This window comes from Panulirus ornatus, chromosome 38 (genome assembly GCF_036320965.1).
Source record: "Panulirus ornatus isolate Po-2019 chromosome 38, ASM3632096v1, whole genome shotgun sequence".
NCBI lineage: Eukaryota > Metazoa > Arthropoda > Malacostraca > Decapoda > Palinuridae > Panulirus > Panulirus ornatus.
In genome coordinates, this window is record NC_092261.1 from 7,197,819 (window position 1) to 7,341,997 (window position 144,179).

Here is a 144,179-nt window from a genome sequence, read left to right on the forward strand (position 1 = left end):
CATGTCTCGGTGCTGTTGCTTGCCCTAGTTAATTGTATCGTTTCTTTTGCTTTTCCTAGTCGGTAATCCCTGATCCCATTTTGAGCCTACTTCTAACCTCGGTTCCAACAGTCCTTGTCGATATTTTTCTGGTTCTGGTCTTTGTTGTAGTTGTAGACTTGGTTGTTATTTTCGTTCTCGGCCTTGACAATGGTTGTGGTTTCAGTTTCAGTTGTGGTACTGTTCTGTATTCCAGGCCTTTATCGTGGCTCGAGAACTGGATCATCTTTTTTTTTGTTCACTTGCTCTTCGATTGTTTACATGTTCAAGATCGTCGGGTTCCAGCGCCGATTATGAACGTCTCCGATACTGGTTCTCTTCCATATTGGCGTTCTTATAATAATTCTTCCCGTCCTAGGGGATGGAAGGGACGGATGGACGACAGGAAGTCTGTCCATCTATATCACCTAATATCAGCCTCACTGTTTGCTGCAGTGAACCAGAGGATCCTACTGAGGATAGTGTGTGCATAAATTCGTTGTTCTTAAGGGTGCTGGAATGAAGATCTCAGCGAAGTTATCCGTCGGTTTGTCTGTCTGTCTTGTCTGTCTGGTTGACTGTCTACAGTGGGGGATGGCCCTCCTTTAAGGCTAGCCCATACAAGAGAGTCTCCGGCAGAAATGAGTCATCCCCCACAGTTCCGAGAATGTCCAGCCTCGCAGGTAAATTCCAGAAATGTTATTGATGTTTTAAGCGTTTTCGTCTCTCATTATAGATTTACGTATCTAAAAGTATTTAAGTGTGTACGTGAGAGGATCTTTTGGACTTTGCAAGTTTACTTATCTGACGAAATACGTTGAATATACAAAGCTGTGTGCTAAAGATGAACCGATGTTTTCAAAGATATGCACGAGAACAGCATATTACGTTAGTTATCTTTCTGCCTCAAGTGTTGATGGTCGCAGGGGTGGCTTCGTCGGAGGAGTTTCTGGGAACTTGTGGTGCCTGGGCGTAGGAGCCGTGCTGAACCGATATTACATTGGTTAATTCATGGGGAACGTCAACGCCTGTGGATACATCGCCTTCCCCTGCACTGCTGCCAACCGCTCGTGGGGTTCGTGTGTGTGTGTGTGTGTGTGTGTGTGTCGGCAGGGCTGCCAACCTGCCCCGGCGGCGCCCACGTGCTTCCCCCCCCCCCCCAACACGCTCCATTGCGCATGCGCCGCCAGTCATCAACGGATGATACGGTGGCCGCCAAGTGGATTTGTTCTTGAGCCTGACTTCAAATCCCCGGTGTGGGGTGAGATCATTAACGCGGCATCATTAGATGGATTTTCCTCACTATACTGAGGGTGTCAGGCTCGTTAAACGGTTCACTTCGCCTGTCAGATACAGTCTTGTTTTTCTCCTGTTATTTAGACAAATAAGATTACCCACATTTTGAACGTGTGAGACGATGTTTGAGCACTGGTCATAGTATGAATAGCGGTGCTTCTCGCGCTAGACCATAGAACGTTAGATGGCGTTCGACTGTCGTCTCTAATGTTAGACGCTGTTCGCCTGCTCATCATAATTAAGTACAATGCGTAGAAGAGGTTAAACGATTTTAGTCTTGGGTGGTGTTAAACAGTATTTCTAATTTATTAGACTGAGAATTTTCGGTATTAGATGCTTTTTGTTTTCAACGGAAATCATAGAAATAGATGTCGATCGATGAATTACATATACCTAAGACACGTTGCTCTTTTGTCTAAGTTTTACGATGCTTTTTTTTTCCAATGTTATGTGATGAGTAGGTTTTGGTTAGATATTACTAAGGTAGCTCTTAGGGTACTGACATCAGATGCACAACATGCTTTGGTGTGTATGTTGAATAAGTTATAAAAGGGATAAGAAAATCCTTGGGATATCGCCGATTCCCCTCCCCCTTTTCAAAGGCGTTAAGGTGGATGGGTGGGTGGGGTATTTGCCCTGGGTCCGGCGCTGGCTCTCGGCGACGCTCCTGTTAGCAATTACTCATCATCTTCCATATTGGAACTCTCTCTCTGCTCCCTCCGAGGGTTATTATACAAGGCTCACACCGATCATAATACTGGGTACAAACACCTTTCATCATACTGGTCTTCGGCACTTTTTATTCATCATACTGGGCTCAGACACCCTTCATCATACTTGGCTCAGACAACCTTCATTTAATTAGCTCAAACACCATTCATCGTAGAGCTCAGACACTCTTCATTGTACTGGGACTCAGACACCCTTCATTATCAAAAGTCTCAAACTCCTTTCATCATTCTGTGTACTCAGCACTTTTTCATGATACTTAATAGCACTTTATCATAGCATTTAATAGCCTTGCTTTGATTATGCTTGATATGTTGGACTATACGTTGGTAGTGCTTTTAAAACAGGCAGGTCATCAGTTCTAGGAAAGATATCAAAACGACGAGTTCAATAGACTGGCGTGTATGGGAAGAAACAAACATCACGTCTACCGCGGGTGTGTGAAGCCTAGTATGCGATGGCGCTTCTTATGATCTGCCACGAAGGAAAGTAGCAATCTCTTCGTATATACCTCAGACCCTATACATTACGCAGAAGACACGCATTTCAACACCAAAAATAATGCTTATCCGCGCTCATACAATCTAGTCTTCCGCGTTCACGTAGATTGTGGCAACTTTGGAATGTGCTAACATTATTACTGAAAACATGTGAGCAATTATATGACATTCTATCTCGCGGATCAAGGTACATAGCTATAATGAAATGCTGTCTCGTTTCATGGGGGAAATGACCTTCATATAATACAAAAGTTACGCCAGGACTACGAATACAGATTTGCAAAAGGTCTCGTCATAAGAATATGGCATCTGAGATCATGGAAAGAAAATTAAAGCTGTTCCCATAATATATGAACGGTCCTGATAAAGAGTGAGACAGAAATACGTAATTAGATAGTGGCACCAAACAGGTGTCAGGCATTCGTAAGACGTGTTGATGCTCAAAATATGTGGTTTCGTACATAAAGCCAAGACATAATCTTTATTTGTGAATGTTGGCATCAATCTTACATTTCCTCATAACCCTGTATCTCCTTCCTGCCTCTCAACCATAACAAACTTTGATATAACCAAAGATTTCATGTATAACATTATTATTATTTTTATTATTATTATTATTATTATTATTATTATTATTATTATCATTATTGCTATTAGTATTATAATTATTGACAGTACTAATAGCAGTTATTATTAGTAGTATCATCAGTAATAGTAATTATTAGTATTGTTATTATTATCATTATTGTTATTATCATTATTATTACTGACGATCTTGAACGTGCTTGTACCAAAAAGAGTGTCCCAGAAGGAAGTAATCACTCACTAACAATGTTGCGTATTTCCTCTGCCGTTATCTTGGTTTCCTGTTGGAGTCTGGGTTAGTAGGCTGTCACCATGAACTCTCCGTGGCAGATAAACACTATTCTTTTTTTTGGATATCATAGGAATCTATTACTTGGTGAACCATACCGTCAGGTGACAGTGTTGTTTGCCCGCTTTTGGCTCATCTGATGTCTTTACCAGAAGACAAGATGAATCATCGCAGTACGAAACACCGTTTCATGCCATCCAGTGACAGAACTCAGGCCACTGGTCGTCTAAAACGTCACAACATTTGTTCCTCTTTGATGAACATGTTCTTCAAGATAGCCATGAGCTGATGAACCTTTTTGAGGAGTATATGGATGTAAACAAGACTTGGAGCTGAGTAACTTAACATTGACTTATTTCTGAACATGAACTGATAGATAGTTTGATAATGCGGATGGCGACCGACGTTCTATTAGTTTAACGGATGATTGTTTTCGCAACGGCTTTCCTTCCCTTGGGCGACTAAACTTGTCTGTCTTTTTGACTGTAAGCATCTCTTACTGTGTCTTATTACCCCTAAAGAGCCTCCTCAACGTCAGTTGCTGGTGTAGATTTTTAGACTTTTATGTTTCCATGAAACTTCATGCATACTATTTCTTTACTAAGAGAGCACTTGGAATATATATATATATATATATATATATATATATATATATATATATATATATATATATATATATATATATGTATATATATATATATATATATATATATATATATATATATATATATATAAACTATTCTATGCAATGAAAGCTATTCAACAAACTTTAGGATTAAACTTGGTATCTACCGTGCTCACTTTTCGTTGATGTGCTAGGCACTCCATTTGCGTCAGTTTAATATAAATTGAACTGCCACTCAGTGTCCTATGACTGCAACAGCATTTAGTGTAACCTCATATATTATTAGATCTTCGGAACCATGATTTGAAGTGTTCTGAAAGCTTATCATAAACAAAGTGAAGTTAGGTTTTAAGTTACCTTTTCAGTTTAGCTCTCAAAGGAAGAGCCGAAAGAAATTCAGTATTGAACTAAAGATCCAGTCATGAGCTCAAGAACCTCTTAGTTGGGAGTGGCTTAACCCCGGCCAGGCACGAAACGGCCAGATTTGATAAGATGACCGGACTTGCGTCTATTTTTCATAAGCTAGCGGCCTTGCTTCTTGCTTGGTGTACACCGACATTCCTTTGTCAGTTTAGTAGAGGAGAAGCATTCTTACCCGACTGACTTCATGGCTATTATCCGCCAACGCCTTCAACTTTCTCCAGAAGTGTCTTGAAATGGGATATATGATTTAGGCTATGCAGGCTATGCAGTATCTTTTGTTTCGATTGAGAGTAGACTTAGGTCAAGTACATAAGCAAGCATCACTCAGATGATCAGACACATGCTACCACATAGCCGTAGTCTCAAGTGATTGATTGGGTTACTTTCTGTATAGGTATGCAGGGTTGTGCGGTAGGTGGAAGTGGACCACGGGGGCTGCGGCATACTTCCTCTGGATGGCGCGCTGACTCGGTGGCGGCCGGCGGTTCTTGGGGCCACAACCTGCTCAGCCCCAGCACGAGGAGCACACCTCGCTCCTCCATTCGCCCCCAACCTCGCCAGAACGTTCCCCGCACACACTCGCCGCGTTGGACGCCTTGCATGAGCTAAGGTGGTATTTGGGGCTCAGTGAAGGAGTGGCTGTCACTGCAGTTGGAGATCTCGAAGTGTATGGTGGTGGTGGTGAGGGAAGGTGGGTGGTGGTGTGAGGAGGCTGATGGTGGTAGTGGTGTTGGGGGAGTGGTGGTGGTGGTGGTGGTAGTGGGGGTCGAGGGTGGGTTGGGGGCAGGTTGCAAGGCAGGTGTACAGGACCCAGTGGGACGCTGGCCACAGTCACCACCCACGCGCGGACCAGCTCAGTCGTAGCCTAGCCTCCGCCCTGTTTGCCTCGCAAACTACCTCAAGCTTCTCACCATCCAGCCCCATGGCTGTCATTTTTACAGTCTGGAGTACTCCTTGTCCAGCGTGCCCAGCGACGTTCAGAAGTGTTGTGGCGGGGAGGTGTGGTGAAGGAATGATGGTATGAACGCATGGTGTGTCTGACAGGTTCCACACGCCCGCCACCGCCACTCACATCTCCAGGTCAGTTGCTGGTACCCACCGCAGGTCAGCATGTCCATATCTTCGTGTAGTTTCCACGACTTAGTACTATGAGGTGCATGTCTATAAATTCATATCAGCTCCGAAATATTGTCCAGGAAGAGACCATGAACTATTTGCTTTAAAAGTGCGATGTTGCGTCTGTGCTAATAATTTTACAAAAATAAACATTTTGAGATTTTTTTTGTTAATGATTTGCATGAGTACTGCTAGATTTCTTCAAGTGGTCGAAGAGTTCGATACGAACGCTGCATTCGAAACCCACAGTATCACAAAGACCTTGAAGATCTTTTTATCCGCGTATTGTGTGGTGTTCGATCTGTGGTTCTGGTCATCTTGGTGCGGACTCTTGAGATGGGGGGGGGAGAGGGGCGTTGAAGGGGGGGGTTTGGGGGGAGGGGGGCTGTGCGCGGGTTGTTGAACTGTTGGCTTCTGGTATGCTTTTTTTTTTTTTTTTTGGCGCTACTGAGGCTGACGAACCTGCAGGCATGATACCTTAACTTCAGTACCAAAGTGTGTGTGATCGTACTGACATTGCGGCACGGAAAACCACACACACTTTTTGATTCGGTGTCTTTCCATCTCGTCTTTTCTTGGACTTGGGGTCAGAAGAGGCGCATCAGTCACACCAGCGACTTCAAGCGTCATTGGCTCATTACCGTAGAAGATAGCGTAGCTCTTTCTTGACATCAGAAGAACAACAAGACAGTGGAATCAGGGTACTTGGAATTCCAAAGCGTATCTAGATGAGATGCAGCTGATCAAGGGTAATTATGATGCAGGGTAATTATGATACAGTCTAGATGTTTAGAGTAAGAGTATAGAATACAGGTACTTGAAGCAAGCACTGAGTGGTTGTATAGATTACTTGGCTTTGAAAGACAGTTTAGATTACTTGGCTTTGAAAGACAGTTTAGAATACTTGGCCTTGAAAGACAGTTTATTTTACTTGGCTTTAAAAGACAGTTTAGATTACTTGGCTTTGAAAGACAGTTGCCCAGACGTACATTGTTCGAAGAAAATTTGATACGAGAAAAATAAAATTATTCTGTATGTTGATGGAATAACTCGTTAGCCTTCGAATTGGAGGGTCGGACAGCAGGTAGCTGGGTAGCCAAATATGGAAACCTTAGTCATAAGTGAGGACGACTGCACGTCTGCTTCACCTTATTCCGCCGATGTAATACCCGCATCTCATTCGCGCTCCATGACATAAACGTGCCCATCCTATATACTTTATGTAGAAAACCTTGCGATTTTATACATTTTCATTCATTCGTATTTAAGCCAAGATCCTAACCTTGTTTGTATGATCTCATCCGTCGTTGGATGTCATTTCAACCAGTTTCCTAGTTCGAGCCATTCATTGGAAAAGTCTTTAGTTCAGAGATAATTACAAGTTTGAGCCTGTGCAACTTAAGGAACGGCTGTTGACTAGACTTCATAAGATGTAGCGGTGAAAAGCCTAGCGGTCGTGGAGTTGCCCCGGGAATTCACGCTACGAACCAGCAAGTACAAGCTGTTGGTAGATGAATGTTCCGTAATGTAATGTTAAGTAGCCAAACGCTTGATTACTTTGATTTCACCTGAAGTTATAGACACACATCTTCAGTAAAGAGGCTTGAACGAAAGTTCCATTGACTGATAAACAAATCATATCCCGGAATATCTTTAACTGGCTGTAGTATTATTAGCGTATGAACGTTTCGGATTTTATTAAGCTTTTCGTCTAATTTTCTTCGTATTAGTGACTGAAGAGGTAGAAATTCTTAACTTACTGACCTCTGTTGTTGTTGTTGTTCAGAGGTCAATGTGTATTTCTGATCATCGATGACATTAGCTTGTACATGAATATGATAACGGTATAGAAAACATAACTCAGGGGATTATTATTCATTCTCTAAACAACTGTTGTTTGTTTAGAAAACATTATAGATGTCAGATAGTACTTGATTTGTTTAGATTTTGTATGAAAACCTAAACTGGAGAAAACAGCATTAACGATACCTTGCCTCTTTGGAATATTGCGTTTACCCTATAAAGACCAGCTAGGGTTATAGGTAAGTTGAATTATGTTGGTTAATTATAAGGGTTATGGAAAGACTTTCACCTATTATGTGAATAGTTTCCCCCCCTTGTACAATTTACCTTCGTAATTGCAAAGCGTAACAGAAACTTATTTTCCCAACTGTCCATGCCCGTGAGTGTTTGCAGGGAAATTTAGCTGTCTTCCAGGGCAGGGTGTCCATTCCTCCTATATGCTGTGGGTGTCGCTGGAAGAGAACTGACGTAACCTATTACCGCTTCGCGGGACCAGTCAGCGCTATCCCGGCAGGAACCAAGGGGTCGCGCTGGGCGTTTCGTCGTTCAGGTCATGTACATGCAGTATAGGAACTTCGTATCATTCTTTTGTTTGCGATGTTCCATGGGGTAAGGGGCCCCTCGGGAGTATTATCTTATGCATTTCAGAACTTCGTGGTTACATCACGAGCCATTATTCATGACGTTTAATCAATATTTCGTTTATTTGTGTGCACTTCCTACGAGGAACGCTAGTTCAGCATTTTATTTGTATTTTACTCTTTTTGAAACTCTAATCTTGGCTTCACATTTGTTAGATCAGATTTCATTCTTAAAACTTTCGTGCGACGTGTGTGCACTTTGCATGGGGAAGCTTTGTATAGGATCTGTTCCAACAGGTTCATCTTTCGACCACTTCATTCCAGTGTTACTTACATTCTAGGTCCATCAATTTTATCCGAGGTGACCCTGGCCTACCTCGAGCTACCCTGATTGAGCTGTCATGTTAATGAAGGACGAAACTATAAGCAGCCGGGTGTGGGCAGATGTTCCTTACGTAAATATTATTCTCTGTCGTCAAATGATTATCGGTCCTGGTTTATCAAGGCGCCTGAATTTGAGTCTCGATCCAGCGGATCATATTATACCCTAACCGTTAAACTTTGCCTCTGGTTCTGGTCAGTAAAGGAGTATCAGGTATGAGCTGAGCCAGGGGATATCTTCATGCACCCAGGATACCCATCTATGGAGCTCCCGCACTGCTCAGGAAGTCGGGCGAGACCACGGGTCAAAAAAGGGTGGTGTATATACTTATTATTTACTTCCTGCCTCAGGAAGCCCTTTTACCCGTCGTATAAGGCTGCTGCAGCACTCAGGAAGCTGGCTGCATCTATTGGTTGGGCCACAGGTTATAAAGTATTATGTGATTATATATATATATATATATATATATATATATATATATATATATATATATGTGTGTGTGTGTGTGTGTGTGTGTGTGTTTGTGTGTGTAATCAATCCTAATATGAACACCGCTGCCTGTGTTGAGTTCTTTCCTTTAAAGATGATTGTATCTTTTAAGGCGTTTTCCATCCTTAGACAAGTTTTCTTTTGTGTAATGTTCGGCGTAGCTTTCGCCTTGAGTGCAGCTAGTAATTGCAGGAAATAATTAGGCCATACTTAAGATTCAGAAACATGATTTAGTTTTATAATGTAGTGACTTAATTCAAGGCCTCCGTGTACTTAGTAATCTGCAAGTAGGAAAATATTATCCTGGTGTCTTGCAATGTACAAGCAGGAAATATTCAGATTCCTCATATATGGTGGTTTTTACTGGTGACCAGTCGACTTGTTTAGGCCTTTTTCACATCCTTAAGCTGCCACGAACCGGAATCTGGGCTCTCGGGTCAGGACTATTCTGTTTTGCGTGTCCAGGATCAAGACGTTCAAAGTAAGTCTGTTTAACATCCGCGTAGATTAAGAGAAATTTTTGAAAAACGCGTATAGAATGAGAACAGGAAGGGAAAGTAGAGGGTGACAATGTGCGTGTCAGTGCGTCCCAGAGTTCCACCACATGGTACAATGAACCTAGGTGAAAATAACGCCAGACAGCAACTCGTTTCCTTTGTTTCTTACGGGACGATCATGCTGCTTTGTTAGCAGGAGGATGCACGTAGCCCAGAACTGCAAACCGTGAACCCAGACCCCGGCCAAGAAAGGAGAAATCTGTTTTTTGATGGGAGTTCATCCCACTGTGGTGTAGTTTTGTTGTTCTTAACTTTTTCATGCAAGTTCTAATGTGGACATAATTCTCTCAGATACTACCAATATCTAAACAGGTTTTGTCCAATGACAAAAATACCTTGATGTGGAATTTGTATTTTCAGGGACAAGATTTCGTAAAGATAACATTTGATGTGATCATAAGGAAGAGCGGTTTGTTATTTAGATTTGAAATGCCAGGGGTCAGTTAGGCATACATGAAGATATAACCACCAAACAGAAAATTTTGGAATACCCTCTCCAGGTGGTCTGTGTAATCTTTAGTAAATAAACGAGTCGTGTACATACGAGGTGCTTGGCGTGGGCGTGAGGTCTCATCCAACATCTCGTATCACATTACCTTTGTACCATCTCCCCCCCCCCCCTCCCCCAAGGTATTCATTTCCTCAGCGTCCAGAAGAATGGTTTGATGTTGCACAAAATTATTTCTTTCTTTTTTTTTCGTGATACTAACTCGTTTCTAACATAGTTGTCTCGGGCAGATCATTAGGTTACGGGGAATGTTTGGCTGTCGGTCAGCTGAATAACTTTGCAGACCCTTTGTTGACCAGGAAAACAGAAACGACGAGGAAAAAAAAAAAGGAAAAAAAAGGCCCTCCCCCAAGACAGGTTTTGTTATATAAATGGCTTCAGGTCTTCATCTTGCAGCAGATGGCATGGAAACCCTCTGACAGTTTTCTCTTGTCATCAGTATTGTTTATATCCGTCTTGTATGTACACTCTATGTGATATTGTTTTCAAGTTCGTACGTTAATGGTTACCTCGTACGTGATGTTAGAAATACATATAAAAAAATCTAAACTCACGTGATTATATATATATATATATATATATATATATATATATATATATATATATATATATATATATATATACTTGTTCGTTCGGTCTTCTGGGCCTGGCTAACTGGCTGAGTCCAAGAGAAATCCGGCAGGGGTTGGGGGCTGGGATTTGGGTTAGGAGGTCGGTAATGGCACACTTCCACCGCTACAACCTAACCCCCCCCCCCCCCCTCCCTTCCTTTCTTCTCTCTTTCTCGGTCAAGTGCTACTTCCCTCAACTTCCATCTGTCAACTTCTGCTTTGCTGCCGTTTGTATTACATATTATTATTCATTCATCCTCTGCTTTTGGCGATAGTTATGTGTATCCTTGTGTGTAAACACTTTGATGTAACTGAGTATTGATATAGTTTGCTTTTATGCTTTGTCGCTCAGGTATGCTATTAACGGGAATTTTATAGAAGATAGTCTTTTGTGTTCGTGATTCTTTTGTTTTCCTTTCCTTGTGTAATCATTTTATTGTATCTATAGCTGCCTCTTCTCTTTTGTCTTTTAATGCTGATTACATCCATTTTTGGTTTTGTAGCGGTAGTTGGACTTTGACTTCTTGTGATACAGAAGTTTTTCTTTTGATGTAATGTTGATGTTCTTTCTGTTCTAACAAGTGTTGTTTACTGTATACATTTTGTACGTCTAGATATCTTATGTTCATAATTTGGTTATTCTGTTAGACTATTTTAACGGTTTATTTCAGTTGTAATTTCGGCTCTGTTTATCACCAGCTCATTCTATTTTTCACATTTATTACCATCTACATGATAATCTACATTTTATTCACCAGAACTTTAATCCAACGTGAATCTTTACATCATCGTCATTCCAACCAATCGTGAATTTCCAGTGAACACGTCATTACTTAATCAACCAGTCATGAGCTTTTCCACCAACGTCATCATTCAACCACTTCATCATGAGCCTTGTCTATTCGCACCGTGTCGTCATCAACGTCATCAATTGATGACACCAGGCTTTACGTATCCAACCACTTTTCATACCTAAAAACCTCACGTCACCTCTGTTCAACCAGTGTAAACCTCCCAATCACAGTATCCACTTATCCATCCATTTCAATGCCTCTCCATGAACTAACTCCCTCATCGATGTATTCAGCTTATGAACCTATATATAGCCATGACGACCTCTCATGTCTTGTGTCCACCGCTTTGCCCATAACGGCTACCCCTCCCATGACTCCATCCTCCCAGCTGGCTCCTGACCACAGTTGATCACCAAGAACTGGTACCGACCTGTAGGATTCATCCATGGTGTCATCCACCGAATGATAAACATGAAGTTTGCACTGCTTATCGTCTTTCATGTCATGCTGTTGACGTTTTTCATAGAAGGTGAGGTTGTAATGTGAAAATGGCTGATGTTGAGTTTGTTTCTGAGAATATATGGTGTGTCTTGACGCACAAGGCAGTTTAGTTCCGTGTGATATGAGGATCCTGTGTGCTGTTAGCGTGTGGAGGAGGAGGAGGAGGAGGAGGAGCGAGATCCGCCGTCCATTGTTGTGGATGGTAGGAACGCCGCCCTCAACTCCCCGTGCTTCACGAAACCAGTTTCCGGGTCAGTAACGCGGAAGTGCCTAACCCCCCCACACCCACTCACACACACACACCCCTCCACCTGAGAATCCGCCGTGGTGTTGACGGAAACATGGCTTAAGCGGTCTGGCGTCAGTCTGTGCTGACCTCGACGCAGGGCCGGCCAAAGATCGCCCGTTATCGGGGGGGTGAACCTCGCACGTCCTATTTCCCCTCGATTTCGGCAGCAGGGAGCCATGTTTCCACCTCCCGCGAGGCACGGGTTGCAGCGTCGGCGTCGTCGTCGTCGTCCTGCCACACCCTCCCCCGGTGATTCCTACCTGAAGAGAGAGAGAGAGAGAGAGAGAGAGAGAGAGAGAGAGAGAGAGAGAGAGAGAGAGAGAGAGAGAGAGAGAGAAAGAGAGAGGCGCATCTCAGTCGGGGATAGGTAGATGCGACCATATTTTCTCTCTTGGTTATGCAGGCGATATGGAGCAGCGAGGAGAGGTAGGAGGAGAGAGGTATGTGGGTCGCCGGCACGGATACAGAGCTGCCCTGCAACTTTCTAGCCAACTTTCTTGCGCGGTATGTGAGATCAGGGATGCGATGGCGCAGTCATCCTGCGTTAAAACTGACTCAGCGTTTGTATGCTTTTGTGTATGATGGCCATACGCTGGAGAGCCAAGTGTCGAGGGTAGTGACCGATGCAAGATGGGGGCGGGGAGGAGGGAGCCTCAGAAAGCTCGGTAGGTGGGGAAGGAGCGAGGTAGGGTGAAGGTGGGGAGGGAGTGGGGGTGGGGCGTAGAAGTGGGTCGCCCACTGGTCGGGGCCTCCACCTGACGTCGCCACCGTGTGCAGTCAGTCGGTCGCGAGCTGTGGTCGTGGACACACACACAAGCACACACTCCAGCTGCTCTACCCACTGTGGGTCGCCAGTGCTGACTCAACCGAGGCCTTCAACGCTGACACCGCATGTTTGAACCTCAGTGTTCGTTTAAGCCTTGTGGAAACATAAAGGACTCAGAAACCACCTCTTATGGACACGTGGCTGATGGAACCAAACGGTATTTTACAGTGGGGACTCCGCTACCACTTTTGATAGAAGCAAAGACGCGTTGTGAAATCATCCAGTGACTTGAGGTAAACTCTGTGGTACCCGGACCCGCGGGAGACCTCAATCCTACCCAAGCTAGTCATCCAGCCTATCTCACCGTAAGTCCGTGCCACAGCTCACATCCCCTTGGTAACTAAATTTGGCGGACCGAAACTGATGCCAAACATCATTTATTTTTCAGCTTTTAGAGAAGTTACAGTTAAGTGTGTGACTTTGCTCTTGTTGTGAAACACGATAGAAGGGTTCAAGGTCTTAGTACATTTGATTTTCAAGGAAGACTTGTATTCATAAGTGGTTAAGTGTACATGTGTGTGTGGTATGGTGTGAATATATTTGTGGTTAGCTGCTGCTTCCAGGGCTCCAGCGTGTGGATGCACTGATGGCTAACTGATATGCTGATGCAGTGTTGGTTAACTGACTTGTTGATGCAGTGTTGGTTAATGGACTTGTTGAAGCAATGTTGGTTAACTGACTTGTTGATCCAGTGTTGGTTAATGGACTTGCTGATGCCGTGTTAGTTAATGGACTTGCTGATGCCGTGTTGGTTAATGGACTTGTTGATGCCGTGTTGGTTAACCGACTTGTTGATGCCGTGTTGGTTAATGGACTTGTTGATGCCGTGTTGGTTAACCGACTTGTTGAAACAGTGTTGATAATAGACTTTTTGATCCACTGTTAGTTAAGTGACATGATATGGTGTTGGTTGATTGACTTGTTGAAGCGATGTGTTGTTAATTGAGACGTTGCAGTTTCTATTAACCGGCGTGTTAGTTCTGGTTAACTAACTTGCTGATGCAGTGTTGGTTAACTGAATTTTTTTTTTGATACAGTATTTGGTAACACACGTATTGATAGTGCCGGTTCGGTTGCAATACTTGCTAACTCACCTGGTGATTATAGTGGGGATCATGACAAAGCAAACACTTGCGTTATTTTAAATACACTGGTTGTAGTCTGTACATGTTTGGCGAGGTTAGAGGTGCTGGTTTCCTCATTCGCCTGATGCATCAACAATTTTACCAGGGACGCTAGTGTAACTTGTTTGCCCGTTTCTCCAATCCAGAGGTCATGGTTCATCTTCTGTTGCTTGAGGGTCACTCTGTTGTACTTTTCAGAGCACTTCATATCGTTGGAAATTTCAGTTCTCTGACATTCTGGATGATTTTGATGAATTCCTGTCCCATAGTAACCGACTGGATTTTACATTGTTTACCCTCAAGGAAGCGCTGGTGTTGACAAGGTGTCTGCCGCCCGTTCATGTTCTCGTCCACGTACTGTGACGATTGTTTACATTCCCATACATCTACGTTCGATACGTTATACCCCCAGCAACTTTTTTTTTTATTTATTATACTTTGTCGCTGTCTCCCGCGTTTGCGAGGTAGCGCAAGGAAACAGACGAAAGAAATGCCCCCCCCCCCCCAGCAACTTAATGGTAGAAATTTCCCTGCCACAAAAAGATGCATTAGGCAGTTGCACACAGCCATGGCAAGATATGGCATCATCAAGAGGATATTTCTGTTGTAATTTTTTTTTCCATTTAAGACCATGCGTGGATTAATCTTATTTTCTTATGGTGATGATTTAAGTTCAGGGTTATAATTAGTAAATATTGTGAGGTAAGAGAAAAACAGGTTGTGGGCAAGTCATGGAGGCGATGTAATGTCGCTTGTATTACAAGATGTTTTGTCAGTACTGCATCCAACTATTGACGGTATTCGTCAACACACGATGATTTTCGTGGGGGGAGTGAGGAATCCACATGAATGACACGTTAGGAATGATGGCTTTGAGGTGGAGTAAGTGTGGATGATGCGCTGAGGTGGAGTAAATGTGGATGATGCATTGAGGTGGAGTGAATGTGGATGATGCATTGAGGTTGAGTAAATGTGGATGATGCATTGAGGTGGAGTACATGTGGATGATGCATTGAGGTGGAGTGAATGTGGATGATGCATTGAGGTGGAGTAAATGTGGATGATGCATTGAGGTAGGGGGATAATGCGTGGATGAACGGAATGGACTTAAGCAATGGGTGAGTATAATGAGGTAATAGACTTAGGGACAAGGGTAGTGGGGTTGAATGGACAGATGTAGGCGAGGCGTGGAGACGGGTGGTAAAAGTATGAATGGCTTTAGTTCAGAACAGTGATGATAGTGACACGCTGGTAAGAGAAGTGAGGTGGGAGAGAAGAGTGAAGTGATTGTTGACGAGATGTGTGAGGTGAATTGCAAGATGAGGATGAGGACAGTTGAGGCGGGAGTGGCGACCTTGTGGGCTTAGGCGGAAAGTTGGAGTCGTCACACTCAACCTACAGCTGGTAATTAAAACTCTCGGGCATGACGATACAGCCTTTGGATATACGAGGGCGCAGCCTTTTCACACCTGACCCTTGAAGTTCACGTCAAAGGTCAGGCCACTGTACTAGTCTCCAATCATCTGCATACTGACATTTCTTTGTATGTGAAGAATGTAGGTTACACATGGACGTGTTAGCCGAGTGTGTTGCATCATTAATTAATGTCACCTGGGCAGTTATTGTAATAGACCGCACTGTGAATATCAATAGTTAGATCCCAGAACTGTCATGTGTACTATAATATATATATATATTCCTATGAGTCCACGTGGAAAATGAAACACGATAAGTTCCCAAGTGCACTTTCTTGTAATATATAAATTTATATACTGTTTGTCTTGAATATAATCATTATTGACCATTATGTTTATAGGAATTAATGTCTTTTTACCTGTTCAGACGAACTCTGTCTTCTCACAGTCGATTTGTTCCACAGTGGCCATGATGACGCTGTCGGTGTGTGGTACCGCCGGAGCAGACGGCTTCATGTGATACGAGAAACCAGAAGCCTAGGCCTTCCACCAACTGGGATGGCGAGAAAAAAACGCATCAAGCCTGACTTTGGTATCTTGGAATTGAGTTTCTGTTGTTGACTAGTTTGTTGCAGCTGAAAAAAAAATGTAAATAAGTACCATCAGAGGTAAGACTGGGCTCGGGTTTGGGTCACGTCGGCGGTACGTCACGGTCAGCTGATCCCGAGATCCGCGCAACTCGACGCCAGCTTTAGCGCCATTTTGGAGGCTCCATTGTTTACGTCGGCCTTGTCTGGCAGCTTACAGGTCCTTTGTTTTTTATGGTGGTGTTTTCCTCTTAGCTAGTTGAAACGTTAACTTTTACGTTGATGGGTAGTATGAAACTTTAATTTCAACTATGCTCTGGGTGATTAATAGTTTACGAACAGGGAAAAAAGTTTGATTGTATCTGTCTTATTAGCATGAAAGCTACAGAATGCTAAGATCACGTCAGAATCTTATGTTTGAGTCAGCGTTTTAATCTCAAGGCTAAGAGAAGTTAGTAGCCAATGTTGCCCTGGACATCTTGGTTTTCAGAGATACCTCAGCTGGAAACATCATCTAATCGCATACATCGAGGTAATTTTATGCCATCAGTTATCAGTTTTAAATGATACTCATTATTGATAAGAATATTTCAATTTGATTAGATTTTTTTTCGGAGGATTATGTATAGACGGGACATCCGATGAGGATAATGGCGGCGGCGAGGCTAGGTGGCCGCCGCCGCCAGCTCAGCACTCACAATACTGCTAAAAAAGTAGCCCCATGATCCTAGAGCGCCAGTTTTTGTGGTCATATTCAAGGAGCGTGGCTTACTAGAGGCCTTTAGCTAGGCTACACACCCTCTCGGTTGTCTTCATTGTTAATTCTGAAATTTAACTAATGTATGTGAGTTGCAGGTGTGTGTGTGAGTGTGTGTCGCTGGCCGGGGTGTGGGTCTTAGTGGAAACAGTGGGAGCGTGCGGTGGAGGGCCCTACTGGCCTGCTAAGTCCCAAGCCTCGGCCAGCCACCGCGGCCACCACACCCTCCTAGACTGACGCTGGTGTGGCCCTGATGCTTCTACCTACCCACCGGCCTCAGCCCCACTCCCTCCTGCTGTTCAATACTGCTCCTTCTCTGTCTTCTGAATGCTCTCCCTTCCAAGCACTTGCCTTCCAAAGATAATACTTTGCAAAACTCTCCGGACGATCTGTCGAACACCGCTAGAACTATTTACAGCAGACCAGCTTAGAAAAGCTAGAGAGGACATCCACTAAGTACTTGTAAAGTTTACTTACTTTATATTAACTCTCAGGCTCAACTGTGCTTTAACGATATAAATCTTAAGGTAAAGTTTGTTGTAAATTAGAATTTATATATATATATATATATATATATATATATATATATATATATATATATATATATATAGTACCTGACCACTTTTTGGCCCATGATATTTTTTTTATGGAAACTAATGTTCACCAGACACATGTGCTATGACTCAATCATAGGTGTTCATATGAAATTTGTCTCAACATAATACCAGACTTTACTACTGTACTTTTGTATGTTGTACAGACGTACGACCTACCTTCAGTCACAAGTCTTCCCGCGAGACCAACTTCCGTCTGCCATGACTGCTGTTTGCTATGGCTTGCAGCTGAATTACTGGTAACGTGTGTGACAGCTGTAAGGTGTGCTGGCAGCGTTGCAGGAAACGACGCTACCCATGACCCCAGGCCAAGGTTATCAAACACAACTTGAGCGTTTAACCCACTTGTGACGACACTCGCCTTAACCTTATTTTCCTTTCATTACTGTGCATGTTGCTGATGTTTACCGTGACATATATATACACTCTTCCTTCTGCAAACTCTGATTCATTTCCTGGTTACCACCTGTTTCTTCGCTTGTCTAGAATATTTTTTTTATTTGTAGTTTTGTTTGAATTATAGGCTTTATAGCAACAAAAAGGTTATGCATAATTTGATCAGCATATTATTTATATATGTAAATTAACAAATGCATGCAGAAAAGGTAGAAGTCTTCACTATTTTGTTTATTGTTAGTTTGAAAGTTGCATTGGTGTATGTGTATTGTGTCTGAAGTAGTTATTTAGATATGACATTAACAAGGATGAAAGACTCAGACTTTTCTGATGTGCCAGTTGGCTGTGGACGTTGAACTTTGACATTAAGGAGAGCGCGACTCCTTCAGACCGTGACCTCCAGAACAACACTTCCTCCTACAGGCTGGATGGCCGTGTGTACTTCCAACACAATGCTTGGGGAAAATTCACGTTGTGCTTGTGAGTATTTCTGTTACTGTAACAGATACAGATCTCATTTGACATTGCAGGAAAAAAAATGTTTAGTAGTAGAAATTGTAATTATTTATTGTGATATCTAGTCATGTGCTCAAAATGGAATATCTAGTTTCTCAGTCATTTAAAATGTATAGGCCACTGAATTTGAATACTCTAGAACGTTTACCTTGAGAGAGAAATTTCCATTTTGAGTTCCAGACATCATTTGTGTAAGTTAGGCTCGTGTTGGAACGTACAGTAATACTGTTTCAGTACCCTTGACCTTCATAATATCTCTGTTATAAGTACTCATATTACAGGCATCATGAAACTCTGTGTAAATGGTTTGTCATGACAACGTGGAACAGACACTTAGGGTAAACTGTGGACATAAGTGCATGCAAACTACATTGACAAAACCACGTGCGTCCACTTGTGGACCACAATAGAAAAATGATGCGTAGTGTAATGACGGATTTGTACAATGCGGAAAGGGTGTTTTACATACACTCGTTTTGTTTTTGTTTTTCCTGTTGACTGCTACACATTCCCATGACAGTTCCCTAGACTTGCTTTTGTTACTACACATGGCACACGTTGTTCTTATAGTTATTTTACTCCCCGATATATTTACCACCTACCCTGATGACAGTCGCTGCACCTGATCATACCTGTCACCTGTTGTGACGGTTGTGTTATTTTGGTACACTAGCTGCGTACCTCCTCGTTACTCAAGTATGGTGCAGCGTCATTACCACCGGTGACCCAGTTATGGTACGGTATCATTACCGCTGATGACCCAGTTATGGTATGGTCATTACCACCGGTCACCCAGTTACGGTGCAGTATCAGTCCTACTGGTACGGTGGATATGTTACCGGTGACCCAATTGGTCCTTACGACAGTTGCTGTACGTTCCGCAAACACAAGAGGGGGCGACACAGACCGTCTGTTGCGAGTAATGACAACCCACACCGGAAACTGACCACCTGCCGGGGTAACACACACATATACGTACATACACGCGCCCGCCCGCGCGTGCACACACACACACACACACACACACACGAGTATAGAACTCCCTCTGTACTACACACATACACGAATGTAGAACTCCTTCTCTGTACTACACACCCACACACACACATACACGAGTATAGAACTCCCTCTCTCTACTACACACATACACGAGTGTGGAACTCCCTCTCTGTACTACACACCCACACACACACACAACCGAAGAGACAAACGCCCACACATCAGAGGACTGACCACCCCTGTGGTAGTGCTTGGAACAACAAGCTAATGACATCTCCCTGTGGGAGTACAGTACTGGACGACAGCTATTATCTGCAAGTACATTGACAGCTCTTCCGACAAAGATCTGTCCTACCACCACCCCACCCTGTGACCTGTGAACGCTGTTGCAAACTTGGGGTTTCTAAGCGGCATCCCCTGCACCATTAGACTGCAATGCCCTTGGAAATCCCAAATATGCACGGCCTAGCGACAAGGACGTGAACTGTAGTGCCTGACTGACATTGCTTTTGGACGTGTTGCGTACATGTCCCCCGACTGGTCTTCGACCCCGTATCTCCACAGCAGGAGGGAGAAACCCAAGTATACCAGGTTAGTGAACTTGATTAATGTGTTCAACGCACGTGGTAATGGCTTATAGAATGATGCCTATATATTACTTCCATTTTCCTAAGCTTTGTTTTTCCCCCAGTGGCTTAGAACCGTTCTCTTATTATTCTTTATTATGTAACTAGTTCATATATGATTATGTCTTTGGATGTGTCTGGACGCATATATCGTGGTGAATTTCTTTTACATTCACTTTCCTCTGTAGAACGTTCGCAAGGAACTCGCTCTCGATATTTGTTTTAAATATTTGACGTTAATGAAAGTGTTAACAATTTCTTTTCTAATATGCTCAGTTATTAGATCTTCAACACTTATGGCTTTTAAAAGGGTCTACTTTAGTTACATGTGGAAATGCATGGTTTATTAATGGTCTTTCTGTTGTATAGACCTATTTTTATTCTGTTTCTCCTGTCTGGTATTTCGCGGTGATTAGTTTTCTAATTCTCGGGTTTTCCATTGGTTTCTTAAGTAATTTATGTTGTTCGCGGAGGGAATTTTATTTTCTGACAGGAAACTGAACGTAACAAACCTGGTGGACGGAGGAGAAAATTATACCTTGACTACAAGGAGAATACTTGGAGATCAGGGAGGAGAAGAGGCAGACGATATGGAGATCAAAAAGAAGACCTGGAAAGGGAGATTATGACCTGAAGAACAAAGGGGAAGAGGGAGGATATGACCTGAAGGACGGAATAGACGACCTGGAGAAGTGAGAGATGACCTGACGAACAGAGGAGGCGACCTGGAGAAGTGAGAGGAGATGACCTGACGAACAGAGGAGGCGACCTGACGAAGAGAGGAGGCGACCTGGAGAAGTGGGAGGAGATGACCTGACGAACAGAGGAGACGACCTGGAGAAGCGGGAGGAGATGACCTGACGAACAGAGGAGGCGACCTGGAGAAGGAGATGATCAGAACAAGAGACAACCAGGACGCGACCAGGAGAACAATGAGGAGACGACCTGAAGAACAAAAATGATGGGACGACCTGAAGAACGGGAAGGAGACAACTTGGAGAACATCGTGCCGAACAGTGTGAACAAAGCCTGATATGATGATAACACAAACAAAAAAGTGAGGCGATCTTTAGAACAGATAGAAAACTAATACTCAAAACACAATGAGCTGAGAACAAAGAGAATATGTGAGCTGAGAACATTGAGAATATTTGAGCTGAGAACATTGAGAATGTTTGACAATTTTTTAAGAAGACATCGAGAGAACAAGAACAGGAAGATGATGTGCCGGAGGAAAGCGCGTTGGTCAGATGAGAAAAGGTTGCATCGAGTTAGGTTCAAGAAATTCATATTCTGAAAAGCTTCTACATTAAGGTTCAGCGTTATTACTGATGTTAAACGAAATATATAAGTTTTAAACGTGAAAATAAATGTAATTACAAGTGAAAACAGAGGTACGGTGATTATATATATGAAAAAAAAAAAGATTGGTTGCAGAACGAAACTGTATTACAACGGAAACACAAGTGGTATGACAAGTAACTGTGTCTCATTATCCTTGCCATACCTAACCTGTTTCCGTTGTAATGTAGGATGTATAAGCATGTGATTCACAGGATAGGATTCAAATTTAAATCCATCTAGAGGAAAATATGGGAACGACATGGGTGTTGTACAATCCACGTACGAACTTCAAATATGAAAGTTACCAACCACTTCATGCGCCAAAGATTTGCTCATGTGAAGAGATCATTTTTTTTTTTTCATAATTGCCTCGTCTGAAGAAAGCAAGACCCATTAAATCCAAATTGATAGACTTTTGTTGTCGTCAGGGTAAACTGCTTTCGTCATATAATTACATTTAGCATAATGCAAGGTTTGATTATTTTTCCTTGGAAGGCATCAATGCCACGTCGAAGAAGGAAATTTGTGTGAATTTCTTTTATCTGTAATGATAATGTCATGATTATAAGTACAAACGCCAAAATGACATAATATTTATGAATAAGCTCATTCTAGAAGGCAGAATCCTTTAATACATGGTACATAAAAAACTTGCCCGGCACCACAGGACTGCAGCAAACAACCCTTGTGCACATAATGTCCGGGACGTGGAGATGATTTCTACGATAGTGTCCTTTATTATATATATTACCTGTATATATGCTAATGGACTAAATAAACTACTAGCTATGTACTTATCTTAAAGCAGCAACTGTAAAATAAAATGACTGTATAGTATGTTTTATCATTTATTGTATGAGGAAGTTGATATATGTTATGGGATTTTTTTTGAAAGATGTAATTTAGATATTAGTAGTTCATGTATTGCACTGTGTCACATACTGTTATCAAAAGTATATATTTTTCAGTATTGTAATAAATATTGGATGGACTTGATTTATTACTTTCCTATTTTTGGATGAATCTCGACGAGTCATATATATATATATATATATATATATATATATATATATATATATATATACCATCTTATGGTTAACTTGACCAGGAGGTGCAACTTGTCATTAAAAATTTGCCGTTGGGGCCTTACATCCTTCCCCTGAAACCGTATCATTACCGGTTGCAACGTAGAACATAGAAAACAAAGAAAAATCATTTTTACGGAACTGCTACAAATGACTCTGTGATGAAAGCGTTAGGATTTATTGTGCTCAGAAGAAAAAAAAGTGTTAAAGCGTTTAAAGCGTCGAACAAGGGGCGGCCTTTGTTCACCTAACAGCGTAGCATGAAGGGTTTGATTGGTTGAACGACAATACGGAGCTTGGCTGTATAGAACTGTGTGAGACAGAAGTACAGCTTGTCTGAAAGTGGTTTGAAGTCAGTAAGCTTGACAGCTTACCGACGGTACGCCCTTGCTCATAACAACTGTAAAACCTTCATCATCAAAATTTCTACTACAGACTTTTCAGTAACCCCCTCCCCCCCCCCCCAAAAAAAAAGTCAAAACTACCAACCTTGTCATTTTTACCACCGTCCCAAATCAATTACTAAATTCCAAACTGACATTTTCTTTGCCTACAAAAGAATCCCAAATTTCAGTTGTAGGTTTTTGAAAAATCTGGGGAAGGTTTGCCATATACACAATATTTCCGTGTGTGCGCTTGTTTGTTTCACTGGCAACTTCCAGACCGTATCATCTAAAGGCTCCAGATTTTGGGTGTAGCTACTTCAGAATTTGAGCAAGGTGTCTAGGGACCGCAAAGTTGGCCATAGAGGCCGTTCTGAGGAATCGAAAAATAGCTTTTCAAAAGCCTTACAGAATACACCTAGCTCACTGCACCCCATTCAAAATAGGCGACTTAGCCTGATTTTATAGATCAACAAAGGCCACCTTTTAAGATTAAGAGTTTCTAAATTTATTTTCCCTTGCAGTTTTGGTTACCCAAACTAGTTATCTAATCTGGCCAAGTTTCGGAGGCCTAAAAGCAACGATACAGGTAATGACAATACTTTTACGCCATACATTTTGTCCCATCATCCTAAAACGGTAAAGTGCCACAGTGGGCCGCCATCTGCTGCTGGGTCTGTGACACGAGGTGAGCCTCAGTCAGCCCCGTTAGCTCCTGACCAACCTTGCTAGCCCCAGGCGAACGAGCTGTCATTAAGGGCAGAGACATGGAGGACTCCAATAACCACAAAAACATTAGCTGCTCGAGACCAGGTATGCTTTGCTCAACTCTCTGAAGAAGTTAGAAACTTTTGTACAAAAGCAGATAATTAATAAGGTCATTAATCACATTAAGTGGTTCCAGAGTTAAAGCCGACAATGTACATAACCCTTTATTTATTGTTCATACCTTGTAACTTTGACTGTAGCCATAACTTTGATGAAACTATGCTTGGTTTACGGGCAAAAAGAAATATATCAATGATTTTAATTAAAGAGTATTATCTGGAAGGGCAAGGAAAGCATACGAATAGGGAATTTTAATCAATAAAGGAGGAAGGATTGCAAAAGCCTCCTATAACTGGTAATTACATTTTTGTTTTTCAGCTTAACTGACATACTTACGCTCGCTATATATTATACACTATGAATTAAACTCATTATAATTGAAATCCTATCACTGAACAAAGCGTGGTACACCAGGACTGACGGGGTTAAACATACTAACAAGATAACGTTGAACTTCATTGATTGTACTTCAGTGTGTTAAAAGGCTTGACTAACTCCAAAAACGAAACTAAGTTACAATAAGGGAGCTCGACCATATCGCCGTTACATGAGAGTGACTTTGACCAAGCCTGGAAAGAAAACCTATACTCTATTTGGCTAGGTAGTATCCTAACATCCATGAACTATTTGTTATAGATTTGTGCAATTCTTTCGATATACTGATAAGACCTATTGTAAACTGTGTAAATATTGTAAGGGTTAAAGGTGTTTTGCTATTGCTTTGTTTCTGCTCAAAAACGGGGACGAAGGAAGGCACCTCTTTATAGAAGTTTGTTAACGTTTCTGGGTTACACAGTATTGGGTTTAACTGTTATGATGCTTCAAAAATATTTCAATATCTAAAATTCAGTCAGGTTGCAGAAACGCGGTCGTTTCTTCTGGGGAGCCCATCCCACAATCATGTCGACCATCATAATGCACGTGTGGCAGCAGCAGGATACGAGCCTTATATATATTTTTTTTCTATCACGAATAAAAACCCAATAAAAACCCAAGTTTTATTTGCTGTACTGTAGTTCCGTATACATAAATTTGCTGTTAGAGTAAATTAGCTTTCATCTCTACCTGTAAAACAGCTGTAGAAGCAATAACAATGGACTGGTTTTCTCAATGATTTTAGTCTAGTAATCTTTGATTTTCTTCTGCTTCCTATGTTAATGGTGAATAATAATCATGATATCATTTATCATGGCAGAAACATGTCTGATATGGTACTTCCGTAATATATATTCTTGTTGACAGTCGACCAGTGTTTTGTTGTGGTTATGGCTGACGTCGTCTTACTACTCCAACGTATTTTGTAACTACACATTTTGTCTTTTTTTTCAAGTTAATGTCAAACGTCATGGCACACTGGTTAATATAGTTAAGGAATTTGCAAGTGATCTTGTTAGAGGTATTTGTCATTAACCCTATCAGTCTTGGTGTACCTGGCTTTGTTAGCTTATGGGTAATATTTACTTCGTATATAGATTTTTTTTCCATTGGGTCAAAGTCTAGTTTACCTGCCCTCCAAATTCATCTTTAGAATAACTTCGAGATTGTTTTCTACTTGTTAAAATTTTATGGTAGGGAGAAATAAGGATTTGGAAGAAACGCACGTCTGTGGACTTCTTTCACATGTCTGATTGAAACGTGCTACGTGACTTGGAGTAACACTTTTTTTTTTTTTTCAACATGTACGTGTTAGTGGGGAGGGCTGCGAAGATTAGGGAAAATGTGAGGTCACCCAAGGTAAAAGTAGGTGACATGCTTTTTTTTTGTAAGTCTGTAGAACCTTGGAAAACCTCACTTGACTTTCCCAAGCAGTGAGACTCAAAGTAGAAGTTTACCGTGGGGTGTGTCCTACCGGGGATTACAGGAAGTAACTCCGGCGGGTGGGTGTTGGTGCTACCAGTCAAGTCTCCTTGTATGATCTTGTATATTACTGTAATTTGACAGATGGTATGACCCATGGTTAGTATATCTCGAGTATGGAATTAACTCTGTAGATTTCAGCTACTTGGGGAAATTTAGGGTGGTTTTCGTGGTTCCTGTCGATTTCCACAAAGATTTCACCTGATTTTACGTTATCTTCATGTTTTTCTCGATTTTGTATAGCCATCCTCATTCATCACATTTGTTAAGCACAGGACAACAAATAATGCTCTAGATCATGCATTGTCGGCTTACATCTTATGATGTAGTCCAGTGGTATGCGTTTATTTAAAATCCATATTACCTGTATGGTGCCCTTAAAGTAAAATTATTTTTTTTTACTGTGGCTAGATGGTCATACGTTTGTTAAAGAGTCTTTATTTCTGTAATATTGTTTGAATTAGGTTAGTTAAATTTGGGTTGCATTAAGATAGGATTGTCTGTACTCACCAAATTTTATATGCTTACAGTGACAGGAAGGCATATTTCATCATTTTTTTCCCCAAGGCATCCAGGTTTCCCTTGTGTTGTCTGTGTCTGTAAATTAGTAAGATGAAGAGACAAGTATTTGTTCTAGCTTTAGTTACAGGACTTGTTTTAATGTCATTACAGAGAAATTATTTAACCATATTATGGTTAACCTAATGGATAACAGTAAAATTTCATTTAGTTTGCATTGAACATATTAACAGCTGCTACCCAGTAAAAACTTGCTGAGATTTCTATTTGGCAAGTAGATTTATCATTATGCTTTAGCTCAAAGTGCTGCTCCAAGTGAATTGTGTTGGTGTTTGCTCCATGTGAAGATGTCTCAATCTGTGTAGTTCCTGTGGCATTGACATTGCACTGCATCATTCCTTACTTGAGTAAAAGAAATGAAGATGTCTGAGTTTTGCTCTTTTGCAGTTTTTTTACCGTATAAGATTTCATATGATGCATCACACTCTAGTGCTGCATTGAAACTTTGGAAAATATGAAATAAGCAATGGAGTCTCAACAAGAAATTAGTTTCTCAAGAAGGGTGCATAGCCACATGGGAGAATTAAAGCAACACATCGTAAGCAAAACATTGTTGTATAAATGATAGACCTTACTTTCCTTTTTGGGTGAAAGTAGAGGAACCTTTATTTTTCTTGGAAATTCTGATATTTCAGAAAAACACTGCCATATGTTGCTGTCTTATGTTTTTGATGCCCCTGGCTGTTGATGTTTAAGGCTCAGTGCGTACATTATTTTTCTTTTTGCATCTTTTTCAGATACTGCATTTGGAAGCAACTATGTGAGAAGTAAGGATGTGTCAGGAATGTGTTAAAGAAGAATATCCAGATAGGGTAAGGTGTTACATTGGCTCATACTATTTCATGTCATATTTGTAAGATTCTCTTTTCCACAGATATATTTCTCTCCTGGATTGGATTGTCTTGTGAGCTTTCAGAGAATGTCTCAAATACTAGGGAATTGAAAACCTCTAATCACCTGAGTTCTGGTGAGGTAATTATTTCTCACCTTTCAGTGGTCTCCACTTGATGTTAATTGCCTACTGCCTCAGCCCGGATCACAGCAACTTCCATGATAATGACGTCATTGTTCCCTGACCATAGGTACTAACCTGCCTCTTAATTCTTTTGTTCTCAGACATGGGCTTTTTTTTTCACCATGCTAGTGGGTGGTTTGGAATCACATGGCTTATGTTTTCTGGCAGTCCTACACTGTGACTATTGCTGCACCATGAAGCACTGGGGGACCAGGCGGGAATGTGGGTAATCCCTTGTACAGCTAAACTTTATATATGAAAAAAATTAGTATTAATGCAGAGGAGCTCATTTTTTCTGTCTCCTCTGGTTGTGGTTTTGTAAGTTTCTAGGTTGTGTTGTGGCATTTGAAGTCTTGCTGATTATTGGGGGTTTTGAGTTGAGATGTGAGTTAGAAGATGTTTTTGGCCCAGCCAGCAGAATGGAATGATTGCTAAATTGACTTTGTTCGACACTGGTTCACTCTAGGAATATAGTATCCCTTAGGGTTTTCTTTCACTTTTTGAGCCACTACTTAGTCAGGTTGCCTGCAGTACACATAACCCAGTATCATGTTAAAACAAGATCTCTCATGGTCCATGAGTCATTGCTTGGTGAAACAAGAGATAGATATTATCCATAGGCACAGTATTTCAGTTAGTTTTTTGCTAATGCTAACAGATGTCACAGGTTGTGATTCTGTTTATGATTAGAGTAGTGTGTATGATTAGAATAGTTTGACTATAATGATTATGTCATGAGTGGTCAAAAGCTGCACAGATTTAAGATGATCTCCGGTATGAGAGACCACAGGGTAATAATCACTGCAGACTTTACTAACCTAGGTTTGCCAAACAGAAATAAGAAGAATTTGTATATACATGCACAGTGCAAAACATCAGTTGCATGTTGAAATACAAGAAAAAAGATTGGACACACACACACACACACACACACACACATATCTCAGGGTTGGAGGGAGATAAAGATCATTTTACTTGCAGCACAATTATAGATATTGTAATGTCATGATCATTGGGGGAAAAAGTACCAGTAGGATAATTGGCAAGAAAATAAATCCTTGCATACCAATATTAGTTGTGATAATGATAATTGGGTTAGGTGCATGATATTCAAACCAAATTCTTACTCCTAGTTATAAGTTTGCAGTCTCCTCATATGATGCCATATGTTTTTTTAGAACTTGGTTCAGGAGTCTGATATTAGAGCTCTGGATTTTGGGATTTACATGTGGATTTTTGTAAAAAATATTCAGGTCTGAGTTTTGAGAAGCATTTAGTAGATGATTATCTCTATAATGTTTGTCTGTCTATTCAAAGACAGTGTCACTCAATTTGGAAAATCTTATAGTCCTATTGTGGAGATTTGGAGTCTTATGGATTGTTTACCATGACTGTCATAATATAAACAAGGTTAGTAATAGGACAAGATTATCCCACTGAAATTACATGTGATGGTATAAACCTGTATGGAAAATCTTGAGGTAAGTTTCTTCAGTCTCTTTTATCATTATAGCTTGTCTATTTGCCTCCCAGCTGCAACTTAGGTTGGAGTTGTCAAAAGTCATAGACATTTTACTGTGTAAGGATTTTCTTAAAGTACTGTAATGCACCTTAATGTCTTGTCATGAAAATTCACTTTTTGTTGCCACTTAAGTTTGAGAATAAGAGGTGGGGTATATGTAATGTTCAGACCTTAGAGCTTCATAATTTTCTCTTTGATGTGCCTTAGTTTGGGATAAATTCAAACCCTTAAGTTTTTGGTAAAAAATAGATGAAGGAATGAGTACGTAAAACGAAAGTGAATTAACAAGTACCATGATTTTGATATATTCTTAGGATAGTACTGCTAGAGAACTTCATGCCCCATGCCCAGTAAAATTTTAGTGAAAATAAGTAGAGATCACCCTAGACTTGTAAAGGAGCATAAAGTTGCTTTTGAGAAGCTTAAAACCTCTCTCAGCATGGAACACCTCTTCCTGGACTGAGAAGCTTGTTCTGTTTAGGAAGATGGCTTCCACCTTAGTCTTTCTGAGGAACCTTTTTCTTGGAAGGGAATAGCTGTAGAAATCTTTGGCATTTCTGTAACGAATGATATGGCACCTTTAGAGTAGGTGTACCCCAGTGTTCCACACACTGATGATCCTACCATGAAGAGAAGCATAATTTTGAAGTTTGAAAAGCTGTTTCTCTCCAGCTCAGTATTCCTTGGACATTTTTTCCAGGTTGTTGTTTACCCTCTTTCTTTCCCTTGTCCATTGAAAACTTTTTTATTAATTAACTGCTAACCATCATTGTTTGGATGTCAGTGTTTGATTAGTACTAATGGACAGGAGACATCGACATCATCACCAGGTGGAGGTTGCTGATTGGTTGATGGCTGGCGTAAGACCAGAAGACTTAAGGCTAAGAGGTTTCTGATGCCCAAGGATCCTAGAGATTATTTCAAGGCTTGCAGTACACTGCCGAAAAGAGAAACAGCTTTTCATACTTCAAAAATTTTATAGAGTTAATCATATGTTGTCCAATTGAGCTAAATCAGTTGCAATATATGACATTGATATAAGTGATGAGGTCATATAAATGTAACTATGCTGGTACTGCCCTTTCTGCTTCTCACTTCAGTTTGATGTATAGTTATGTTTTCCACCATGGGATATTTTGTTTAAGTAGGTAGACCAGTTTAAAAGTATCTTCAGCCATTTGCTGGTAGGCATTGTTGGCTTAGTGGATATTTGCACTGCATTATAACTGCTGAAATTTTAGTTTATGGTTTTTAGTGACTGTGGAGGCTACTCAGATCCATAATACGGTGGGTTCTCATAGAACCTCATGGTTCTGTTCCTAGAGTCGTGTCTTTTTAGTGGAGTGTTATTGCATGAGTAATTGAAACCCATTTTGTAAAGGAGATCCAATCAGGAAGTAATTCAAGAATTGTGACATCATACTGCGAACAATGTTATGATAATGAATGGTTTTAGGGTGAGGTATGGCCTGAGTATGTTCATGGTTTCTCAGGTTTTGGGCAAGCAGAAACAACTGATAAGATCCAGCACAAATTTGCGACTTGTCAACAATGTTTTGCTTCGAAGAATATGGAGATATGGCTGCATTGCTGGAGTCACATTTTGAGGACCTAACACATGAACTCATGCAGTCAGAAACAGAAAAACATTAAAAGTAAAGTGTAGAAGATTCTTTTATTATATGCCACTTTACAACCAAGAGGTTAGCAGAAATGTTTGCCAACCTAGACAAGGCTATGGCCATTGCCAATTCTATTAATTCCAATTGTGAGCATGCCCATGGCTTCTCTAGATTGCTTACAGACATCACATGTAGTTACAGGAAGCTTAATGTTGAATAAAAGAGGTATTCCATATTGGAAAAATGTGATATATTTTTCAAAAGGCATAGTAAAACTTCTCCACTTATATATGAAACAGTTGCCAAATCAAATAATTCAGGGATGACATAGACTGCTTGTGACCTCCTTAACAACACTTACTCTACTCAATTTTCTAGTTGGTTTTATTAAACACCTTCTTGGTCAAGTTGTTTCATGTATGTTCCATACTGGTTATTTAAAAGTTAGACAGAAAATTAGTGCTCAGGAATGTAATCCCCCTTACTGATGGGTTTCAGTTGCTTGTATAATATCTCCCTTCAATACAGCTTTTTCAGGAATGTAACTTGTTATACAGGGAATTATTTCACTGTATATCATTTAAGTACATACCAGTATCATCATTGTAACCTTGATAAACCCAGAATCCATTGACAAATGGGTAAGTTTCACTAATGTTGTATAAAACAGCAGCAGTTATTGAGCCATAAGTTTAGCATTTTGAGGATGATCTGCATTGTTTCCCTGGCTTAGTATGCATGGAATATTATGTATTGTATTTGAAAAGGTTTAAAATGGGGCTTTGAATTAGAGAAAGAAATGAATAATGATTTTTGATAATGGTAACAAGATGCTAAGTGTGATAAAAGATGCATGAGAAAGAAAATTAGATATTCTTTTGTGAAATCTTGATCAGATTGACATATTTTGGTACTATCGAAAAATAAAGAGGATATAATCTTTTAGCTCACTGCTCATTTAGCAGATATGATTAAAAAGGCTGATGTATTCATTTAGTTCAGAAGTACAATAAGGCATATTGATGAAAAAACAAGACAGCGATGACAAAGAATGCTACTAACTTGAAACTGCATCGAAATCTCATAGTAGAGCTTTTTTAGAGTAGAAGATATTGTGGGTGTTAGAATCTTCACATTTTTCACTGATATCTTGGAAAGATGTAGGCTGAGAAGAATTGGCTGTTAGAAAGGGAGGTGTCAAAGTATGTGGTAAATTGAAAAGAGGCCATTACTGAATGTAATATGGAATAATGGAGCATGATAAGGGAGGAGTAACAAAGGAATGTAACCCATGAGACAAGAATAGAAGATTCTCCATAATTTTGAGTATGAGAAGAGCATGTTTGAATGTTATAAGTAGATCCTCTGCTGAAGATTTGATGAATAATGTTGTTGATGGTTTAATAGATGATTAGACCTCAGAAATAAGTTATCTGCAGGGTACAATCTGTCTGGACTCTGGAGCATATTTGGCTAATCTGCAAGGGTGCTTAGGCTGTGGGCACAAGGATACACTCAGTGTTGTCAATAGAACCACCTCTAGCATCCAGGATTCTCCACAAGAAGTTATTGAATATGACCGTGAGTTTTTAAAGGATTTTTGCTTCCTGTGTAGATGAAATGACAGTAGTATTGTGTTGAGATTTTTTCAGATTTTATATCTCAGTTTTATCATTGAAGATATTTAAACAATTAATCCAATTTCCCTGTGCTTGTGACAGCCTTTAGACCCACTTATGTTGGCACTGAGTCTTATTGTCCCACCGCTCTATTTGTGTGCAGGACATATTGTCACCCCTGCATCTGCTTGTTGTCCCTTTTTGGACACATCTGTGTTAACACAATAATGCAAGAATAACACTTGATAAAAGCATCTTACTTACACCATAGGTATCCTGTGGAGGTAGTGATCTGATTTAGAATTTTCAAATTGATTACAAAAAACTTTTTTGCAAGTGATATAATTTTGGAGTACTGAATGATGGGAAGCTCAAGTTTATGATATATATTATATGTTTGGCAGACAAGTAACATGGCACACAAATTTTTACAAACTTTTTTTCACCACATGTAATTCATTATGGGATAGCCAGTGCAAGTGCCTCCTGTTGAGAGCAAGAACAGCTACATCACTTACTGTTAGAATTTTTTAACTTTACATTGGGTATTTGAATAACTTATTACTTGTAACAGATAAGTTTCCCTCATGATGGAATGAGATAGGACATTATAGTTCAAGGAAAGACTTTGCCTTGGTGATCTTTGAGATGTAACTCTAATTTTAGGAACTGGAAGGGATGGGAGGGTGTCATTTGCTTTGGTATGTTAAGATGTCTAACTCTTCTTTTCTTGGCATTTTGATACAGTATGCAGTTTTAAAAGATTAGGGAATGATAGTCAGTGTTATAGTACCATTTTTGAGAATTCAAAGTAAATTATTTTTCAGATGTCTGTGGGAACTGTAACCATGTGATTGCAACTCATGGACACCGCTTTTGGGTGGAGGATGACTATCAGTATTATGAGATGAGCTGCATGCTGTGTGGTGAGGCAGAGGACACTCGATCTTGCTACCCTGATGACCCACGCATGGAAGTATCCTTATTTTAGAAGAATGTCATTTGGTGTTTTGAAATCTTGACCTTCCTTGCAAGCATGGAGACTATAACTTGAAAGTCTTGATCTTGAGATTGTAAGATGAGGTTCTTGTGCAGCTGATGTGATCCTGTCCAGCCAGTAGCAGGTATATATCTTAACATGTTTAGTATTCCACATAATAGTATGAGTAGTCATTTTGCCATACTTATCCTTTGGGATGGAGGAGGACTGCCATTATGGTGAAATTGAAAATTTGGTGTGGTGAGCTATAAAATTTTGCTCATTATAATCCACCCCATACATCTGGTTTTGAGAATGATTTTTAATGTCTTATGTTTTTATTTTGTAGATATCTAAGTGTGGTAAACTCACTTTAATATGTTAGGAGTTGTACATGAGTATGTATATGTACAATTGTGTATGTATTGAAAAATTTTATTTGAAAGTTCAAAATTTGTTGTAATGACATTTTTCCATAGAAGAACTGATGCATCCCCCAGATGTGATGAGGATATTCGTATTATGAGTTTATCAAATTTTCATCAAGAAATAGATAAAGTGTGGGAGATTTTGTTTTGAACTTAGGTTATATATAGTCAACTAGAATGGGATATATTTTAAACTTTATATTCAGTCACGTTGCTGAAAGAATGGTTCTTCACTAATCATTTACATTGCTGACAATCTACAGGATTTTTGATACAGAGGCAAGCACTTGATATAGTAAGTGTATGTTGAATCAGTCTTAGGTATTTATTCCATTTAATCATGTTTGATGTAGTTGTATTCTTGATTGTTTAATCCGCTCAATAAAACCAATATGGTTGGAGTGAGAAAGGTACGGAGTGTTTTGCTTTTTTTTGTATTGTGTATAATAATTTTGGTGGTGCGGCATGTTGGACATCACTTTTCAGTGAAAGAAGTAGTGAAGGAAAAAAATGTGGTTATCAGGAATCCATTAGAGGATTTGGTTGTCATTATTAGAGAGTTTGAGAGTTTTGATAATGATATCAGGGAAAGTGTTGAATCTGTATTAAGTGCTTGTAGTGCTATGTGCAGGGTCATGGTGGTAAGTGATGAAGCTGTGTATCCACCTTTGCATTTACCACGACAAGTAGTATCACTGGTTCTTACTCCAGGGTTACTGCGACATCGTCCCAACCTTAGAGGTTTCTTAACAGGTGCAAAATATGTTTTACTTTTGCCAGATGGTGCTCGTTGCTCCTCATCCACACAGTTAGTAGATTTGATAAATTTATTAGATACAGGAGATTCACAGGTAGTGGCTGTTGGTGTTGGTGGTTCACCATTGACATGCCACCGCTATTCTCTTGATATTCAGGCATGGACTCTGACAATAGCTCCTGCTCCTCAGAGTGAAGCATGTGATGCAGTTAGTGGACGTGCAGCGTTGCTGATGAAAACTGGTAGCCTTTTACAATTAACTTATCCACTTGCTCGCCCCATACCTCTTAGTATTGGTATCCAAGGTGCTGCACGGACTTGGAAAGTACATGTTAGTCGGGGTGGTCTACTTGGAGAGGGGCGACAGCTTTATGCTAATGATCACTTGCAGTGGAAACGTGATACTGTTGAGGAGGAACGAAAACGTTCTCTTTATAATGCATTGGGTGTTAAAAAAGTAGTAAGTACAAGTGGTAATGTACTTTGGTATGGTTGCACTCGTACAACTCCTCGCTGTTTTCCTACTGTGGTAGATGATACACCAGATTACCTATACATGGGACGTTGGACACCTCCATGTTGCTTAGAAGGGTTAAGAGCTACTGCACGCCATGTTTTTCAGGTTTTGAAGTCATGTCGAGCACGTTGGTGGCTAGAAGGAGGTTCCTTGTTGGGTGCAGTGAGGAATGGGGATATCATACCTTGGGACTACGATGTAGATGTGGGGATTTACTCACAGGATGTTGATCGTTGTCCACAACTCAAGGCAGCACGTTGGCAGACTTTGGAAGATGCAGAGGGTTTTGTATGGCAAAGAGCCTCGGAAGGAGGGTTTTTCCGTGTTCATTATAGCACTGCTAATCACCTGCATGTCGATGTATTTCCATTTACCCCTCGAGGAGGTACAATGACGCGAGGAGGTGCGTGGACTACTGGACACCGTCAAGATATAGACTTCCCAGAGCATTTCTTAAGGCCTTTTGCTTCTGTAAATTTTGCCGGAGTTTTGGCTTCAGCACCAAATAATGTTCGAGACTTCTTAGAGCTTAAATTTGGCACAGGGGCAATTGAAACTCCTCAGTATCCCAACCCTGATGTGCGTCTTCCGTACAATATGTCAGCGCTAACTTTCAGTTGATTGCTGGTTTGGAAAAAGAGTTATAACTTTGGTTTTTGTTGCATTTATAGTACATTTTCATTTAGACTGGTGCTGTTTTGTACATAGAAAATACAGTGCTGTACATTCTTGTCTTGATATTTGATCTCATCTCCATGATGTGCATGATATAGCTGCTGTGTTGTGTTGTCTTCCAATCTTGGCTTGTTGACAGTGTTGTGATATTAGAAATTTTGATTAACTGCTTTCTTCCATGCAATCAAAAATTGTTGATAGTATGTAAATATATTAGTGTGTGTGTTTTCCAAAGTGTATTATGCTTCATTGTGTATTTCTGTAAACACTTCCATTACAGGGTACATTGTAAAAATTTTTGGCCAATTTTATCTCTGGTGATCAATGAAGGGAAAATTAGTCTTGTTTTTAGCTTAATAATTTTTGTAGAGGAATTTGATATCCTTTGGATATCAGTTTTTAAGAAAGAAATGTTTTTATCATTACTTCGAAATCCAGAAACTGCAGATATCTTCTGTTGCTATATCTTATTTTCAGTTGAGGGAGCTCTGGTAGTGATGTAAAAAAATTTGAATATCAAAAATAGCTAATTTATAATTGAAGTTTTTGGTGTTTCATAAGAAGTAACATGAGTTTATTTTTTTCCGTAATGTGTTGTTTACTTGAAAATTGGTTTTTCATAGGAAGAAACACATTATGCTGTGTTTCATAGGCAAGAACTCTAAATAGAAAAAAAAGATTAATGTAATGCTTGTGTGAGTACTGCTTTGCTTCATCTTTGAAAGGAATATCTGATGCTAGATAATGGAGAGACCTTTTACCTGCTTCGTTAGAAGAACTGCAAAGGAGAAAAATCACAAACTAATAGTATAGAATGAAATTAGTTTTCCCACAATAATTCTCTTATTTGATTTTGCTATCTATGCATTATGTTCATTGCTGATATGTATAGTAACATGTTTAATACATTTAAGATATTTTATATAACATTATGCAATATTGTAATGATTCAATTCTAGGTGATTAGTAATTGTTTGCATGTTAGTGGATAATAATGTGCTGTCACATGACAAGTTGTTAGCATTAGATGACCATAAAGACACACCATGGTGTAGAAGTAGAGCTCAGCAGGCACATCTTAAGAGACTTAGATATAGTTGTAAGGTGAGAGGAGGTTTGACTTGGCTTGATGTGCTGTGCTATGCTCAAAATGTCATTGAGCAGTGTATAGACTGCTGTAGCAGTAACTAGTTTGTGTTGAGTTATCTCAATCTTGCAAGGATGCTAGGATTAGTTCTGAGGGGAATGGAGTCAGTAGAACCTTTCCAGTGACCATTAGCTGTAATTTTGATTGGAAATGCAAGCAGGGAGTTTCTTTGGTTTTGGAAGTATTAAAGGAGTATTTGGTTGAGAGATGTTTAATCATAACCTATGTTTGGTATTTTGCAGCGATAGAGATGCATGGAGTAGACTGTTAATGTCACTCATACTGGTTAGTAAAAGACAGCATAATATTTGGGTGGATTCTCTAAACTCATGTTGAGACACTAGACTTGGCAAGAACTTGTCTAAGAGGATGTCACTGCATTTAACCAGCTTATGAATGATTACATCTGCATCATTTTTTATCTTTGTTATATCTTGTCACTATGTCCTACATGAATTGGGTAGTGTAAGGAATGAGACTAAGTCTTCAAGGAAAAATACTCATTTGGCTCTATTTTTTGTCCTTACTTTTAAAGTGATAATGCATGAGGGACGGATTTCCAGCCTTTCTTTTCTTTCTCTTAATAGATGCCTCCTGCAACTTGCTGGAGATAAGAATTGTATTCTCTCTCCTCCAATCCTAGGGATAATTCCACTCCAATAATGCTAAAATAGTTTTATGATTGACATAAGAGTTTCATGGAATTTAGAGTTTAGGGAATATGTTGTTACTGTGGTGTGTGATAACTGTAGTGTATAACTGCTTCGAATGTAGGAGGTTTGTAAGGAAAGGTTATATTCCCCATATTGTGGTCGTACTACCGGACTATAACTATTCTACTTCTGTGTGGTTGAATAGATAAAATTTCTACTCAGCAAGTCGCTGCTGTGTATCCTGTCACTGCCACTCTCTCACTGTTTCTTTGTCAGTATTTCCTAATAGTGAAGTAGAATATGCTTTAAGAGTCATGTTGTAACTTGAGGAATTCTACCTGAAGCTTGGTTACCTTTATGGTTGCTGTTGGGTGTAGGGCTTTCTCTTGGAGTGATTATTTCAGTTATTTAGACAGGTTAGATTGGTAAGTTTTCATTGGCCATTGAGATTGCAAATTGATGATGACATCCTTGGAGACTGCAAGGGCCACCTTGCTTTGCTTTGTGATAGATATTTGTTAATCAAAACCTAGTAATTCAGTTAAGTGTATGTTATTGACCAAATGATTCTTTATTACAATAATCATTTTGCACAATGGCAATCAGTAATGAGATATGTCAAATTTCATGATACAACTCATGATTCTATTACTGGGCAAGATCCAGAATTATTTTACCAGAAAAGTATAGTATTGTTTTATCTGATGTCTTGGAAATAGATAATTGTCACTTGTGGTAGAGAGCAAATTTCATGTCAGTGACAAAACTGCTTGGGATATGTTTGATGGAGTTGACTGTATAAGGTATAGAAAAGCAGCCTTGATATCTTTACCAAGAAGATATATGCTGTGTTTGATAATTCTGTAAGGATAGAAAGAAAGCAGTTAGTACCACACAAATTTTTTCAATTTAGTGAGGTTGTGTCAAGAAAAGGTGAATGACCTTTCAGGGAAAAATCCTTGCTAAGCTACATCTCTTCCTAATTTTAGAAATGACAGCATACAAATTTAGAAGAATCATTTGATTCCTGAAAGCCTTGGTGAATTGAGGAAAGATATAGGTATATGTAGAAAGATTGATATGCTAAGTGTTTCTATGTAGAGCTGTAAGAATGATTTGTATGATTAATTGTCTTTTGGCTTATGGTTAAACTTGTGTTGTTGGATATTCCAGTTCCATTGAATGTTTCATTGTTACTGAAATAATACAGTAAAAAGTATCTGTGTGAATGTTTAAGTTTTGTATTTTAAAGATTAGTGTAATATTAAATAAAAAACTTTAAAAGAATGTGATTTACCCTGATAGCCATGACTGCTGTTGTGGAGTGTTTTGATTATCATGTAAGGTATAAATGCTATTTTGGTAGGTGTAATGATAGTTTAATCCTGTCTAGACGTATTAGTGAAGACCTTGAAAGGAGAACCCAGTTACAACTGAATATGTCAGCACTCAGCAAATTCCATCTTCCATTTTCGTGGCCTTCAGAAAGAAAAGAAGTTCACAGGTCATTTTTTCCCAGGCAGGGCATCTGCAGTTGACTTCCGGAAAGTCATTTCCAGGGTAATGCTTTTAAAATGATTAGTTTTTACAAAATGATGGGAGGTTTGAAGGATACTTGCACTTACCATCGAATGACTGCTGTTAGTAGACCTGACAGTTTCTCTGAGCATTGTTATCTTATGGGCTCAGGAAATAAGTGATGGCCAGTAATTGTACCAGTGTGGTTTGTGAATTATTATTATTACTGTAGTGGTCACCCAGAATTAAGGTTGCAAGTCAATAGAGGAGTTACCAAATGAACAACTGTTCTTTGTTTAAAAGGTTTGATTTGATGGCTATTGAAATGGTTGTTGGGGATTGTTGATACTTTTGCTGTGGTATTGTGGCTTTCCATTTTAAGGATTAACTGCTTTGACTAGATGGGGTTCTCAAGCATGTCCTTCAAGCTTCTCAGACTACAAGAATTATATTTTGCTCTCAAAACTTTTTCTCTGCTTAGCCACAAACCAAGGAGTTGTGTTTTTGAACATTTCATGACAATTGGTGGCATTTTCTTCATAAAGTGGGAAGTCAGACTTTTTAACAGGTTTCATCCTCTTCAGTAACAAATAACTAGAAGCTCCAAATTAATGTGCTAAGGTGCCTTAAGTGGACATGTTCCATCCTATGCAGGGTAAGCTAACTACCTTTTAACACCATTCCCCAGATATTTTTGCTCCTTGCATGCTAAAAAAGACATGGGGTACAGTAGTGCATTGAAGAAGTGAAGTAAGATACTGGAAAAAAGTTTGATTCTGTGAATAGGATACCAAAAACAAGGTCTTTTTCATTAACAGGATTCCTAGAAAATTGATTTGCCCAAGGTGGTGGAGTGGTTTTTATGTAATGGGGTAGAATGCAAAAGGAGACACTCTTACCTTGGCGTTCAACTTATTGTGTAAAATGAATACTCCAGAAGGTCTGTAATAGTGCGAAAGATCTTGGTTGATTTAGCACACAGGATACAAGGTGAACATATATGATGGAGTAGTTGTATGCACATGATCCACCCCATTTAAATGGAGACAGTTGAAGTTAATAGAGATATACATGTGTCTGATAATGTGCTTAAAATAGGTTGACTGAAATAAACATATATAAAAAATTTATTGAAAAATGAATTATGCATGAAGTGCAGATATAAATATTACATTACAGTATCAAATTTTCAAGACATCAGTGATCAAGTTTTTATCATCATGTCTTTTTGTAAAAGTCTAAGGTTTGTGTTGTCGTACTTTGATTCTAGGATATTTCGGTTAGATAGTCCATTCCTCTTTGTCTGAGTGTGCCATACATATATCTGCAAAGAAAAAACATTTTAGATAATTTGTTTATTGCATGTATTTCAAGTTGAGTTTATTTTTAAGGTTTGTTAGTATACTGATAGTTAATTTGACATGTTTTTATCTCATGAATAATCCCCTATACTGGAAGACATTTCTTTGGGTTATAGAGCATGTTAAGTACTTCACTCCAACTGGAAATCTTAGACACTGGTTGTGATAGGATGAGCAGCTGAAACTGGAGTTCTTTGGTTATGGAGACTACCGCTGTGGCCCCCTCTTGAGGGTGCTCCAGTAGGACATTTTCACAACATTTACACTAAATAAAGCAAAATCTGACATTAAGTGTAATGATGAGTAACTTTGGCATATGTTTTCACTACAGGTACACTAAGTAAAGCAATCTAACATTAAGTTTAATTACAAGATACTTTGGAGGGTGAAGTTATCTACAACTATTGCAGTTCACAGAAATTTTTGTAAACTAGTTGAAACTTAGGTTTGTATCTACCCATGTTGTACATACAGAACAGAAAAATCCATTGTTTCAGCTTGTAATATATTTTACTGAACATGTCATTGTAATCACCTGAGCATAGTTCAAGTTTGGCGTAAAAGTTAATGTCTTTACCAAACGGCATCAGTGTTAGCTCATTACCAGTTATAATAGAAGAGCAATCTATACAAGGTGACTTAGCACCCTTACTGCCTTGAATTCAATATATTATAATCTGACATCAGAGGAATTAAAGTCCGAAACCTTATATGGATAGTAAGTGAAGTGCACACAAAAGATAAAGCTCTGCACATGTACTTGAATACCCTGTCCTTTGGAATGCATGGAAAATATTTGCATTACACTTGAAACGTTCATACTACAGTGTCCGCAAAAAACCTTGTCCATCATATATATTTCCAAAGGCAATACACAGCTAAGGTTTGCTATGCGTACAAGCGTATGATGCTTTTAGGGTGATATCATTGTAAATGGTCACTGAAACCAGTGTTGCTGACAGTGTAAGCACCATCAACCTGCCTCAGTGTGCTTCAGGCTATCTCTAGAGAAGGATGTTCTTTCTTGACTCCTTGCTGCCAATTCATTTTGGGAATTTTGCTTCTGGGTGCTATATTTCTTCCACCTGTGCTTCAAGATGGTTAGCTGTTATCTTTCTGAGGGGAAGGAAGCCCAAATTCTTGCCCAGAAGCAAGAAAATGTGGGTACACATGAGATTTTAAGGCACACTGGATGCTCAGAATGCTCAATCAAGTGATTGCTTGCCAGTGCTCGTGGCTTCACTGCCAACCTATTCCTAGTTACCAAAGGAAGACTTCAAGATGTACAGATAATCTCCTAAGATGAGAAGAATTTAAGCAACTCCAGATCATCACTCCAGGGCTATGTTTTGGTGGCAGGATGATGATGTCAGGGAGGCCACATGCACTGGGGTGATCAGATGGACAAGGGTTTTTGTGGATACTGTATAAGTATCTTTGTTGTCTTTGAAAAAAAAAATTCTGAGGCTTAGTTAAAAAATTTAGGTAAAAAGATTGACTGGATTTTGGATACATGCTTGTGACTTCCTATTTATCAGCTAGCTATGAGTCACAAGTAACACTCAGAGTCTTTATCATTTTTCCCAGGTTACTAAGATTACTTTGGAAAAAAATATGTAAACAGGATTAACCTTTGTGCAGTCATCAGCCTTAAATTCAATTTCTTGAGGGTTTATTTTAAGGCTCTTCAAGAAACCATCTTCCTCATACCCAGCTGTGTAAGGCATTTTTGCATCTGCCATCTGAAAAAAGAGTAAAGTACAGGTATTTTTAATCTGAAACCTAAGAGTTTCAGGTGATCAAAGGGATGGGGGATGATGTTGGCTGCCCCTTTCTTCAGCTTTTCTAGTTGCTGTCTTGTGTAAAGGACAAGGAGGAAGACCAGGTGTGGGTAACAGGGGTATGTTTGGGAAGAATAGAAATTGTGTCAATGTTCTTGAGTTCAGGCACAGAGAGGCCATCTTGAGTCCATGAAGAATGTAGATGATAACTGGAGACTTTCATGGTATGGGTGTTTATGTGCACTTGTGTTATTCCCTATATATGCAATATGGAGAGGGAGTTTTACAATGCACAGTATTGTCTACACACACAATTTCATAACTTTGTTTCATGTTACTTTAGAAGTAATACTTCTCATCTTTTCTAAGGCATTTCTTAGTCTCTTACTAAGTCTTTTCAGTGTTTTCTCTTCAGTAATTTTGAAAAGCTGTTATATATCTACATTTGTCAAATCAATTCTGAAACTTTAAAATTGTAATCTTATCTCCCCTCTTCCATTTTTGTCCAACATGAGATCTATGACAACTATCGTATCACAGTTACGATACTGTTTCGCTCTGTTGAACCTGTATAAGATTATATATTCATAAAAGCTTTAATACTAGAAAGAGAAGAGAAAGATTAAGGGTTAAGAAGATGATGGTTAATGTCATGGAGTAGATTGGTGAGGTGGGCATTTACATGTAAGAGTATAGGAGCTGTACAAGTATAGGATGTATGAAAGAGATTTTTCATGTCACATTGATGGATAATGGGAAGTGGCAGTTTTGATGTAACTAGGTAACTTGATAGAATTCAATAATTCATACCTGAAGTAGGTACTGGACACTGACAGCAAAGCCTGCCATATCAACAGGGAATTTTCTGTCTGCTTGCCATCCATCATACCAAGTGAAGAATTCACCTCCTTTTAACACTGGTGTTGAAATACCAGCACTTGTTACTAAGCCCACAGGCCACATAGACACACGATTTGTGTACCGCATCTGTGTGAGAAAGTCAAAGCATCAACTGATGCTTAGGTTACATCACAGTCAATAGCTACATTGTGAAAACTAAGATCTCATTTCATTGTGTAGATATATTTATTGTCAGAAATCTATTATTCTGTAGTTTAAGGAAAATTCATAATTTTCACTAAATAATTGTTTTTAGATGAGCATATTCAATGTTAAGGTAGCTCAGAAGACAGTTACCAACCTCTTGGAACACTCTTAGGTCATATGTGTTGTCATCATCAGCAAAGTAAACAACCCCTTTTGTGGCATGTTCCCGCACCCACTGTAGACCTCCGTTACGGTTAGCCACACCCTTAGGTTTGAAGGTATTACGCTTGTACTTCTCTGGCATCGGGGCTGTTGGATTTGCACAAATGTTACAATGCATTGCTTTTAGTATAGTGAAATAGACAGACAGTTCTAGAAAATAAGAAGTTACATGACGGTCATCTTTCAAAACTTACCCTCTTTATAAGATTGGATGTGGTATGCCAAGAATTTGGCTTAAAGTTGATATGGAAACCTTAAACAGGTGTTGCATAGAAACTGTGCTTCCATTTAGATGTCACTGATGTAATCTTTGCTCAATCACCATCTATACAGGGTAAAGTGCACCAGACTTTCATTAAAGGAAGAATATGTTGTCAAGACTGAGATACAATTTCTCTTCACAAACCCAGACAGCAGGATCCTCCATAACCTGACATAACCATACTCCACCTGTTTGAGGTTACACAGAGTGAAAAGTCACCTTGTTGAGGCTGTATCAGTATTAGTTGACAAAACTATGTATAATCAGTTCAAAGAACTTCTGACTTCAAAGGAGCTCATCCTGTCCCAGTTATTCTGTGTAATACAGCCTTGGAGTAGCAGGATCCCCTGAATATGACGGCCCTTGGGTAATTAGATAAATGAATAAAGTTCATAACCCAGACATTCTTGAAGATTTACTAGTGCCCAGGTTTTATACAGTTACAGTGAATGAAAATGTTATTCTGGGGTGTATTTTTTTCATTTGGTGTGATGAATGCTTTGTTTCTTTTACACCTCTAGAATACATTTCAACTCCTGACCAAATTATTGTAATGTGCATTTGGGAGGATATATTATTGGTTTGGGAAGATACAGGTCTTCAAAGCCCAAAATATATCTTGGTCCCAAAAATCTTGCACACCAATTAGTCCAGGTTTAGGAGGATATACATTAGGATATCTAAGAGAAAACTGATGAGAAAACTAAACAGGGTTAGGACACAGATATTTATTTCTCAAAACTTTTTTGGTTTGTATTAACTTAAAACTGAAAAATAGGAGACCTTATATACAAAGCTTAAGACATTTATTTATGAAGTACTAATATATTACTTAAAGGAAAATCTGGTGCTTTACATTAGTACAGTACACTGGCTTGAAAATAAATCTTAGAGTATCTTCAGTCTGTGACATTTTATTTTAAAGAACAAATGGTTGGGACACTGGTTATTATATCTTTGTACATACTTCTCTATGCTTTGCTAATTTACATTTCATAGCTACTGACTGAATTCTTATTTAACAAGAGTGAGCCCTAAGTGTTCAATATTCTGCTTTTCCAGATTCTTTCTATTTTCTGTCAGTATTGTCTACACCTTCACTTATAACTCTTTGAGGTAGAAAAAAGGACTTACTGAGGAGGTAGGTGTGAGGGATCCCAGAGTAATCGAGGTAGTCGAGGACACGTTTGTTGGTAACATTGGAATCATCAGCAATAATCCAGTGAATGCTGGGCACATTCATGAGTGTCTGGGCAAATCGTGTCAACTCTGGAATCTGAGGTAAACAATGGATACTATATAGTGACCTACTACATGGTGAGCAAGTGACTGTTCAAGTGACCTACTTCACAGCAAGCTTTGTTGCTTATTTCATAGTGAGGATGTGGCCATTCCTGTGACTTGTTTCACAAGGATTTAATCAATGTCTACAACCTATCTCTTGTCACCAAGTGGCAGCTTTTGGGATTTGTTGTATGTCCAATAAGTAACCATTCTGATAAGTAATTTTAGTGTTGATGTCATCTCAAAATTAATTAATGGTTATTGGGATGATCTGTTTCATGGTTAAAAATGTGTTCCAATGATGCATTTTAAAGTTAACAACTTGTCACACCAATTACTCATTTCATAGGTAACTGGATATTGTCAACTATATTATGGGAAACAAATGGCTGTTAAAGTGAACTGTTTCACATTGAAATGAATATATCCGGGCAATTTCTTGGCAAAAAACCCCATCAGTTACATTTTCATGACTAAGTAAATGAGTGCTCAAGTGGTGAATTGTTTTTCATACCCTGATGTTAAGGAAGTGACTGGTTATCCAACATGCATAAGTTGTTTTCGTGTAACTACACCGATGACACAATTTAGACTTCGAAAATGATTGCTCCTGCAATATATCACATAATTCTCTATGAATTAGTCAAATGTACCACTGTGCAATTCAGCTTTGAAATAAGTATTGTTGTTTTGTGGCACTTCAAAATCTGGAAAGGAAGTAGTTGTTTTTGTGACACGCTGAAATGACTTTTTCCAGTGATAAGCTTGAAATCTTGAAATGAGGAACGACTGTTCTGTTTTATAATTCTCGAATTCGCTTTTAGAATTAATTGGCTTTCCTGGTGATGAGTGCATTTCAACAATGCCTAAAGTTATTTCTTTCAATATAGCGGACAGGTGTCATGTGGTCCAATGTGGATGTTTTCCTGATCATTTTAGGATGATGACAGATTCAGTTTCATTGAGCTGCAAATAAGTAATTGCTATAATTTAGTTCAAAATTTGAACCAAGGTCAGTTGTACTGATTCATTTCGAGTGCTTAACTAATGTAGTGATTCATGTCAAGAGCCTAACTTCTGTAGTCTTATACATCTGATGAGCCAAGTATTGAAAGCAATACATCTCAAGAACCTTAGCTTCCAGAGTGATTCATGTCAAGAGCATAACTTCTGTAGGGAGACGTCTTTTAATGAAAAGCAAGTTTTACTATAGTAAGCCATTTGAAAAAACCCATCATCTTGATAATCATGCAGTAATGAATGAGCTGGCTCAGTGCGTGTGTGCTATTATAAATCAACTATCATTTAACAAGTATTATATTTAGCTTTGGTGCCTAGTTCCTCAGGGGGTTACTGCACGTGTGCATTTCAAACTGATTCAAACGTCTACATTCCGTCAAGACACCATAGATAACTAAATACTGTATAGGGCGAAATACAGGACCATGGTCTTCACTTGGTCATAAGAGAGTCTGAACAAGAAAATAGCAATTACTATTATTAATGGGATCTGAGCAATAGTACATACCGGTCTTGATACCAGTAAAATAATGTTATTTACCATCAGGATAAGAGATGGCGCCACGAGTACAAAATAAAAAGACTGATCGGCACCTATGTAGGTTATGTAGGCATGTAGGTTACATACTCTTAGTTTTCTGAAGAGTTTCCTGCGAGACAAAAAATCCGAGGTGCATTCATAAACATATTCACGTCATTCTGCTTCGCTCCATCGTAGTGACCGTATGTAAGTGGACTGAAGTGTGTTTAACGTTCACATATAGATTGTGTGCGAACCACTAGCTGCTCCTAATGTCCGTTATGAGCTGTACCAACAGGGGTGACAAGGAGAACTTACATAATTTCCAAAGAACGATGATCTAGCCATACAAGTTTTTGCAAGTGACTTCTACATTTGCCATCACTGACCGGACTGAAAGTAAGTGTTTTTTTGAATAACGTAAGAACATTCTTTGTAGCAATGTTAAATTAAGAACTTGAAAGTGTAATGTTTGACAGTTTAGTCAGATCTTGTTTCACGACAGGTAAGTAGGTCCATTAAATGATTTATCGCTAGGCAGATTCCTTGCTTAACAATTGTAATTCATGACTGAAAACAAGTAAACATGCTGTGCTGTGTACATACTAAATAGTGGATAATTGCATGATTTTGTTGTAAACATGATTAGGATACTGTGTGGCTTAACAAGAGTTTCACCATTTGTACGTTAACAAAAAAAAAAGTTGGCAAACGTATAATTCCATAGCATAATTGACCGGTTAATATTGTAGAGAACAGAGATTCGGTTTGAAGGAGGGTAGAGAACAGTTTTCGTATACGGCAAACAAACCACAGATTATTTAAAGATGAAATTCAGCTAACCCTCCGTGGCATGTATTATAATGCGAAGTAATCTACCATAAAAGAGTGGGGAATCTGACAAGAATTACCTAGACAAGAGCCATAACAACTTGAGTACATTTCGATTATCATCAGTTGACGGATGAGCGTCTTATAATTAGACTTTGATAAGTGGTATATCTGGATTCAATACATTGTAAGAGTTGATATAGGATATGGAATTTTAAATGTAGCACCTACTCCTAAAAAAAGGATTCTTGTAAAGTGGGAAGGGCATTGGTTGAGAGGGAAATGACCGAGTTTAAGTACTCGGTGAAGAGGAGGAAAGCTTACGGCAACCAAACTTCGTGTTTGCTAATGTCTTCTCGCGGCGTACGGCTGACGACGTGTACCTGGCGTTAGTTAAATTTTTATATACAGCTTTATCCGGTTTGCAGGTCTACTTACAGACCGAATAAAGCTGTAATACAATAAGAAAATTTGCATGTAGGGTCTTCAGAGGCCTGATGTCCAATATGATGTATTCACTGCATGCCGCCATCCATCGTAACATTTTAATAAGTTTTGAAAATACGATGGGCGAGTTCGTATATCTGTAAAGATACTGGGATCAAGTTAATTTTTATCAAAAACCTCCCACACTGGTCAGGTACCAATACCTTTAAAGACATCAAATGATCCATGGCCTAGTAATGTGGAATAAGATGAATTTTAACTAGTAATGAACCTACAGTACACATGTAACATTAAAATTGGCGCGTTATCTTTGTTTTTATATTGATATTCTGCATTACTTTAATAACTAACATATTTCCTATCACCTCATAACCCCACCACAAACGATAATTTCGACAGATTGGTGTTATGAGTTAAAAGGACAATTCCACACTCCTGAATCACTCTTTATAGTACAAATACCATTCCAGTGATTCTAGGATAACCATGAGCATAATTTTAAGAGAACGCGTTTTCAGCGAAGGGTATATATTTTTTCCTGTGTAACCTAGTCGCAGAGGGGTAAATAAAACCACATATGACTTTTTTAACGTTTTGGTTGGATAGTAGTTCACGAATCGTTGTTGGAAACTGGATACTCGCTGTGCGTGACGGCTCGTTATTATGTACATAGATTATTAAATACATTTGCATTGTAAGACAGATCATTGTTACGTTGTTGAGGACCTAAACTATGGCGAACATTAAATTCTGGAGAACCTGGGATAAATAACGCTCTGATCCTTGGGTATGTAGTCCATAACTTTGAATTGTTGCTTCTTGGAACAACGGTGGTTATAGAGTGTAATCGTCTTTGTTGGAAGGGAGTTGCAGTTTATGAAAAAGCACCCATCAACTCGACATATAGCAAAATTATGATTTGCTCCACTAATAGGATGGCTGGCATTTTTCTTTTGTCTGTCTTCCATATATCACGAAGTGTTGGATCGAGGAACATACCACAACCATTAACGTACTAGGCGAAGGAGACCATCAGACAGTCTTATTCTTTGATGTGAAGCTGCTTCCATACACATTTTTTGCGGATTTGAGTTCTACTCATATTTGTTGTCGACCCCAAACTATATCGACTCATGATATTGAGGAAAAAGCTAGAAATGTGCTCGTATGTGCGTAACTTTTTAAAAGTTTTTATATGGCTTCTTACCTCACCTGTGTTGTCATGTGGCCTGTGTCCACCTCAGCAAATCTAAGGGTAAAGTTTTGGCTGGTTCATCGTATCTGACCTTCAGCAGAATAACAGGTTTGCAATATGCGGAATGTTTTGTAAGCAAACAATTCACCATTTCGTGGATGAATTATTGAGACAAAACTTTATACATAAAGTGCCAGCAAAATACGTATTATAGTATATATATATATATATATATATATATATATATATATATATATATATATATATATATATATCACCATGTGTAACATGTGATGTGTGAACAAGTGTCATCAGAATATTAAATTCGGCATCCTTTAGATGAAGCTGCCTTCTAAGTTAAGGTTGGACAGAGAAATTATTATTATTAAATCTGTTAAGCGTGAATTCCTTTATATGCACAAACACCGGCATTTGAGTAAATACTAAGCTACAGAGAAAAGAAACGAGAAATTCAAAATGCCACAAGAATATACAACTGCATCACTTTCTCTGGTTGATTTGATCCCTCATAGACCTGCAACATTAACCCTATGGGTTTTGCCTTTCTTGATCCTTACTTCTTACGAACAACCCGCCAACGTGTTTTTTCTGATGCTAGAAACTTTTTAACGGCAGTTTAATGGCATTATTGCTAATTATAATTCCTGGATTTTAGTATTTGAGCAGCTTTTTTTTTTTATACAGTTTAATGACAGCATAGTTCAGATAAAATACTTAGAAGAGTAGCAAAGCATCTAGCAAATACTATTGTTACTGTCTGAGGAATAGATCGTCACTGGTTATATCGACACAAGTAAACAAATTGCAGGAATGTTGACTGTTGGCGAATATTCGGTTGTCACCCACATGTCACAATGACAGTACGACACCAATCGATGTCGTACATTTGTAATCTTGATGACTTTATTATCATGTATGCTATCATTACGAGCCCGCATACTTTCGAAATTTTCCCGTGTCTAGAAGTGCACTTATACGCTATCATTCATTTTCCACCTTTTAGTTAATAATCAGAATACCTGCTTGTGGTACGTGATCAAACAGCCACTCGTACTCAAATTATGGTCATATAGCCAGTCAGTCGATAACTTAGTGCTGTGTTTTCTGCAAGTGCTTTGACAAATTTTTTCTTTGTCTTTTTTGGTCACTTGTTACTTTTTCGTATGATAAGAGAGCGCTAACCTTATCTACTGACAACATGGCTGCTTTGCCATTGGTGATATACTTCAGTAACCCTACTCTTGTGACGTTACAACTTATGTAATACAATGTTGACAAAAATAGCCCTCTTTTGGCTGATGACCAAAGCAATATTCATGATCTGATCATTTGTTCTTCACTTTGTCATCGTCTTTATATATATATATATATATATATATATATATATATATATATATATATATATATATATATATATATATATATATCCTAATGGTCTGCCAACAACCTGTTTTACTTACCTGTTCTTGTCTGGGGAAGGTCGGTGTAATGATGTAGATTGTGGGTAGATAGGGATAGTATGGGTTCCTCCTACCTAACTCCTCTTTGATGGTTCGTGCCAGCGAGGCTGCCGTAGAAAAAGATTAACTGTTGAGTGGTAATGATAATCATGTTATACTGTACTGCTGATTATATTCATAACTTATCATTCATGACATTATCAGTAATTAGTAGTTTTCTGTGTAATCAACAGTGTTTGTCAGTCAATTAACGGTAATATTAGACCGTAGAACTTATGTAGTAGGAAGCCTTGATACAAGCCGGTCTCCCGATCCCAAATGGAGCCTCGAACCTGTAGCTCAAAAGGAGCTTCAATCTAGTTCCATGAACCTAACATTAAGGTCGTTCCTGGATCTTTGAATCATTCGGCTGTGTCCGGATGTGAGTACAGGCAGATTCCATCAATGGCGAGATGGATTAGCATATTGTCATTACTTGTACTAAAGTTTCAAAAATACTAGAAGCGGTTCAAGGCTCCATTACATTGAGATGGGCCTGAAGCTTCATTTTAAGTAATGAGAATGTAGTTCGGAGCTCCACTAGCAGTCAGGTGACAGACACTCGAGAAAGCATCGGAAATAGACAGGGAGGGGACCAAGGATCCAGATCACATACTGGGTTAGCAGTTTGAAATTCCATCTAAAGGTTTTGAAAACGTCCAAGGCTTTCCACAACGTAGTTCTCACCTAAATGCGAATATTTTTTGCCGTTATTGTGATCATCCTGGAATATTAATTCACTTGGTAACAGTGCTGCCCATAGTCCCACAATTTAATCCAAAGTTTTGACCTGAGCCATTCTTAAAACTAAAGATATCTTGACCTCTGCATCCAGATTAAAAGATCATTCATAGTTTAAGACTATGTGGGACATAGCTAAGGAGGTTACCCCCGTATGATTAATTGTACTCGTTAGCTGAGCCATTTTACTCGTCAGTTTAGGCGATTGTCTTTCTTACCTTCAAAACGCCAATTTAAAGATAACTGTATACTTGCTCCTAGCAATATATATATATATATATATATATATATATATATATATATATATATATATATATATATATATATATATATATATATATTTGTAGATATAATGAAATATTGTTAAACGTCCGACAAAACTGAAGACTAAACTGTAAGTATGCATTGTTCCTTCTTAGAAGGTAATGCAAGCCAGCAGAGTAAATTGGCAAGCCACCTAGACCACACTGAATCAGCATTGACTCCTGTGGGGTAAGCTAGCCAAGTTTCCTTAGAGCAAGCCAGCAGATATTCGCTAGTATAAGATAACAGAGGCTCCTCCCCAAATAGAAACCAGCAGAAGCTCGAATATTGAATTACCTTTAAGGTTGGCCAGGGACTCGACACACTGGAGGTGGGCAGCTGAGGAAGACTCCAAGTGGTGGTAGAGGAGGACGAGAACCGTCAGGAGAAGGCTCCCTCCTAACAGGACGTGGAACATGAAGCCTCGCCTGTGGAGAGAGAGAACGCCAGGTTTTATACATGCTGTAGGCGCAACCTCCGTCCACCCAGTGGCCGTGACTTTATCAGGATCCCGAATAGATCACTAAGTGGTAATATTAAAAGGGACTTGTGTATAGCATAAGATCCACTTCAGTATACCTGAGATTATACATCATTATTATCCTGTAAATCTGTCGTGATCGTAAGACACCCAATATGATTTGTAAACTAACTAACGGATCTTCACCCGTTAGGACCTAAAAAGTATATATTTGCAAGATAAGGAATTATTTTTTATGTGTACGTCTAATGCACACTATATATAGTGTGCATTAGATATACACAGACACACAATTATGTCATTATTATCCCTCACCGCAGAATACTTTAAGTGGTTTGATAGTATAAAAGTTTGGTACCAGTTACTATATTCATTTCCTTTTTAAGAGTGTGAGTAGCGACATGTGGCCTGCACTACATGAAAAAAATAGAATATATAAGATAAAATAAGGGCGCTAAGAATACAGTGGTTTATCGATACGTTTAACTCAGAACTCATGACATCAGTGAGGTTATATATCTTTCATTGTAAACAATATTTCGTACAGTGCTTACGGTTAGTGCTATAGGAGAGGAAAGAGATGTGTTTAAGGAACTACAATCGTGGCCTTGAGGGAGGTGCAAAGCGGAATTCTCCCTCCTACTGTTTACAGTGAAGTCAGGGCTTGGCTGTTGAGGCTTGCCGGTTTGTATACTTTACTGTTTACTTGTAATTGATCCATTGATTTTTATTAACCTGTTTTCTCATTTATATAAAGATGTTGTAATTTTATGCACCGATTGGTTTATTGTTTTTATTTGTTTTATCATTTTTATTGAGGACTATGAAATCTTTTTGCAGTTCAGTAGATAAAATTATATGTTACAGAACATATTATTTCTGTGCCAGCAGTTATAGCAAAGGATAGATACATCCTAGATTCATTTTCGCAACAAGAATAATTGGTTTGCGCTATATATATATAAAGACATCCGTTTTGATTGTCCTCAATTACTGCAGTTCGCAGTATCAACAATGCATCTAAGTTTGTCAAGGAAACTTTAACAGATTTTGTTGTATCTATTATTACGTTCCGACCACTTATGGCCACTTCAGGTGTGCGTGGTTGAAACAGAACACCAGTAGGAATACACACACACATACACTCGACTATTTATAACTTTCTATGATGACGTGAGAAGCGTTAATATAAAACAGTTCTTTGATGTCAAGTCTAAAAGAAGTGGGGACGTGAGGGAGTCTTTTTGCCACAGTAGAAGAAATGTGGACTTGTGGAAGAAGTGAAGAAAAGAGGAAGTACGAGTACATGTAGAAAAGTTAGAACGTTGAAGAGCCTATTTGAAATAAATGCGAAGTACGGTCCCAGGAGTGTAAAATTCCCCTACTTACGTGCATATGTTACGTAATAACATGTTCGTAGGACAATATTTCAAGACGATGTGTCATGTACAACTTTACGTAAATCCTCTTGTGTTTTGTGACTGTATTGTAATGCTAGTTTAATTCACGACACATTTAGCTTAATCATATTGCAACATGATTGTAATGCTGATGTAATGATTCAAAACAACTATTTCTTTCCTTTTTTTTTACGTATACATCAGAATTAAAAGAACGTATCGGAATATTCGGACAATACGTTACATCGTTACGGTTGTTGGACCTATTGATGTGTGGAGGCTGGTATCTTGGGCTCAGGAAAGAGTTGAGAATGGTAGGAGCAAGATAATAACGATTACACAAATTACAAACATTTTCAAGATCCGGGGAAGAAGAAAAACTTGTACTACAGTTCTCTGAGAGCTTCAAAGCCCAGAAAGACCACTCGTCCATGGAAACACATTTCTTAGCCTATATATGTAAAGTATTAGTGTTTGTGCATTATAAATGTCAGTTCATTTACCTAGGTAAATGCTGGAGAACGTCAGGACCCTTTGGTGTGACGAGTCTGTATTTAAAGGTATTGCATGATACCGATGGAATATGAAGATAAATATGGTGATGCAGCTTTCGGCCGTTATATTGCAAATTAATTTTAGCACACAGTTAACTGTTTTGAGCTGATCCATCGAAACTAGAGATTGTACCTTCATGCTTATTGATTAGTGATGTCTGGAATAGGAAATGCTGTCTCCACATATTCGCCAGAGAAGTTTCTTCCTTTTGTTAAACAAAATCAATACATTGTAAATGAATATAATGAAAAACTATGTTAAAACTTGAAACTATTTACATGAAATCATATACTTTGGCTTGTGATGATGCTTGGTGTTTGTCTTCACTTGTTGGTCAGTAATGATCCTGCTTTGGTGTTTATGTTCTATCTCAGTCTGTCCGACACGGCTACTCCCCCACTGTTGACAGTCGAACACCCCCACTGTTGACAGTCGAACAAGGGCGAGGCTACAACACTATGCGGAGAGGTTTACCCATTTCTCTTTTCCTGGGTAATGGTTTCCTGTGCATGCTACATTATCAAAGGCTACCGCAGTGCAAGTGGTTCAGTTTCCTCTGCTTTTATATGAAAATTCACTGAACTTGTGCGATCGCATCACTGGAGGAAGTAATCGTATCGTGCTTTCAGCTCCACAACTGACTTTTTTTTTCGTGTCATTGTCTTACACCCTGAATTATTGTAGGCCTCTACCATAAGAGCTTCTTCGTTGTATCTCACGCCGTTGGACATGTGAGCGACGTTGTAAGCACACACTCGCACACACATACCAAAAACCCTTCCAATATATAGCCATTTAGTCATCTCGGTTGGCGGGTAAGTGGCATCTCCATGCTCGCGTCTGGCATTTAAAGGTCTCGCGTTTCACAGGTTTTGTTCCCTGTAACGAGAAGTGTTCGGTGTACGTGTGGTTTCCCAGGCTATTGCTTACACTGAAGGAGACGACCGCACCAGAATAACACTGATCGCAGGCGTTTTTCTATCAGTCAAGTGTTATATAGACACTGAGAGTCTGCAGTCACATATACATACATACATGGGCCTTGCTGGTGGAGTTCAGCTTGATGACCATGAAGCAGCAAACTCCCACCCAGGGTCTGGCTTGCATGGGTTCGAATCCTGAGCGCGATAGTGGGCTCACACCCTACCCAAGTTGTTCATCCTTCCTCGAGGCTGATTGCTGTATGGGCACGTGGCGTAAATTGGTGGGTGTGATTAGTGTTTGTATGTTATGAGGAGAGAGCTTTAAACTCGTGTTGCCTAATCTCTTAACCTTGTAAATGTGTACAGTATTTTCACTCTTGTGAATGTATGCGCGCGCGCACACACACACACACACACACTAGCCTTTGCCAGGTATGCATTCTCTCGACCAGCCTCAAGGGGTGGATGAACAGCTGGGTGGACTGTGGACCGGCTGCCACGACCAGGATTCGAACCAATGGGGGTTTAATCCCAGGCGGTCCTTGGCAACTTGTGGGGCGGTCAGTAACACTAACGGCTATACTCCGCGCGCGTGTGTGTGTGTGTGTGTGTGTGTACACACACACGCACATTAGTAAAGACATGATACACTTATGTAAGGTTGAGAGACGGGGCAACACAAGTCCAGAAGGGATGTGGTCATGAGTTGTGATAAGGATTGCTCTAGATAATGTTGCTGCATTACGAGCAACAACTTAAAGGTCATTTGAAGGAAAGCCTACATATTTCACTGTTACGCTCTGGGTAGGTAACGGGGGGGGGGGGGGGGTAAGATGGTTGTATATGGTAGTCTGTAACGTGAAGTCAACAAGGTTTACTAGACACTGGGGTTCATTTTGTCCGATGCACTTAGAACAAGAAGTCAGAGAGGGGAAGAAATTACATAACTTATGAATCAGAGGGAAGGCCTTGCATACTCTACACTCTAAACATGAAGCTCGCATGGAGCAGAAAAGTTAAGAACATGAGACACATACGTGATTCAACTCATCAAAGTCGGATGAGAACACTTCCAAATTGGTACTTTTAAACACGGAACATTTCCAAATTGGTACTTTTAAACACGGAACACCTCCAAATTGGTACTTTTAAACACGGAACACTTCCAAATTGGTACTTTTAAACACGGAACACTTACACGATGAGGCTCGCTTCTCTACATGGACGGCAGTGCACCAGATAGGAAACAAATGTTCTAAGTAGTGTCATAGGAGACTGTTGTTGTTGGGTAGGGGGTTAGTGTGGGGTGAGGTTACGCCTTGAAGACACTTTAGTGGTTAGTGCGTTTGTTATTACTATATATGTGAGTTACGGGGAGAGAGTTGTATGCTCGTGTTGTTCCTCTCTCTCTTAACCTTGTGTATATAAACCGTGTCTTTTTAGTCCTATGTATGTATGCGCGCGCACACACTCACCCAAGCCTGTGCCAGGTACCATTTTATCGACCAGCCCTCTATCAAGGGAGAATAACAGCTGGGTATGTGTCTGTTTGTCTGTGTGTAAGAGGCGGGGGATGATGGTGTGTTTCACACCTCGATAACGAAAATGGGAGACTAATGTCGCTGTAGTGAAAACGGGGTGAGGGTCGGAGGGGTATAAGTGCATTAATACTGAAGACAAAACGGGATTCATTGTCCCAAGTGTTGATGAAAGGTTAGGACTGCAAGTATATGCTTCCCACCTCGTCCAGAATTCTCTCTCCAAGCGCAATAATCCATTTTACGTTCCCTCGCGATTCATCATCCGGAACACGTATGGAGAATGGGAGTGCGGTGGCGTGACCGTATCCGCGCAAGTCAGCTGTCCAAATTGCAGCGTCGACCGCTGTGTTGCGCCGACCGTTACATTCTTTGAAAAACCCGCCGAACTCTTTCTTTCTTTATGTTACGCTGTAGCATCGCTTGCCCGTGACTTCCACCATCCTCATGACTACTATAAATCTCCTTTTTAATGCTGCAGTCTCCTAGTCTTCTCTCATATACAACTTGTTGACACACACACACACACACACACACACACACACACATATATATATATATATATATATATATATATATATATATATATATATATATATATATATATATATATTTCAGCCTCATGCACAATTTTCTGGATGTGCGGGCAATAGTGCGTTCTCCATCAGGATGCAATGAGGTGTCATCTGTACGCTCAGTTGGGATTCGAGGTAGTGGGCTGGGTAGCAGCAGCAGTAGAGGACTTGGTGGTCAGGCACTATGTGGTATTACTCAACATCAGTTTGGCCAGTTTTTTTTTAGGGTGTGCCTTGCCACTTGACCTGGATTAACTTTTGTATGATGCACCAGTTGATAGAAGAAACGCATCAGCAAGAAGGGGGAAGTGCAAATATTACCAGTGCAACCAGTGGCATTTGTGGCAGAGACAGAGTTCCAGCAATCACTGAATCTTGAGCTTGAGACTCAGTTTGAGGAGAGTACTTTACTTAAGGGAAGGGAGTGTCGCTTGGGTCCTTTTGCCAGTGGAATATCTCTAGCAACGCTTGGATCACAGTCAACCAATGAAGGTGGGGTTGAGTTGCGGCGTGGATCCATCCGAGGTTCAAGTGGGGTCCTCTTTGCTGATAGATAGAGCTGGGGTTAGCATCACCACTGCAGTTCTTTATATATATATATATATATATATATATATATATATATATATATATATATATATATATATAATTGTTTTCTATAGCTGTCACTGGCCTCTATATATGACACCGAAGCCCACTGTGCGACCTTAGTGTGAGCTTGAAGCCAACTGCAGCTATTTTGCCTGAAGCTCACTGTAGCCGGGTTATATGAATCATAGGCTCACTGTAGCCGAGTTGAATGAATCATAGGCTCACTGTTGCCGGGCTGTATGAATCATTGGCTCACTGTAGCCGAGTTGAATGAATCATAGGCTCAGTGTAGCCGGGTTATATGAATCATAGGCTCACTGTAGCCGAGTTGTATGAATCATAGATAGGCTCAATGTAGACGGGCTATATGAATCATAGGCTCACTGTAGCCGGGTTATATGACTGTGGCTTACTATAGCTATGTTATACGAGCCAGAGTCTTATTATACCGGGTTATTAATCTGAAGCACACTACGGTTAAGGTGTTCAAGTCTGAAGCCCACTGTAGCTGATTTATATAAGTATGAAGCTCACTCAAGCCAAGGTATGCGAGACTGAACCTCACTATTGCAAAGGTGTAAGAGTGAAGCCAACTGTAGTCAAGGTATGTGGTTTCAAAGACCAACCTGAAACCGTTGTGTTAATCTGAAGCGTCAAAGTGTCTTGGATATGTGAAAATATATGTAATCATTGTCACAGTTCCCAGACCAGTCGTATAGGACATACCTGTTGGAATGAGTGATTATGCAATGCTTGAGTTTGATTGCATGATGAATTAGGACATTAACGAGAGGGGGAGGAGGGAAATCAGAGTTAAAGAGAAAAATATAATCGTGGGAACTTTACAAAACCAAAACGATTTCTGTGGGAACAAAGATTGGGAAATGACATTCCCTAGCCATGATTTATGTAATACTTAGATAGTTTTATTGTGAAGCATGAACATGGGCACCTGTAATTGTAAGTATGGAGGGAAGGTTGAAAAAAAAAAAAGAGAAGTGTCGTCAAGTAGCATGCATCAAGAAGAGAAAGATCTTGGGGACGTGCCATCGAAGAAAGTAGGAGGCGCATCAGCCGTTCAGCTTTTTGAAAATGTGTAGGATGAGAAGCGGTGAGTTTAGCACGATGAAGGAGTGGAGAAACTCTGAAAATATTGTTGTGGACAAGTTGCTTATCCAGAACTCCCGTGATATCACGAGGAGTACATTGTCAATGAAAGAGCAGGTGATCAGGCTGAGCGATTCAAAGGGACGAGTTTTGTTGAGGATGGTGTAATGATAATGTGTGTGTGTGTGTGTGTGTGTGTGTGTGTGTGTGTGTGTGTGTGTGGAGCTGAAGGGCAAGTTCAAAAAGGTTTTGCAAGTTGGAGGACACCGTAGCTCCTACATCACTGAAATGGAATGGCGAGGAGGTCCTGCAAAGTAATGAAATTAAAAGAAAATAGGCATAAACGTACTGCAAAGAGCTGTTGCCATTTGAGTCTTACGGTCCTCAAGAAGTTTCTCAATGTGAGGATAACGTCTCACACACCGCTTGTCATGTTCCGAATGTCGCTGGAGGAAGGTGAAGTGCAAAGGTACTGGAAGAGGACTAATGCCTTACTACTAGACTTTAAAACAGAAAACAAAGTTATACAGTGAGTCAGACAGACAGGCAGAACAGTCCTGCTGACTGAGTCTGGTCTGTAAAATACTGGAGGAGAAAATCTGTGAACAAATGGAAATTAATTACGAAGGAGATCCTGACTAACCGAGATAGAAACGTGTTCTGGGAAAGGTGGACATGCGTAAAGAGAGAGAGAGAGAGAAAAAAAAATTGATACCCATCTTAGACGAAGGAGAACAACAGGTTGGTAAAGAAGGTTTATCTTCAGGTCGGGATAAGGGGAGACTCCTTCGATAGATCGAAAACTGCCTTCGTGGAAGGGTATAAAGAAAGCACATTTGAGGATCCGTCTGAAGATGGGTTACGCTTCACCAGGGTAACGAAGACTGCACCAACGCGCAAGATGATCAAGACAAATTACATCCTCGATGGAATTCATCTCTAGTAAATTGTATAGTAACGGGAAAGGGATACATTGAAAAGAAGGCCTCCATACGAATATAATTGTAGACTAACAGTAAATGAGACATTCTGTCTGTCTGGTGGCATATTTGACGACTACATTCACCTACATTTATAAGGAATTATTCAGCAGTCTGTTCTGACTTAAGGCCAAAACTACAATATTTGGTCCCCCTAAAAAAAAAAAGCAAAACAAGTAATAGTAGAATTTCATATATGACAACGAGGATGGTTGCAGAATTTAGAGAACCGAGTTATTGAGAAAGGCCGAAGATTTGCCTACAATTTTTGCACCTGAAGCTACTCAATAAGAACCCTTAATGTGACGCACCTTCGCCTCCCTCAGATTAAGTAATGTGGGTAATATGTTTTTCTTTTCATCTAATATAGAACTGTGAACCTGCGTCTTCTACCTGCCGAGAGATTGGTTGGTTTCGAGCTTACAAACACCGGTTTCGCCCTCCTGCTTACAGTCAGGGAAAATTCAAATACTGTATCTTGTCCGCTACCCTGAGCGCCAGTTCACCCACGGGAATGATAAGATTTCTCCCGTAAATGCTGATAAGAAAACAAAACACCATATGTCACTCAGAGGGAGGAAGCTTAGACGGAGCCTCAGTACACGGGGAACGCATAGTCAATTTTGATGATTATTATCTCCCCCGCCAGAAGACTGACCGAGAGCAGTGTGGACTCTTGAGTTGGGTGACATCGGCAAGAAACTACACAAGGGGAATCTTTACAATGGCACGTTCCTCTTACTGATAAGAATGTAAAGACACTTGTATTTAGAACGTGGTGCACATTTAATAACAGTTTGTACGGATATGTGATGTTCAAAACTTCGGAGGATTCCTCCCCTCCAGGGATTTTCGTGAAGATAGTATTGGGTAAAATTTCAATAATAAACTTAGACTTTCACAATTTCACTTGTGAAGAAACATACAGGTGGTTTGTGTGACTCAGATTATATATATATATATATATATATATATATATATATATATATATATATATATATATATATATATACATATATAATCAGAAGGGTAATGGGTGAAATGTTATGCGGCTCAAATTTAATAATATTAATTCTAGCAGGTTAATTCTTGGGAATCCTGGACGTCAACGCTGTTAAGACTAGTTTTGTTTCACTGTCAGCTGCTTTGCCTTTCATTTGATCACTCCAGTCAGAATTGCCAACATAAAATATTTATAGAAAAAAAACTTACAAACAATTCCCATTCTGTAATGAGTGCGAGAAACCCCAGGGCAGCTTCATGCGGGTGTGGATCAGCTGCCGCAGCTACATCCGTCTCAACAGAGGTCGCCCGCTACACTGAGGAGCGCCAGCCACCATCAGTGGCAGCCTCTCCCTGCAGATGGCGGGCCGCACAAACCAGGCTTTGTTCGTCAGAATGCTGATCGCTGTGGTTGCCTCCCATTTCGATTTCGTTGTGGCCTCCATGCGTCATATTTGTCACCAACAGTGGTAGAACTACTAGATTTCGATTTTCATATTGAATTTGTCTCGATTTGTTTCGTTCGGAGGGAAAGCATTTATATTTTTTAACACCTAATCTAGTCTCCGCCCTCGAGGCCCAATGTGCGACTGAAGTTGCTAGGTGAAGGTTGTTTACAGTACTGCCATTCATGACATAAAGACCCTCTCTCGAGCGTAGTTGACGCACAAATCAAAACTTGCTCCACACACACACACACACACACACACACACACACACATGCGCGCGCGCGCGCGCGATAAGGTAGGATAAGGACTGGTTTAGAGAGCGAGCGAGCAGGTTCATCCTGAGCTAGAGTAACAGGGGATATCTTGAGTCCATCCGTCGCACTTACATAACGGTTACACTGGGCCACTTGGAGCTTCCGCCCTTCGCTCGCCACGTCCCTGTCTTTACCCCTTCTGGCCGGTCCACTCCTCTCATATTGCCGAGCTTACACAGGGCAGGCAGTCAGACGGGAGACTGTTACCAAGCTTCGTATGCTGCAGTCTCCACACAGTTTCTGTTATTAAACATGGAGGATTTTTGTATAATGAATAGACACACACACACACACACACACACACGTATGATATTCGATTGTAGTCTGTTCAAGCCCATCTCCCACCACGATCTAAGGGGAACTGTTCTTACCACCAGGAGCTGGGATTGCAGAGACACCTTTCCCAGACACCTGTATTTAATCATTTTAACCGTCAAACTTAAATTCAAAGAGCCGTTAAGATCGTGTTTAAATTTGGAGCCTAGATGGTGTGGACGTTACATCATGCGTTTTTTTTTTTTTTATATATACGAGTGACTCTTAATGTGTGAAAATTACCTCCAGGCACGAAATGAACGTCATTGTTTGTTAAACAAAGAGATTGCCTGATGACGTCCTTTTGCTGACAAATGCCTGCTTATACAATGTTTAAGTTCGTCCTACTCTGCGCTCAATTTCGCGAATATCCCAAGAATGATGCAAAATGTACGTTGTTGAACACTATTATTCCAGAGCTGTGCAGTGAGCCAGCACTTCAGTGACTCAAATGTCACTTGGCCCAGGTAGCTAGTCTTTTCTTTCTGCCACACTCATACGTGAGCTGCTGCTGGCCTTCTTCAGTCAACAACCATACAATTTCCGCATCTCATACACAGCAGTTGACTACACTAAACCGCAACAACTCGTTCTTCGTAGCCATATTTATATTGGATGGGCAATACGCGCTAAACTCTGCCTGTTGGCCAAAATCCCGTCGTAGGTGTTCGTAAGCAGGTTAGTGTTGTGCGGTAAAGAGCATTCACGCTAGGCTTCTCCCACGTAGCAAGATCTCGTCATTGGTACACTCCTTTATGATGCACATCCGTCTGCCATCGTCAGTCTCTGATTAACCTCATCGGCCAAAAGAAACAACACACACACACACACACACACACACACACACACACCGCGCACACGCCAGCGCGCGCCTCTAAATGAATATAACCTAGCAGGAAACATCTGCAGGTATCTGTGCGTGAGAGCGAAACGTTTGTAGCAGATGTCGTCAGGCTCCTAAATGAAGAGAATGATGAAATGTTGAGGGAACCAACTGTCTGTTAGCTATCATTAAAGATTTGCGCTCAAGTATATGGATTAGGAAACATTTGAGCTAGCTGATTCGATCTTACTTCGGGGTCAAAACTAGATTGTCTTCAGTTTGGTCACCGCATTTAAAAAAGAAAAATTAGCTCAAAGAGCTAATAGGGAAGGTTAAGATCAAAGATGTACCAGAATTGAAAAAAAAAAAAAAACATAAGGAAAGGCTAGAGGACTCAAATTTGCTCAGCAGGGAAGAGAGAAGAATGAGGGGTGACCAGATCACAGCCTTTAACTTTTCAAATCATACTGACGACAAGAGAAGAGCAACAGAAAATTTGAAATCAGACAAGAAATTTATTAAAAAATATATATGAAGTAGTGCATTCATATAAGTTTATTAAGAATGGTGGATGAATGGAATATGTGGACGAGGATGTAGTAAATATGGGTAACGCAGTTATATATATATATATACATATATATATATATATATATATATATATATATATATATATATATATATATATATATATATATATGTAAACTGTACAGAGATATTGAGTGGTCAAAATATGAACAGCCACGATTGTTTAACTTCATGTACAGCACAAGTAGATAATCATAGATACCTGTGCCCGAGAAACTTTTGAGTCGTGCGGTACCTGAATATTTGTGCACGTGACGGCAGGCTGATGAACGAAGCCCTGAGCGGTGGAAGCGGCAGCTGCCGGTAGCCAGGCCTGTGGAAGACACAACACCAGTCAGGTGCATGGCTGGTGAAGCCACTGGACATACACGTAAAGTAAATAACTGGTCGGTAAAGGTTGAAAACAGATCGGACTTGGACTCAACCTGCCAGGGGGTCTTAGGAACTGACTCTCTCCGCCTAGTATCAGATTAGAAAGGTCGTGACGGAAGCGGAATATTAAACTTAAGCAGTGTACAAGGAGGGTCTCGTAAATCGACTCTGTGCCAGACTTATAAAGGGAATATCATGCTTGGAAGTGTTGAAACAGAAGCTTACTACTGTGTCTCGGTCAAATATTGTATGTGACTCGAGGAATATTAAGGTGTTGAAGTAACCCGTTCCGTGATTTGCCTTACTTCAGCTAGGTTTGTAAGCTTGAGGAAGCTATGGACAGTACAGCTAGGAAAGTAATAGTAGGAGGACATGTCAGGTATGAACGACGGGAGGTTCTCGACCTCTCGATGCAAGAGGTTGTGGTCACTGCCTTGCTTGTCCCCAGGGACTGCGCCAGGTCTTGGAACTTGGAATAAATAACTGGAGAACACAGGAAGAATGTGAGCAAACGAGGGACCAGAAAAGAATAAAGTATTTCAAATCTTGTGGATCCAGACAAATGAAACGAGGAATCCTGTTAACAGTGGCGAAGAGATAAAACTAGTCTGAGGATTTTGGTAATTTTCTCTCAATATACCAAATGCCTGAGGGCCTGCCAGTCTCCATTACATATATACATACCCATTTTCACTTACATACAGAACCTGCTGTTCCTTACTGGCCATTTTTGCTCATAGAGAACCTACTGTACTTAATGGGGATAACAAATCTAGGTGACCTTACCATTATATTTCCCAGAAGTTTTATATAAAGTTCCCTCTTATTTTGCACACGGGTGACTACACACACACACACACACACACACACACACACACACACACACACACACACACACGTACGTTTGCTGCATGTGTGTAGTGATTAGGTTGGGACAACGTGAAAGAAGGTCTCATTATGATTATTATTTTGCTGGAAATAAGTTTCAGGACTCTGGGAGCACGAGGGACTTGGGAGTCATCATTCCTAACCTGTCACCAGAGCCTCACATTGGGAAAATAGTTAAGTATCAAACTATCTTCTGGCAGTTATTAGAATAGGTTTCAGTTATATGAATAAAAATGTGTCGTAAGTTGTTCAGATCCTACATAAAGTGTAGAATTTAGTTCTCAGGTTTGATCACTGCACTTAAAGAAGCTTAAAGAGCTGATAGAGAAGGTCCAAAGGAGGGCAACAGAAATGGACTTGGCTTAAGAGAGCTGAGTTACAGGGAATTTCAGATGGCTTTAAACTTGCCCACGTTGTACGAAAGACGTGAGGGAGTGACTTAATCACAACCATTAAGTTTTTAAAAACAGATCGAAGACGTGGACAGTGAACAGTTCTTCGATAGATGTAGGGATAGTGTAGCCAGAGGACAACATGAGCTTAAGCGGCAACTTATTAAAAAAAAGAAATGTAATAAAGGACTTTTATAGAATAAGTGGTGGATGAATGGAATAAAATTACCGAGGACAAGGCTAATGCATACAGCATACCTGAATTGATGTATGACAGCAGAGAACGTTCGAGAGATGAGGCCCCATGAGTGTGAAACTCCCTTTACGTAATGTACAAATAGGTAATCACGCACCCAGATAGATGGCAAGAGGACCTCCGACTAGGGAGGTGGTACTACCGCTGTAGCAGCTTGGTATATCGGCAGAGTTAGCGACGGCTGCGCAGTAAACCTGCACTGTAGGGGTTAAAGTCTCCTCCTGCTTCACCTACATTTGGACACAGACATTCAGTCCACAGTCACATAACTCATTACAAATGCAAGTTCTTGACAAACGAACACCACAGCGAAGCGCGTAAGACAACACCACCATGGATAGACATATCACTGCATAAGTTACATACCAATTTATCGTATCTGTTCTGCCTTGTTCGATACCTGAATCAGTGACCCAGTTCCTGGTCTTATTGCGCACTCTGTATCCTCTTTCACTGCCGCCGCCGCCCACAGGATGGGTGGGAGTGCGCACTCTAAATTCGCCGCTTTTTTCGGCAAAAATTAATTCGTAAGTGAAGGGATAACAGGTACGATGATGACTGGAAGCCGACCGCACCAGCAGAACACTCGAAAATTAAGATTTATTTACTCCCATGACAGCAAAGCTGAACGCTAACTTCTAAGACTGGGCGATAACATCACGGTATAAATTGTCTTATACTAAAGTTTTGTGACATTTCATCTGAAATCAGTTGGAACTTTGAATTAGAATCTGGCCGTGTTAGTGTGTTATGGTTGTGGTTCAACATATGCTTGGGTAAACACCGAAAATGAAAAGCGTCCGACCTAACGCTCAGCAGAACCTTCTCATTCGACCTTGAGTAAACCTTTGTATAACGTAATTCTGATGATTGCAAAGGTTTATGAGCTTGGCTCATTTCGATACCCATTATAGCGGCAGTGTTGCATTTCACGTTGAAATAGACCACGTGATCAACGAAGGAATTAAATTCATGCCGTTTTGTGATGTGGAATATTGTGATGTAAAACGTTAACCTGCGAGATAGCATATCTTATCTCCAGGAACAATGGCTCGGTTTTATCTTCCGTATCGTTCGTCGCGTTTGTTGTTAATACCTTAGTTGAGGAGAAACTGTGTTTGTACAATCGGTTTTTACTGGGAATGACCTGTCCCTCTGTTTTATAGCTATACCAACATAATTGCACAAATTATAGCTAAGCAACCTATTGTTACAGAGTACCATATGATGTATTTCGCAGTTTTCTTAGATATACACCTTATTTGGCCATCTGAAGCTTACAACTCTCCACCTTAATTTTTTTTCGTATTTTCGGAGATTATATCTCCTTCAAAGTCTATAACCATGTAATGTATCTAAGCCCGTGTACTAACCCTTTCATCGACGATTTTCATTTAGCGAAATTTTCGTATTCTATTTCTTCTCTTCCCATTCTAAAAGTATTCATTCCTTGCAGATCCGTATTTTGTCATATGCAGACATGTAATCGTAATCAGAAATCTAATTGTTGGAACCTGTTTCACATATTTTGAGTAATGGTAATCGCATTCGTTTCTATATCGTCTTGGTAAACCAGAGAGTCGTAATCGATTCTAAAGCAGAAGGATTCCACGATTTTTACATTTTAAAGTGACGGTGTGGAGAGCAGAGGTAGGTGGGGGCATGAAGCGGCTGCTAGAGTTGAGTTCATTTTGTTCGCGTTCTGGCAAGTGTACAGGCGCTGGTATCTGAGCGGTCGAATCACTGACCTGTTACTTTACTTGTCCAGTCAGATGGTTCGTGCCACTCCAGGTTAGAGTGAATTCGATTCGAGTGAGCAGGAATGTCGTAATATTAATCATGAGAGTCGAGTCCACATTGTTTGAGGAATCGTAATCGATCCCATATGTCAAAAAAAATATTCATATTTTTCATCTTGTCATTTTCACTTTGCTTAAATTGACTACCTGTACACATAGCACTAATAGAATGTTCTAATAGGTTTAGTAAGTTTTATATAATTCGTAAGACAGAATTAAATGTTTCACAGTGTTGGGTGGATCAAAGTTTTCTCTGAATGGAAGTGAAGAGTGAGAATGACTGATCTTGATTACCGTTGCAGCCAAGGTGGGAGGGACACACATCTTGATTACCGTTGCAGCCAAGGTGGGAAGGACACACGACTAAATAGCAGAGGTATACCAGGATAACATTTTCTGTTTCTGACAGTCCTTATTTAAGGATTCTTAACAGTCAAGCAGAATACCTTAAATACAAGTAAACTCTCAGAACATGCTGTACTTGAATGCCTTGACAAAATGATATCTTAGATTGAAGGTTAATGTTTCAAAATTATGATTTGATATTCACTTATAGACGTTGCATACGTCGTTACTCACATTGAGATGTTGGATGAGGATTCTTGATCTCCACGACGATTTAGGCTTCCACTTTATATACATTTGTGATATTCAGTTTCATGACAGTGTGTTACGGTGTTGAGTCTTTTTCGATGTATTAGCTAATCGTTCAAACTAAGCGAGGAATGTCAAGTTGTTCTGCCGACCTCAGGGTGGACGAGGTGCTGTTCCTCGCGTAGATCAAGGGCTGTGAGATTCAGTGTCCCGCGCACTAACCTCCTGCCTGCCGCACTTACTCGGCTCGACAACTGATAAAAATCCCAACGTCCGGTTCGGTTCTGCTTCATATCGGGGAATAAACGTTATTACGTGCACTGTGTTTTTATTTCTCAGACGGAACGCATAAAATAGTAGGGTAATGACTAGGTTTGATCAAAACTATGAATACAAATCAACCTTGTATATGTACCATACTTTAACACTAGCGAAAGTCAGGTATATGATTACTATTTTCGAGGTGAGTTTTGCGCTATGTGCCCGACCTTTTAACCTTGCATATATATTTCATGTCTTATGTGCATGCTTACACACGCACTCAGCCTAAGCTAGCTCCCCATTTATCGACCAGCCCCGAGTATATGTGATTACAGGTATTATTTGACTATTACGACGTAAAGAGAATTTTACAAAATCGTGTTCTCCGTCTCGTAACCCTGTATATCTGTCTTGACCTCATATATACATGTACAAACATACGCTTACGCCGGGTAGCTATTGATTGGATGTCAGGCATGGGTTATAGATAAGGCTGTTAATGAACAGTGCATATTTAACAGCTTTCCGTTTGTTTTTTGTGACGTAGACATACCGATGTAGTTCATGTTGTTTTGAAGTTTATTACCTTCAAATGGGCAAGAGTACTTGTAAACTACATTTGTTGACTGTAAATGGAAATGATGATGCTGAGACGATCTTCATGGATGTTACAGGTAATGTTCCTATATATTATCTCCTTCAGGATACGTTCGTCAGTTCAATAAGTAGGAGACCTTTGGCTTTTGTAGAATAACTCGATGAATAATTCGAGGTTATTGTTGGCTTTGGTTAACTAGTAGAGTTTGGAGAGAAAAAAAAGAGCGTTCATTAGAATGTGCCTAACTCTGGTGATATCTTGATGGAAGAGGTCCCATGATGAACAGTTCTTGTAAGCACGATTTAGATAAGCTCTGAGAACGCATAAAATTAGTGTACCTCTCCCTCATTTCCAGCTTTCAGACACCTCTTTATCACATAAGTAGGGAACATTGGTACGGTATTCCCCATTATGAGCCCGGATATCTACATCAAGAAAGGGAATCGTGTTGTACACACCTAACTCATAAGTGAATCTCCGGACAGATGTCTCCTCCATAGCTTTCTGTAGTTTCTTAGATGCTTCTCGTTCCTTATGACCCCATGAATGTCGTCAACGTAACGGCAGTGCGTAGTCGGATGGTCACTTGACCACCTACGGTCATGGACATATCGCTTCTATTGGTGGCAGATACAGCCTCCGTGCTGATTAATGAGCCAGTTTCCTGTGGGGTTAGTTGGGAAAGTCCACGCTAGGCCGGCGGCCACCGGAAGCGTGACACGAGTTGCTTACTGGTCCTATTGTTTCTTGATTTGTGCTATGGCGGAGCAATGACTTGCCCCGTATTGAGACAAAGGCACCCCCACAGTTAAGTGACTTGCCGGGCAGAGAAAGAGACCCCTCTCCCCAGGTGAATTAACTTATGCTAAAGAGAACCTCTTAAGGTAATGTGACTTGCAAGGAAGAAGGATACCTTAGGAAAAGTGACTCTCATCTGTCTTTCTGATGGGTCATATATATATATATATATATATATATATATATATATATATATTTTGAAATTATAATATGTGTGATCTTAATATTTTAATATATTATTTTTTTTTATTAAAGATTGAAAACAATGATGTGTTATATATAGTTACATCTAGCAATATGTATAAATAAAGATGATAAATATGTGGATATAGAGAAAAGGAATTATTGTTCAGAGGCTTGGGTTCAAGTCAATTGGATGTGAGTTATTGAATGTAAAATGCAGACACTATGAAAGTGTTTTAGTGATCTGGAGTGGTTCTTGAGCAGACTGGAGGAACATGAAATCGGTAAATGATTCAAGGGTAGGTGTGAGTGGGTTAACTATTGATATTGCTTGGGGGAATAAAAGAAGTTATGGAACTTCGAGAACTTCATTATCCGGACAGCTAAAAAATGGTCTATTTTGAAGAAAGTATTAACAATTTAAAATGATTTGAATGTGTGGTGTTATGGATAGAGTTGGACATGAAGATGGATATGCTGAAATGAGTTTTGAGGACAATGTTGGTGTGAGTGGTATTGAGAGTAATTGTAACGTTATTGCGTAAGTGTTGGATCAAAAAAGAGCGTGTTGAGAACAAAGAGGTTGTTTTAAAATGGTTTGGCACCGAGAGAATGATGAGGAAAGATTGACCAAGAGGATATATGTGTCGGAGGTGGAGGGAACGAGGAGAGAGGGAGACCAAATTGGAGGTGGAAAGATGGAGTGAAAAAGATTTTGTGTGATCGGGCCTGAACATGCAGGAGGGTGAAAGGAGGGCAAGGAATAGAGTGAATTGGAGCGATGTGGTATACAGGGTTGACGTGCTGTCAGTGGATTGAATCAAGGCATGTGAAGCGTCCGGGGTAAACCATGGAAAGCTGTGTAGGTATGTATATTTGTGTGTGTGGACGTGTGTATGTACATGTGTATGGGGGGGGTTGGGCCATTTCTTTCGTCTGTTTCCTTGCGCTACCTCGCAATACGCGGGAGACAGCGACAAAGTATAAAAAAAAAAAAAAAAAAAAAAAAAAAAAGTATATATATATATATATATATAATTTTCTTGGAAGGTCATATTGACCGAAGGGTCTATATATGTGGCAGGTCACTTGTGCTACATAGGGATATCTCTGAAGCTTTGTAACCTGCCAACTAGTTAGACTCAGGAGGCATTGTGACCTGTCTAGTAGAAAGACTGGCAGGTCTCACTCTCCTAGGGACCTTTCTAATTGGCAAGTAATATTCACGAGGGCTCCTCTTATCTAACAAGTCACTTGTGTCTTGCGGGGCAAGATAAATCTTAGGAAAATGTCACCTTCTGTGCATGAGTCTCAAGGCAATGAATGGAAAAAATTATGACAGCAGATAACCTCGTCTTGGACCATCGAGGTCCCTACTGTCTGTTCTTCCCATTTATTCCTATAGAAAAAAAAAGCTCTTTGAAGAATTATCTAACGGTCATAAAGATCAATGTAGCTGTGCAGTACCTCTTACATTATTCATTAGAAAGAAGTAAATGTTCATTTGCAGTTTGGAGTCATTTGATTGACGACGCTCTGTTTATTACTCGTCTTTTACATGCAGTAAACAGGTACTTGATCAAGCTTCTTTGAAACATCCATACAACATGGGTGATTCCTCTAATATTCCTTTAAGGATGTCTAAGTTTTTTCTTTTGAACTTAAACAAGGACACATTGAAAACGACGGATTGATGTCCTTAGTGTCCATAAACGTTGCACCAGGTCTTAAAGGCCCAAATACTGTAGTGCCAAAATCCCAAAGATGCATAAATATTGCTGGGATAAAGTCTGAGAATGCATAAATAGACATCTCACCCCTGATTTTATCATGACAGATATTCCTGTTCATGAATCTTTTTTTCTTATTTCGTCATTCAAAGTTGTTTTCAGACACTATCAAAAAGTAGAATCCCAGTGACCCAGTTATCATGTTCTTTGAGGCAAAGACTGGAGAACATATGAAAGTAATTTTCTGTTAAACTGTAATTTAAGGACAGGTTATGCATGTGTATTTGATGTCGTGTTACTGATTGATATTCTTTGGGGAGGTAATAATGCACCCACAGAAGTCATCTCTGATTCTCTTTACCATCGTATAACTTTTCATAATTCTGTATGCTGTGTCAGTCATGACTGCATCATGTAGTATAATGTCTTCCTCCACATACTCTGATGTAGTAAAAGTGCCTCATATCATTTCTAAAAAAATTTAATTTAATTTTATGTTATGGCATTAGTCTAAGAACAATTGTTAACATCATTAATTTAAAACTTTGAGTCTCCCCATTGTGTGAAATGATTGGCACCTGTATGCATTGAGTAGGTTAATTTTTGTGACACTTTTATTTCCTAAGTGTTATTCACAAAAATGACATATCTTCCATAACTAAATATGGTTAAGGTCTCTGCATTAATTTCACCCGAAGACTGTTTTTAATTTTCATTTTCAGTCAATTTAAAAGTAGCTGTAAGTACAGTCATACAAGTATCTCTAAAATCAAGTCTGTACATTCATCATAGAAAGGGTTATAGACAGTTTTTTACACTTAGCCAAGATTAAAATATTTAGGGATTGGCTGACAGCTTGATCTTGAATGTGTACAAAAAAAATACTCGCCTTAGGTCCTGGGAGCATTGAGGAGTGTGTGGAAAGAAAGCCCTGTCTGTAAGAGCCAAGATGGGTATGTTTAATGTTATAGTCCTGATGATGCTGTATGAATGGTAGTCATGGGCCCTAAATATAAAAGTATGGGAAAAGGTGAATGTGTTGAAAATGGCATGTCCGATGACATTATGCACTATGAGGAGGGTGGATCAAGTTGTGAATGACAGTGTGAGATGAGAGAGAGGTGTAGTAGTACGCAAAGTATGTTTGAAAGAACTAAGCAGAATATGCTGAAATGGTTAGGACATATTGACAAGACTATTAAGGGGAGACTGACAAAGAGGATATATGCATCAGATGTAGAGGAAACAAAGAGGGGGGGGAGACCAAATATGAGAGGGAAGGAAGAAGAGAAAGATTCTTTGAGTTACTGAGACTTGAACAAGCAGCAGGAAGGTGCAAAGTGTGCAAGGGATAAAATGAAAGCAGTACACGGGGAAACATTCTGCTAATGGGCTGAATCAGGGCATATGAAGTGGTCAACATAGAAAAATTTAAGGGGCTTGACTGTGGATAGGTGGTTATGACTTAATTGCATTGTGCATAACAGTTTGAGGATAAAGGTAGACAAAAAGTGCCATTTCTTTGTTCCAAGCACTATTTCACTGACACAGGAAACTATGAACATAAAGAAAAAAATCTTAGAAACAAAATATTACTTTTTCTCTCTGAGCCCTGATCCTCTGAAAGTAAATTTTGATTTACTTGTTCTAAGTAGAACAATAACATAGGCATCACCAGCTAGGCTGGTATTTGCACTTTGCAAAGTAGGTAACTTTTCCTTACTTTGGTGGATACACTGACCAGCTGACTAAATCACAGTGGAAAGCTACTGTATATTATTTTATATATACAGTAATCTTGGTGTAATGCAGGAAAACAACAAACATACATTTGAATAACTTGCTTTACTTGAGACATCATTTGCTTTATAAATACTATAAATAGATATGACTTTATGCAATCCCTCTCAAGCTTGTAACCATATACCTGAAACAGTCCTTTGCATAATTTGAATTCCAAACTATCTTTTCAGTGTCCAACAATTAAGAGATACCTTGCACTATAAACATAGGGGCAAACAGTTAGGATAATAAACACTTATCATAATACAAGCAAAATTATTGACTAAGCTAGAGTGGGAGGCACATTCCATATTTAATAAATTATCACCTGAGTCCATTAATTGCTATGAATAATTCTTTTCATTATACTGTACTGTAATAGTTTAAGTAAAATACAAAGCAGTGGTTACATTATTATTCCATAATGAATAAGTTAGATCATGAACCCAAATCCAATATGCTGGCTTCCATTATCCAGTAGTGTGACTCGAGTAAAATATCGGTCATGCATATCTTCATTTGCTCAACTCTATACTCTTCATGCTATTACTCCTTTCTCTCCCTCACTCACGTGCAGTCCCCTCCTTGAATTCTTTCTCTCCCTCACACACATGCAGTCCCCTCCTTGAATTCTTTCTTTTCTTTTCATATATTTTTGTCCTTTCAGCACCTATCTAGTTTATATGGCCATGCCACTTCAAAAGTCCATTCTTAATTTTTTTCACATACTTTCTTAATTCAAGATCTTCCTCTCTCATTCTCATATCTTATTTATAGTCCCTTCCTCTAACACCACATACAAGCCTCGCCAAAAACATCTTTGCAGTTTGTACTCTCCATTATAATTCTACTACTGTATACACTTGCATATTACTTCCATACAACATTGTATGCTGAGTTTATTTACTGTAAATGTGAAATTTGCAGTGGTTCATACTGAGGTTTAATGTTAGCCAACAGCACTGGTTATTGTTTACAGCTGTACAGGATAAATATGCATGTATGAAATTGTACAAATTTTCAGAATAATGCTTATCCTCGACAGAACACATGTATTTGTTAAATCTTACTCTTTTCCTCAACTATTAAGAGAGCATTATATGGTTATACACAAGCAGATAATGACATACAGCAGATGGTATACCTACTAAATGATAATATGATTTGTGAAAGAAAAAACTAACACAAAAAAGCATTAAAATAAGTACAACTGTAAAACTGTCAATAACCAGGAAGCTTTTAGCCTTATGAACAGCTGACAGTGTTACATTAACATACGTCACTTTTTACTAATCTCCTGAAACACAGCACATGATCAGATGTATACTGAAAACTTAATTATTTTTTTTACATTTGGGAATACTTTTGGGCCCAAAACTGTCATCATAGATTCATATGTATAGAATGCATATGTAATGGTATGGAAAGTCTCAAACACTCTTTTTATTCCATCATCACACTTCATTTGTTCCTTGCACAAGTAATCATACTCTTAATCTAATAAGTTAGAGGGATGAGACTCTACCACAAGGCAAGACATCTTCCAATATTGCAAATTATGGTCCTTTTCTGTTCCCAAAACTTAATATTGCATTTAAATCAGACTGGGCTATTTTTCTTTGATTCTTTATTGCCTTTCTAGCTTTAACATGGTAGCATCAGGAACAAACAGTGGCCTTATTTGCACTTTTCTGCTCTATAGCTGTCATATCTAGTACACTGAATGTGTACAAACGAGGTAATTCTTCATTTGGCCTTGATGTTATTTCACCAAAGCTGGACAGACATTTCTTTTCTCTATGTGCTTTTTGCTTTCCTACCTTAGTGAGGTATCGTCATGGGCTTAGCCTTTGATGAAAAAGATGCTCACTTTGTTTTTTCTTCCATTTCCTCTTTCAGGAAGTGATAATGCAGTTAGGGAGGATTGAGGTATAAAAATAAGTCAGACAATAGCCTTACTCGCTTTAAATGCAAAAGTTTGGGTTTTGGGTATAGAAAAGGATATAGAAATAATTTGTAAGATCAAATTTTCACTTACCCTGTGGAAGTACATCAACCCTGTGACTCATTCCTTTATTTGCTCAGTGTCAGTGATTTATTAATTGAATACAAAAACTTGCATTCATCTGTTTTTTGGTGTAAATTGATTAACAACTAACAGATTCTTGGGTCAACTTTTAGCTACTTATATGAAAGTGATATGCATATCAGACATTCATAAATAAATTTGTACATTTATTCCATCAATAATAAGGCATACAAACACAGGTAGCTGTACAATATTCAGTTATTTAATATGTCTGAATAATAACATTCACATTTATGGAAGAAACTACTTGTATATACATAACTCATCAGTCATAATGGCAAGATATTTCTATCTGTCTGTCCTATTATTGTAGAGTTTTTCTCAGATTTTCAGTTAGTACATACAGTAATGAAGGCACAACAAATGTCTTCACCTTAATATTGAGACTGAAACTAATGGGTAAATTATGTATATATTTTTACACTTAAAAACTGCTTTGAATGTGCACATATATGGCAAGCTTTTTTGGTATAATGTATCTGTGTAATGAATGTAAACCTCTTAAAAAGAGATGCACGGCAATTAATGCAATAAATCACTAAATTTTAATATATACAACTATAAAGGCACAAATTTAATGTTAATTCCTCTTGTAGTAAAGTTAACTATTTTACTTATTTCCTTATCATGATTTAGCAATGCTTTCTCTTTAACTATGTATCTACAAGTTACTTTGTGATTTACTAGCAATTCTGAATTCACCCTTTGATCAAGAGGAATTAAAGTAAAGCAGTTTAAATAGCTGACTCTTTCATACAGCAGACATATAATTGGAAAACAGACATTGAAATGAAAATAAATTGGTATAAAATAAAGCTGTACAAACACTTTGTAACAGTAATGTCATTATTTTGCCTTTCTCATTTCCTTTTCAAACATTTTCTAATATTTTCATTCTTAGCACAGAATTTGATCACTGCCTTTTGGTTGAACTTTTTTTCTGTCTGATGCTTGTTCACAAAGAGAACTGCACTGCCATCACCCTTATATGACAACAAGCACAGAGTGTACGTACAATAAAGTGCATGTGTGTGATACCTATAGGATTCAGGTTATTTATGGGGATATCATGGTGAGACTGTATTTGCACTAATGTAAGGTGTATTATAAATCCTTTAAGCTTAATTCACCTAAATGTAATCTCTTTGTTTCCTGGATAAGTTACATTTGTTAGAATAGGAGTTAGGAATGTATTGTAATGGTGGTAAAATCCATATCATGCCAACTTTTGATGGTGACTGAATGTATTTTCTTAGAGGTCATTTTGTAATACAGAAATGTAAATCATCACTAAGGCTATTTCATAAGATTAAGCAAAATTTTCACAGTGCTTGATCATTTGTGGAAACCAATTGATTGGTTTTATGGAAAAAAATAATGGGATATTAATCATATATGACATATTATTTTGTTGTGCAGACATTGGTTGTGATGAGTGATGTTGAGAAGACAAGCAACCAAGTTGGGGACAACCCATTTGTTGCTCCTTACCTTTTGTGTACCTCTGTAAATTGCTGTGAAAATAAAGTGTTTGTGTAAAGGAAGTTATTATGAAAAAAAAAAAAAAATTCGCTTGTCTCTCAAGTAAACCTAACACTTAAAAAAAAAAATCAGAGTTTCAAAAGTATGGAGACTTTATGTGGACTCCTTTTTCTATTTTCATTTTCAAATAACACATGTAGATTGCTAAGCTCTTTTTCATCATGGGTATATATATTAGCAAGGGGGGAAAGAGAAAGCAAAGCAGGGGGCAGATTAGCCCTTTTGATAAAAAAGTGTAGAGTTTCGGGAAATAGTTGAGGATGACCCATTCAGACAACACATTATGGGAATAGTAACTGTTGGGAAGAAGTGCATAGTGGTGTTGCTATAATCTTCCAAAGAATTCTAATGATCCATTACAGATATACAATTATAAAAATAGTAAGAGTTTATAAAGATGTTATAGTATTGATAATGGAGGATTTTAATTATAGGGACTGGGGGAATTTTATCATGGTGACAGGGAGTCATAGGGAAAGTTTTTATATATCAAGCAGTGCTCTACTAGCTCATCTGAATACAACCTCTTCAGTATTGATGGCACATACTGTTTTTCTGGTATTTTTTTGGCTACATTTGGCATAAATTTTGGGGGGATTTTTTCACACCTGATATACGTCAGCTTTTTTCTTTTATATGCTTCTAAATATGCAGATGATAATTAATTCAAAAATAAAAGAACATTTTGAAAGAGATATGTTGAAAATACATAGAAATGCAATATATCTTATCGTTTTATCATTTATGATTTGAATATTTGAAACTAACATGATCAGTAACATTCAGGAGGATGTTAAAATTTAATCTTTTTCACCTGGTTAAGAATATGTAGATAATTATTATTTCATGCATTAGGTAAAAACATGTTGAAGATAACTGTGCACAAAAGGTATATGATAAATACAATATACCATATTTTATCAATTATATGTTTGTTCTGAATTGAGGGGATATGTGTGACCCAAGCCAGACAAAAATGAGAAATACACGAATATTATTTTGAATTTCATTTTTGGAGGGCTTTGTTTTTGGAAATTTTACCTCTACATCCATTAGAATTTCATTTTAGGACATGTACTAATGTGTCCTAAAACATTTGGTCAGTAATAAGCCAAAACGGTTACAGTTTCTTGGCAGAAGTGTTATACCTTTATTTAATTCCAGTGTTACACTGGCAAATTCCAAATTTAGGAGAGGGGAGTCCAGGGTTCATTTAAGTAATTTTCAGTTTCCCTCACAGTTGTGTGTTTACTAGGGCCTGTTGATCAGTTCATTCTCATTCCATTAAATGCTGACAGGATGTCTCAATTGTGTACAGTGCCTCTGTGTGTTGCAATACGTTATTACCTACAAGCAGTCGGACTGCAGGTGTATATAAGCTATTTTTCCAACACTGTATCTGGATGAAAAAAATATATCCTTGTGTTGCTGTACCACTATTTTCATAACTTAAATTATGTTTTCATATATAATGGGTCAGCTGACTGTATTGTGACTCATTGACCCTCTTCCCTCTAACATAACTGTAAAATTCCTCAGGTATCTACTGCTATTTACAGCAGAATACGCTTCATACTAACATCTGCTTTGATTTTTTTTTTTTATCTTATACCTATGTTTTTGTAATTTGTAGTCTTGTTGGTTAATGCTGGGTTTCTTCTGTTTATATCATGAAAGTCTACAATTTATAGCTTATTTATAGCTATCATGATAATGTACCTGTTCATATCTAATTGGCTTTTCTCACCTCAGCGAGTTGCACCAGGAACTGACAATTAGGCTTTTCGAGGAAAAATCATAGCTTGCCTTCCTATGTTCCTCTTTCACAAAATTAATACAGGATAGGAGGGTTTTCATCCCAGCTCCTGCCTTTGTTTATTAACTTTTATTGCATAAAAGAAATATATTGGTAATATTCTTTCGTACCAAAAAAATATTTTCAGACAAGGTATTTCTACTTTTCCAGATCATTAGGTCTGATGGTCTGGACTTGGCTAGTCACATAAAAACTCAGTGCAATGGCATAAATGCTTGTTTGTGAACATTTATGCTCTAAAATTTTAATCTATTATAATTTATTTTCATATTTATTTAATCAGACTTTAAACAGTGCCCTTAATGCCTAAGAGCAAGGATCATGGTAACCAGTAAGAGGGAAAATTCATCTTTTAATGTTATCAAGGTAGTCATATGATAGTGATGTAGCAGTTCTATAGCATTACGGTTAGTTTAAAATTTAACTCCCAGCCAAAGGAAGGTTAAACAACTTGTTTGATCTTGTCGAATATAATGATGTCTGTACTAGGGATCAAACTGTTGCTGGTAGGTAGCTTGGACATCAGCACAGTTAATGACTGTGCTGATGTGATATATATATATATACATTTCACTGCTTCTAACACCTTGCCTCCCACACCATATATTCTTAATACCTTCCCGGATCGAGGATGTAAGGCATGTGTACGAGTAGGAAGAGAGGAAAGTGATCGGTTCTCAGTGACTGTCAGTTTGCGGCAGGGGTGCATGATGTCTCCTTGGTTGTTTAATTTGTTTATGGATGGGGTTGTTAGGGAGGTGAATGCAAGAGTTTTGGAGAGAGGGGCTGTATCATCATTGGATGGAAAGGAATATAGTTTCAATAAGAACCTTCTCACTCCTAAGGAGTCCATCATTCATTGCTCCTGCATGAACTGCAGAAACCCTATAAGAAGGGTGCATGATGTCTCCATGGTTTAATTTGTTTATGGATGGGTTGTTAGGGAGGTGAATGCAAGAGTTTTGGAGAGAGGGGCTGTATCATCATTAGATGGAAAGGAATATAGTCTCAATAAGAACCTTCTCACTCCTGAGGAGTCCATCATTCCTTGCTCCTGCATGAACTGCAGAAACCCTATAAGAAGAGTCTTGGGGGTGCATAATAATAATAATAATATGTACTGACCAGATAAAACATTAAGATTTCTTGTATGGTAACAAGAAACTATATCTACAAGATATCATTTGCAGTCTTCACAAAAGATTACTAAGACAGACCAACAAAAGACCATATTACAACATATGGCACTGATCAACACCCTTTCAGAATGACCACTGATGTAAAATAAGGTCATAAACTGCACATTTCTTAACATCATACTAGTGTACAGAGGTGAAAGAACACTGTGATCGTTCACTGTGGCAAAAGAATACAATTGATTTGTTAACAATGATAAATGTTTAATGCAATATAAATATCATTATCATAGCTAATACATTCCCGTCTTTCCAATATGAGTGGTATATGACTTGAACAACAGTAACATTCAGTTGTTGGTATAATACATTAATTTCACAGGGTAAATGATCAAAGAAACACAAACTCCTCCGAATCTTGAGGAAGGAGTGGAGTATCCACTGGCAAAGAAGCAGCCATCTCATCCTCAGTACTAACTTGACGAGTGCATGCATCTGTATCTTCACAGCGCCCATCCAAAAACTCAAATATTGGATATTCAAAGCCTGGCTGTTTGGGTGTAACAAGCTGTGATAGGAAAAAAATTGAGCATCACAAACACAGTATATAGATTGTGCAAAGGTTATATGAACCTTCTCAGTTATCCCTACTCATAATCAAAATCAAACTGGACAAAATGAGAGGCTTTATTCTATGATTAAGAATGAGGGAACCCTGCCCCACAGTAAACATAAGTCATGATAAAACAATGTAAGCTGTAACATTTGTTGCATATAGATCATGAAATTTTACTAGTGGAATTACATGAGGAGTTGGGCAGAATAGTCACTCTGAGGTATGTAGAGTAAGAATGTCAAATGGGAGACAAAAAAAGGTTCTTCTGTTTGAAAAGGATATGTAATTTTTATGTAATATCAGTTGCGAAAGTTTTAAGATGACACAAAAAGAAAAGGAAACGGAGAACAAAGCATTGCAAAAAAGAGGAAATTTGGGTGCTCTGAGACTGATTTGGAACTTAAAGAATATTCAAAAAGCCTACAAACTGAAGTATTTGTTCTAACTTGTGTAACACTGTTAAACCATTATTATCATAATCATTACAATCCCAGGACCTCTAATGCATGGTTGTCTGCAGCTTCAAGGCATGAGAAGTTCTTCAAGGAGATTACACTCTGATGAGGCAACCTAATCAAAGGGGACTTTTCAATCCCAGCATAAACAAAAGCAGGTTGAGTTAGGTAATGCCATGTAAAGCCTTTGTCCCTTTAAGTATTATGTTCAGATTTTTGCATAAATGATAACCTGTGAAGACAGTAAGACCTGGCAAAATGTATAAAACGTGAGGGGGTTTGTAGGAATCCATGGCGTTATGACGAATATGTATCTGTATGCTGAAAGCTTGAGGTATGATTACAGACATGTGCAGTGGGTGTATTGTGTGTGCGAGAGTGGAAAGACAAATGGAAAAGTATCAAGTGGTAATTCATCTTTGTGTGGAAAGAGGTAACAATGAAGTGCTTTATAAGTGTTCAAGACTTAATTTCATCACACTAGACTTAAGCTGATGTTACATATGAAAGACTCGTGAGTCTCTATAGACTTTACATACTAAATCCACCCTAAGTAAATGGGAATGTAATGGACATACAGTCTGAGTTGTTGGTAAGACAAATGATCAGCTTTGTGTATCAATAAGCTTTGATCTTTGGGTTGTAAATGCTGAGTTCTGCACATTTATACCTCTGTGGGTTAATTTTCTAAATTTAGTTATATGATTTTATCATTCACAGAAATTACACAAAACAAATTTTTGATCATTAGCTTTGGTAATATAATTAAACAGAAAAAAAAGAGTTGATCTTACCTCTGGGAGTTCCTCCATTAAGCGTAAAAAATCTGTTCTGGAGTGGCAATAAAATCCCAAAGTAGCTGAGGGGTCCATCCTAGATAGTGCCATCTTTCGTGGTGAAGAGCAGTGATAGGAGGATACAGGAAAATTTTGCTGTGTCACCATCACGGCATCTTGGCACAGGTGTGGATCAAGGTGGATCAGGGAATCCTCTGGCAAATTATTTAGTAAAGAATTTCAGTTCAAAGGAACATAAAAGTGCAGATAGTTGATGTGACAGCTATCTAATATTATAAAGAATAACAAATTCCTTTTTTCTTTCTTTCATATTTGTTTACTGCACTAGTGAGGTAGTGCTAGAAATAGATGAAGAAAAGGCCTTATTCATTCGTATCCATTTTCTAACCACCATGTAAAATTCCATCATTTACATATTAATCATTTCATAACTTCAGATTCCCTAGCTTAGATACCCTTTTCATGCACAGACTTACCCCCTTCCTCTTAATCAACTTCAGTTCTCTTTACTGAATCACACTCATGAATGTCTTTCTCTTCTCATCCAGTATCATTAAACTCAGGCAGACTTACTGGTCATAAAAGAAATGGCACAAAAATGTTAGCAATTACTGATAAAAGAAAGATTTATTGAGCATTCATCTCACTCCTAGTGGAAAAGAGATCAGTTTCTTTAACAAAATCCCCAACATGTGCTGCAGTTGAAGTCTGGAAAAGTTACCATAAAAATCTCCACAACTTAAAAGTGCCTGTTCTGGTGTACATGATGCACAAAGACAACTGTACAGTTAAAAGAAAAGCAAGCCACTGTGATCAAAGACTTGGTCAAGAAAATCTTATTATCTGTGTGTGATGGTGGGTAGTAGTTGGTAGGCAGCCAATGACCAGGGAGGTATGTTACCAGTACTACCCGCCTGGGCATTGGGAGGGTTAGTAATGGATGCGTAGTGAGCCAGCACTTCAGTGGTTGATGAGATGCTCTTCTCTGACCCAGGTAGCTGTTTTTTTCTTCCTATCTTGCCTACACATGAACTACTGGCATTCCTTCCATAAACATACAATCTTTCTTTAGCAAACATAACACTTGATGATACTTGAACACACACCTCATTCTTAGTTACTCAATATTTTCCTTTGGTGAGCACTATGTGCTAGCACTATGCACTAGGAGGAATAAATAGAAGTAAGTATGAACATTTAGGCAGGAGCATTAGAAAGAAACAATAAGATGAAGTAGTGGGTAGGACCATTAGGTAGACATAGTCAGTAGGATCATAAGGAAGGAGCCTCTGCAAACACTGTGCTAGAGTTGCCCTCTGCCAGTGGACTGTTATGGGTTACGGAGGAAAAGCTAAGAAGCGCCATTGGAGTTCACTAGTTACACAGGTTCTATTTCTGTGGGAACAGCCATTAGAGACAGATAGAAAGCAATGGCAGGCTAAGGATACAAAAGTACGTGTGAGCCCAATACAGTTTGGTAAAGCATCCTTAATTGACTGATTTATGGTTGTAGAAGCTGTACCTTTACCACAAGGGTCAGGTTCAGAAAATCATTTTCCTTTGATTGATTGTCTTGTGGAATTTATGAATATCAGAATCCTTAATTCATAAAGCATGAAAACCTTGTGATTATTCAGTGCTTAAATCCTGGCATAAAGAAATATGTCTAAAATCTTAAAAACTATTTACTAAATAAAATATCGTCAAATGTAAACATAAACATGGGAAAGCTGAAGATGAAGAAATTATCACATCCACCTGACAATTTTTTTCATAAACAAGTCATAGTAATTTGAGTTATGCAGACATAAATTAATATGAATTGGGAGTGTTACCTTTTTTTTTTTTTTTTTTTTTTGAAATGGGGGTGGGGGGTAGTGTTTGCACCACAAACAATTAGCCACCAACTAGTACACAGACAGTAGAAATGATTGAGAGGTTACATTTTCACTGTGCAGTCTAATGTGATGTACTGTCAGCTTACCCATATTAAGAAACAGAGTCCTGATTTTTTTTTCTTTTTACAGTTCAGACAGTCAACAATTTTAAAACAAATCATATAACATGAAAAGAAAAAAATAATATATGCAATGCTTTTTAAAGTCATACCTTGAAACCCTACAAAGTAGAGTGAATGCTTTGGCCTTCCTCCAATAATTCCAACACAGAGATCATGAGTGAAGAGTGAATATAAACACGGTGCATAAATGGGATTTAGTGCTTCACCTCCTAGTCTAACAGGCACCATGATGAGCACAGACCTCCAGTTGTCACATTTAGAGCATGGCAGTATTGGCGGGCTGCCATCTAATCTGTCTTGTCTTTCTTGATTAACATTTACACTCATTTTCCAATCATTGCAACTCCTTACTGATATATCTACTGAGGGTATCTGGTGATCTACACCATGTCTTTCATTTTCCTTGTAGAAATTAATTAAACTTTTCCTATCTTTCATTATTTCAGAGTCCAGTCTGACATCTTTCCCCATCTGATTCATGCCTCCCAAAACATGACATGGTTCCTCATTCATTTGTTTGTTTTTACCATTTTGTACACATGCATTAGGAGCTGTTCTGAAAGTCTCAGGGAAAATTGGATCCATAGTCTGAGGTTCAGATTCTTCTTGATACATTTTTGGTCTTTCTTTTCTATCAAAATCTTTTCCTAAGAGGGTGAGGTTTCCTGTATTACACAGACATGTTGTGAAGCACATGTCTAATACATCTTGGATATATACTGGAAAGAGAGAGGAAAGAATCATATACTTAATATAATGTTATATAAGGTTTACACATGAACCAAACTAAGCCACTTTCCCCTGTACTGATTTGTAGTGCAAAAAGTGTAACATTTCTAATACATTTATGTTGATCATGTGCCAACCACTGCACTTCACTCAGCAGTGGACCAAGCCAATACAAAGGTATTAATACAACTTTAAGTGTACTATCTACTACTTTTGAGTGATAATCTATCATTTAATTTTTTTAACAATGACATACTTTCCAGACTATGCCTGATATTTAAGGGTTAAGATAGCAGATTCACTTATCATAATTACATGTACTTACCAGCACAATCTTGTGCAACATACACACATATTCTCTTCAAATCAGGTATACATTTGGAACCCATCTCAACAGCTTCTCTGCAAATTAAAAAGGATAAGAATGACATCAATGCAAAGGTATTACAATGAAGTGTTTATAACATCATAAATATAAACAAGTAAGATGTAATTTTCTGTTTATTACTAAACTAAAGAGGATTATAAGTTATACAGTATCAAACCCTCAATATGCATTTCCATCACATGTAAGTTGCATATCATACAATATTTCATATAAATTTGAGGTTACTAAGGAGTGCATAAAATTATGCATTCAAGTCTGCAGCATTTGATTAACCTTAGTCACTTTACTGAAGCACTACAGAGATTAAAGTATGCAACAACACCATTCACAAGATCTGACCAAGGGAGCTGTCTTTTCTTTCTGCCTCACCCATACATGGACTACTGGCATTCTGTCCACAAACATACGTCTCCTTGTTACACAAAACACCTGTTTTACTCACACAGCTCCTTTGTAACTAGATTTTCCTGCAGAGTGCTATGTGCCAGCCCTGCCTTTTGCCAAATGGTAGGAGCAATAGATAGAAGTAGTATGTAGGAACATTTAGGCAGAGGCATTAAGTAGAAACATTGGGTAGACACATTCAGAAGTAGGTGGTAGGAGCATCTGTCAATGTGCTACACTTGTCCTTTGTCAGTGGCCTGTTAAGGGTGAGGCATCAAAGCTAAGAAGCGGCACTAAAGTTATCTAGTTATCAAGACTGTACTGCCATGGCCACCCCCATGATGGAGTTCCAGGAGGGAGCAGACATCAGGGATATAGGTAGATAACTAGGATAGATAGATGGGGCACACCAGGTGCAGGTATAATAACAATATCCCACAACCATAACCGTTAATCAGCAGAGCAAACACAGTACTCATTGCACATTTCAACATAATCCAGTATGCTAACACAACTCTAACATGTATATTCCCTTAAACTCTCTTTCCACTTGAAAGTAAGGTTCACTTATATTTATCAAAACATGTCACAATCGATGTTCTTGTTACCGGTACAACAACCCAGAAAGCTACAAAGTTCCCAAAGATCTTTGTAATCATTAATAAAGAAATTTTTTGCTTTTTATGAAAAAGTACATTATTCTGCAGCTGTACTCACAAGCCTACTGCTATAATAACATTTCCTAATTTGTTTATGTCAATCATTTTATAATGAAAGAGGTTCTGGAAATTAACTTACTTAAAAATATATGCAACAGATGCAGGGCCATACCAGTCACCTGCCTTCTTTCCCAACCTGTGGCCAAATTGAACCAACTTATGGAGTGATAGTGGACACTGAGGCAAAGGGGAGTCACCAAACCACTGAACTATACTACGATGAATCAGTTCCTCAGGTGCGTCCAAAGCATTCTTATTATATCTCCACTCTGCAAGAATATTTTCTTATTATATCTCCATTCTTCACAAATATTTGTTTTAAAATTTACATATTCAAAGTGCAAGGGTATAAAGAAAATTACTCTTAGCATACTGTGGCTATGTCATCTTATGTTTTTCAGGTCTAAATCAAACAGTGCATGTTTTCAAAAAATAACTATCATTTCTTTGTTTGCTATAAATTTTATAAGTTGACTACATTACCATCTCGAACAAATGTATATAACTAAGTTTCATTCATCAAAAGAAACAGTGATAGATTATCTGCTTCAAAGATATTTCTCCATAAAATACATAGGAAAAAAGTTATATCAACCCTTCTTTTATGCTGTGCTTGGGAAGATAAACTTTGATAAGCTGTAATTGTTTATGGTTACCTTTTCTGTGTTTGGTCAAAGTTTCCATTCCCATGCAGTATCTTACTCTTGTGTCAAACTTCAAAAGTACAGGTACAGAATTTATTAATATTTCAATATGAGGCACTATATCAATGTCTCTTCGTATTACACACGCACCTCCAATACAAAATAAGAAAAAAAAAGGTTCCAAATGCAAATACCTCTTGTGAGAAAATGTCGAACAAGAGAATGAGCCAGCATCATTTGGCCTGTCCTGAGCATACAGCCCCATCCACAATCAGTTGTAAGAGTAGAATCCTCTAAGGTTGGGAACTGTCGCCGGTATGTGCACCACACCAGGCTATGGAAGTGCCGCTTAAACGCCTCCATGCCATTCTTCTCAACTTCTGGCAAAAGAAGGTTAACCACATAGTTTGCAGCATGATTACTATAGTTCTGATTTTCTCGTCAATTTCAAGGACCTGAATATATTATCGTGAAAGTAAATCAAGTTTACAGATATCCTAAAAAGCTAGCTGCAGGGAGTGGTGGTCCATTAGAAACCAGTCTCAGTTAAATCCTGAACTTTTTTAAGGAACATAGAATAAATGAAATAACAGTTGTAATGGAAACTTACCTTACTTCTTCAAGGCTTAAGGTGTTCAGGAAGCAGCAGACTATTCTGAATTACAAGGAAATAGCTTCAGAGTCACCTGAATCACCTACTGGTGAGACATGGGGCTAACATCAGACACAAGCTACTCTCTTCTTGTTCTTTCTTTCTTTCTTTCAAACTATTCGCCATTTCCCGCATTAGCAAGGTAGCGTTAAGAACAGAGGACTGGGCCTCTGAGGGAATATCCTCACCTGGCCCCCTTCTCTGTTCCTTCTTTTGGAAAATTAAAAAAAAAAAAAAACGAGGGGAGGATTTCCAGCCCCCCGCTCCCTAGCACATAAGACAGTGATAGCACTCTCATCTACCATGATTTTATACAAAGAGACAGGACTTTCTACCATGAAAAACAACTGCAACTGTGTAAAAATGCAAGCTCTGAGTTTGTTGCAACCATGTATGTGCTTATTGCAGAGTGCTTAGTATGAATAAGTGATGTTGTGTTAACATTTTGAAATTTCTCCTTGGATTAACCTTGTAGGTTTAAATGCACAAAAGATAATAGTGCACCATTATATTGTTATAAATCATTGTAAAACTGCTTGTGAGCAGAGAACTTTGCATGTTACTAAAATATAATTACAGCGAGGTGATGTGCAATTGGCTGTCACATTTTCTTTTGACACTGAGCATCCCAGACCAGGACTATCCTGTTACACTTCAGTCAGTCCAGTGGGTCCTTAATGTAATGACCTAAATTTTCAATGCAACATATTTTTATGGACATTTCCATTAGGTCCTAAACTTAGTCCAGTGGGGTCCGAAGGGTTTGAAAGGAGCCAAGTCCTGCTAAACTGAAACTCATTAGAGTGGGGGTTTACTGTATTCATAAAATTAACAAGGTTCAAATTAAAGATGTCAGTAATGGCATACCTTCTGCTGAACTATCTCCATCTTCACCAAAACACTTATGGTATACAGAACCCAAGAGGTAAACTGGTGAATCTCTTGAGAAATTGGTCTTCAAATTCACTGTCCAACCTACAAATGATGGATACTTTAATTAAATTTGAATGACAGTAAAATGCCATGAAGGGTAACAAATCCCTGTCACTTTTCATATATTTACACCTATCTATTCATATATATATTATACCTTTACTTACATATTCTTTAGCGTAACATGAGGCATTTCAGTTAATCATTCAGTAACATTACTTTAAGGAACATTCATGAATATTAGAATTACTAAATAACATATGATGTATTATCAACAATACCTTGCTTCCATGCAACTGAACCTTATGCTACTTAAATATGAACACGGTATCATGCTACAAGTTTACATATTACACAGAAACTACTACTTTTTTGTTAATCACAAACTTTTCCCTACTGATTCTAAGTAAATAAACTTCCTTCTGGCTTGCATAACATGTCTGAACTGTATCATACTTAGTATGGTAGAGAAGAGCAAATATCATCTAGATGATAATGTTTAAGGAAGGATGGACAAATAGAAAGAAGAGAAGAATTCAGGAGCATACTTCTCCAGAAAGTTGGTGATTACATGAACTGTAAAAGGCAAGTAGAAAGAAAAATCACTATAACTTCAGGTTTGAAGAGAGTAGTATATAATGTGTAGAAGAAAAAATTATTAAATAAAACTAAATTATTCATGGACACATGAACAGACCCTAAATTTCATTGTTCCCCTTGCTTAAAAGTAAACCATCACCACAGTTGGGTGATGGTAGGTAGCATAGATTAAATGTAGACAAGAAATACTTAAGTATGAACAAAACATAAACTGATTAAATACTATACATTTTTCTGGGCTGAAGACATCAGAGGTGTCTGGGGCACATGTGATGAAATTTCATTAATCGTCTGACTCTGCCTCTAGGTGAATTACATAGCCATTAATGCTTGTACTAGCATCCCATGCATTGATACTAGATGCTATAGTCTTACTTTTTTCCATATGCTGATCATTCTATGTGGAGATGTCAAGGAGACCCATAGGTGATCTGCTCCCTCTCATTTTGTATTAATTTGTAAAGCTGTGGTACCAAAATAATGGATATTAATGATGAAATCCTTTAGTAATCATTTTCTCTTGTGACAAAAACACTTAGAATACCTCACATCACATTAGGTATGCCTGACAACTCTTGGTACCCATCATATACCAGGCTTTGGAGCAGCTTAATTTTAAGGGCACATATTACATGTATACAAAGTGTTTCCAGTTTGGGTTGTATATTATTTCATATAGAAAATTATGCTGTAGGTAACTGTAATCAACAAACTTATGATACACCTGTTTTAGATATTTGAGAATCTCAACATAAATTGTGCACGGTGGATATTAAGACTGAATTGTAGAATAACAAACTGGATCTCTCCCAAGGCAGTCTGGTATTATGACAGCTTAATTCATATGTTATCACAAAGAAGTTATTAAAAAGTACTTGAAACTGTTAGGTTTGTTTTTCACCTCAGAGCAAGTCATCTATCTTGCCCAAGTTTTAGGAAAACAAGAGACACCATTAATTGCATTACTTGGACAGAATGTCAGAACTCGGACAAAACTTTTACAGTGTTGATTCTTAAGGATCCAGGATTCAGAGGCCACAAATTTTGGAAGAAACAATCATAAAAGGGGAGGTGTAATTAAAGTTTCAATATAAACAATACAAACATGAAGTATCACAGTTAAAGTGGAGATTTCATTCCAGCCTTTCGTAGGCTATCATAAATCTTTGAGCAAATCTATTAACATTTGTGCTCATGCAAACAATAAGTAATGAATTAGAAAGTAAGATAAACAATGGAACACGCATTCTCATTATTATCATTATTATTATTATTATTATTATTATCATTATTATTATTATTATTATTCATCCCTGGGGATGGGGAGAAAGAATACTTCCCACATATTCCCTGCGTGTTGTAGAAGGTGACTAAAAGGGAAGGGAGTGAGGGGGCTGGAAATCCTCCCCTCTCATTTTCAATTTTCCAAAAGAAGGAACAGAGAAGGGGGCCAAGTGAGGATTCCCCTCAAAGGTTCAGTCCTCTGTTCTTAACGCTACCTCGCTAACACGGGAAATGGCGAACAGTATGAAAAAAATTATCATTAACATTATTATTATCGTTATTATTACTATTATTATTATTATTATTATTATTATTATTATTATTATTATACATAATCGCTCTTTCCTGCATCAGCGAGTTAGCGCCAGGAAACAGACGAAGAAGGGCCCATCCACTCATGTACACATATATATACATAAATGCCCATATTCATACAAATACATATCAACATATACATACACACACACAGGCATTTACATATATACATATGTACATATTCATGCTTGCCTTCATCCATTCCTGTCGCTATCCCGCCCCACATGAAACAGCATTGCCACTTCCCCACTTCAACGAGGTGGTGCATAACTTACACATGTTCAGTAATGTATTTTTATTTACCTAAAGGTTAAGATTAATATAATAATCTTGAATGAAAGAGTTATAATGAATTTATGAATGGCAGTTGAAGTGTGTAGATAAAGTGCAAGGAACATTTCACAATACATTGTTACCAGGTAGAGATATGCAAATTGATTAAAAAGGAATTGTTAAGAATCTATTATTTCAAATGTTTAAATGTTAATGTAATCCTGCTTGACTTACCATATTTAACATTATTCCATAATCCCATCATTTTCGTTTTGACAGATGTCTCGGTGTCTGGAGTTGAACCAGCACTCTTTGACTGCTGCTTTTCAGGACCCGAGATAAAATAAGACTTGATGATTGACGCAGACTTAGCAAGAGTATGGGATGGAGGCAGACTTCGTACTTTGGTGCTACTGGTGTTCTTATTTCCATTGTTTGGCACACTGGATTGGCCTCTCCCAGCAATCAGTTCCATACTTAGAGGTAAATAACTGCTTCCTTGGGTCTTTGTTGTTGGTATGATGGGTGGGCCATTATACCTTGCTGATGACCTGTCTTCAGTTTGAGTTATAGGATGAGATGAGAAGTTCATCTTGAGATTTCTTTCAGTTACTGAATGTTCTGGTGGAAGTTCTGGGACAGAGATACTCATACCTCCAGCAGGCAGCACAAAAAATCTGCTTGACTCATTAGGAGGACTTTGAGATTTTGTAAGTTTAACTTTCGTTACCTTGTCACTCTGAACCACTGGTTCACTTGGTTCTCCATCAACACATCGTGAGTTTGGTTCATCAAAATGATTATGTACATATGTAAAACCAGCCAGTAACCCTGGAACCTCCGTACATTCCTGGGCCATTGGGATGGGCAATTCAGTGTGCTGCCTAAGATCTTGGCTGCTACTAGAGGGTCTGCTATTTTGATGGTTAGGACTTGCATGCCTACTAGCTACAGATGGTATGTTTGGCATCATTCTTCATCTGCTTTGTTGTCTGGTCACTCCTGACAAGAAAGAAGGAGCATCAGCATATATTTCTCCAGAGCTATCTATATCTTTACTTTCATGCTGAGAAGAGTAAATATGTATCAGTTTACTGTATTAATAGCGATATGCAGTTTACTACTACTGAAACCAACATGATTTGTGCACATCCCTTTCCACAACTCATTTTTGTCATTTACTCTTAACAGTTCTCATAAGTATATACTACTGAGGTCCATTCTTCCACCTCCTCTTTAACCCCTTATTTATAAGATTACTTACAGTAACTAAATTCTCTTTATGTATGATCTTTCAAGGTTGAAATCATGATTAGTTTTATCACTGATGGCAGCACAATCATAATTAAAATTTTTTTTCTCAATATATTCACTGCACATGCCAATACAGTTTTCAAAGCATGCACTTAAGCTCTTTCCCTCATCAGTGTAAGTAATTCACTAATAAACACATCCTAATTCTTCACTTCTCTAACCCAAAAGTTTCCCATCAAAAAAGAGTTGCATCTACATGACTTTTGCATCCTCATACCACATGATTCACCAGTAAGCATTGGAGAGAGTTGTTGCATTACTTCAAGCAAACCTTCCCATGACAGAATACTAGTTTCCTATTTACTTTCCAAAATGATATAGCAATACAAATTGCCTACGCTTTACCACTAATTTTAACATCCATCCCCTTACACTTATAAACAATATAGTAGAAAGTGGACCTTTCTCCTTTAACAGCTATCAGACCAATTTACATTATTGTTTCATTAGCAGATACCTACTATTTATTTATATTCCTGAAAAACTACTCTTCCCTCATACTTTACCAAACTATTTCTAAAAACAGTGATGTTTGTGCAGATTTTTCAAGAGACAAGTATTATCCATACATATTGGTTACTTTTATAGCTGTATCCCCTATCTGCTCAGTAAAAGACAAGAATTAGGCATATAGTCATTAAAAGTAGGTTTTAAAGCATGTACTTTAAAAACCTATTAATTAATATGCGAGTTGCAACACCTTCAACTAAAACTGTGATATGCTTGCTCGTACTACAGTCTCCTTGCCCATCCACAAGCTTTTGATAATTAAATAATGGGGAATGTATGGTTGATAATTTATCTGTGTTATCCAGAACAGTGTCCCATTATCTAGCACGGTGGCTCATCCAACCATCCAAGTCTCTCCTTTATGCTTCTTTCCTCACGTCTCTAAATACTCTTTAATACTTACACCACTCTTGGCCATACCTTGTCCTTCAACCTGGTACTTGCATTCATTCCCAAGCTTTTGCTCCTTTTCATATGCTCTTATGTTCATCCCTATCATATACATTCTGTCTCTCTGTATCTCTTTCCATATCTCTAAACCCTCTCAATGCAATATCTTCCACTTTCTTGACCATCCCCTTTTTCTGTTCCATGACTTGATGTAACATCCTCTATTTCACTATGTCAGTATTCTTACCTCACTTCTGAATAATACAAATCCATATGCACATCTTGCACTCTGTTTAGGCATTCTGATGAAGCAAAACAATGTTAGTTTGTGGGTAGGTTGTGCATCCCCAAGACCCAGAACTCCTTTTATGGGACTCCTGCAGCTTTGAAAGTGGAATAAGATGGGCTCCATTGAGACAGGGAGGTTGTCTTAAATAACTTATTAAAATACACTGAAATATTCATAAAACACTGTAATTTCCATTTTGGAGCACTAAACGTTTGGTTTATTAATAGTTTCATTCTCTTGCTTTGGAGGACATGCACCTTTTTTTCTCGTCTAGTTGATGGCATTATCCATCATAAGGCCCAAAGGAAAGTATAGGGATAGAGAAGGTAACTGGTATTTTCCATAAACATAAGAGTTGACATCTCTATAAATATATTTTGGTACCACTCTGGTATATTCTGATATCTTTAGTTTGTGTTATTTTGTTCTTGGAAATAGATGACATACATCCATTACGAAGTAGAATTTATTTTATTTAAGGGAAGAAGGCAATCAGTAATCATTAATGTAAAATAATTATTTTTCCTTACAATCTTTTTGAAATGGCTTTGAATGATTGTGTCTTGCAGAATTGAATGTGTATGGCATGATATATCGATGGAAGCAGCAGCATTCCATTAGTTTAGTGGTCTTTGTTCAAAAGGTGCTATTTCCAGCAAAAGGAACATTTCACCGGTACTTCATCAGTGCATGAAAATTGTAAGGTAAGTCATATGATTTATTTTAGTCTTTTTCTGTGTATAGTGCTGTGCCCACCATAAGGGTATGCTGGCTGACAACATACATCCATCTGGCACTTTACTGAGGCAATCTTTTGGGGCTCTGCCATTTTACATGAAGCTGGGGCCCACCATCCCTTCCAACCTGAGTTGGTACTCACTTATAACATCAAATTCTCGTGTAATCATGCCCTGTATAATCTCTTTAGGAAAACTGAAGTAAAGATCAAATGAAAACAGACAATAAGAAATTCTTTTTCAAAGAGGGGCCCATATAGAGAGGCAAATGATAGAGCCGCTTTTTCATGGGACAGTGTCAAATAAGTGAAATTGGTTTTTCAATTTATCTTAAACTGAATAAAACTTTATAGAATATGAACAAACTGCCACAGGAATGTTTATTGTCAGTCATCCACTGATGGTTATTTGTGAAGGGACTTGTGTCTCATGCAAGGCCAAAGCCAATTACTTTGGGATGTTGTAGTTATCTTTCCTGTTTGTGTTCTAATTTATGTATTGTGCTGAAAGTAGTACTAATCATTTCCTTATGGATACTGAAATACCTTTATATTCAAAGAGTAATTTTACCCTACATTCCCCTGTGCTTCAGAGCCCTGCCCACTTTGTGGGGACTTCATCCCTGAGAGAGCATGAAGAGCTACATGAAAAAAATAACCATCAATTTTACAGATTGTATGGAACCCATTGGTACCACTTTCATCATAATCTATTAGAACATATGTTTCCTTTATCTGATAAATTACCTTGACCTGGTTTACTGTGCACAATTTTTTTCGCCAACACAAGAATATAAATGAAATAATTTTGTAACTTTTCTTTCATAAGGTAAGTCCATTAATCCAGTTATAAAATCGTGCACGGGAAGTCTATAATTATAACCAAAATTTAGAAAAAAACCATATAACAAGGGTCTTGTGGCTTGGAGTAGACGTCTACTATAAGGACCGCTTGCCCTATGATCCACTTCCTGTATTGCCCGATTTAACCTGTTGAAGAATGTACGTTTAAATTTAGCTGTGCATTATACATTGCAAGCCACAACTACATTTCTTTCACACCAATGCATCTTACTTGTTCGGTAAATGAGCCATAAGGGCAGGAAGTACCACAGCCAACTTCAGGAGTGCCACTGTTTTGTCATCTGCTCCTTACAGGACAACAATAACCTGAAGGTGGCGCCTTCGTACATTTTATTCAAAATTGTTTAGCTCCAAGTCACGGATATTATTATCGTACAATACCTTTTTTCTACGATATATATATATATATATATATATATATATATATATATATATATATATATATATATATATATATACACATATATTAACTTTTGTGCTTAGATTTTTGGCTTAATGATCACTCGGCACTCGTTAGTCATTAACTCGAATAGTGTATGAATTACTATTTTCTTTGTTATTCCTAATGTGTCTCATATTTCTATATGAGTTAAGTCAGAGGTCAAGGTAAATGCATTCCATCATATTAGTGAATATTTCACGCTTCAAAAGCAGTCGAGGAAATGTGGGGTAAAAGTTTACTATAGCGAAATTTCAGAAAGAATTTTTATGTATAATGCAACAAAATTGGCAACTTGAGCATCAGGATACTGTTTTGACCTGTTTGAAATATGTATCATTACGTTAGTTGGTTTAAAAGTTATTACAGTTTTCCTATTGAGCCATGGATATAAAATCGTGTATAATTTCATGTCTTTATACTCCAAAGAGTGTATACTAGGCTGTAGTCAGTCATCATACGCAGCACACGTTTACCACACGGGCTGTCTGTGCTTAGTAAGGGCACTCGCGTCCGACTAATGCCAAACATTAGCTCCACGAGAACGTGCTGTCATTGATAAAAGACTCCGTGCCAAGCATGAATAAGTGAATTTTCACATACACAGTTGGTTATCATTTCACATTATAGACAACATACATATCCACATAAAATCGTCCCATACGCTTACGGACACTAACCCAACATGTGCTAGTAATGGTACACCCGAGAACGGAATGTCATTGACAAGAAAGCGTGCCAAGATTGAACCTTGAGTACATTTACACTCACAGGCTAGTGTATGAAAGTATATATATATATATATATATATATATATATATATATATATATTATTTTTCCATACTTGATTGCAGCTTCCCTCGCCAGCGAGGCAGCGCCAGGAAACAGGCGAAAGACATCCACTCACGTACACATGCATACAAACATATATGCACATACACGAACATATACACACATACGCATGCATATGCATATATACATTTGTACATATTCATACTTGCTCGCCTTCATACATTTCCGACGCCACCGTGCCCAATAGAACACACCTCAAATGCATGAAATTAAAGGAAAAAAGATAGCACATACTATCTCTTCCCTCATATTCGATCGCCGCCTTCATTTTCTGGCTGTCATGTGTAAATGCACCGAAACCACAACTCCCCATCCCCGTCCAGACCTCATAGAGCTTTCCATGGTTTACCCGGGACGTTTCACGTGCCCTGGTTCAGTTCACTGACGATACATCGACCCCAATATACCACATCGTTCCATTTCACTCTATTCCGTGCTCGCCGTTCACTTTCTTGCATGTTCAGGCCTCGATCGCTCAATTTTTTTTCACTCCATCCTTCCATCTCCAATTTGGTTTCCTGGTTCTCTTTTTTTTTTAGTTCACTTCTGACACATATATTCTCTTTGTTAACTTTTTTCTTTCATTCTCTCCATTTTGCAAGAGGTCACAGTTTCGTAGGCGAAATTTTTAAACAGCATCCTTCCCTGTCTGCATGATAATAGATGTCATGACATGCATGATGCTAGACCCGAACACCACCAACCCGAACATCACCATCCGGTAACGCTTGTTTACCAATAGCGTCTTAGCTACGTCTCTTCCTTGCGTATCAAATGACTGTTCTACGTCTTCTATCTCATTCTTGTATCTCCCCTGACGATGTGACCATTACACAAAGTGCACTTGGCAACTTGTCGTGTTTCATTTTCTTCGGTATTTCCATATACTGCATCATTCTCTCCATATGTCCAAGCCATTTCATCGCACCCCATGTACCTTAGTAGAAAGAACGCAAAGGGAAAGACAAAACTGAAGATGGAAAGATGGGATGGAAAAGATTTTGAATGCTCCGGGCCTAAACATGCGAGAGGGTGAAAGACGTGCTCGGGATAGAGTAAACTGGAGCGATATGGCATACAGGGGTCTATGAGCTGTGAATGGACTGATCCATGGTATCTGTGTGGCGTTATTGTGGATAAAACGCCGTGGTTTTGGTACACACTATACATGACAGCTTGAAAATGGATGCTAATGGTTAAATCTTAAGTCTGTTCTTAGCGCTACCTCGAAAACGCGGGAAACGCCTTAAGAAAGGTCCTGGGTAACACCAGGACTCTCAGAGAAATTGATATTGGTGGAATTATCAGATAGGTATTCGAATGGGTGTGTATATGTCTTTCTTATACGTTTCCACAATTCTTGAGTAGTCGGAAGGACGTGGGGGGGGGAGTTGGCGGGGAGATTATTTCGCCTTTGCAACGGACGGGCACTCCAACTAGTATATCAACTTTGGCAAAATCCCAAGAATATGCACATTCTTGGATTGATAATGATAATCAAGAGCTAGGGATCATTAATTCAGAAATCTCATAAATCAAGAATACTATATATAAACACGTAGGTTGACTCAAGGGTGATCCTCCGCCATACGACCTTCATCGTACGTTTTTATAATTATCGTGATCCTACCATATGTTTACTGATCTGTCATTAAGTTTACACAACATACAAGAGCATAGTTGATTTTTGTTTGCCATGAATGTGAGTTTTACGAAAGTATTATGAGCATTAGTATGTTTGCATTACAATCAGCCATCAGATAGGATGAAAGACGAATAACTATGAGCTATTGCCCCGATAACTAAAGGTCAGAAGCTGGGGAAAGTGAGTATAGGGTTCACTAATTATTCTACATTCATCAAGGCGAGGTAACGGAAGTACTGTTTTACTCTGATTTCTAGTATAGCCATATGCTCTAGACCGCGACCGCCTCTGCTCTTATAAGTAGATGACGCTGTAAATTATTAAGGCTATCTTACAGGGGTGACGGGCTATATAGTCACACTTGTCTGCTTTTGTCACTGTGGGTTTCTCTGATGTACACGTGCGAGGTGCTCCTCTGCAGACAACTGTAAGATTTTTTTTTTTTTTTTTTACGTTAGTGTGATTAGAGAGGGAAACGATGATCGCTATAGCTGCATTTCCAGAGACACTTTCAAAGAGTCTTCAAGAGTAAAATCCATAATGTAAGTGATTTTTACAGTTTCCGACCCACAAATTTTTGGTGCGTTGCATTTTCTATTACTTTTAATATTTCTTATATGTTGAATATACCCCTTAATATTAATTTACGCGCTAAGTGGCATATATCACAGTTTTAGAGAGTAGATCTATCTGTTACATGTAACGGAAATTTTATATCTTTTGGGCGTAAACTGTAAAGATATCGTAAATATTTTGTAAAAGATTGTGCATGATACAATGCTCTTCCTTTTAGGGAAGTCTCGAAGATAAATCAGTATTTCAAAGCCTGTGCACGTATGTTTGCTTTATTTGTTTTATCAAGTTTGATGTAGTTTAAATTATTAAATCTTTCTAAGCTTTAATTTGGTGAAAACAAGGGAAATAGGAAGTAAGGTAGACAGCTTTCACTTGAAAATCGCCATGATGTTTACCGTTCGTAAGCAGTATGATTAGAGAAGCAAAATTCATATAATTACTGCCATTTTTAAAACTGTTTTCCACACTACTTCTCCACTCACGGAGTAATTTTGTCTTTATCAATTTACAGTATTTATTCATACTTGTTGGTGGGTAGGTGGTAGGCTTCTGGCACTACTAACTTCCCTGAAGAAATCTTTATGTACTTATGAGCGTCGTTATATTTTTGTATATACCTCACTCTCCATGTCATTTGAGGTTACTTTTAACATTAAGATAATTTGATGCTCTGTGGCTGCAAGTTCACAGTGATGTCTACTAGGTCCCTAAAAACTGTTATAATGTTAATCCGTGCTTAGACTCCTTCCCATTATGACTTCGATATTTTGGGGTTAATTTCTTTAACCATTTGTCCAACCATTGCTGTATTTTGTCCAAGGCTCTCTGCAGTATATTGCCAAGTTTCAGTTTATCTTTCGGTGATGGTGCTATTTAGAATTGGTATTTGTTCTGTGATTTCTGTTGGGGTGAGTTGTGCTATTTAGAATTAGTATTCGTTCTTTGATTTTTGTTGGTTTTATCCCAACTGATTTCTTTGTTTTATGAGGTGTGTGTAACTTGTGAATAGAAGTTTTTGTTTCTGGTATTCGAATCCATGTGGTATGTGTTTTGGCTAGGTTGGTTGATGTTCAAGTGTGAGACCATGAAGTAGGATTGGGAATTACCTGTATTGAAGTTTTGGAGCTTTGTTTCTAGGTACTGTGTAAAGGTTAGCTAGTTTGCTTCTAAGTAGTTTCTACATCTTTTTAATGGTCCGCAGGACCCCCTCATCTGAGTAGACTCCTGCAACTTAAAAGGCTGCGCTGCTTCCAGTAGCAGAGGATTGATGGACTCCTTTGGAGTGAGAAATTCCTGGAGAAGATGGGTTCTGACTCGTACCACGAAATTCACATTTAAAGGAAAAATAATTTTGATGACCCTGCAGGAATCGTTACAGCAAAGTAGAGAAAGATGATCGCTTCATAGACTTTTGTTATTATTCTTAGATAGATATAATACTTTGATGAATCTATGTGTAATGGTCCACACACTGAAACAGTGACAACCAACAGACGTTATGAGATATTTCTGGTTGTACTCGTTGTTCCAGTTATTATTTAGGCAGCTGAAGACTCGCACATTTTTCTCATTCCTGCCATTTTTGTTTAATGCAGAACGGCTATGTTATACTTAGGATGATCCCCCCTCCCCCCCTTTTTTTTAAGCTAATCCTTATTTCCACTCGTAACATACCATATACGGAGGACTGACGTAGGTACGTGGTTAGTGACGTAACTTTCTTAAAACTTGATAAGGAATATCCCGTTTATTCTTAAGCGTCTCGTGGTATTATGCTTATCTATTGCCACCAGCAAAAGAAACACGGTCATCAAATTTGTAGTGAATTCAGCAAGTGCAATAAGGTGTCTGAGAATATTACAAAAGGCTTTATTTCTGAAAATCACGTGAAGATTCGTTTTCTATGTAATATTTTCATTCAAAGAAAATGAAAATAAATTTGTAGGCTAACTGTTGTATTTGTTGGTGACGGGGGAACCCATGAACTGTTGCTGGCGTACATGTTTTATGATTTGATGAATTGTAAGTTATTATTAAGAGTTAACTGCTTTGCTAGCATAATAAACATCATCCACAAGACGGTTAATATTTCGAGTAAACTCAGAACCAAGACAGACATCAGTGATATCCAGCAGACACTGGTTTGCAGACATTTTCGGTTCCGGTTGGTCAAATAGTATTTTGTCGATTTTATCTTCCCTATTTTGAATTTTATTTTTGGGTTAATTGACTATTCCTGCAGAAGCACGTTTTTGTGTATACAGAGATTCATACGAATGTCTATTTTGATATGAATACAGAGATTCATACAAATATCTATTTTGATATTTGAAAGGATAAAAATAAACGTGTAATATACGAAAAGATGAAGCTAAGCAATGTCGTAAAATCGCTAGTCGGAAAAATATCCCTTGGCTTGCATATACCGCGTAATTGGCAAAATAACGTTTAACTCACCGATGCCGAGTATTCGGCAAAATAACCACTAGGTATTCAGTTTATGTAGATTGATTTCTTCGTGTGAATGTTACTTCTTAACATTTTTAATACTGATAACGCATGATTTATACATTCTTAATCACACGAGGGGTATTTACATTTTTTTGGGTCAATATCAGAATATATTTACGAGATGAACGTGAATTATGTAAATTACTTAACAAAGGGGGTTTTGTGAAGATTAGAATTTACTGATTATGATTAAACTTTCGTTTCATATTGGAAGTAATGACATATCATTTGCTGAAATTTGTTTGATTGAAGAGGAGCTGTGGCATGTGACGTCTTACTCAGCGAATGATTAGGTTAATTTTTTAACGTTACTTTTTTTTTTCTGGACGTCTCGTTCCTTGCTGGTGGGAATATGGTTAACGTTAATGCTTTTAAGTATCGTGATTACTATTTGAGTTTGACAGGAAGAGTGTTTTAAACTCGTGTTGCCCTTATATATATGTACCATTTCTTTACTCCTGTCTGTGTACACACACACACACACACACACACACACACACACACACACACACACACACACACCAACCTGAGCCAGGTACCCGTTTATTGACAAACCCCGAGGGGAGGACGAAAAGCTGGGATTGGCTGTGGGCTGACTGCCGTGCCTAGAGTTCGGACCCATGTGGGGTCGGCTCCCGGCGGGCCCGAACTGACTTATGCTTAGTGTGTGTGTGTGAGTGTGTGTGTGTGTGTACACGAGTAAAGGCTTTATACACTTGACCCACCTCATGTAGAGGTGGATAAAGGCTTTATAAACTTGAACTAGCCTTTGTAGATATGGATAGAGGCGTTAGATGCTTGATCTTCTTGCAAATGTGGATAGAGGCTTTATGCACTTGATCCACCCATGCGGAAGAGAGAGTGGAGGACTAGAATGACAGGAAATTCATCAAAGGATGTTGGTGGACTTTGAAACTGTTATTTTATATACATTTCTTATACGTTTCTTTTTTCTTTCTTACCTATTTTATTTTTCGCGTCATGATTAATTTTTCAGTGTAAACTTTGAAAGGGGAATAGTTTTGACGTCTGAGGTAAGGATAGATGAGAATCGAGATACTTTGTGGGGTCAGGATGGATGTTAGCGAACGACTTTTTAAGCGGAAGTACTGTGTAAAGTATAGAATGTACGACGTCATAAGAAAATGAGGGTGTCAGAAGAACTTAGGAAGACTGAGATACCAATAAAAAGATCTCAAAATAACTATGAATGAACGTTACCAGAAAAGCGATGGCGAGAAGAGAGAAAAAAAAGAAAATAATGATAGAAAATGGTGGCGTCAGAAAACGATGTTTTCTTGTTCTGAGCTTTGACAGAACTATACACCACATAGGAATATTGATTTATCGGTACGTAGGGTAAATCGGAATCATTTAACAATGTATTAGATATGATGAAATATATTATTTTTTAATGCTAAAAAGACGATCTCTCAAGCTGCGTCTCACTGCGGGTGTGGAAGACGTATACCCCAAGACGGAGGAACACAAGCAGCAGCAGCAGTAGCAGGAGCGGCGGAAGGCGGAGGAGGAGGAGAGGAGGTTTGCAATGCTAATGTAATTTTCTATAGCCCTCCAAAACGGTTGAGATATCTCGTTCTGGCCGACCGGCCTCGCTGGATTTACGATACCATGAGAGCTTTTTTTTTTTTTAAAAGCCTCGATGGATCATCGCCAATTATTATTCTTTAGCTCAAGCACAACACTTCGAGACAGAGGGAGAAGGATGTCCAGGGTCGAGAGCGAGTCAAGCCATGGGTCGTCTTCGTGCTGTCGATCGCTGACAGCGGAGTTGTAGTGGTAGTAGTAATAGTCTGCAGGTGCGTTTTCTGTCGGTTCGCCTGAGCGCTGTATTTTTTTCCCCCCCTCCCAGGTCTCCACAACTGTTTTTGTGTGTGACAGATTTTTTTGTTTTTATGGATGGAGGGTGGATGTTTGGTTGGGGAGGGGGAGGGAGTAGGGGGTAGAGGGTGTGAAGTAGTAGGAGGAGGAGGAGAATGGGTTAGGGTGGAGGAGGAGGAGGAGACGATGGGTTATGGGTATAAGGAGGAGGGGAATATAAAAAAGGGAAAGGGGTGAAGAGGAGACTGCGGGAGCATATGGAAGTTGGGGGAGGGGGTGTAGCAAGGGAACGAGGATTGGGGGAAGGGGGAAGGAGATTGGGAGATGAGGGGAGGGTGAAGAGAGAGAGAGAGAGAGAGAGAGAGAGAGAGAGAGAGAGAGAGAGAGAGAGAGAGAGAGAGAGAGGGGGGGGGCAGGGGACGGTAATCTCGTACATCATCATAAAAAAAACTTTTCTGCTGTGTGTGTAAACAATCGTCGCCTCGTCAGCCAGCCGTAGCGCAGAGTGATCACATGTTATACACACACACACACACACACACACACACACACATACCGGCCTCACAAGCATATGTTGGGATACACACACACACACACACACACACACACACACACACACTTATGGGCCTCAGTTCCGAGCGTGTGGTTTTGCGAGGACATGAGCCATATATACACGGTCGGAGCACGGCAGTGTCGAGCTGGGGGTGTTCAGGTAGGGACTGGGGAGGTAAGCTATGGTGGCTACGTGTCGTGATGTCGGGAGCCACATACACAAAGCATATGCTTGCTTTTAATTTGTCCAACTTGGTACACCAGCAATGATGACTGTATTTCCCACTAAGTCTAGACTGGATCACCTTAAAAAAAGATGTCAAGGGTGAGGAAGATAGACTGACTGACGGAAGACAATCTTTTGTAAACCATGTAACATGGAGTCACCCCCTCCTCCTTCTCCCTCACCCCACCGGTCGCTCATGACGGAGGAGGTTGTTTTACACCCCCTCCGGCAGGCGCCGCCGCCGCTTGCAGAAAGTGGAGCACAGCCACGTCGGGCCGCGAGCAGCGCCAGGAACACATACCCCGTGACCTGGTCTCTCTCTCTCTCTCTCTCTCTCTCTCTCTCTCTCTCTCTCTCTCTCTCTCTCTCAGGCAGGTAGCGCAGGGAGGGTCTGGTTAATCGCCAAGCGCATACCAACGCATGGCGTGTGCAGGAGCCACGAGCGAACTTACTGTGGCTCATACGTTCAGCTGGGGAACGCTTGCTTGTATCACTGAGATTGATGGGTCATGGGGGATATCATCAGGGGGCTTTGCATCACCGGCCTGACGCCGCTGGTGTGCCACTGTGTAGCTGCTAACCCGTGGTTAAGAGCGAGTGAGAATGATGGATTTCACTTTCTCCGTCTGACTAGCCCGATGATGGAGGGAATGACTCCGTTCGTACGCTGTTATGCTTTAAACACACACACACACACACACACACACACACACACACACACACACACACACACACACTATATTACATAGGTCCAGGACCCCATTTATGGGGCTTTTACAGCTTCAAGACGGCGCTCCTGTCAAAAGTAGGGGAATGATGGACTGCTTTGGTGTGAGAGATATTCATTCCTTTGATGAGACTGTGATCTCTCTCGTCCAGTCACGATGATACAGCGTTTTCTACAAGATGCTAAATAAAGTGATTATGTTTATATGATCTTTCTCCGAAGATATACAAATGTTAAATAATCATCACTCAGATTTGTGTACAGATTTTGATAAAACCATGAATACACACACAGGTACATGGTATGCAGGTCATCATGATTTTATAACAGAGATTCTCATTTTCTTTCTTTGATAGACCAGAGCTTTTGGGTTGTTTCAGAAGAGCTTCGAAACTCTACCGACACAGAAGTCGACTCACGCGTGACGGAACTTCTCGACAACACAAACACACACACTCTCCCTATGAACACTTTGTTAACATAACATGTTTTCACTCGCCCGCGACATAACTCAGGAAAATTTAAAAGGAAAAACATATTGAATCAGGTGATGGGTTATTTGCCGTAAAACTGGGTGATATCGAGTTTCGATACCATAATGGCTGTATCGGGAATCCGTTCGAAGCGTCGGCTTGCGACTGCTTAAACCCGGATCGAACCGAATAAGTGCAAATTTTCTGGTATGGTGTCGAGCACGGCAGGTTTATTGAGTCGCGCCGCCGACTTGTCTCGCACGTCACCGAACAAACACTTTGACTTGAAAAAAAAAAAAAGGTTATACATTCACAGCTTGGTCATGGATACAACCAAGGTCGTCCAGAGAACAACAGCTGTATTGACAAACGAGCAACAGTGATTTATCGGGTAACTGGTAAATTATCATACGATATTGCGCAGGAAATCAAACCGAATGTTTGAATCACTGTAACAACAGCAGGAAGAAAGTAGCACGGCTGCTGTTTTTTTCTTTTTTTTTTCCCTGGAAAAGAGAACAACGTAAAGTTTCTTTCCACTGACTCGAATGTCTAGGGATTGATAGTGGGAGCAATGATGAAATCGAATGTTGAGGTAATAACGAAAGATCGATACAGAGACTTGATAGTCACAGTAACTACTTCCTTACGAAAGTATGGCAAGTTTATCCACCCGGGTACGACGATTTATCTCCCATAGTACGATGAGTTCAGGCCAGAATTACAATAATGTCTTTTTATGGTTGGCTAGGCTTGAGACCCTTCAACAGCTGCCACGGTTATTTAACGCCGTCATCGTCAAGCGGTGTCCATCAGCTGAAAAATCTTTAATACCTTCTTCAGGTGTTAAGGATAATTCTATGACCACATACACACTCACTGTGTATAAGGAGGCCCTTGTGGCTAATTTTACTCGCGCTATTGTTTGTGAAAAATATTTCTGTAACTATTAAGCAAGAAAGTTTGGAGAGTAAAAGTCTCGGCATATTTCAACATATGTTACCCCAGTTTGGCAAAATAGTTTGGATTTAAATATTTGCATTTAAGGTGACAGACAACCGTACTAGGTAAACTGTTAGCGTGGCTTGGCGCCGTGCCTGGCAGCCGAAACAGGAGAGGTAGGCATCAACACCTCACCCTAGGGGAAAGGGGCCTGATGAAGCCAAACCCTCCACAGCCTTACTGGTCATCCCTGACACACAACTTCCCCGTACGTGAATCTCCTTTCACCCAACACAAGTAATTCTGTCTCAACTTACACACCTCCTGGGTGAATGAACCCACTTTCTACCCACCTCACAGTTAGAGAGGCTAATTAATCCTGAGCGCTCATTAACATTTCTCTTAATGAAAAAGCTTGTCTGGTTAGGATCTACTTGTGACGTCTGAGGAGCATGTGGTGAGGATTGCCTCCTTTGGCCCAGTTTCCTGTAGAAGGATCGTTGGTCCTTATTTAGAACTAGGCTGGTCCATGACTATCACACTAAGCGATATATATATCCTTATTTAGAACTAGGCTGGTCCCTGACTATCACACTAAGCGATATATATAGAGTTACCTTTTCAAACGAGTTAGGTTTTTTTGTTTTGACTTGGTCGTCTAAATGGTCGTAGTCAAGGAGATCCAAGTCATGGTACTCAATAGGTTAAAATAGCAGCAGTCAAAAGGAGTTCAAGTCATGGTACTTAAGGGGTTTTAAGTACGTGTGGCCAAAGGTTTAGCCCACTACGGCTAGGGAGTATGCGTCAAATATTCTTGAAAGAATCGGCCACTACCTTTTTCCATGCACATGTCAGTGTCTGTGGCGATGCCGAGGAAGCCCGCACGGAGACCTGCAACCTCGCGTTGTGTAATGATTTTTTGAAACTGCCGCGTCGCTCGTACAAGATGAGAGATAAAACTGATGAAAATCTTTAGTGATCGTATTTGTTTGTGAACGGAAACAAAATTACCACGTATGTCGTAAAGTGTGGCTGAAACTATTTGTAGAGTAACTCATACATAAGGCGTGGAGTGAGATAGTTTAAATGAGGTATAGCTTGGTTGAGTTGTATATCATTTTATCCACAAAATTACGGTCTAATTAATAGCAATAACGAACTTATAGGAATTTTCTTTTCTTGAGTATTTAGGGATATCCCGCTCACAGTGTTCAATTCAGATTTGACATAACAACAGTATTGGCAAATATCATATTGGATTCGGTATATCAGCAGGACTACACCGCTTGCACCGAATACTTTAAAGAATACGGCTAGGTTAGCGTTCTCGGGTTGGTATTTTTTTTTTTATCATCAATCTGTTGCTTTACGAATAGCGTTCATAGGTTGGTATTTTCTCTCTTTTCTCATCAATCCGTTGTTACATGAAATGAATACTGGTTCAAGAAAACTAACCTAACTTAACCTGACGTAATTTTCTTTAAGGCGATCGGTGCAGGTGGAATAGAATTTCACGAACTTTGATTAATAGAGAGGATCTGTGTTGATACTTTATTTTCGAAGCTTCATAAATGATGATTAATGTGAGCGAATGAGGCCTTTTCATCGGTTATTCATTGCTCTGCCTCGCTAACGCGGAAAACGGCGAGCATATATATATATATATATATATATATATATATATATATATATATATATATATATATATATATATAATCACGTAAGAAATACGTGTTCCAGTGTGTATTGTCAATACACGTAATAAATTTTGTCATGGGCAGGCGGTAAATAACGTTTTTGTGGTCGATGGTATATGATAGCTGAACGAAGCCTTTGGGTGAGGGTGAGTGATGGAGTGTGTCTGGAATGAGACTGGTCTTCACCAGGTAAGGTTTGGTAAACATGGAGGACTGGTGAGTGAGCAGATGTCGCCGTCTGGGAGCGTGATGGGGAAAAAAAATAAATACTTTATTCAGATTGGGTAACATCTAAACGCACTTGAGCCAGGAGCAATAATGGATAAGTGGGAGACTTGCTTGGGTGGCGAATAGATTGTATAATATAATCAACTGACAGAAAAAAGAAAGTGTAACATGTTTCATGGTGTGAAAAAATATAATTAAAAGACCTCGATCAACCCCAGCCTTCGGAACCCTCCCGTATTTTCTCACCCTTACCTTCATGTTCCACTGAATATCACAACGTCCGTGTGTGCTTACTCTCCTCGTTTCTGCTGATCCTTTCCTTCCCCGTTCCACTTATTCCCCCTTTGGTGCTCTGTTCTTGCTCTTTTCCATTTCCATGTGTCCCACATTTAGTACTCTCGCTAGCCTTCGTCACTAAAGTCTACATTCCTCCTCCCAAGGGAAATGAGTTACCATGAGGATGTCTCCCTGGGGCATCGTCCTATGGCGCCTGCAAATCCTCACACGTCACCTCCTCCTCCTGCAGTGTATCTCTGGTGTGGTAACTGTTTCACAGTAAAAACGAACTTATTAAAAAGGAATTTGTTTAAGTAAATGACACCTTCAGGGTTTCCTTATACTCTCTGGTGTTAACCATGAACCTGTCTGCCATTTATGTACAATATCGTACTATGATATTTTATTCACAGATGAACCCAATACATTACTGTGTACTAAAAGATATATGTAACTATTACCATACTTTCCTTATGTGCGTTTTTCCAAGATTTTTTTTCTTTTTTTAAGAAGTGGGGTAACGTTACTACATTGTAACTTTAGCTAACTGTTTTGCCAAACCTTATCTAATTGTATCTGCCTCTACCCCGAAAGTAGCCTAGCTTGTTACGAAATGTTTTGCCTAACCTTTACGAGTAAGATAACTCGAAGTATCATAATTAGCAAAGGTTGATTGTGACGTTTAATTTCGATGTCGTTACGTAAACCATTTGACCTTTTTTTTTCTAGCTAAACAAACTAATTAGAATGTTCCGAATTTGTGTGCTTGTTAAACGCTCCGTTTCTTTTCAGGGTTGGTGAGATAGGTGTGGGGTAGGGTCCCGGGTGTAAATGACAGTGGCAAAATAATAAGTAAATTACCAACATCATTAGGCTTGGATGTTGCGTATACACGTATTAAACTGAAACATTTTTCATAAATACGCATGGTTCAAACTCGGGAGAAACATGATAAACGAGAGTGTGACTAGGAATGTATGTTGTAAGAAAGGATCTGATCTAGGGTCGTACTTTCGTGGTCAAGAGGTTGAGTATACTGTCCCCGTGACCCTATCTTCACCAAGTGACGCATTTGTTACGACTATAACTTCACAGCTACGGGTGAAGAACACTGAATACGTTATATATAAATTAGTTAACTTGTACCGGTGCATTACCATTTGCTGAGCAGCAGTTATTCCCACAAGTAAAAGAAATGATAATTTCCTGTAAACTATATTTATAATAAGCATAGATAAGGTTGTAAATCATTTTTAACGAAATGGTTAAATTTTCTGAAGCTCTAAAAATCAGACACTGATCTTGAGACCGTTCCGCCAAGTTTCGTTGGGCCGTGAGAGGTGTGGTGTCCCGGCCACCGTGATTACTGGGCCATAAACCCTCTAATAAGCAACCCGAGTCCGATATTTACTCACCGTTTATGACATTCACGTCTGTGACCGCCAAGTTTATTTGCAGCGTTGGTGCGTATTAAAGATTTTCTCATTCAGTGTCTCGTTATATAACTCGGGGTTCCATGTGTTTATAATTTTCCCTTCCTGCATCCAGGAAGTAATAATGAGCAACTTGATTCTGTCGAGGATTTGGTAAACATTTAGTTCCTTGAACCTGGAAAAAACTCGATTGTCGTAATTTCTGAACGACATTTTAGATTCTGTGTGCATTTTGATTATCCATGAAACTGTGTAGGACGTTTGGATTATGCTGGTCTGCGTTAAAGCAGATTATCAAGGAATAATCTAAGAATTCATGTGACACTAGTTTTCTCTAGAAATATGTTCACACTGATATCAGTGATTCTGTATACGGGATATGGCTTATCCATGAATGTCTGAGTGATATGCCTATGTTAATCAGGATACCTATAATCTGTGTCGATTATCGTTACTCAGTAAGGGAAATAGATTATATGTGCCACTGTAAATATATGGTCTATCCAGTGGGTACGTTCACACAAACACACGGGTTTAGTTCTGGACGCATTCGCAAGTCCTTTTTAGCCAAGCACTTATCTAGATTTTAAGTAGACAAAACGCTTAGCCAAGTCTTGTAAACAAAAACATTTAAGGATTAGTAAGTTAAGCAGATAATCTCAAAGTCCCAGTCACCCAAAAATCATTTTGCATTTATTAGTATTTTGTTATATACTGTGTGTTTTTTTTCTTTGCCGCAAGGATTTATTTTGAGGAAGTTCTAATCAATTTTTCAATGTTAATTGTATGTATTATATCGTTGTTTACATTCATGAATATGAAGAATTTTGTGAACTTAAAGCTATCATCATGTAACACTCATAATTACATATATTAGCTCCTCATAACACCTCAGTAGAAAAACATAATCCTAGAAACGTCACACATTAGCACCTGGTACACCACGTAAGCACAGAATGCTAACACCGCGCCTCACATCTCCTAACATCGTACGCATCACTAAATAACAGAAAACAGGCACCGTACACACCATCACTGAACACATCATACAGCATCAGACACTACTTATTACATCACTTTACCGTCCAAGACCATCACTTAAAACATCACCCAACGGTACTTAAACATCCCCTAAAAGTATTTGTCAAATTAGTAAGCATCATCTAACAATGACACATCGGATCGCCATCCAGTAGCTTCATCTAACACAGTGACACACAGTAATACCATAACATCATCTAACAGTGGTACCCCTCTAACACCACTGACTAACAATCATTAACACAGTGACACCCCTGTCACACCATCGTGTAACACACCGGCACAACCCACCTACCCCGACGTCAGACCCGGACAGTAATATCATGTAACGTACCAGCACTCAGTCACACCGTACAGTCACGTCATCTAACCCAGTGGCACACCGTAACACACGAGGAAAAACTGACCCTTGACACCAATTAAAGGGCTAAATACCACTGGTAAAAACAAAGGGGCTGTCTTGACCGAGAAGTAGCGGACAATTATTTGCACCCTGTATGCGTCCGCCGCCTCTAAGGCGGAATGTCGTTGGTAATTAATACTGGTAAAAGCTCCTATCCCTCTGCCGCTTTGCGTTCCTAGTGTATGGGACGCACTGGCGTCGTCATTTGTAAACGATTGGTTTCCGTGAACGTAGTTTCCATTGATCGATTTTTTTGTTGAAAATTTTGAGGCCAATGATAATTGTATCAGAAATACAGACCAGGATCGGTACTCTGGCCTCTATCGTTTCTGGGAAAAGAATAAAAATTTACGAATTTTCAGACTCGTATAAAAGAACACTGGTTTATCTTCGATTAGAAGAAGCGAGTTGCGATCGTTGTAAAGGATCCTGGCGGTATGATCCAAGAGGCTAGAAGTGGGCCAGGTTTCACTCATAAAACACTTAGATTTGTAATATATGATTCGCCACCGCTGCTGCTGTGACCGTGCACCCGTAAGAGGAACTATTTTCCCAAGGTAGACAGCTTATTGTGTCTGGCTGCAGTAACGGTAGTATTGTGAAACAAACTGGAGACGCGCGGTGAGCCCTACGCGCAATCCTTGCTCCAGGCAAAATCACATCTTTGGGACACTTGAGCACGTAGGTGTGCGGTTTACCTCACCATACGTTTTTGCTTCCTTTTTACATCCCAGCTTTATGCTCTAAGCGAAGGCTTGAGCAAAGCTTGGTAATTTCCTGGTCTTAGAATATTTACCCTGTTTTATTGGCAGTGATAACCTTCGTTACGGACGCGTTGTTGGAGGATCCTTTCGGTAGGTTGGAGTGGAGGCATTGTCTCCCTTATGTCGTACGGGTATACTTAATGCGACACTTTGTTTCGCTTCTTGCCTCGGTCTCGATTTTCTGTTTACCCGCTTTGTATAATCTTCATTTTCTTTAGCTTTCCTGTCCATTTACCCTCTTATATTCTTCATATGTCTTCCAACATTGTTTTTTGTTATCGTGCTTTGTACTTTCACTCTCCCATCGTGGCACCCATGTCGTTTCGAAATGTTGATGGACCTTTTTTTATCGTCCATGGGTCAAGATATTCTTGCAAGAAAATGCGGAATTCTAGAGCATGCTAACCTCCATTCCTTCTCTCGTCATCTCAGACAGAGTAACTGTTAGCATGACATTATCTCGGGAAAGTTCTTCTTAAAGATCATGGTCGCCCTCACTTAAATGTAGTTTACCCAGTTTCAAGCGTCTATAGAAATGTGGTGACGAAAACAATGTTGCGTCAACATGGCTGCCGAGATACGGAGACGCTGTGATTGGTCGGTTCAAATGACGTAGCTGCGTGACATTGCACCAGTTGGGGTTGGGGGGGGGGGTGTTATCAGGAAGTGAGACAGGTCTAGGTCTGCTTAAAGTTTTTATGTGTGGTCATATTTAAATTAACTTAGCCTATGTACGCGGAATGTCTTGTCAGGGAGCCAGTACGTACTTCAGTGTGATACAGAAGAGTTGCTGTTTGCTCCAGTTGTGTGGGCATTCTTAAAAAGGCAGTAAGTTCCAGGGTCGATCGCGTTGTTGGCCAACGTCCCCCGAGCTACAGGGGAGGAGAGGAGGAAGGAGGGGTGGGTGAGGGGTGATGCGTTGGTTTTTAGCGTGGTGTCCAGCATTACTGTGCAGTCCAGTTTTTGAGCAAGCGGAAGCAGTTGTAACTAGTTTAAATTGTTCCCTGACGCGGTAGGTTGACTCATTGCCTCGTTTAGTGCCCCCCTACCCCCACACAAGGACGGGGTCGTCTAGCTCCTTTCGCGTCACGGCGGAGGGATCCCTATATCGTCAGATGAGGGAAGGGATCCTTATATCGCCACATTGGAAGGATCCTCATATCAAGAGGGCCCTGCCCTTCTTATGGTGTCACATGAGTAGGGGCGTTCTTAAGTTGTCACATCGGATGGGATCCTGTCTCTCATGGTCGAACATGAGATAGGATCCTCCCTCTCAGAAGGGACTTATTATCATTGTTTTAAGCCTCTCATTACGATGGAACTTCCTAACTCATGGAGTCACGTTAGGGGCAACTCCTTACTCATGGCGTCACAGGAGGGACGACTCCTTCTACACAGGACGTCACGCCAGGGGAACTCCCTTACTCATGGCGTCATGTCAGGGAGGGGTATTCCCTTACTCATTTGCTTCACGTCAGGAGGGGGCTTTGTTATTCATGGGTTTTCCATCAGGAAGGACGTACTTCCTCATGGCGCCACATAAAAGAGGACTCGTTGCACCACGTCAGAAAGGATACCCTAAGTCAAGACAGCGGGAGGAGCTTCACATGTACTCATGGCTCGTGAACTTCGTCTTCATGGGAGATTCTTTCACCACCCCCACCCCCTTTTTTTTATTTACTCATGGCAGGAAGAAGGGAGAGGGAAACTCATTACATACCTACTCCGTCATCCACCAGCTCTGTCCACCCACCCATCCCTAGAATCACACACTCCTGTCCGTCCCATCCAACGGCACCTTCCCAGTGGCCAGTGTGGCTCACCCAGCGCCATCTAGTCACCCCGAACGTATAGGTAATCTTTTGAGGGCCTCCCCCTCCCGTGCCCACAGCCCATGGTAATACCGCATACCATTTCTTCTGACTAGGAACGAAAACACATTTGACAACTGGTGAAGGTGTTATTACATTGATTAGGTGATAGTGTGTGTGTGTGTGTGTGTGTGTGTGTGTGTGTAGTTAGGGTAAGGTTTTTGGTGTTTAGGAACTGCTTCTTTGTTGTGGAATTAGATTCACCTGTTTAAAAGCGTAAGGTTAATGGAGGACAGGTGAAGGATTGGGGAGCGATGTGTTTTGCAGGTGAAGGCTGGCTGGAGACGAACCATCGGGTGTAGGAGGATTGTGTCTCAGGCGTGTCATTTTCATCTACGTGCAGACTTATCGTATCTGGACGTACCTGTCTGTCTGTGGCCTGTTGTCAGTCGTCACGGTTCATCCATCTGTGGCTGTATGTTTCTGTGTCGATCACGTATATGTGTCTGTGTGTACGTCTGTTGTGTTATGTCTGTGTCGATCCGTTGTGTATGTTTCTGTGTGTCGATTTGTTGTGTATGTTTCTGTGTCGATCTGTTGTGTACCTGTCTGTGTGTACCTCTGTTGTGTATACTTCTGTGTCGATCTGTTGTGTATGTTTCTGTGTCGATCTGTTGTGAGTTCCTGTTCTTTCCTTCGTGTTTTTGACCACGCCCCCTCAAGGACCTGGACACGAACACCTGTCGGAATTCCATTTCTGTCTTATCGAACTGGCGAAGCAGTCGAACTGGTCCTCAAGGTCACCTGGACATCGTTCTGTGTGGTGCACGTACTATTCTCCAAGTCGGTACTTCCACAACCCAATATCTTTGTTTCTCTTGAAATTCTCTCTCTCTCTCTCTCTCTCTCTCTCTCTCTCTCTCTCTCTCTCTCTCTCTCTCTCTCTCTCTCTCTCTCTCTCTCTCAAGTAGTATAGTCTTCCTCTGGAAACCCGGGTATTAAGGTCTGGAATGTCTCTGGTCAATGCAAGCCCCCCTTCAGATCTGGTCCTTCCCTTTGGGGGAGTCCTGCATAAGCACCTGGGCGGCTTCTCTCCCACCTTTTCCAGGTTCTTTCCGGAGCGATTCGCCAGCCATCTCCTTATTTCGTATTTCCAAACTTGCAGACCCAAAGATAAAACCCAATCTCTCTTCATGCATCTTTGTCGCGCAATGTTTGGAGATGGCTGCCTCCATACCCTCCTGCTGTGGCTGTATTACGCATTACTCATCTGGAATAGGAACCAGCATTGCCTCCCGTAGAACTCCACATCTCATGTTGTGGCCGCCACCTCTCGCACCTTATTCCAGCACAGAGATCTCCCATTGTTATACCTGCCGTGCAAGCCGGACCCTCCTGTCTTCATCATTTACGTCAGTCAGATTAGTCGTTGTTGACCATGGTTTACGTGTAAGCCTAACTCTTGTGCTAACCAGAGCCTTTGTTGAAGTCTTCTTCCGTGTTATCTGCACTCTGTTTCACCGGATCTACCGTATCGAACCGAGTCCCTCTTATTCACCGGTTTGGTCGTGGGATCCTCTCAAAATGTCTACCGTCTTAGGGCCAGTTTCCCCCAGTGCCCTCATTTCAACCCAGGTAGAAGCAGTCCTCCATTTCCTCCGCTCACCGGGTGCAACACTCCCGCAGTGCTCCTTCTTTAACCAGATATAACCTTAGTCCTTCCAGTGTCCTTTAACCAGAGAACCTGTCCCTCATTAACCCCCCTTCTGTGACCAGATGGAACTCGATCCTCATTTCCCCTCCTTTATATAGAGCTCTAGGCCCACAGGACCGCCCACGCCTTTCATCAGACAGACACCTGTCTCTCTCTCCCCTCCAGGGACCTGAGAGAACCGGTTCCTGGGTGCCTCCATCCCTGCCCCCCCCCCCTCTATCTCTCTCTCTCTCTCTCTCTCTCTCTCTCTCTCTCTCTCTCTCACCCCACCTTGAGAGCGCCCAACCAGCAGCCTCTGTTCTCCGCTCCGCGGCTCAGCCTTGGAGACAACTGCTTGACATTCAAGCAGGCACTCGGGTTATAGCCTCTCCTGCCTCTGGTGAGATTTTTGTATGACACCCGTGTGCCGCGCGTCTGTCCTGAACACGAATCGCGTGCGCTGCCTGCTGTAGATCTAGGCAACCTTGGGCACACGTGTTTTGTTTTTGGCAGGATGTGTCATGACGACTGTCAAGTTCAGGGTCAAGTCACATGACGACTATCAAGAGATGGTTGGCTCACTGCGGCACCAGGGAGGGTGTGGCTATAACATAGATGGCTGGGTCACTGCAGCATCAGGGAGGGTGTGGCTATAACATAGATGGCTGGCTCACTGCAGTTCCAGGGAGGGGGTAGCTATAACATAGATGGCTGGCTCACTGCAGTTCCAGGGAGGGGGTAGCTATAACATAGATGGCTGGCTCACTGCAGCATCAGGGAGGGTGTGGCTATAACATAGATGGCTGGCTCACTGCAGTTCCAGGGAGGGGGTAGCTATAACATAGATGGCTGGCTCACTGCAGTTCCAGGGAGGGGGGGGGGGTTAGCTATAACATAGATGGGTGGCTCACTGCAATACCAGGGAGGGGGGGGGGTTAGCTATAACGTAGGTGGCTGGGTCACTGCAGTACCAGGTGGGGGGGGGGGTAACTATAACATAGATGGCTGGTTCACTGGATGACACCCAACTGCCACATCAGTCCTGTGTGCTGTGCCACGGTATATCCTCGCCACATTACCTGTAGCTGAGGCTGATTGTGGATAGAGGAGAACAGCTATAGGGTGTATGTGAGCGAATGAGGCATTTTCTTCGTCCGTTCGCTGCGGTGTGAACGAGTGTGAAAGACTATCTATCTATCTGTCTATCTATCTCTGTTTAGCTATCTATCTATCTATCTATCTATCTATCTTCTGCTAAAGGATAGTTTCTCTCGTACTCAAGGGTCGTCTCCTGCGGGAGGAAGGTTCCCTCGTGCTCAAGTGGTTGATGAGAGCGCGATGATATATTAGTACGGGTTGACGAAGACGACGTACACTTGAAGGAGAGGCGTGTTTGGCCAGGACCTTGTTGGTGGAACCACCTGCCGTCCTTCCTCCTCCGCAGGTGGTGGTGGTGGTGATTGTGTGGGTCTCGGCTCTTCTCGGTGATCTCATTTCCTCATATCATACCCACTGCGGGTCATTGCAGAGCCACGTGATATCACATTTTGACGCTAACACACATTACCCTTTCTGCAGAGACGTTGTGTAAACGGGCGAGGGATAGCCTCGCTTACTTATTCCGGAGGAGGCAAGACAGACATATAGGGTAGGGTGGGGTGTGTGTGTGTGGGGGGGGGGGGGGTGGCTCTTAGACCCACATCTGCCATTGGTCAGCCTTGTATGCGTTATTCATAATACGGTTGACTTTCTCCCTTGGGTGTCACATGTCCGCTCATGGCTACGTCTGTCATCTCTCACGCTGCCCATCCAGCTACCCTAACAATATGCCTCCTTCACCTCAGTCACACTCGTCAGGGGGAGGGGGGGAGGTCGGTCGTCCAGTGCCTCTGTCGTAATTTGCTACGTTCACTCGCAGTGAGTGTGAGGATCCTTTTTCCCTCCCTCTCTGTGGGTTCGGTTCGGCTCCGCTCTCCAGAATTACCCCCGTGGTCTAATAGTAGATGTGCTGTACAGTACACGCCTCGGTCACATTCAAGTATACTTTCTCTTTCCTCGGTTGTTGCCGTACTGTCCTCACCTTGACACCGTCAGTGTGGAGTTTTGTTTTCGCATCGGGATGGGTCACTTAATGTTATCTCGATCTCAGAGCAGTGACCCATTTAACCCCCCCATGTGCTGTCGACATGCTAGTCTTCTTATATGATTCCCATCTGTGTGCTCCTTTGGGTTTATATGATTCCCATATGTGTGCGCTCCTTTGGGAATGCCTCTCTGCTATGAAGTGATGGGTGAGTCACTGTGCCTCACTGTGGACAGACATAGGCCATCCTGAGGTCTTCGTCGTGTGGCGAGACATTTGCCAAGTCTCTCTGAAGCAGACAAGACTCTTTTGAGTCGTAACAGATGCGGTAAGTCTTTTCAGACGTCTGGTAGACGGACGGTTCTGCGTGGCTTTAATGAAGCAATGCTGGTTCCCAGTATTCCCTCGGGTGTTGTGATTGCCTCTGTGCAGTGTGGAGGAAGTGTTGGTCGGGCCGACCTGTTAACCCACCTCGCAGTGTGGTCATTATGGTTGTCTGTTGCCACGCTGGGAAGAAGCAGCCACCGATGTTTACCACAGTTCAGGCGAGTGTGATTATAGTGTTCTTTATCATGAGGAAAAATTGAGAGCGGGGTTAAACACACACAAAAAACAAACAAACAAACAAAAAACACGAGCGACAGGACCAGAGTTTTATTTGGTAAATACAGAGGTGACGAAGCTGTGGACAAACTGACGCACGTGGTGCGGGGTTTAGGTAAGACATTCTCAGAGGTTCGTCGCACGCTTGTAAGGGTGGTCGAGCTGCACTAGCGTACACGAAAGACGTGGTCCGTAGAGAGGAGCTCCCGGGGAGCGCTCGTGGGTCGCGTGGCGAGGTACGGAGCTGACACATGGTAGCGCAACACGCACTGTTTTATGTTTTGTTTTTTTCCATGCCAGTAAATGTGTCCGGCAGGGCAGCGGGCGGAACTGAAGAGAGATCATCCGGGAGTCAGGGAGTGGAACTCTTTTGAGTCAAGTTCTTCTTCATTCGATAAATCCAACGTCTTTTCTCATAGCCGAACGCATGCCGTGCCGGACGAGGGATGGGAGGGGAAGTGCGTGTCAACCCAGCCTTTTCAGAGTGTTGTTTGAGCCATTGAGTTGTTACCAGTGTAACCTCTCGACCACACCGGTGGTGAAGTACGGGAAGTAGATGAGAAGTGACAAGGAAATCGCCCTTGGTTCTTCCAGAGAGAGCTGGACTCGCACTGTCGACTCCTGGCGTGTGGTAGGGGGCGCGGGCGGTGTACTCGAGCACATCTGTGTAGCTTCAGGTCATGAGGAGGAGCGGTGGATACGGGTCAGGAGGAGGTGGCAGCGGGGGATAGAGGCCTGACGCCGTTCTCTCGTCCCTCTGTCCGACGCCCGTCCGTTGTGTGAGCGCGCTTGTGAGTCGTTGAATGATATCAGGAATGTTGAGGTGCTACATGACGGATCAGAGGTCATAGTCAGGAGGTCATTCAGGACAAAGGTCGAACTCACACGAGGTCATTAAGGACAAAGTTCAGAGGTCGAACTCACACGAGGTCATTAAGGACAAGGTCTCGATGAGTATACTTTATTATCTGTTTTTCCCCTCATCGAATCCAGTGAGTCGTAATCATTAGTAAATATAACACAGAAAACCCTCAGACTTCCTACGACGGTTTTAGCACGGGAGCCTTGAATGGTAAGGGGACCTTGATGGTTGCATGTGACCAGATGTACCCTCCCTCCCTCCCTCCCTCCCCAGAGCTTCCTGGCTTGTGAGCGTTACCCGGCCCAAGACCAACCCCCCCCCCTTCCCCAACCTTGGTCTTGGAGATGACGTTGCGAGCACGTCGCCCACTCCAACCTTACCGCGTCAGTGCGACGTATTATAACCCTTAGCGTACTGTATGAATGTTCTGGTCTCTCTCTCTCTCTCTCTCTCTCTCTCTCTCTCTCTCTCTCTCTCTCTCTCTCTCTCTCTCTCTCCGTATGGGAGGGCCACAACTACGTTGCCACCAGGGAACCACCGGGTGAACCAGAGGGCTTCCGTGGTTCCGGCTGTTCTGTGTGATTTCGTCTCCACTCGTCTCGGGGTCTACCAATTCCTTGAATGATTCATTCGTCATGCGAGCCCTGTGTTCGCACCTAGGTCCGTCGCCCAGTGTTGATTGGTCGTGTTATTAAAGTATTATGCACCGTCTTTCCTATGATTGTACAGTCCTTTGGTTAAGTCCTGCTGTGGTTGACTAAACCAGCATTGTATACCAATGCTCAGCACACGCAGACATTAACATTGATAGTACAAACACGCACACCGACAGGAGGCAAACAAGCAAAAAGGCAAATTCAGTCCGGCAATCAACTCCAAGGAAAGCAAGTTTGATATACACAAGATGCCAGGAGCATCATTACGGAACGCGATGAACTTACATCCTATGCAGTTACTGAAAAGCCGAACAGTATTGCAATCTCAAGAGACATGGGTGAACTCTGAGAATAAACACTTCATCGCTGAGATAGCAATACCCGGATACAGACTATTTACGAAAGATCGCTTTTACAAGGTAGGTGGTGGTGGTGTTTTGATCTACGTTGATAACAATCATAGTGCTATTAAGATAAGCAAAGTAGACACACACACACACACACACACACACACACACACACACACACTTACGAATCTCTTTATATTGACATTACCGATAAGTTAAGAAGTAAATTACGTCTCGGAGTTAATTACAGACCTACTAAGCAAAACGAAGACGTGTGATAAGATGCTATACAATGGAATCAAAACCAGTAAACAGTAAAGAGGAGACTTCAACAATCCAAACCTAAACTGGAACGCGTTAACAGGTGACCGAGAAGGAAAGGTTAATTAAAAAACAAACAAGAGGTTAAAACACTCTTGATCTTGTCCTCACCAGTGACACAAACTTAATCAACTCTTGCGAAGCAGGAGAGAGTTTGTCAAACAGCGATCACAGATTGATTAGATTAGAGATAAATTCAGATTATGAAATAAGTGACAACAAACTCATGATCCCAGATTACAGGCGAGGAAATTTTGAAAACATTTATTTAACAGAATTAGGACGAAAAAGGACCGTCTGATGTAGTATATATAGATTTCCAAAAGGCTTTCGATAAAGTACCTCAGATTGGTTAAACGTAACGATTGGTGTGCCACAGGGGTCGGTCCTAGTCCCCCTTTTTTTTTTTTCATAATCATACATTAATGACCTAGAACTCGGCCTCATATCCACGATCTCCAAATCTACTAATCTAGGGGGTTAGAGCTGTAAACAGTTGGGACTGCGAAATGATTCAAAGAGATCTTATCTTCCTGGTAGAGCGGTCAGACAGATGGCAAATGAAGTTTAATGCAGACATGTGTCAAGCTATACACTTATGGAGGCAGGAATATACGCTACGACTACAAATTGTTCGGAAATTCTCCAGTTAAAGTATATGTAGAAGAGGAGCTGGGAGTTGTCATTAGCAACAATCTGAAGTACACTAGATAGTGTCAAGCAGCGAGTAAAAGAGGCAACTAAATGTTAGGTTACATAGCCAGGGACATTGTTGACAAGACACCAGAAATAATTCTCGCACTTTATAATTCTCTATTAAGACCGCACCTTGAATATGCAGTCCAGTTTTAGGCCCCAAACTATAAAATAGACGAGGAACTAAATAGAGCAAGTACAAAGACGCGCGACAAAATTGATCCCATCCCTGAGAAATCTGTCATACGAATAGAGGCTAAAACGATTGGATCTCTTCTCCCTTAAAAAATGTGACTTCGTGGCGACTTAATCCAAGTGTTCAAGACTCTGAATAAGTTCGATAACTTAAATCTGTAACATCTTTTTCTTTTCGAATGACAAGAAAATACGGTTACCAGGACAAATGGAATAAAACTCAATGATAAAAGACGTAGTACGGACGTGGGAAGAGTTTCTTTTCCTATAGGTGTGTTGAGCATTGGAATAAGTTACCGTCGGACGTATTCCGTGTTAAGACTATGATACCTTCGAAAGTCGTTTAGACAATTATAAATTCAGGTATACCCAGAAAAAAAAAAAACCGCCAGAAATAAACTGTACAAACGACGGCGTTAACGGGGACAGTAGAAGGCTATGTGCAGCAGCGGGGAGTCGGTGATAGCTTAAAAGAACAGCCGAGTGGAATTACATTCTCTTGTCGGGTTAAACTTTTATATTTTATATTCATTTAATTATCTATTCATTTACTTATTTTTGAACAGCCTTGTCGTGGGCCAATCAGGCCTCCTGGTGTCTGTCTTTCTCATGTAGACTCGTGTAGAACCTGTCGCGCACTGGAGAGCTTTTGTGATCTTCACGAAGATTATGTTCCCCAAACTGATATGATTATTTTCATATACATATATACAGAGAGAGAGAGAGAGAGAGAGAGAGAGAGAGAGAGAGAGAGAGAGAGAGAGAGAGAGAGAGAGTTCACCCTCCCTCCTCAGGAGGTCCTGCAGGCAGCGTCAAGGCTGCGCCGCAGTCAGTAACAGGGAAATGATGGACTTCCTTGCAGTGAGATGATCCTCCTGGCGAGGTTGCACCTGCATGACTCCGCCTTGCCGAAGGTGACCTCCCCCCCCACCCGCAGCCCGCGGTGGCGGAGTCCGGTGACGCCCTCCCGGGATAGTACGCTTACATGCACCTGTCATGTAATGTAAACATGAGTATGAACATAACTTTGTCGTAGAGGTGTTGAGTTTGAGGTTCAGTCCCCACAGCTTATGGTTCGAAACCAGAGGTTCGCAAAATAGGTCGAAGTTGTCAGCCACTTAAACTATGAGTGGGCGTAGACCATCGTTAAGCACATCAACTATGAGTGGGTGTAGACCATCGTTGAGCACATCAACTATGAGTGGGTGTAGACCATCGTTGACCACATCAACTATGAGTGGGTGTAGACCATCGTTGACCACATCAACTATGAGTGGGTGTAGACCATCGTTGACCACATCATCCATAGATGGGTGTAGACCATCGTTGAACACATCATCCATAGATGGGTGTAGACCATCGTTGACCACATAAACCATTATTAGGTGTAGACCATCGTTGACCACATCTAGCATTAAAGGATATGCAGAAAAGGCCAAGCAAAATCTCGGCTTCTGCAAGCCATCAAACTTGCCTCGAAGGTTATCTTAGTAAGCAGTCCATGTAGTGTTCCTCTGTAATCTTCGAGGTTGTGATCCTTTTAGTTCAATAACTGTGAATGCATTTACCCACCTCTTGAGACGGGGGAAGTGACTAGGGTGAGACACCTCGACAGTCTGTTTCCTTGCGGAAGCCTTCTTTTTCCTTTTTGATATTCTTGAAGTTGAGAACTGTCTGAGCACAGTCGGTAATAATCTTATCCTATCCTCCTGTCACCCTCGGGGTGCAGGTGTAGCGAGGATCCTGGACATTTCATAATGTAAGGAACGTCAGTGAGCTGCATAGCCATCCGTCCTCATCCTCAACACTGGATGAGATCCGTTCATCCAGGTAAAGCAACGACAGAGTTCAGCAGGCTCACAGACCCCCTGCACGATGATTGCTGGTTGATATTCATCATCCCACTACAGCAGGGAGTGTCTTCGTAAGGCGTGTCTTCAAGATCCGAATCTTTAGTGAATATTGTCTCGAGCTTTCGGTGTGTGTGTGTGTGTGTGTGTGTGTGTGTGTGTGTGTGTGTGTGTGTGTGTCGCTCCCGTTTGAGCGTAGGAAGTTGACGATTTTGAGGACGGTGTATCGTACCATTCTCGGAACGGCACAATGAATAGGGAGAAATGAAGGAGGAAGTGCCGCACCACCCGTTGCTTCAACTACGAGTTGATCTAGCGGTTCATTGGTAGTCGTACGTAAAAGTGGGGGTTTTCTCCCCTAAAGGCATTTTGTACTTTAATCTGACCAGCTTGGAAGAGAGTAGAATGAGAGGTGACCCGATTACAGCCCTTCACGATTTTTTTTGTAAAGCAGATCGAGAGATAGAGGGTTGAAGCATAAGGACATAGCATGCACTAAAGCCGGAAAATATGTAAAGAAGGACTTTGAGAGTGTAAGAGCGGTGGGTGAGTGGAATAGAATGACCGAGGACATGGTTAATGCAGACAGCTGCTTGCGCATGACAGAAGAGAATGCTCAAGAGATGGGGCCCCGCGGGGGTACAACTCCCTCCCCCCGTAAAGTACGAATTTAGATGATTACTTGATGGTAGTTACACACACACACACACACACACACACACACGCACACACACACACGCACACACACACACACACACACACACACACACTACACCACACCGAATAGTACCAAAAAACCGTAAAGAGACTTAAGTAACGGACGGCAGAGCCTTGGTAAGATGAGATATGGCAGAATAATAAAAAAATACGTTATGCAATTAAAGAAAAAGGGAAACATAGTTGCAGTCGAATTGGTAATGAGGCCTCGTTAAAGAAAGGTCAAGGATCGAATTTTGTGTTGGTCCCGCATGGCTTACTGAAGCCTTGGTGTGTGCATCAGGGCTTCCTCGTCTCCTGTTGGGTAGGAAGGCGAGGACGGTCCGCCAGGGGTGCACGGCTGGAACTGGGGGCCTGCTTGCTGTGGCAAGGTGTGTGTGTGTGTGTGTGTGTGTGTGTGTGTGTGTGTGTGTGTGTGTGTATGTGTGTGTGTGTGTGTGTGTGTGTGTGTGTGTGTGTGTGTAGCTGAGTGTTTACATTTCTAGGAAGAGAAGAGAATCCTTGTGTAAACTGAGGATGTGGTGGAGGCACGTGTTCAATAGATATCTGAGATGCTTGTCAGATGAGATGCCCAGTACTGTTATAACTTGATGTTTAACCATTTCAGTACGACGGTACGATCCATGAGCACGACGGTACGATCCACGAGCACGACCGTACGATCCACGAGCACGACGCCGGTACGACGCTTGAGTGCGACGTAAAGTTTGTTTTCCTGTGATCCTTAAAGGTTCAGGTCGTACCGATTTGTCGTAGGCGTTAAAGGAGTGTAAAAGGTCAGATGTATCGACAGATTTGTGATGTAGTAGTTGAAGGATGTGTGAGGCTATGACACAAGGAAGCTCCACCAGGTAGAGTATAGTGGCACATATATATATATATATATATATATATATATATATATATATATATATATATATATATATATATATATATATATATATATCGTAACACATGTATGGGTCATGACCGAGTATATGTGTGTGTGTGTGTGTGTGTGTGTGTGTGTGTGTTGGGGGTCGAGAAGTATATGTGGGTCAGACGTGAAATGGCAACATGACCTCCTTTGGGTGGTATGTTAATGTATGGGTAAGGGAGGGTTTGGTGGATGGGAAAGGAGGGAACAGTGGGTTTGGGTTGAAGAGGGGTGGGGGGACGGGGCGTGGCGTGTCGCTAGCTTCTGGCAGCATTGTGTCCCCAGACGTTGGATTACTTTCCGCGGAAGGGGGTCAGAGATTAGACGAGATTACAGTGACGTGTTCGAAGGGAAAGTGAATCTTATACCATCATGCAACGGCGCAGGCGCGTCCTTAGAAAAGGGGGTGTTCCTTGAGCAACGATACGCATAGTAGGAATTCCTTCACCGCCACTCACTGCCTTCACCACCACCACCACCAGGACCACCACCACTGTGGGGGGCGCACCGCAGTGGGCGGGTGGACAAGGAACATTAGCACTGTAGGGGGAAAAAAAGGGGGATGCTGTAGTGTGGAAGAGCAGCGTGGTAGTAGAGACGGGGGAGCCGGAGCCTGCGTCAGGGCGGCGGCTGCGACCCGCCCTCCCTCACAGTGGTCAGGGAAGCATCATCGCGGGTCACGCGCGGAGAAGTGGCTTTAAAAGGATCCACACATAAGACCCGTCATTGATCACCTGATGTGCACCCACCCTGACCCACTGTCCTGACACCCTTACCCCTCTAGGTATGGAGAGAGAGAGAGAGAGAGAGAGAGAGAGAGAGAGAGAGAGAGAGAGAGAGAGAAGGGTCAAGACAGTGAACGTAAAACAGCAGGCTCTGTTAACAAGAGGGAGATGTGGTTACCAGTGAAGGGGAGTCAATATGCTGTAACAGAAGACCTGTGTTTAGATGAGCCGGGGTGAGCTCATCTGGTGATGGCCCGGGTGCTCTGCCCTTCCTTCACTCCCTCCCTGGCAACTGGCGGTGAGATGGAGGCGGCAGTTGTCGATGGTTGGAGGTCCCTGTTGACAGGGGGGAAAGTACACACACACACACACACACACACACACACACACACACACACACACACACACAGGCTTGCCACATCTAAGATCTTGAAGTACATAGATGTATATTGAGCTGCACGTAACAATTTCTACCCCGCCATTGTATAGGGGTAAATGACGCTAATGTCATGTTGAAGGTTGCGTTCAGTTGACCGAAACGAGCGTGCGATTATGAGTATTACCCTCACAGAGCACGCCAGTCTTACGACACCGTGGGTACGACGGTGAGGTTCTCGAGTACGACGGTCCTACGACACCGTGGGTACGACGGTTGAGGTCCTCGAGCACGACGGTCCTACGACACCGTGGGTACGACGGTGAGGTCCTCGATCACGACGGTCCTACGACACCGTGGGTGCGACGGTGAGGTCCTCGAGTGCGACGGTCCTACGACACCGTGGGTACGACGGTGTGGTCCTCGAGTGCAACGGGTACGATAGACTGGGTCCTTTTAACCTGACCCTCTAGAGACATTTCGTCCATGATACTCAAGGGCGACACCGTTCGTGCTCACGGGTCGTCCCGTCGCACTGAGGTGGTAATTACCGTCTCTGGCTTCTGTATCATCCTTTACTGGATAATTATGGTCGCTGTGATACGACTGCACGGGCGGCGTGACTCACCGCCGCCGGGATCTAAATTACGCGGGCGAGATTTGGCGAGGATCGGCATGATCGGGCCGTGGGCTCGATGACAAGACAGTTCCAGACTTAAGAGCGCATTAATTCCCCTCCGCTACCAGTTTATAAGACTGCATGTGGCGACTCTGACGAAAGCAGCCGCGACGAATATGAATTGAGTGTTCTGATGATGACAGCAATGTTGACAGCTGCTGGCGGATGTGGAGGCAAACGTTGCGTCACTACGGATGAAAAATGGGTGATAATCACATTTCCAGATGATAAACACCAGCACTAGTTGTATGGCTGACTGTATTGCTATATACACTGGTTGTATTGCTATATACACTGGCTGTATTGCTATATACACTGGTTGTATTGCTATATACACTGGCTGTATTGTTGTACACGATTGATTTCTTAAATCCTGTGGTACTGTATTAAGATTGTGTCGGTATTGTTAAACAGGAGGAACGAATACGTGTTACGTATCACATCTTTACTCCTGTGGGAGCAGCGTTGCCGGGATGATGATGCCCTCCTCAACCTCCACATGGCCTCCCGAAGATCGCGTGCGAACCTGGCATCCCTGCGTGTTGCGCCCAATGTACGGGGGCAGGATTTACAGCAGCAGGTCATGTGGGTCGCCTCGGTCCGACCAGGCCCGCCCCCCTTATCTCCGCCAGCCACTTGGTTATATTTTCTTCTCATTCTCATGAAAGAAAATGGAGGTTATTTTGTATAAATCTCGAAGAATATATATATATATATATATATATATATATATATATATATATATATATATATATATATATATATATATATATATATATATGTATATATATATATATATATATATATATATATATATATATATATATATATATATATATATATATATATATATACATATATATATATATATATATATATTTGGGAGCCTTGAAAAATGTGTGGAAGTCGAGAACATTATCTCGGAAAGCAAAAGTGGGTATGTTTGAAGGAATAGTGGTTCCAACAATGTTGTATGGTTGCGAGGCGTGGGCTGTGGATAGAGATGTGCGCAGGAGGATGGATGTGCTGGAAATGAGATGTTTGAGGACAATGTGTGGTGTGAGGTGGTTTGAGCGAGTGAGTAACGTAAGGGTAAGAGAGATGTGTGGAAATAAAAAGAGCGTGGTTGAGAGAGCAGAAGAGGGTGTTTTGAAATGGTTTGGGCACATGGAGAGAATGAGTGAGGAAAGATTGACCAAGAGGATATATGTGTCGGAGGTGGAGGGAACGAGGAGAAGAGGGAGACCAAATTGGAGGTGGAAAGATGGAGTGAAAAAGATTTTGTGTGATCGGGGCCTGAACATGCAGGAGGGTGAAAGGAGGGCAAGGAATAGAGTGAATTGGAGCGATGTGGTATACAGGGGTTGACGTGCTGTCAGTGGAGTGAATCAAGGCATGTGAAGCGTCTGGGGTAAACCATGGAAAGCTGTGTAGGTATGTATATTTGCGTGTGTGGACGTATGTACATGTGTATGGGGGGGGGGGGGGGGGGGGTTGGGCCATTTCTTTCGTCTGTTTCCTTGCGCTACCTCGCAAACGCGGGAGACAGCGACAAAGTATAAAAAAAAAAAAAAAAAAATATATTGGAAAGGATCACAATTTTGCGCGTGATCAAGATATTCCTGAGTCTACGGGGAAAATGAAACACGATAAGTGTTTCATTTTCCCCATTGACTCATACGAATATATATATATATATATATATATATATATATATATATATATATATATATATATATATATATATATATATACATGATAATTCTAAACATCTAGCTCAACTTGACCCGGCTTATCTTAAGCTTAACTATCCAGCTGACTTGACTCCTTTCGCTGTTTAGCGCACTACTTCTACCCCCATCCCTCCCGACGACGGACCACATCTGCTCACGTTCCACGTCACGCGAGCACAATATAGCGGCGTCCTTTGAGCTGGGAGGGAGTGACGTGAAGGCAGGAAAATTGTGACTGTGCATGTAAATGATGTGGTAATGGTAACCCCTCGCGAATTGTGCGGGGTTATGTTCTCCTCTGATCCGTGACGCACTGTCTGTGTGTGCGGACGACTGTTCATCTTAAAGGCTGTAAGCGTTGTTGTGGTCCACTTGTGTGAGTTACAGTCAGTTGAAAGATGATGTATATATGATACTCTCAGTGGGCTGAACCACGGCATATGAAGCGGTCAGAGGGGGTAAACCACAGAAGGGCTTTTTCTTGGGTCCTGCTCGTGGGTAGGGGAGCACCAGCCTCAGTTTCATTTTGTACACGACAGCTGGAGAATGGGTGTGCGTAAACGAGTACCGAGTCTTCGTCTGTTTCGGGCATTACTTCGTTAATGTGAGGAATGTTTTGCACATCACCCATCCCCCACAATACTCCAGGCACCAGGCACTTTAATGAAGACGCTAAACAGTTACTGGTTAGTTACCCCCAGCTCTCACCTCCTCATATATAGACGTACACATAGCATCACCTGTGGTCTCGGCCAGTGGACGTGGCAGGCTTCCTGGGCGCTGCGGGGGAGGGCCCTGGAGAAGACGTGGGCTCTCGGGTTCACTACGGGAAAAAAAAAGAAAGAAAGGATTGTTCTTGGGCTGAAAGGTAAAGACCTAACGAGGGTAGTTTGATCAAGAATGGGACGACCCAGGGTGTGCTGAAATGTTCTGGAAGAAGAAGAGTGGGGTAGGTGAGGGCAAGAGTGAGCGGTAGAGAGAGGAGCGGATGGAAAGACGGGAGTGGAGGAGGCTTCTGGGTGTTGGAGAGCCTGAACATTCAATAGGTCAGATCGAATGTTGGGTAGAGTGTGCCGGAGCGATGTGGCATATGGGGGAGGGAGGCTATGTGATGTCAGTAGGCTGAACCAGGGCGCATGATGTGGTTATGGTGAAGTATGGAGTAGACTGTGGGGCTTACTGGTGTATAGTCATGTCTGGTTTGGGTAAATTGTGCATGACATGTGGATGTGTTCCAACAAAGCTGTTCGTTTGTCCCTTAGATTGTCTCTTAACGCGGAAAAGGTAATTAAGTAATTATTATTATTATTATTATTATTATTATTATTATTATTATTATTATTATCATTATTATTATTATTATTATTATTATTATTACGATACTCCTGCATTTTTTAGTCTTCACCCCGCACAGGCTCAGGGAAATGGTGGACTCTTTCGGAGCGAGAAATTCCTCGACGACATTGTACTTCATTCTGGCCATTGGTGACGACACAGCCTTGCCGAAGTTGCTCTCTCTCTCTCTCTCTCTCTCTCTCTCTCTCTCTCTCTCTCTCTCTCTCTCTCTCTCTCTCTCTCTCTCTCTCTCTCTCTCTCTCTCTCTCACGTTGTAAACCACGTACAGTGGAGTCCGGTAACGCCTGTGTGTGTGTGTGTGTGTGTGTGTGTGTGTGTGTGTGTGTGTGTGTCATTCTCCAGTCCTTGCAGGTTGTATATAGTCAGTCTTGTGTGGAAAATGGTGTGAGGTATCTCAATATATCATGTGTCCGCGATTTTCAGACATCAGAACAAAAGACCATTATAAGAAACTCAAGACGTCTGTCGAGACGTTTGTAAGATATATTCGCGTATATCTTTCCCTCAGGTAGTATATATATATATATATATATATATATATATATATATATATATATATATATATATATATATATATTCCCAGCTGGAAAGAAAATGTTTAAATTGATCTGTTTGTTCATTCGTCTCAATTTCAACTTATTCCAGTAATTATCTCTCGGGTCAGAGGCCAGTCGTCCCAGGCACGCCATTCATCAGAAAATTAAGGTCTTGATAGCGTTCACTTCCCTGGCTTTCTCATTCCTCCGTCACCGACTCATCGCCATGCAAATGAATCTTCCACACTGTCCGACACTCTCATCCGCTCTCTCTCTCTCGTAAGAAGAAGAGGAACAAAAAAAAAAAATAAGATGAAATAAAAAGCATCATGAATCACTTAAATCCGACACTTCTTCTTGCTCAGGATACGAAGGCTTGCTATTAAGTAATTATGGGCTCAAGTGGAGTGTACATAACACTTGTAAGACACACACACACACACACACACACACACACACACCATGTGATCTAGACGACTCCCTACAGCTGTCTGTTGATATGGATGTCTTCCATGTATTCTTTATATTTACGTCCCTTATCCTCTCTCTCTCTCTCTCTCTCTCTCTCTCTCTCTCTCTCTCTCTCTCTCTCTCTCTCTCTCTCTCTCTCTCCGCTTGCTCCCGCCACTCCCTCCCTCCCTCCCTCACTCTGTCCAGCTTGTGCCCCAGGAGCAAGTGGCACTAAACGCTGACACTCATGAACCTCCTGACATGAGGACGGGCACCAGGAATAGCTCGTAAAGTTAAGTTTGTTTACTGCCTGTGCCGCCATCTTCAAGCTGGAGGCGGGAAGCAGTCCTCCCTGGGTATGGTCTCTGCTGTCTCTGATGGACCACAAGGAAGGAGGTCCTCCCTGTGTATGATCTTTGATGTCTGTGATACGCCGTAAGGACTTCATTGGGGTCTTTCTTGGGCCTCCAAAATAATATATATATATATATGTATATATATATATATATATATATATATATATATATATATATATATATATATATATATATATATATATATATATATTGTTTCTTTTTGGTGTATTTTTAACAGATTTCCTTTTACAATTTCATGAACAAGATCGTTTATTACGTGTTTTACGTTATTTTTCAACATCAAGATTGAAGAATTTTGAAATAGGATCATTCTGCCTCCTTGAACATACCACTTCGTACAGGGCTTCTCGGAAAATTGCACCGAGCAGCTCTGAAGTGTTCACCACACCTGTACATCACAGGGGAGTTCTTCACTGGGGGTCTTGCCTTCACATCAGCTTGGGTTTTTATTGCATTTTCTTGACCTTGTATCGGTACGCCCCTCCTTCTTTCACCGTTTTCTATCTGTCCTCTCGTTTTTTGTTTTTTCTTCCCTCCTACCTCACCACTTTTCCTTCATTGTCTTTTTATTCTCTCTCTCTCTCTCTCTCTCTCTCTCTCTCTCTCTCTCTCTCTCTCTCTCTCTCTCTCTGCTCCTCACCATTGGCCTCTGTCCTTCCTGCATCTGTCCTCCCCCGTGCTCAGAAGCAGCCCTTCCCTCCTCCCGCCTGCTCAGTGTATGAAGCGTACGTGCGTCCCGACCACAACACTCTCTGTCACACACATATACACACTGACACACACACACACACACACACACACACACATCTCCTCATCCTGGGCTGCAGGACGGCAGCTCACGTGATGTGAGGCAACGGGATTGGAACTATGACGGCCCTCTCTCTTTTTTTTTTTTTTTTTTTTTTTTTTTTTTTTTTTTTTCCAAAAGAAGGAACAGAGAAGAGGGCCAGGTGAGGATATTCCCTCAAAGGCCCAGTCCTCTGTTCTTAACGCTACCTCGCTATCGCGGGAAATGGCGAATAGTATGAAAAAAAAAAAAAAAAAAAAAATATATATATATATATATATATATATATATATATATATATATTATGTATATATGATTTTTTACCTGTGTACAATTATTTATTTTTCCTCACTTTACGTGGCAGTATTGCTCCAGCGGCACAGAAGGGCTTACGTTCCGTGTAGATGATGGTATAGCATCCTCTCTATCCTCAGGTGAGGTGAATGGCATTATTGCACAGGGTGTTGCCTCGATCTTTGACGGTGTGTAACACCTTCCCCCTCCTCACCCCAGTAGTGGTCAGAGATGATGTCTCCGGGGTTGAGGAGGAAGTTACTGATGATGTCTCCGGGGTTGAGAAGGTACTGATGATGTCTCCGGAGTGGGGGGCCTTGCCGTGATACTCCCCACCCATATAGGAAGGGGTCGTTCGTCGTCTTCAACCGCCGCGCTCCACGGGGTACGACAGCGAGTTTAGAAGCGGGTCATTTTTCTCGTGTGTGTGAACGAGCCTGTATGCAATCCCTTACGTACGCTCGCAACGTGCTAAAGTATGTCCCTTGCTTGGGCGAAGCCGCAGCATATTACACGTACTTAAGAACGATGCCAAGGGTGGCTGAACTAGATAGAGCCTTTACAGGGCCGTGTGCATGGTTGGGAAAGCTCGCCCCTGATGAAGACACTCGACTTCGGTCAAAGTTCGCGATTAATTTGGCCGTTTAATGGGCATGTGACCTTTTGATTCTAACAGTGCCCCGGCCGCGGGGAGGGGGGTCTTCGTGGTGTTTTTGTAGGTGTTGTAATATATGTCTACTGTCTTTAGTGTGATGGTGTACTCAAGGGAGAACTGTCTCAAGACTGCCAGAGATGGGTATATATTCAAGGGAGACCGTTATGGAGACTGCTAGGGATGGGTATACTCAAGGATGACCCATTTTAAAGACTGCTAGTGATGGGTATACTCAAGGATGACCCATCTTCAGACAGGATGTACTCAAGGATGACCCATTTAGAGACTGCTAGGGACGGGTATACTCAAGGATGACCCATCTTCAGACAGGATGTACTCAAGGATGACCCATCTTCAGACAGGATGTACTCAAGGATGACCCATCTTCAGACAGGATGTACTCAAGGATGACCCATTTTAAGACTGCTAGGGATGGTTGTACTCAAGGATGACTCATCTTAAGACTGCTGGGGGATGGGTATGTACGCTCAAGGATGACCCATCTCGGGGTGCAGTCGGAGAGGAGATTGTATACGAGTAAAAAACAAAGGTTGGGGACAGCTAGGGGGAGGAAGGGGCTCTTATCCTAGCTGGCCCCAGGGGTGAATCACCACACTCGACCCTCCTCGTGTCTGTTATTTTGGGGTGAAGATCTTTTTGTGGGAAGATACATATATATATTTTTTCCTAAGGTTCTGATGACCTGGTTTCTTCGCCTTCTCTCCATCTCTCCCACGCCTTCACTTTCTCCTTTATCCACTTTACTCTTGTTTTTGTGTATTCTATCATATACTGGTCGTTATCTTCTCATCATTCTCTTGTTTTCCCTCTCACATTTTGTTTTCATACTGTCTTCCTCATTCTTCCATGTCTCATTCTTTTCATTTACTTCTTCGTCCCTGCTGCTCGTGCCGTAATTCTTATTCCTTTATCTTATTTTTTTTCTCTCTCGTCCTCTTGCTTTCCTTCCCCGTCCACCAGGTTCTGTGGATTATTATCCGCTTCCCATCATCTTTTTCGTCTCCATTTTCCTTCTCATTTTTTATTTTCCATCTCACACCGCCAGTCCCGTTTTCTTCTTCCTCCTCATCCTTACATTTACTTCTCGTCTTTGTCACCTCTCTCTCTCTCTCTCTCTCTCTCTCTCTCTCTCTCTCTCTCTCTCTCTCTCTCTCTCTCTCTCTCTCTCTCTCTCTCACTGACTGCCTGTGTTGCGTGTTACTGTTTCACTTATTGGTTTAAATACGTTTCTAACCGTTGGGGTTGGTGGAAGTTGAATCATCGAATATTAATGTTTCTAAATCAGTGACACACACACACACACACACACACACACACACACACTAGTATACTACACTAACTCCTGTGGTCTTTGTTATTTTTAATTACTTTCTGACGTCCGCTGCGCGCGCGCATGGTTTCCGGGGGAAGTTATTATAATGCATAATTTCATTCTCTTGTTCTTCCTCGATGTTTGGTATTCCTGTTATATTTTCTGGTTCGTTCGTGACGTGAGGCTTGTCACACGAGAGGCTATGGGAGTGACCAGTGAAGGATGTGGCTTTTAAGGAATGTTTCGTATTCGGTGAAATGAGAGAGAGAGAGAGAGAGAGAGAGAGAGAGAGAGAGAGAGAGAGAGAGAGAGAGAGAGAGAGAGAGAGAGAGAACACGCGCGGCTCAACTCACTCTCCAGTCGTGGCTGGTGCACGTATTTCTTTTTATTTACTCATTTTCCTTCAGTTCTTTCCTGTTCTACAAAGCTCATTGCTGTATCCTTAATGTCTTATCACGTCTTGGTATGCCGTGTTTTCGTTTCCTTTCGTGGAACACTTGGGTTTTCCCTGAATTCATGGATGATTTTAGTCTTTATTCAAATTTTCCTGCCGTGAGCGAGGCTCATTTATCTTAAACCTTCCCTTTTTCCCAACTCCTCCCCTCAAGAACTGCACGGGAGGGTATGAGAAAGGCTTGAAAGTATGTTACAGCGTGTGGAGAATATGTCATTGTGATTATTTTACGTTAACCTGCCGATGATACTGTGCTTGTGTTCATTGTAACTGGCAGGCTGTAATAGGTAGGCCAATACACACACACACACACACACACACACACACACACACACACACACACACTGATTTGATATATTTTCTTTTAATCTTAAAACCATCCACGACACAGAATCATATATTTCCAGAACTTGAAATTTCACGAATATTCTGCCGTGTTTTAGTGCCTTCCTCCCTCGAACTACTCTGTAGTATCACAGAACTTTTGAAACTGAACGTATACTACTGTCCACATCCATAACTCCAGCACTCAAAGTTTCAGTTATCCATTCCTCTGATGATAGATAAATACTCGAACGCTGATGTTGCTCATAGTTGCCAGCAGACATGTCCTCTCCTCCCCCCTCGCTGTTGCTGTCCCGGGGTCTACGGCTACGGGGTAAGAACGGTGTCGTCTCCCGAGATACCCGTTTTCTACATCTTATTGTCCCGTTTAGATGTTATTCACAATGAAGTCTTCCTTCACCGTGACCCCCCTATCTACGAGGTGTTGACACATGCGTGAGGGAATATCTTTATTAACCTTCTCATTACTACGTTGTAGGTAATGAGACATTACTACGTTATAGGTACTACTGCGTTATTGGTAATGAGACGTTTTCTGTTTGACTCAGTCGTGGTTAATGAGACAGTAGATCCGGATTGACTTGATTAACGCCAGTCGTGTGCTAGTTGAAGCGTACGTCAGCCAAGGACGTTGAGAATAGAGGTGGTGGGCGTTCGCTTACTTCCTGTGCGACGAGGGAGGAGGCGGTCTCTCGCGCCCCCCCGCTTGAACCAGTGACTTGAATAGGGGGATAAAAACTAAGCCACGCCCATCGGAAACTTGTCCTAGACCCCTGGTTGACGTGGTGCGTTACTGGTTCTGTGTTACTGGTTGTGCCACGTTGTGTGTTACTGGTTGTGTGTTACTGGTTGTGTGTTACTGGTTGTGTGTTACTGGTTGCTTGTCTGTCGTTATAATGGTTGGCGGTGAGATTACTTCTTTTGCCAACCATAGTGTTTGGTTTCCGGTTACGCTTTGGTTGTCAGGTAGGTACACACACACACACACACACACACACACACACACACACACACACACACACACACACACACGCACACACACACGTACACACACCATGGTTCCCAGGATGATGATGCATCTAAGGAACTTGGCGTTTTCACTTTAATATAGTTCAGTGAGGGAAACGCGTGGTTTGGGCACTCGATACGACCAACACCGGTTCTCGTATCGGTTCACATTTTTTCTTTTTTTTTTTTTTGGTTCGTTCTCAATGTGAAGCCGATGTGGACTGGTTCGAACCACATGGGAAGCCAGTGGGTTCGTGAAGGAGGATGATGAGGCAGCTTCCCTGTTGCTGAGAGGAGATGAGGCAGTTACCCTGTCGTTGAGAGAGATGAGGCATTTACCCTGTCGTTCAGAGGGGGATGAAACATCTCTGTCGTTGAGAAGGGATAAAAGACCTCTTACCTGTGAGGATGTTCCCTTAAAGGCCCAGTCCTCTGTTCTTAACGCTACCTCGCTAACACGGGAAATGGCGAATAGTTTGAAAGAAAAGAATATATATATATATATATATATATATATATATATATATATATATATATATATATATATATATATATATATATATACAGAGAGAGAGAGAGAGAGAGAGAGAGAGAGAGAGAGAGAGAGAGAGAGAGACGACACCTCTGCTATTTTCCCGCTACTTTCCGAGAGTTCAGTGATCATCAGTGGCACTGAGATCCTCGTCAGTGCAAAATTAGAATTCAGTGGCACCGGACTTCACCCTCCTGTGAGATAAATGAGCAGGTATTGCATTTGCCTCACCCTCTCTCGTGAAAATTGAGTTTAATTGGTGCTGAGTAGATGAAGTGCCTCGGTTCATGGAAGGAGGGTTGTTTTTGGCGTCATCCCAGCCAGTGGGACACAGTGAGACATCCCAGCCAGTGGGACGCAGTGAGGAAGTTCGTGTAAAGTCGGATATCCCACGGGAGGGAGAGAGGTGAGCCATACGCTGTGTTGGCACTGAACTCCTCTCCCTCAAAGCTTGAGTCAAAACGTGGCTTGATAACCCAGCGTCCAGTCATACACTCCAGTGTGTTCTATAATGGTTTTGGAGGATGATGAGGTGGGCAAGCCTCCAAGAACGTATTCGTCGGAGAGTCGAAGCTTCACCTGGTCATCTGTTACTCCAGGGACATCCGCTATCGCTACCTAACGCTCGGAAGGACTTGGGGAAAAAACCACACCACAGAAGTCTTGATGGCTTATGACGAGGACGTGAATAGTATCTTCGATTGCTAATCTATATGGATGGAGAGAAGTTGGTACAGCACGGGTTTAGAATGTCCACTCTACGCATGATATTCGCCCAGAACCCACATATATGATGGCCCTTTTAGATTCGGATGGAGTGATGTGTGTTGGTGAGTGGGGGATAAAGGCTGAGGGCGACGGTCAATCCCATAGCATATAAAGTATAGGAAGTGCTCACATGTCATTCTGGTGTGACGTCTCAAGGTTGTGGGAAGCGCTCAGATATGAGGTGTGTGTGTGTGTGTGTGTGTGTGTGTGTTATGTATCACTAGTGTGGCCAGAAGGTCGATCTGCAGTGGTGTGTTAGACGCAGAGATACACCCGCGTCATGTAAACATCTCGTGTATAGAGGGGGCGTGAGAGTGTGTGTACGTATGTGTTTCTGTTTCTTTTGTGTGTTTATGTTTATTCGTTTGTGATTTGTTGTGTTAGTGTGGGTGTGTGTGTGTGTGTGTGTGTGTGTGTGTGTATAGCCACCCGTTTTTACCGCACAGACGGGATCTGTACACCCGTGGGGCCTCATCTCTTAAACTTTCCCTACCATCATATAGCTTCTTAAATTTTTATGTACCGATCAACATTCACACCAACATTCACACATTCATTACTCAGTTTCTTACAGTCGTCCATTTTCCTACTGTACTGTCAGAGAGAAAAGAGTTCTTTTTGTCTTGTTAGTTTCTTGCTTAATTTCACGGTATGGCTCGTGGTCGCCGTACCCTTTCATCCTTCGAAGAACTGTTCGCCCTTGACGTCATCAGACTGGCTTGAAAGCAGGAGGTCAGATCGCCACCTCACTGTCTCTCATCTTTACCCTTCCCCTGTGCCTCGTCTGTGCACTTAAAGTCTCTACCCGTCATTCATATCCTCCTCCAGGCATTTTTTTTTGTTTTGTTATGTTTACCATAAGTCCTCTGTGCTCTTTTTTTTTCTAAGTGTGGTGACGAAGCTTGAGAATCACATTCTGGTTTTGATCTAGTGTGCGAAGTGAACAGCTTGCTGAGCATTTTCTTATCCACGTGGATGAATGCCAAGCAAGTATTTGCCAGGAAGCTGCTTCTCTCCTTTATGATTCTCGTAAGGTTTGGGGTGGCCACTGGCTAGCGATAGGGTAAGGTGCAATTGGTGACTCCCAAGTTCCTGTCACACACACACACTCTTACGGCTTATTTACTGCTGGATAATGCTCATATCGAGACCTCCGTTCACTCTGTTCCATCTTTCGTACTTTACGTGTACCGGGTGTGAATTTCTTCAACGGTGTATTACACCAACTTGTGGCGTTTGTCTAGGTTCCCTTGTGATTTTTTTTTTTTTAGAATCCTCATCCCTCTCTATTTTCCTCGTGACTTCGGCACCAGCTGCAAACATATTCCAGTATGAGTCCAGTCAGCCATACGTAGGTAGAGATGAGAGGTGGTCCCAGGACCCAGCCTTGTGGCGCCGCTGATGACTCCAGCACATTTCGAGGAGACGCTTTTACGACACGCTTCCTCTGTTTCCCCTCCCCCACCTTCTACTCACCCAAGGAGTCTGCCCCCTATTTTTGGTCACTGCCTGAAGATCATCTTTTACCAAACCTCTTACATGGGCGGAGTGTCAGTGCTTTTTTCTTTTTTGGATAGGCCAGATGCCCGCAGTCCGTCCACCCTGATGTCTAAAACGGAGCTCACTCTCTCGTAGGTATGAGAGAGAGAGAGGCGTTGCGGTAGACCTCATTGTCTGAGTTGTGGTTTGGGGTCATTGTAAAGACTTCTTCGAAGGCGTCATTCATTTTCCTCTCATATTTTCCCACATCATCCTCCACAACTTTCTCCTTACAATTCCTCCACAGTGTGGCGGTTAGCGTTACGCGTGCGCGGGGGCGCTTTGGGATCAAACTCTCTCGTCGGTTCGAATCCTGCTGGGCCTTTATCTACCTAGGGTCAGGTCGATGAAGTGGGTACCTAACTCAGGCTACGGGGAGTGTATGTGGATACATACATAGGAGTAAAGACATGGTATATATATATATATATATATATATATATATATATATATATATATATATATATATATATATATATATATATATATATATATGTGTGTGTAATGTATAAGGTTAAGAGATAGGGCCACACACACACACACACACACACACACACACACACACACACACACACACACACTGTACACAAGTGGAGATCGCCTTGTACCCTTCTGGAGAAAGTGGTAAGTGGGGTAAGTGGGTAGGTAGGTGTGTAGCCGTCCCAGGGACGCCCTGGTGTGAGCGCGCACCGTACAGGATGCGCTGGGATGTGGGAGGAATGGTGGGGGGAAAAATCAACAACACAGTGAGACGTTGCGGGCTGGGGAGGTGGGAAATGTCGGTGACGGAGGTTTCCACGAACTGCTGCTTAGGTCACGGTCGTGTGAGAGCCAGACTTGTTCGTTGGGATCACGAATAATGTTGATGATAATGATAATAGTAACGATGATGTTACTACTGAAAATTATTTTGATTATTATTATTGTTAGTATGATAATAATAATGATAATAGTAATAATAATAATGATAATAATAGTAATAAGATGATGATGATGAGATAATAATGATAATAATGATAATAATAATAATAATAATAATAATGATAATGATAATGATAAGTGATGATAATGATAATGATTGATATGTATTATTATTATTATTATTATTATTATTATTATTATTATTATTATTATTATTATTATTGAGGCCATAGTAGTATTTCATATTGATCATGACAGAAACAGTGAAAATTATAATTATCACTACCAGCCAGATGAGGGGTGATGGTGATGTCATGATAATGATGATGATGTTATGACAGTGATGATGACGTAGTGATGGTGGAGATGATGATGATGATGATGATGATGATGATGTTATGACAGTGATGATAACGTAGTGATGGTGGAGATGATGATGATGATGATGATGATGATGATGATGATGATGATGTTATGACAGTGATGATAACGTAGTGATGGTGGAGATGATGATGATGATGATGTTATGACAGTGATGATAACGTAGTGATGGTGGAGATGATGATGATGATGATGTTATGACAGTGATGATAACGTAGTGATGGTGGAGATGATGATGATGTATGATGGTGATGATATTATGGCAACGATGATGACAAAGTGATGATGATGATGATGATGATGATATGGCTACGATGATGAAGTAATAATGATGATGATGATGATGTAATGATGATGTAATGATAATGATGATGTCATGACCAAGGGTGGTCTATAATGACAGCAGTGATGACCAAGGATTGTTGACGATGAGTGGTATTGACCGGTCATACGTGCATAGCGAGACGTTCACTGTTATAAAGGGGGGAAAATATGTGGTAAACAAGAAGTCACGCGTCAAGAGGCCGCGTCATGATGATGACGAGCGAATATTCCCCGAAAATATAAGGGACTCCAAGCCCGGGGTAGGGCAAAACCAGAAGCTCCTGTGGGTTTGATATTCAAATATAGTTGTGGGAACTCCTGCTGCTTCGCGCGGAGAAGACTCGGTGGAAGCGAAGTGTTTGTAGATACATCTTGAGTGGATGTGGCAGGGAATGGAAAACCACGGGAGCTTGGAGTGAGTCATAGGGTGGGTAAGGGGGCGGAGGTTCTGGGGGCATTGAGGAATGTGTGTGCAAAGAGAGGTCATTATGAGGGAGGGGGAAGATGGGCATTAATGGAGGTATATAGGAGTCCCAACGGCATTATATGGATGCGAGGCACTGGCTCAGGATGAGAACGTACAGAAGAGGATCAATGTGTTGGGAATAAGATGTTTGATGACAGTATGTGGTGTGAGCAAGAGAGAGAGAGAGAGAGAGAGAGAGAGAGAGAGAGAGAGAGAGAGAGAGAGAGAGAGAGAGAGAGGACGAGGACTCAACCCAGCGTGCAAAGTGGGAAAGGGAAAGTACCTTGTGTCCCCTGTGGGAGGTTGTGATTGCCTATACCAACCTGATCATTTGGTTGTGGAGAGTGTGTTTGTGAGTGGTGTCAGACGCACAAGGTGGGGTGCTTTCTTCCGCCGCCCTCACGAACGCTGGGAATGGCATAGATTAGCCATAGACAGATCGCACAGGGTGAGAATGTGTCCCTTTGAGGACAATGGTAACGACACTTGAGCGTGATTAGCTTTGGTCTTTGACCTGACCCTTTAAGATAGAGGCCAGTTGTCACGCAGATATATTTTTTTTTTTTCATTCGTTGTGTGTAAAGAATACATACAAATAGCGTTTATTAAGTTTACATTCATAAAGGTAACATGATTCATTCTTACGTATTTCCTTTTGAGACACACACACACACATACACACACACACACACACAGACGCACTTACCTCATTCACACTTCCCGAATATGAGTGCACACGAATACCACAGATGTTCACACGGTATCAGTTCTCACACACACACACACCTGCCTCATTCACACTTCCCGAATATGAGTGCCCACGAATACCACATATGTTCACACGGTCTCTCTTCACACACACACACACACACACACACAGGCTGACACACGGACGCGCCAATATCTTTTATGCGAGTTTTATATCTTTCCTGGTAAGAAAAACGGTTCCAAGTTCTAAATGATGCCCGACATGACGGATGATTGGCCTTCCCTCCGCGTCGGCAACGGTGCCGCGGAAGGTTCCCATCGCTTGTCCAGCACCCGGCGACTTCCACCATCACAGTCACAATTCCAACTCGTATTTTTAGGATTACATTCTGAGTTAATTTGATAATAGTAGAATTTTTATATTGTGCGAACATTTCTAGAGGACGAAGGGAACTCGTATATTAGCGAGGATGAAAATTATATTCGGGTATCAGCTCAAAACCAGATTAAAGTTGACTCTAACCAAAACGTAACACGAGATTAATAAAGTCTATAAGCTTCTGACATGATTGGTCTGTAGGGGTTATGCTGGTAAGAATTATCATTATTATTATTGTTATTATTATTATTATTATTATTATTATTATTATTATTATTATTATTATTATTATTATTTCAGACGGGGTGAGTGCGAAATAAAGCCATTCTTTTGCTTTGGTCCTGACGCTTTGTCTTTTTAAGGCGGGAAAGACTGTCCTCTCAAGTATTTCTATTATTCTTGATGTAATAACTACTTTATTAATAACATCGGTCTCAAGGACCCTATTTTGCGACTGACAGACTCGTGTGAGCATAGCACCTTTGACGAAGACCACTACACAAACTCCCGACGGACGGTCCTGGGTTGATCCTCGCCGGGACATCGAAAGTACTTCGATGTGAGAACGCTGGCAGGATCATCACAAGAGCTCACTCGCTCAGCAAGGAGAAATAACATCAAGTAAAGTTACGGAGGGTTTAGTGTGGCTTGCATCTTGCTCTACTTACGTACACACACATCCATCTTAAAGAGCTCCATTTACACACACACACACACACACACAGCACACGCACACACACACACACACACACACACACACACACACACACACACACACACGGACCCGACCTTTGCTAGTAACGGGCACAACAAAGAACGGGGCCGCCAGTTGACGAGATCCCGTGCCGGCCTTCCTCCCGGCGAATTTGGCGAATCTTTTAAACACAGACACACACACGAGGGGTTTTCCTCCTGGTGAAGCTACGGACGAAAAATGATGATCCACCACACGAACACACCGACTCGTGTTTGGTAACCTGGTGATGACAATCCCCCCTAAGGGTCAGGTCAAAGGTCAGGCTGTCATGCAGGAGGGATACACCGTCGTGCTGATGGACTGAAACGTCTCGTTCATGGATCGTATAGTAGTGCTAGGGGATCGTAGCGTCGTGTTCAAGGAACGTAGCGTCGTGCTCAAGGATCGTAGCGCCGCGTTCAAGGAACGTAGCGTCGTGCTCAGGGAACGTGGCGTCATGTTCAAGGATCGTAGCGTCGTGTTCAAGGAACATAGCGTTGTGATCGAGGATCGTACTGCTGTGCTCAAGGATAGTAAAGTCGTGCTCAAGGATCGTACAGTCGTGCTCAACGGTCGGAGCGTCGTGCTCAAGGATAGCAGCGTCCTGCTCAGGGAGTGAAAACATTTAACAACAAAGCAGTAACGCCAGACACTTTACCGCAGTACTCTGACACATACCAACACCTGTGATCACTGCACCAGTACCTGGTATTGAGGAAAGAAGGGGGATGGTTGACGGTGCCCAGTACCTTAATAGTACAAGGGTGGATGGTTCAGACATTCCTCTGCCCATGGGGGTACCCGAGACCAGTCGTTATCAGCCAGGCCATGCCCCACCTGCCCATACTAAGCATCGAATGACGCAAATGGTCTCTTCGTAGGCATTCTCCTTGCGTCCGGGGGCCGCCACGTACTAGCCCGGGAGACAGCCGAGATGAAGAGGCCCCGACCGTGATCAGTGTTCCCGAGTACCCGTAACGCCACTGGTGTTCACAAGTAGTTTTATGGACAGTAGTGGTTTTGCTTTATTGGAGAAGGCCACTGCTGGTAGCTCCTGATGTACTTTGGATGTACACAGGTAGTTTAATGTGCACCAGGCCTTCACAGTGAGGGAGCTTTCATGTACGGTAGATGTGTAGAAGTAAGTTTAACGTGTAGAAGGCCTTCAGTGATAACCCTGATGTACATGTAGGTGTATACAAGAGGCTTGATGTACAGTAGTTGTTCACGAGAAGGTTCTCATCAGTAGGCGGCTACAGGAGCATCTGTAATTTGTTCAGAATTCATTTACATTGTACTCAAGAAATTGCTCTGATTTGTGACGGGTGTTTTCGTTTTGCTTCGTAAACGGGGTTTGCTATCACGGCTCTGATGAGAGACCGGCCGTGCGACAGGTGGATTCAGAGACAAAAGCAGATCATACCGCTCTTGTGGGGGTGGGAGGAACGCTGAGTTTGCTCTCATTCTCTCAGATGGTTTTACCAAGCGGGTACCAGCGACCACAAGATCTCTCAATTGCTCTTACGAATCGGGTGGGTCCTCCTGCCGTGCCCGACAGGCCAGCAGTCGTAGTGTCCTCAGGCAGCAGCCGACAGACCACTGGCAGGTCATCATGCAGCCGACAGGTCACTGCGCACCAATCCACACCTTTACTGACGTTCGCTTAAGCCGTGAAAATACCGCTCCACATTTCAGCAGGCGCACAGAGCCAGTCTGAGCCTCGCAGGTCCTGGCAACTGCAGGGGTCCCGTAGTAGCGACATTGCAGGAGGGTTACTCCGTCATTTCTCTTGTGTGGCACGTACAGAGATCCAGTACCGTATAGACTTCAGGATAAGTTACTCGATTGAAGTGCCGCGACTGTTGCCTTAAGGAGGAGTTGTGGATAACAACAGTGCGCTGGAAAACTATAAAGTGTTGCGATAGAGTCGAGGATGGTTATGAATCGAGACATAAACACTTGGTTAACATTCCATTTAGGAACTGAAGTGAGGACGAATCCTGCTGGAGAAGAACAAACAAATCTAGAGTTTCAGGACATGGAAAGTGTCTTGTAGTACACACAGAAGGAAAGAGAGAAGAGTTACTATTTCACCAGTAGAGCCGTTCTCTCGTCCTCGTGTTGATGCTAGGGGATCTGAATACGAGACTGGCGTTGCCTTTAATGAAGTATGGAGCTGAGAGGTGTCGGACCACGACAGGGCAAGATATAGAGAGTAAAAGGGGGTTTCGGGGAGCTGCCCAGAGACGATTGTCTGAGCGCCATCTGCTGGGGAGGGGCGTTTGGCCCCGTCTGACCGGGATATCCCGCTGGCGAACGTGTCGCTGGTTATCCATAACGCGACTGGTGGGGGGTCATGCGTCTCGCGGACGACGACAGGAATGGTCGCTGGCCAAAGTTTGGATGTGTTGCGTCAGCGTTCGCTGGGGTTGTGGGCGATGAAGTTATACATATGGTAGGGACGCCAGGGGACGTATAGAGATGGATAGATGGAAGGGGAGGGAGAGAGAGATACATTGGACATACGGACACGGGGGGAAAAAAACATGAAAAAGTGTGGATATTCATCATCCACCAGTGTACACCTGCTCCTTCAGATATGCCACCCTCACTAGTAGTGCTGTACACATCTTGTTGTCCGACGTGAACACCCGAATAACACACCAGATCATGATACGAGGCCAAGTAACGCAACTGGTCGTGCTACGAGGCCAAGTATCTCATCTGGTCATGCTACGAGGCCAAGTAACACACATCTGGTCGTGCTACGAGGCCAAGTAACACACATCTGGTCGTGCTACGAGGCCAAGTAACACACATCTGGTCGTGCTACGAGGCCAAGTAACACACTTCTGGTCATGCTACGAGGCCAAGTAACACACTTCTGGTCATGCTACGAGGCCAAGTACCACATCGTGACGCAGTGAGGAGGTTTGCGTTATACCCAAGACAGTTACTTCTCAGGAGAGAGGCCCACTCTTGTTATCCTTGACTTCCCGTTGACAAGTCATTAAGGTCTTGATGACCATTGCTAACATGCTCATGTCTCTTTGAGTACTAGCCTGGCACAGCGACAGTGCTGGAGGAATGCGTGATTAACTCTGTCGTCGTACTTTTCTGAATGTTGATAACC

General features: G+C 40.8%; 4 protein-coding genes and 1 long non-coding RNA gene across 12 annotated transcripts; 3 read left to right on the plus strand and 2 right to left on the minus strand.

Annotated features, from left to right (window-relative positions):
- The first annotated feature begins 4,712 nt into the window (after positions 1 to 4,712).
- On the plus strand, positions 4,713 to 22,291 carry LOC139760862 (uncharacterized). Of its 3 annotated transcripts, XR_011715421.1 has the most exons (3): positions 12,831 to 13,227; positions 15,926 to 16,053; positions 17,566 to 22,291. It is a non-coding gene; the product is annotated as an uncharacterized lncRNA (long non-coding RNA). The 3 variants fall into 3 exon arrangements; XR_011715420.1 differs by lacking the exon at positions 12,831 to 13,227 and adding an exon at positions 4,713 to 5,545 and having other exon boundaries at positions 15,926 to 22,291; XR_011715419.1 differs by having other exon boundaries at positions 15,926 to 22,291.
- A 2,522-nt stretch (positions 22,292 to 24,813) lies between these two features.
- LOC139760868 (protein Churchill-like) lies at positions 24,814 to 38,253 on the plus strand. Of its 6 annotated transcripts, none has more exons than XM_071684587.1 (4): positions 24,814 to 24,896; positions 26,770 to 26,844; positions 31,631 to 31,772; positions 32,638 to 38,253. In XM_071684587.1, exons 2-4 carry the CDS (start codon positions 26,806 to 26,808, stop codon positions 32,799 to 32,801), a joined length of 345 nt encoding a protein of 114 aa, XP_071540688.1. In that variant the 5' UTR covers positions 24,814 to 24,896; positions 26,770 to 26,805; the 3' UTR covers positions 32,802 to 38,253. The 6 variants fall into 6 exon arrangements, with proteins under 6 accessions (XP_071540688.1, XP_071540689.1, XP_071540693.1 ...); XM_071684588.1 differs by having other exon boundaries at positions 24,881 to 24,992; XM_071684592.1 differs by lacking the exon at positions 24,814 to 24,896 and adding an exon at positions 25,209 to 25,330.
- Positions 33,610 to 38,253, plus strand: LOC139760864 (ribitol 5-phosphate transferase FKRP). Its single transcript, XM_071684581.1, has one exon. It carries the CDS (start codon positions 33,610 to 33,612, stop codon positions 35,110 to 35,112), a length of 1,503 nt encoding a protein of 500 aa, XP_071540682.1. The 3' UTR covers positions 35,113 to 38,253.
- Positions 38,254 to 39,599: 1,346 nt separating this feature from the next.
- Positions 39,600 to 65,157, minus strand: LOC139760867 (galactosylgalactosylxylosylprotein 3-beta-glucuronosyltransferase P-like). The gene is made up of 9 exons (XM_071684585.1): positions 64,934 to 65,157; positions 62,895 to 62,972; positions 51,316 to 51,446; positions 49,936 to 50,042; positions 44,292 to 44,433; positions 42,828 to 42,982; positions 42,437 to 42,613; positions 41,477 to 41,587; positions 39,600 to 39,808 (listed from the first exon to the last, which is right to left on the minus strand). The coding sequence occupies exons 3-9, from the start codon at positions 51,434 to 51,436 to the stop codon at positions 39,689 to 39,691; spliced, it is 933 nt and encodes a 310-aa protein (XP_071540686.1). The 5' UTR covers positions 51,437 to 51,446; positions 62,895 to 62,972; positions 64,934 to 65,157; the 3' UTR covers positions 39,600 to 39,688.
- A 9,377-nt stretch (positions 65,158 to 74,534) lies between these two features.
- Atg4b (Autophagy-related 4b) lies at positions 74,535 to 94,124 on the minus strand. The gene is made up of 9 exons (XM_071684580.1): positions 94,019 to 94,124; positions 89,939 to 90,706; positions 87,167 to 87,274; positions 85,842 to 86,027; positions 85,083 to 85,272; positions 83,838 to 83,914; positions 82,873 to 83,502; positions 80,761 to 80,957; positions 74,535 to 79,463 (listed from the first exon to the last, which is right to left on the minus strand). Exons 2-9 carry the CDS (start codon positions 90,675 to 90,677, stop codon positions 79,287 to 79,289), a joined length of 2,304 nt encoding a protein of 767 aa, XP_071540681.1. The 5' UTR covers positions 90,678 to 90,706; positions 94,019 to 94,124; the 3' UTR covers positions 74,535 to 79,286.
- Positions 94,125 to 144,179: the final 50,055 nt, after the last annotated feature.

What these genes read in the sequence shown, in the direction of transcription:
- LOC139760868 (XM_071684587.1), top strand. Translation starts at nt 26,806, where the DNA reads ATGTGTCAGGAATGTGTTAAAGAAGAATATCCAGATAGG. An exon ending in AAGAAGAATATCCAGATAGG is followed by an intron (nt 26,845 to 31,630) that starts GTAAGGTGTTAC and finishes AGTTATCTGCAG; the next exon opens with GGTACAATCTGTCTGGACTC. An exon ending in AGAAGTTATTGAATATGACC is followed by an intron (nt 31,773 to 32,637) that starts GTGAGTTTTTAA and finishes ATTATTTTTCAG; the next exon opens with ATGTCTGTGGGAACTGTAAC.
- LOC139760864 (XM_071684581.1), top strand. Translation starts at nt 33,610, where the DNA reads ATGGTTGGAGTGAGAAAGGTACGGAGTGTTTTGCTTTTTTTTGTATTG.
- LOC139760867 (XM_071684585.1), bottom strand. Translation starts at nt 51,436, where the DNA reads ATGTTCCACGTCCTGTTAGGAGGGAGCCTTCTCCTGACGGTTCTCGTC. An exon ending in GTCCCTGGCCAACCTTAAAG is followed by an intron (nt 50,043 to 51,315) that starts GTAATTCAATAT and finishes TTTCTACGGCAG; the next exon opens with CCTCGCTGGCACGAACCATC. An exon ending in AGGCTGATGACTGCACAAAG is followed by an intron (nt 39,809 to 41,476) that starts GTTAATCCTGTT and finishes TTTTCTTTGCAG; the next exon opens with ATATATGTATGGCACACTCA.
- Atg4b (XM_071684580.1), bottom strand. Translation starts at nt 90,677, where the DNA reads ATGATGCCAAACATACCATCTGTAGCTAGTAGGCATGCAAGTCCTAAC. An exon ending in TCGACATTTTCTCACAAGAG is followed by an intron (nt 85,273 to 85,841) that starts GTATTTGCATTT and finishes ATATTCTTGCAG; the next exon opens with AGTGGAGATATAATAAGAAT. An exon ending in TAATGGAGGAACTCCCAGAG is followed by an intron (nt 79,464 to 80,760) that starts GTAAGATCAACT and finishes TTCCTATCACAG; the next exon opens with CTTGTTACACCCAAACAGCC.